Source organism: Sorex araneus, chromosome 10 (genome assembly GCF_027595985.1).
Source record: "Sorex araneus isolate mSorAra2 chromosome 10, mSorAra2.pri, whole genome shotgun sequence".
NCBI classification, from domain to species: Eukaryota; Metazoa; Chordata; class Mammalia; order Eulipotyphla; family Soricidae; genus Sorex; species Sorex araneus.
In genome coordinates, this window is record NC_073311.1 from 11219530 (window position 1) to 11363708 (window position 144179).

Genomic DNA, 144179 nt, shown 5'->3' on the forward strand with positions numbered 1-144179 from the left:
TGCTTTCTTTTGATTTCATCTTCAGATTTGGACAACAAACCTAGAATCAAAACTTACCACTGCAATGCTTTTTAGTTTAGAAATAGTCAAGCCAATTTTCATGAATTTATTCGCCATCTATTCTATCTCCTTTAAGTAATGGAAATGAAAGAATTAGTATCTTATAATTAATACTCCTACAGGCTCATTTAAGAAATATTAGTGTTTACAGACTTAACATCATTGTAAACCATGACAAACATATTCATTACTTTTTAAATTGTGGTCGAGATAGCATAAAGAACTGGGGCACCTTCCTGGCATTCACAGTTCTGGGTTTGATCCGTCTCCTCACAGTTCTCCAGGTACCACTAGGCGTAGCCCTGGTGGCTCCCGGCACTGCTGAGGACACCCTCCAAAGATTATCAGAAATTTCCAATTGTTTTGTAATGTGTTGGCAGTGCATCCCTGTATTTGCAATTTTAAGGATGCCTAAGAGGGACTAGAGATACCACAATAAGTTGCTTGTCTTGCATATGGCTGACCCGGGTTCCAATTCCCAGCATCCCGTATGGTCCCCCAAGCACCACCAGGAGTGATCCCTGAGCATTGCTGAGTGTCTCCTCAGCTCAGCTTCTCCCTTACCCCACCCCACCCCCAAAATAATACCTAAGAGAAGGCCTAGAGAAATAGTGCAGTGGGCAGAGTACTTGTGGTGCATGCACCTGACTTGAGTTCAGTTCCAGCACCTCATGAGATCCCGTGAGCCTGTCAGGAGTGAATACTGAGTGCAGAGCCAGGAGTAAGTCCTGAGCACCGCCGAGCATGGCCCCAAAACAATACATAAGAGAATTGTAGATTGAGAGAGTAGTTCACTCATTGAGAATAGTTGAATAAATGTTCCCTTAACTGACAGTGGAAAATGCATGAATATATATCACAGCGGGTATGGCATTTGCCTTGTACAAGGCAGACCCGAGTCGATTCCCAGTATCCCATATGGTCTCCCAAGCACCAGTGCATGAGCCAGGAGTAATCCCTGTGCATCACCGGGTGTGACCCAAAAAAGGCCAAAAAAGGTTTGGGGGCTGGGGTGATAGTACAGCGGGTATGTAGTTTGCCTTGCACATGGCCCACTCAGATTCAATTACCAGCGTCCCATCTGGTCCCCTGAGCACTGCCAGGAGTAATTCCTGAGTGCAAAGCCAGGAGTAACCCCTCTGAATCGTCGGGTGTCACCCAAAAAGAAAAAAAAAAAGGTTTTGACCAGAATAAGAGAAAAAGCTCAATGGGCTTTTTTTTTTCAAGCTGATTGAATTAAGCATGAACTCCACATTACTTTTTTTTACCTTTTTAATTGAATATCCATGAGATAGACCATTACAGAGCTGTTCATAATTGGATTTCAGTCATACAGTGATCCAGCACCCATCCCTCCACCAGTGTATATTTTCCATCATGAATGCCCCCTATTTCCCTACCACCATCCCCCAACACCCCACCCCCAACCTCCAGCCTCCCTCTATGGGAGGCACTTTCCTTCTTGCTCTCACTCTCTCCTTTTCCTTTTGTGCATTATGGTTTGCGATACAGGTGCTAAGAGGTTTTGGTGTTGTTCAGGGCTTTCAGTATTTTTATTGGGACGGTAAGGCTGGAGTGCCTTTTTTTTTTTTTTTTTTTTTTTTTTTTTTTTTTTTTTTTTTTTGCTTTTTGGGTCACACCTGGCGATGCACAAGGGTCACTCCTGGCTCTGCACTCAGGAATTACCCCTGGCGGTGCTCAGGGGACCATATGGGATGCTGGGAATCGAACCCGGGTCGGCCGCGTGCAAGGCAAACGCCCTACCCGCTGTGCTATCACTCCAGCCCCTGGAGTGCCTTTTTAATTGGGTGGCAGCATTGGGGTGTGGAAGTGACTGCCAAGATTTCCGGAAGTACAGGGAGTGGGTGGGGGGGAGAAGTAGCCCATCCCGACCCTGGGAATGCCTGGAGATTTCAGACATTAACCCGCATACCAGAATTTTCAGCAGATTATATCTTGGTGAGGCCCATCCTGAGTTGGTGAAGTCAGGCCAAGGGTATGGCGGTGATTTTGTATTATGAGAACAAGCGACTGCCAGGGACTCTGGGCAAGCACCAGACCAACCCACCCCCCTCCGATTTACCCCGGTCTCTCCAGCCTTGTGCGAGTCTGAGATTAACTGGCCTTTGATCTCTTTTGAGATTCACTTAATGGGTCTCTGAAGCAAGGCCAGTAGTAGATCTTACATGGTGGCGCTGGAGTTGGTTCATTGAGGGTGACTGCCAGTGCTTCTAGGAGTATTGGGAAGTGGAGGGAGGTAGCCCATCAATGGGCCTTTTTTAGAATGCATCCTTTGTATGTAGGTGGCTCAGATTTGGTCCCCAGTACTCCATATGGTCCCCCAACACCTCCAGGAATAATCCTTCAGCACTTCAGGTGTGACCTCAAGTGTTTTAAATATTTTTATTGGAGTTTGGACTGGAGCGATAGCACAGTGGGTAGGGCGTTTGCCTTACATGAGGCCAACCCAGGTTCAATTCCTTCGTCCCTCTTGTCTCCGAGATGCCCAGCAAGCTACCAAGAGTATCTCACCTGCACGGCAGAGCCTGGCAAGCTACCCGTGGCGTATTCGATATGCCAACAACAATAACAAGTCTCACATTGGAGACGTTACTGGTGCCCGCTTGAGCAAATCAATGAACAATGGGACGACAGTGCTACTAAGTGCTATTGTAGTTCAGTAACATGGCCACAATTGGTGAAAGTTTAATAGCACTGACAACTGAAGTTTCTTCACCCCACCACCACCACCAAGTGCCTAGGATTCACCACTATCCCTGTGTCACTTCAAGTCCGATCTCCATTTGCATAAGCCCCACCCCTTTCTCCAGAATTTTTCTCCAAAATTAGGACTGGCCATCTCATCTTTTGTGTCTAGGACTCAGCAACTGTATTCAACATTGCCTGCCACACTCCAGTCTCTGTTCACTATATCAGGGGTGCAAGGGGTGCCCTGACCCTGTGAAATACGGTTGAAAAGAAAAGACAGCCTTCTTAGCAACAACCTGTTGAACTTCTCAGGGCTTTTCATTTGGGATAACTTTTGTTTACAGGCGTTCAGTTTATGCTGATTTGTCTGAAAGGATGTAAAGAATTTCCGGGAAGCAATCTATATAGATATAGATACATTGACATACCAGGTTAACAGTCTTTCTTATATAGTGACGTAAAATGAATTCTCAAAATTCAATATTTGGGTCAAAATTCACATTCTTCCCCCCCCTCAACACTCCCTCTTCCCGTGGTATCTGTTATAACATCTCCCTATTTATATATTTAAAAGTTGTCCACAATGATTACATACATTCAATATTTCAACACCAACCCTACCACAATTATTTCAAAGTTCCCACCCCCAATCAAGCCAGCCCCACAGCTCAATGATTTATTTTGCATTGCTTGTTATGAATAGCATGAGATGCTGCATGGCTGCTTTCACAACCATGCACTCCTAAAATTCTAAAATTTTAAATAATTGGGCTCCAGAGACATCTCTGCAGCAAGCTGCTCGGTTCTAAGATTCATTTGTGAGTCTCTGGATCATGGCTGTTAATGCATTTATTTTATTATTTTTTTTATTAGTGAATCACCATGAGTTAGTTACAAACTTATGAACTTTCATGTTTGCATTTTGTTTATATCTCTCCACCAGTGCCCAGTCACCTCCACCAATGTTCCCAGTATCCCTCCCACCCTCCTACCCCATCCCCCCCACCCCACCTTTGTGGCAGGGCATTCCCTTTTGTTCTCTCTCTCCTTTTGAGTGTTGTGGTTTGCAACAGAGGCACTATGTGGCCATCGTGTTTGGTCTATATTCTATTTTCAGCACGCATCTCCCATCCCGTGCGGGTGCTCAAACCACACTTTACCTGGTGTTCCCTTCTCTATGCGAGCTGCCCCTTCCTCCAGCATGTGGGGCCAGCTTCCAAGCCTTGGAGCCAACCTCCTGGTACTTATCTCTTCTATTTTTGGTTGTTAGTCTCCTATTCGTTATTTTATATTCCACAGATGAGTGCAATCTTTCTATGTCTGTCTCTCTCTTTCTGACTCATTTCACTTAGCATAATACTTTCCATGTTGATCCACTTATCTGCAAAGGTCATGACTTCATCTTTTCTAATAGCAGCATAGTATTCCATTGTGTAGATGTACCAAAGTTTCTTTAACCAGTCATCTGTTCTCGGGCACTCGGGTTTTTTCCAGATTCTGGCTATTGTAAACAGTGCTGCGATGAACATTCAAGTGCAGATGTCATTTCGACTGTACTTTTTGCTGGGTCAAATGGGAGCTCAATTTCTAATTTTTTGAGAAGCAACCATACTATTTTCCAAAAGGGCTGAACCAGTCAGCATTCCCACCAGCAGTGTAGAAGGGTCCCTTTCTCCCCACATCCACGCCAACAGCGGTTGCTTTTGTTCTTTTGCATGTGTGCCAGTCTCTGTGGTGTGAGGTGATATCTCATGGTTGTTTTGATCTGCATCTCTCTGATGATTAGTGATGAAGAGCATTTTTTCATGTGCCGTTTTGCCATTCATATTTCAAAAAATCCATGGCCTTCCTATACGCAAATAATGAAACAGAGGAAAGTGACATAAAAAAAAAAAATCCCCTTCACAATCGTGCCCCAGAAAATCAAGTGCCTCGGAATCAGCCTAACTAAAGAGGTCAAGGATCTCTACAAAGAAAACTACAAAATGCTAATCAATGAAATAAAAGAGGACATGAGGAAATGGATACATATTCCCTGCTCATGGATAGGAAGAATGAACATTGTCAAAATGGCAATACTCCCCAAAGCACTGTACAGATTCATTGTGATCCCTGCAAGAATACCCATGAAAAACTTCAAAGAAATGGAGCAAATACTTCTGAAATTCACATGGAACAATAAACGCCCATGAATAGCTAAAGCAATTCTTGGGAAAAGGGCAATGGGAGGCATCACCCTCCCCAATCTCAAACTCTACTATAAAGCTGTAATAATCAAAACAGCATGGTACTGATCCAAAGGCAGATCCGCAGACCAATGGAACAGGGTGGAATATCCCTACACACAACCCCAATTGTATGAACATCTAATCTTTGATAAGGGAGCAAGAAATGTGAAGTGGAGCAAAGAAAGCCTCTTCAACAAATGGTGCTGGCATAACTGGACAACCACTTGTAAAAAAATGGGTTTAGATCTCGACCTATCACCATGCACAAAATTCAGGTCAAAATGGATTAAAGACCTCAACATCAGACCACAATCCGTAAGGTACATTGGAGACAAGGTTGGCAAAACTCTCCACAACATTGAAGCTATTGGTATATTCAAAGATGACATGCCACTGACCAACTAAGTGGAAACAGAGATAAACAAATGGGACTATATTAAACTAAGAAGCTTCTGCACTGCAAAAGATACAGTGACCAAAATACAAAGACAATCTACAGAATGGGAAAGAATATTCACCCAATACCCATCAAATAAGGGGTTGATATCAAGGATATACAAGGCACTGGTTGGAATCTACAAGAAGAAAACTCCCAACCCCATCAAAAATGGGGGATGGAAATGAACAGAAATTTTCTCAAGGAAGAAATACGAATGGCAAAAAGGCACATGTTAATGCATTTAGATGGCACCTGAAGGCAGTTCATGTGTGTGACAGCCATGACCCTTATAGGGGCAGGGCAGGGAGATGGGAAGGATCAGCCTGCCCCGATCCCTTGAGGCCTGGAGTTTGCAGTTACTGGTCCCACTTACCTGGGTGTTTCACTGGGTTCTAGAATTTTGCGTCCACCGGGATTCCTAGGGGACAGGTAGAGGGATGAAACCTACTCCTATCTGACGCACCGCAGTGAGATCAGCCTGGCGCAAGGCCCGGAGGCATCTCTGTAGCGAGCTGCTCAGTTCTTAGATTCATTTGTGAGTCTCCAAAATTCACATTTTTCCCTGGAAAATATACATAGCACAAAGAGATCTTAACATGTTTTTAAAGAGACCATTGTATTTTAAAAACCTGAAATGTTTATCATGGTGGTAGTTTGTGTCCCTTGTGAGCATTAAGTTCAGAACAGGAAACTTGCTGTCAGACTTCTGAATGTATATGGAATGTACTGTATTTGGGACAGGAATCAGTATCAATGCATAAATGGGAAGGGTATTAAAATTTTCTGCTGCGTTTTCTGCTGCTGGTAAGGTGCTTTACAACACCTACCTACTGTACCCTACCCACTGTTCTCTCTCCAGCCCCCCAAAATTTTTTAAATTTTGTACAACAATGGTGAGAAAGACCCTTCAATAGTTTTAAATAGGGGCTGGAAAGATAATAAAGCAGGTACAATACAGTTAGCCTTGCATGTGGCCAACCCTGGTTCAATTCCTGGCATCCTATGTGGTCCCCTGAGCCCTCCAGGAGTAATTCCTGAGTCCAAAGCCAGGAGTAACCCCTGAGCACTGCTGGGCTCAGCCCAAAAACAACCAAAAAGAAAAGTTTTAAATACGGGAAACTCGAGTAACATCATTCTTCATTATCAGTACCAATGATGAAAAAGGCTTGGTTCTACTCATGACAGTGTAAGGTTCTTAAGCATATCAACCGGTGACTGAGACAGACCTAAATGACTAGCAGGAGGTACAAAAGAGTATTTTTCCTTACTAAAAATGGTGTATAATCAGATGATGCAATATAAAAGGTACAGTTAGGGGCTGGAGCGATAGCACAACGGGTAGGGCATTTGCCTTGCATGCGACTGACCTGGTTCAATTCCCAGCATTCCATATGGTCCTCCAAGCACCGCCAGGAGTAAGTAATTCCTGAGTGCACAGCCAGGAGTGATCCCTGAGCACTGCCGAGTGTGACCCAAAAAGAAAAAAAAAAAAAGAACCAAGAAGCCACTCCACTAAAACCTTGGATGGCTACATGCATAGAGATAATTAACCAAGTCAGCCTGCAAACAGCTTTGATTATTAGCATGAAGTGATTAGGATTGGGATTATGTTAAGGGGATCCCCCCATTTTTAAAAACTTTATGGTGCTTGAAGTATGCCTGGCTGTGCTCAGGGCTTACTCCTGGTTTGACACTCATCAATCACTCCTGTCTGAGCTCTGGGGACCATATGCAGTTCCAGAAATCGAAGCTGGGTCTTCTTTTTTTTTTTTTTTTTTTTTTGCTTTTTGGGTCACACCTGGCGATGCACAGGGGTTACTCCTGGCTCTGCACTCAGGAATTACCCCTGGCCGTGCTCAGGGGACCATATGGGATGCTGGGATTCGAACCCGGGTCGGCCGCGTGCAAGGCAAACGCCCTACCCGCTGTGCTATCTCTCCAGCCCCAGAAGCTGGGTCTTCTGTATGCAAGATAAGTGCCCTTCCCACTGTACTCTCTCGCTAGCCCTCACAAATTTTTTAAAGGAATAACTGAATTCTTAGATGCAGGGATTGAATGCAATAAAAATAACCTGCTTTATATTGGCAGAACAAGAAGGTTTGAGCAACATATGGTCCACTGAGCACTGGCAGGAGAGATCCCTCAGCACAGACCCGGAAGTAAGAAGTGAAACCTGAGCACAGCTAGGTACAGTCCCAACTCCCCCAAAAAAACCTAAAAAATATTGTAAAAATTAAAATTTATTGTTAAATTATATGAACGGATTTTTCAATTATTTCTTTTCCTTTTATATTACTCAGATAACTTATATTTTAAGTAAATTATTTTAATTTACAGAATATGAGAGGATGGGAACAGGAAGAAATTAAGAATCCCAAATTGGAATGATTCCAAAGTGGAATGGTGCCACTATACTATCTTGAAGTAAAAATAAACTGTAAGAAATGCACACATTGGAACCAGAAAAATAGTACAGTAGGTAGGATGCCTACCTTGCATGTGGCTAACCTGGATTCGATCCCCAGCATCCCATATGGTCCCCTGAGTCCTGCCAGGATTGATCCTGGAGTGCAGAGCCAGGAGTAAGCTCTAAACACAGCCAAGTGTGGCCCCAAACAAAAAAAAAAAAAGTAAGAGAAATGTTAATAATTAACTCATTTTCTTAGCTTCTTAAGTAAAAAAATATTCATCATTCAAAAAGCCAGAGGAGTTTAGCTTTGCTTTTATTATTTTTTTAGTGGTCTTCAGTTGGTTTCATGGCAGCTAAAGAAGCAGAACTCCCCTGGAATGGCAAGCAGCTTCCTACAGAATAAATTCAATCATTTAAAAATTATAAATAGAAAGCCAGAATGGATTTTCAAATACATATTTACCTAATGCCCTTTTGCAGAATTTAAGCTTCCCAGAAAATTTCAAGGGCAGTGTTCAAGGACACAGTTTTATTGACATTATGCTGCATTGCTAATACTTACCTTCTATCATTTTTGTGCTATTAAATGCACTTCTATTTATAGAACCTGCAACATTTGCTTTTATATGTCAATATGTTTGTAGCTCAAAATATATTCAAAGTATCTTCAGAGTCAATTATCTGCTCTTGGTTTATTAACTAACATGCTTATTTTCAATCATTAAAATAGTACCTTAAAAATATTTTATATGCACAGCATAGTGAATGCATGATGCATCCTCTTCAGAAAATAATTTGACAGATCTAATGAGAAGATGTTTGTTTATAGGCAAAGATACCAGTACATATAGTAGTTATTAGTTCAAATTTTCCATTACATTGTTTTTAAAAAGAGTATTACTTATTCAAATATTTATGCTCATTTTCTCTGATTTCTCTCCCACTCTCACATTCTTCCACCTCACTCAATAATGGAGCAATAATAATTGACTGCTATCTTCAGCCAGTCACTGCTCTGGACACTGATCTTCAATAGGGAGCACAGACTGAGGTTAAATGTCTCTACCCCAGCATCATCATCCCTCTGGACTCCTGTACAAACCACAGAAAAGAGACAAACCAGTGTAGTGTGAGGCTGAACTTCCTGCCTTCAACCCCCACAAGGAGAGAAAGATAGCTCAGGCAGAACAAAAACCAAATAAGAAAAATTAATGTGACTTCTGGGGACAGAGTGATAGTGCAGCCTTGCCTCACATGTGGCCAGCTTGGATTTGATCCCAGAACCCCATGAGGTCCCCTTAGCCCCTCCAGGAGTGATACCTGAGCACAGAGCCAGGAATCAGCTCTGAACACTGCTGCATGTGGCCCCCAAACCAAAAATACTAATATGACTTCTTACACAGTTGGATTTGTGGGCTAAGGTTCATGCCAGCTACCTTCTTTTCATAATAAAATCTAAACTGAGTATAAATCATAGTTTAAAAAAAACAGCAAAGCAATACTCTCTCCAGTACTCTAAAAACTCCATTCATCAGAAACATGAATGTACGTTTGATTTACAGAAAAGTATGTGAAAAAGGCTGGAGCAATAGCATAGTGGGTAGGGCATTTGCCTTGCATGCGGCCAACCCAGGTTTGATCCCTTCATCCCTCTTGGAGAGTCTGTCAAGCTATCAAGAGTATCCCGCCCGCACGGCAGAGCCTGACAAGATACTGGTGGCGTATTCAATATGCCAAAAACAGTAACAACATGTCTCACAATGGAGACGTTACTGGTTCCTGCTCGAGCAAATCGATGAACAACAGGATGACAGTGATACTACTTACAGTGCTATGTGAAAACAGCCAAGCAAAATACATTAGGCTCAATGTGTCATAATTTAGCTGGAAAATGTCCTGTGTCAACCAGAGATAGTGATTTTAGTTTTTCCATTGCCCCCAAGATCAGATCCACTATTGATGAGACCTAAGCATGTCTGTGAAGAAGAGTCACTGTAATTAATTTCTTTGTCTGGAAACTTTTTGTCAGCAAATTCACCACTATCTTGAAAATGACACAACTCTATTCATAAAACAGTAGAAGTACAAGCCACAAAACAAACTACATGAAGCTAGCCCTGACAGTTAAATCTTCAGAAGTTATAATGTATTTATGATTTCACATTGATAAGCTCCTTGACATCAATATTTAAATCACAGTTCATTAATAAAAGAGTCCCTGAAATTACAATGTTTTATACTTCACCCTTCTATTTTAACCTTTAAATTTAACACAATTTAAAAAGAATAAAGGGAGAATCTGTTAAAGATAAATTTTGCAGGGATTCTTCCTGTTTGCAAGTTCCACCAGATAAGATGATAAAGAAGACTTTTGATGTGGTAGAGTACTCTAAAGTCTCTCTAGGACCCTCTGCGCCTAAAGACTTTGATTCCAGAGATGTAACACATTCGGGCATCCAGCGCAGCATCCGATAGCGATGCACTGGGACACCAAACTGGGCTACAACTCTGTGCTGCCGGGGGTGGATTTTTTTCCTCTCCACCCTGTCTTCCTGCACGGAAAGCAGCGGCCTGGCGGCACCCACGTGGCAGGCGCCATCTTCTGTGACTCCAAACCCACAGGTATTCGGTTTTTACTTTTGGGGCTCCCAGGAACTCATGGGAAGGGGGCGTAACCGGCACACCCTCGGCCCAGATAAATCCGGAGCCGCTGAGCGCAAATCGGACACTCTGCGCCTAAAGACTTTGAATTCAGAGACTTCTTACAGCAATGCACTGGGACTGTGAGCTGGGCTATGTAATTTCTGGCAGAATTTTCCCTGGACTTTATACAGAAATCCAAAACCACGCGGCCGCGGCCGTGCGACTTAACATTTATAATTGTCAGCAATGTGAAACGGTTCCATTTGAACAGGTCTGACTTGGGGGGGAAACTCCAAATAATAACATAAGTTTTTGTTGAAATATTGAAGGTTTTTAATGTAGCAGCCACCTCTGGACTGTGAACTAAGCAAAAGCCCCACGCTGGTCGACGCGGCGTGGCGTACACCATACTATGAGGCGCAGGAAGGGGGATGAGGGGGAAAAAGAAAAGAAAAAAGGGAAAAGGAAAAAGGAAAAAAAAAAGAGAGTTATGTACTTGTAGCAGTGGGGCTACATATCTCTTCATTTCCAGCAATGAAAAACTAATTATCAAATGTAGTAGGTCTGTCTCTCTTGGTTGGAAACCCCAACAACTATAGTGAGTTTTGTGTTGAATTATGGAATGTAATCAAGGTAAAGAAAAAATGAAGTGAAATTCATTAGTTATACAGTAGGGGGTAGGGGTGGGGGCGGGGGGTATACTGGGGTTTCTGGTGGTGGAATATGGGCACTGGTGAAGGGATGGGTGTTTGAATATTGTATAACTGACATATAAACCTGAGAACTTTGTAACTTTCCACATGGTGATTTAATAAAAAGTTAAAAAAATAAATAAAAAATAAAGTCTCTCTAAAATAAAATATAAATCAAAATAAATTCCATCTCTTTATACAAAATTCTATCTTATTATAGAAACTCATTACATTTTTTTGAGAAATCAAATGCAGTTGTATAAATTAGAAATGACTCACTCGAAACAAATCTGGGTACTTACTAAGTAACAATATAAGATATGAACAAAGCAGACACTGTCCTTAGAACTAAAACACCCAATGGGAGGGGTCTAGACAGACACTTGTGTTGATTATTTTCTATATTCATTATAATAAAGGTCAGTGTATTATAATATAAATCAGTGTTTATTGAGTAGTTGTTCTATAGAAAGCACTGTCTTAAGAGATTAAATATATTAGTTCTTTTAATCCTCGCAGTAAATCTCTGAGGTTGGTATGATCATTACTGTCATACAGAAGCACAGAGTCATTTATCCAAGACTCCACTGAGAAAGCCAGGATTTAGCCCAGGAGCCTGTGTTCTCCACCATCTCTTAAATTGTCACATAAATAAAATTATCCAATGAACTTTTGAGGACAATCCTCTTATCTTAATTTTAGTTGCAATTTTTCTTTTTCTTTTTCTTTTTTTGGTGTGTGTGGTGGTAGGGGCCCACATACAAGGCAAGTGCTCTACCATTGAACTATATCACCAGTCCCTTATCTCAAAGGCAGAGAAATGAAATCACACATCAGAAGTGAACTGGCCCAAGATCCCACGAGTCAATCACACTGCCTTCCTGGGAAGAGAGGTCTAGTACAAATGAGGCTCCCTACGTAAACTCCAGCCCACATTTGAACTCAGAGCAAAGCATTTTTCTTCAGACCAGGCTCCATTACCATCACCACCTTTGACCCAGTGAGGAAAGTCACATCTGAAAAGACAAAGTTCTCAATCAGTAGCTTCCCGCCAGTCCCACAACCACATCCTTTCCTAGAAACAGACCTCCTGTACTTAAAGTTCAAATAACACACCCAAATCTTTGAGGGAATACATTGCTATAACTGCACACTTAAGTACTATTTTTTTCCCCTCACTTATGAACGTCCTCTTAAAGTTTAACATTCCCTGTCCCCCTATCATCAGTTTTGCTGCCAGAACTAACTGGGTCAAACTTGTATCACACAGATTGCCCCTATAAGTCTCTCATAGCTCTGTTCTGTTTCATATCACTATATTTATTTCTCAGTATCACTGCCACTTATGCTTTATGTTGCACTACTTAAAACATTTTTCAGAATTCTTTTTTTTTTTTTTTTGGTTTTTGGGTCACACCCAGCGATGCACAGGGGTTACTCCTGGCTCTTCACTCAGGAATTACCCCTGGCAGTGCTCAAGGGACCATATGGGATGCTGGGATTAGAACCCGGGTCGGCCGCGTGCAAGGCAAACACCCTACCCGCTGTGCTATCGCTCCAGCCCCATTTTTCAGAATTCTCTTGTAAAATTTTTGAGCATTAAATTACCATATATATACTATGTATATATATTTATATGTACTTGAACATATAATATGTATATATTTATATGCACTTGAACATGTTCAATTATTTAATGATTTAATCTTTTTTAACATTTATATGTACTTGAACATGTTCAAGTACATGCAAATATATATACATATTAATTGTCATAAATTAAATGTCATAAATACACATGTGTAAGAAGTAAATATTGCTTTACACAGTAACGTGAGTGACCTAATGTCACTGAATTGCATCCTTAAAATGGATAAAGTGATCAATGTTATGTATATTTAGTACAATTTTTAAAAATAACATGGTACTGAGGAGATGGCTTAGAGGGTTGTCAAACAGCATGTCACAGTTCCTTAAGCACAGCTGGAAGTGATCCCCAGGCATCAAGCTCAGAATAGTGCAAGCTGGTATAGTTTTATCTCCTAATGTGTCTTAAGTAACTAGCTAGGAAGAGAAACTAGCAAGGAAGAGAACTCGGGTAGTAAGCATATGCTTAGTGTGTGTGAGGTTGAATTGATCGCCGGCACTGACGGCCTTCCCAGCACTGTAGGGTGTAACCCTGGTGGCCACTGAGCACCACCCAAGTACTGCTAAGACCGACCACTGATGGTTGGATCTGTACCACTGGGCTGCCAGCAGGGAGAGGTCCAGGCAACCCCCAAACCAAGCACCACTCAAGGTGACCCTTAAAAAAACAAGAATCCAACTTTATTTGAAAACTGTAATAGTGATTTTAAATATTTATGGATTATATGTCAAATAATTTTTTATGAATTAATGTTTATCTGTGGGAATTAATTACATTTTATTAATTAATCACATGTGACTCAATATTCTGAACACATTCACTGTTATTAAGAATGTTTGACTAGGAGGGGCTGGAGAGATAGCACAGCAGGCAGGGCGTTTGCCTTGCACGGGGCCGACCGGGGTTCAAATCCCAGCATCCCATATGGTCCCCTGAGCACAGCCAGGGGTAATTCCTGAGTGCAGAGCCAGGAGTAACCCCTGTGCGTTGCCAGGTGTGACCCAAAAAGCAAAAAAAAAAAAGAAAAAAAAGAATGTTTGACTAGGAAACTCAACATCGTATTCAAATAAGTAAGTGTCCTTCCTCCTATCTCTATCTCCTAACTCATATAGATTTGTGAAGGGAAAGGGTGGCTCCACAGTAGAGCTGAGCTTTGAAGGCATGAGGCTCCCAGCACTGTCCCTGGCACCGTTCTACATGCCGAGTACATGATCCCTGTGGCTTGTAATGCCTAATGGTTGCACCAAGGTGAGTGACCCCCGTATGCCCATAAACAAGTGTGTGTGACCATTCCCCGCCATCATTACAACAATAAAAATCATCATCATCATCATCATCATCATCATCATCCCGTTAATTGTCGAATTTCTCTAGCAGTCTCAGTAACGTCTCCATTCATCCTATCCCTGAGATTTTAGAAGCCTCTCTCTACTAGGCCTTCCCAATGATGCCGCATTGGAGGCTCTTTCAGGGTCAGGAGACTGAGACCCAGCTTGTTACCGGCTTTGGCATATGAATATACCATGGGAAGCTTGCAAGGCTCTCCCAGGTGGGCAGGAAACTCTCAGTAGCTTGCCAGTTTCTCCCAGAGGGAGAAGTAGGTTATAAGATATCGCTCAGCCGCGCTTCTGGGAGCTTGCTTTTAAGTCTCTGGATGTTGGCCGTTGATGGGATTACACACACCTGGGTTCCTCTGCCAGTACCTTCATGCGCGAAGCTTGTCTGAACATGTGGAGAGGGGCCTTGAGCATGGCCAAGGCCAAAAATAAAAATGGTAAGGGAAAATTGGGAAAATAAAAAATATATATCAAATGTAAGGATTTGTTAGAATTATAATCACTGAACCACTTTTTAAAAAATTTATTTATTTTTAATTAGTGAATCACCGTGAGGGTACAGTTACAGATTTATACATTTTCGTGCTCGTGTTTCCCTCATACAATGTTCGAGAACCCATCCCTTCACCAGTGCCCATTCTCCACCACCAATAAACCCAGCATCCCTCCCACCCCCCAATTCCATCTCCCCCCACCCCACCTGCCTCTGTGGCAGGGTATTCCCTTTTGTTCTCTCTCTACAATTGGGTGTTGTGGTTTGCAATAGGGGTGTTGAGTGGCCATCGTGTTAAGTCTCTAGTCTACTTTCAGCATGCATCACCCTTCCCCCGCGTGGCCTCCAACCACATTTTACTTGGTTGAACCACTTTTTAAAATGGAAAATGAGACTGTCTCCTCTGGTTAAAGAAACTATGGTATACCTACACAGTGGAATACTTTGCAGCTGTTAAAAAAAGATTAAATCGTGAAATTTGCTTATAAGTGGATGGACATGGAAAGAGAGGGACAGACATAGAATTACTGCACTCATTTGTGGAATATAAAATAACATAGTATGAGACTAACACTGAAGGGCAGTAGAGACAAGGGCCAGAAGGATCACTCCATGGTTTGGAAGTCTGCCTCATGTGTTGGGGAAGAAGGCAGCTGGTATGGAGAAGGGACCACTAAGTCAATGATGGTTGGAGGAATTACTCGGGATCAGAGATGTATGCTGAAAGTAGACAAAGGGCCACATAGAATGGCTTCTCAGTATCTGTATTGCAAACTGTAATTAATGGCCAAAGTAGAGAGAGTAAAAAGAAAATGCCTGTCATAGAGGCGGGGGGTACGATGGGGTAGGAGTGGCAGGAGGGATATTGGGTACATTAGTGGTGGAAAATGTGCACTGGTGGAGGGATGGGGGTTTGATCATTGTATGACTGAAACTCAATCATGAAAGCTTTGTAACTATATCTCACGGTGATTCAATTTAAAAAAGAGAGACTCATCGTGGCTTTATTTATAATATTAAGCATTTTGAAGTCTTGGGTCAGAGATAGTACAGGAGTAAAAGTGTGTCCGTTCACGCAGCCAACCTTTTTCCCATCTCTGGCTCCATCATGGTCCCTGAGCATCACTGGATGCAGTCCTGGAGGCCCCTAGCACTGTCGGGTTTGAACACTGCAGAGGTGACCCAGGGAATCCCCAGCACAAGATCCTGGGACCTTGGAACCTAACTATGAGTCCCCATTGGCTGAGACTCCCAGGTAGGGGCCCCATGACTACTTAAGCACCACTTGCCCTCCCTTCAAAAAGGAAAAGATATTATGCCTGTTTTTTTTTTTTACTGGACATAATCATGCATATTATAGAGCCAGCTTCTTTTCTAAGGCTGTACACATGTTAATTCATCAAGTTCTCATAACAGCCTTATAATCTAGTACTATTATTTCACCTAAAAAAGAAAAGACTGAGGGCCAAGGAGATGGTTCAAAGGGCAGCAGTGTATGCCTGGCATGCACCCTGGGATAGCCCTGGGGGCCCCCAGAAGTGTTTTTATATTTAAATTTAGCAAATAACAATGAAAGACAATAAAAACAATAGCATTCAGAAAAAATTATCAAGCTCTAATTGAATCTTCAATATTGGGGGCGGGGGGGGGTGGTCTACTGGGAAGTGCTCAGGACTACCAGGATTGGGACGGGGTGCTGGAGACAGAAGGCAGAGGCAGAATTTCACACATGCATACAACGCCATGAACTATCTCTGCAGCCTCACTCATCATTTATTCAATCACCTAATATTTGTAACAGTTATGAACCGAAAATTCCAAATATTCGGTTCAGTTATGGAAAGACCTCCATATTCTCTTCCTCATTCTCAACATTTCCTACTAGAATGGTACATTTGTTATTATCGATGAGCCTCCATTAACATGTCATAATTATTCAAAGACCGTAGTTTACATATATACTCTATGGGTTTGAACAAATGTATCTACCAGTATATTCTACAGAATATTTTTGTGATCCTAAAAAAATAAATAAAAACCTCTGCACTCCACCTATTTATCCTCCATTACCACCCCAAACAGTAGCAGTGGCCCAGGAGTTCCAGCAGGGAGGGGAGGGCAGGGGCCCTACCTGAAGGTCATTCTGTCCTGATAACCAGCTGGTCGCTGGAAGACCCCTCACTGCCCTGCCCTCTGCTGAATACTAGGGACTCTACCCTCCCACGCCCTGTCTCTAACCCTGTCAGCATCCCCTGCTCAGCGTTTCCTTGGGTCCTGTGGACAGGACATCTTCCCTTCTGATGGCCAGCCAGAGCCACCAATAGCTGGGACAGAACAAAGCTGGAGACCCACAGGGGAAGGTCCTTGCAGGGCCTGTGGCCCAAGCCTTCCCCTCTACAGATGGGGAAACTGAGGCACCCAGTGGGAGTGGAACTCACTCAAGCTGCCCGGCTTATGGGGCAGGGAACAGGTGTGAGACCCACCACACCTTCCCGATGGAATAGACCCAGGTGTGGGGGTTTCCCATGAGCCCGAGAAAGGGAGGCAGCAGGGGAACATTGCTCTCACTCAGTCTCCCCACTGCAGAGCGATGCTGAAGAAAACTCCCAGCACCCCCCCACCCAGTGGTCTCCTCGGCGGGAGGACTCAAATGCTCCCCTATAATGACTGTACGAGAGCTCTAGGCCCATATTAATGTCCTTGAACTATAATTACACTGTTTTCACGGGAGGGAAGAAAATTCAGTAAAATGAATGGACAAGTAGACCAGGCCAGGCAGGGTGCTTCCTGCCTTCCCACTTAGTGTCCCTGGGCATAAAGTTTTCCCCATTGGGACCTGGATGCCTTTTTCCATTCTTTTTACCTACAGAAAAGTTGTCTGTAGATTTGATCTCAGACGGTCCTCTGTGAACTGGAGCAATAGCACAGCAGATATTGCATTTTCCTTGCACGAAGCTGACCTGCGTTTATTCCTCCGTCCCTCTTGGAGAGTATCTGAGAGTATCCCGCCCGCACAGCAGAGCCTGGCAAGCTCCCCTTCCCTTGGCATATTCGATATGCAAAGAACAGTAACAACAAGTCTCACAATGGAGACGTTACTGGTGCCCACTCAAGCAAATTGATAAACAACAGGACGACAGTGCTACGACCCCAAACCTCAATTCAGTATTTTGTTATGCAACTGTCCATTGTTTCTGAGCACACTAGTTTATACAGTGTGACATCCTACTTCCTTCATTTAAGTAAGACATGAATATTTCCAAGTTATTATAAAGTCTCTCTAAACATCCTTTTATGACCACATATCAATCTATGACATGGACACTGGTTTATTCCCTTTCTACCTCTTTTTGACAGAAATGGGGAAATATGCCAAATGATCACAGAATTTTGGGGGACTATTGTGTATGTGACTAAAATAATTGGATTTGAAATAAAGATAATGGCAAGATGAAACCAGACTGGCAAATCAGATCCTGAAGTCTGAGTCAAGTAGTTTAGAATTCAAGTTAGGATGAGTAAAGTGAAAGGTGAGTAATGTGAATAGAATTTTGGAAGATCACTGTCAGCCGTACAAAGAAATGTCCTTATAGTGAAGAGATAATGAGTTAAAAATAAGGGTTGAAGAGATAGTACAGTGGGTATAATTTTATATATACTAAAATATATAATATGACAATATAACATAATATAATACAAGAACTTGTCCCAGCTTTTACTAGATAATAAATCACCCCAAAATATAGTGGCATCAAAAATATTAACTTTTGGTTCAGAGTAATATTATAGTGGGTAGGGTGTTTGTCTTATGCATAGCCTACCCAGGTTCTATCCTCAGCATCCCATTTAGTCCCCCAGCACCACCAGGAGTGATTTTTTTTTTTTTGCCTTTTGGGTCATGCCCAGCAATGCACAGGGGTCATTTCTGACTCTGCGCTCAGGAATTACCCTCGGTGGTGCTCAGGGGACCATATAGGATGCTGGGAATCAAACCCGGGTCGGCCACATGCAAGGCAAATGCCCTACCTTCTGTGCTATCGCTGCAGCCCCAGGAGGGATTCTTTAGTGAGTGCAAAATCAGGGATTAGCCCCTGAGAACTGCTAGGTGTGGCCTAAAAATAAAAACAAAAAAGAGACGTCTTTTAAAAATTAACTTTCCTGGTTATATGGGTTAACTGGACTCAGCTTGATTCTTTTATGGGATTGGGGTGGAAGGTGTGAGTGTTTGAGGCCATTCATGGTGGTTCTCAAGGGGCTGTTCCTGGCTCTGTGCTCAGGAGTGATCCCAAGTGGTGCTCAGAGGTCTATATATGGTGCTGGGAGTGAGCTTGGCCTGCAACAGAAGCAGCCACATGCAAGGCGAGCTACTTGCCTCTGTACTGTCTCTCTGGTAATAAGATTCTATTTAAGGGCGTCATAGATCTAGCTGATAAAAATCACAAGGATTCTTTCATTTCCTTCATTAGCTTGTGTGTATCTTCCATCTTTCTGAACAAGTCAAAGCTACTGGAATGTAGTAAGAACTGCTAAACCACTGCCTATGGCTTACAAAGTTGACTAGAAAGGGAAGAAAAGAGAGAAGATAACAGCTAGAAAGAAATACCAAATGAAAGGATGCTTTCTTTTGAGGAAGGAGATGAGACAGATTTTGAAACGAGACAAAATGATCTCATGTGTATAGGATAACATTGTTATGTCCTTTCTCCTTGCCCCAGGGAGCTTGGTTTATTGGGTTACACCATTCACAGTGCTCCAGAGGCATCCCCTTTCCTCTGTGTTTATCTTCTCTGTGCTGTTTCCCCTAAAAATCACCTGTACCCCCAAATCATGCCCTGTAACTTGTAAGGTCAGATTCTTGTAAGGACTCTGAATTCTACATTTGTAAGTGAAATGCTGCTTTTCTCTTTTCCTTATGTCCTTTGGACAGTTTACTTTAGAGCAATATCCTTGTTGTGTAAACACAGGAAGACAGTTAATGCTATGCTTTTGTAAATTGGGAGTTAATTGACTCTGAATATTTACCCCTACGGATCTGTCCGATCTGTCTTATTTACTCTATGTAAGCCTTAGGTGCCCTTAGTTCTTAGCACCTCTAAAGCAGGGTCCACGAAAGGACTAGATGGACCCAGGATAAGCTGTGAGCTACTCTGGCATCAAAATGGGACAGACCAAGTACCATGATACTTAACTCTAAGTTAAGAGCATGGTCATGGACTAATTCTGTCATGATCCAAAGAATAACAACTGGATAAGGACCCTGCTAGGGTGAGGAAAGAACTATCTGGCCTGAGCACTGTAGTCTGGGATCTATAGTGAGATGTCCCTAGGAGAGCCACCTATAAGATTATTCTATCTCTTATTGTGTCCATACAAAATGATTAGAAAAATTATTAAGTAAGTAAATCCTTTTTAAAAAAAAATTTTTTTTTAAATGTTATTGAATCACTGTGAGGTAGTCACAAGCTTTCATGTTTAGGTTACAATCACATAATGATCAAACACCCATCCCTTCACCAGTGCACATTCCCCACCACCAATATCCCTGGTATACCCTCCCTTTCCCATCCTCCCCAAGTAAGTAAATCTTAAAGATGATTGTTTATGGACCAAGGAAAGGAGAAGTATATCCTTAGATAAAAACACGCCCTTGAGCAAATCTCTTGATAGGAGATCTTTGTCTTAAAAGAACTTCCCTGGAAGGAAGGGCTCTACACATGTTGATTGTGCCACCTCACCTCTGGTAGTTGCCCCTCCAGCCTTTGGAGGTGGAGGTCTAGGCTAAGGTTGTAAGACAGAGCATGGAGAGATGAGCCTGGGGAATAGGAGGAACACGGGAGTGGGAGAGACTGGAAAGAGGCAGAGGGAGACAAGATTGGAATAAACTGCAACTGATCACCAACAGCCTGGCAGCCTTGTTCCCTCCTTCTTGCGTCTGTTGGTGGCGGCTGCAGTCTGGGGTGGGGAAGCAACTCATGGCCACCTAATGCATGTGGTGGGAGAGAGCGCCCACACAGCAAGTAGTAGGCCTAAGTTTCTGTTTCCTGAAGACCATTGTTCCTGTTTCCCCAAAAATTTGTGATTAGAGTTACTGGAAAGACCCCACCCCCACCCCACCCTGTCCCTAACCGCTTACATTGTCCTGTCCTGTAGCCTGTATTGGAAAAACCCGCAAAGCGTAACCAATGGTGCCTGCTAACTATGCTTATGTGATTAAGGATATTAAAACCTGCTGTCATAAGGGCTCAGAGTCCTTGTCAAGATTCCCCTGCGTTGGATGAGACTTGGACTCTAGCTCAAGAGAGCCATAAAAGTCCTTTGTGGAGCTAGAGCAATAGCACAGAGGGTAGGGCGTTTGCCTTGCACGTGACCGACCCGAGTTCGATTCCCAGCATATCCCATATGGTCCCCTGAGCACTACCAGGAGTAATTCCTGAGTGCAGAGCCAGGAGTAACCCCTGTGCATTGTCAGGTATGACCCAAAGAGAAAAAAAAAAAGGGAAAAAAAGTCCTTTGCTTTTGTATTCTCATGTGTGGAACCGGTCTCTGCTAATGAGAAACTCCAAGCCCAGGTATAACAACATGTGTATCTAATGTGATTAAGAAATACTCAATAATACCAGGGTAGTATTCCTGCTATCTGTCCTTCCCATTTTTTTAAAATGTAAACCAAGAGGAAATAGTCAAAGTTAAATTCAGGAATATTCTGCAAAATTAGTCTGAACTCTTGGAAATGTTAATGATAAAAAAGTGTTCTAGTCAGGAAGACAGGGGAACCCTGGTAATGTGGACTGGGAAAGACACTGTGTCTCTAAGCAACCCTAGGCCTTGAAAATACAGCAGGGCCAGAGAGGTAGGAAAATGGGTAAGGTACTTGGCCCAGCACCATCCTCTAAGCACCAGAGTACAGAGCCAGAAGTAATTCCTGAGCACATCTAGGTGTGCCTCCCCCAAACAAGCAAAACATACATAGGAAGACAGAAGGCCTTTGAGATACAGAATTCCAAAGCCAGAACATCAACTACAGTCCTTAGAGGAGAAGCTCTTAGCAAACACAAAGAATGGTAATGATAATCAGCAGTTCTAAGTTCTCCCTTGGCAACACCCCAGTAAATTGTGGGGCTGGGGGTTGCAGTTTGGGGAAACTTACAGAAACTAACTTTACGGAAGGTGTGTATTTCTCCATTACTGGAAATTGCCCACATCTCTTGCCTGAGATGTACACATAACTTTCTCCAGTCTGGAGAAGCTCATGTTCTCTCTTGAGTGTGAAACTCTTTCTCTTACTTTATTCTTCCCAAATAAATTTGCCTTACTTCACTATTTATCTTCTTCCTGAATTTTTTTTTATGAGGATAGGCAACAGACCAGAGAGATCTTGGGCAGAGGTTAGGACTGAACTATCCTTTTCCTATCAGGAGTAAATCAGGAGTAAATTCCAGCCTGACACCATAGACCCCTAAGAAATTAAGGTTGGGGTGGGAATGAGACTAATTCTCATGCTGTAAAGATCAGAGACTCAGGCACATTTTGACAACTTCTTAGTGGACTGGTGGTATGCCAGCATCCATGCCTTGAAAGGTACTCAGAGCAGATTTTATCCATTCTAAGCACCCACCAGTATTTTTCCCAGTGACTGAACTGGGTAAAGAGAAAGGTGATGCACATCTTCCAGCATGTTTAGCTCTACAACTGACCTTTAAAAGAGGCTACACCACTGAATCATCCTAGGTAGACCAGTCTCAAGTCTGAGTACTTGAGGCCTCTTCAGAATGGGGATGGGCAAATTCCCCTCACTGCTAGAGGCCCAGCAACACCACCCACACCCAGTATCCTCTGGCCTATAAAAGGCTCAGGTCTACAACTGAACCGTATCAAGCTGCCAAGCCACCAAATCATCCCAGCTCTACAACACTTTCAAATTTAACGGCACTGAAGGAGCACAGCAAATTTGATGAGAAAGTTGTGTAGAAGCACACCAATCTCAATGAACAAAGACAATAACACAGAAGTCTCAATTAGCATCGACTGGCTCAGTAAATCCTCAGAAAAATGGCTTCAGTAACTCAATGTTTAGTAACACAGTAAATCCTCACAAAATGGCTTTTATACAATTATCACAAGTTGACCTTTATAGAATTTTATATTATAAATTAAATATATAATCATATATTAAATTATAACCTTGATATAATTTTTTATAATTCCATTTGCTATTTTGTTATAGCAGGCAATATGAAGTAAATTTGTTTGTGCCTGTTAAGTGAGAAGGCTTGGGGGGTGGGTGGGAAACTGGAGATACTGCTGGAGGGAAAGTCATAGTGGTGGTGGGGTGGGTGTTGAAACATTGAACGCCTGAACCAACTGTCACTGTCACTGTCATCCCATTGCTCATTGATTTGCTTGAGCGGGCACCAGTAACGTCTCCATTGTGAGACTTGTTTGTTACTGTTTTTGGCATATCGAATATGCCACGGGGAGCTTGCCAGGCTCTGCTGTGTGGGCAAAATACTCTCGGTAGCTTGCCAGACTCTCCAAGAGGGCGGTGGAATCAAACCTGGGTCGGCCGCGTGCAAGGCAAATGCCCTACCGCTGTGCTATTGCTCCAGCCAACTGGATTATGAATAAGATTGTAAATTAGTGTTTAATTTTTTTTATTAAGGAAGGTGATGAACAAACTCTCCCCACTTCATATATGTACTTGAAACAAAAGAAAAATATTATGGTGAGGGTTGTAGCTCAGTACTAGAACACTTTCTTCGCATATCTGAGGCTCTTGGTTCAATCCCTAGCACCACACATACACAAAAATGTTTGGAAAATATACTAAAGTGGACTAAAGAGACATGATAATTAATTACATTATCATCTGCTGAATCCTTTATTGGGGTGAAATGTTTTTAATTTTGGGGGGAGGTGATACCCTGCAGTACTCTACGCTCAAAGATCACACTTGGTGACGCTCAGGAGACTATATGGGATACCAGGGATTGATCCCAGGTCAGATGCATGCAAGGGATGTATCTTACCCATTGTACTGTCTCTGATCCTAAGCAGAGTGGGCAGTTTTAAAAGGAAATCACTGAGACAATTGTGGTAAACTGAATGATATTTATGACATTCTGTCGATGTGAAAATGCTTTGAGTGTTCATTTTATTATATTAGGTTGGAGAATGTCCTTGAATTAGGAGATGCATTCTGACGTATTTGTAGGTGAATGGCTAAGATTATTATTGAAAAATATTCAGACTGTAACATAATTAAAAAAATAATTTATTGAAGAATAAGTATAACAGCAAGATAGATAGTACAGGAATTAAGGCATTTGCCTTGCAAGCAATCAGCCCAGGTACCATCTCCAGATTCACATGTGGTTCCCTGAAGCTACGACGAGTGAACCCTGAGCACAGAGCCAGAAGTGAGCCCTGAGCATGGCAAGGTGTGGCCTAACTCCTCTCTGCACCAAAAAGCAATCAGGATGATGATCCAGGTACACAAACAAGGAGAAAGTTCCAAAGTGAGAGCATAGAAGGGGGAGAGCATAGAAGAGCAATTTTTTTTTTGTTTTTTTTGGGTCACACCTGGCGATGCACAGGGGCTACTCCTGGCTCTGCACTCAGGAATTACTCCTGGCGGTGCTCAGGGGACCATATGGGATGCTGGGATTTGAACCCGGGTCGGCCGCGTGCAAGGCAAACGCCCTACCCACCCGCTATGCTAACACTCCAGCCCCAGAAGATCAATTTTAAAGGATTGATATTTCTGGCGCATACAACCTTAAATTTAAAAAGTAAATAAAAAAAACATGGAGGATTCTAACTATAATTAGGTGTTTGAAATGTTTGGATTAGTTGAATAGGGGTCTTCAAGCAGAATATTGCAATGTGGGGCAGTTTTGGGGTAACAATCAGCAGAAATGGCCTACTAGTGTCTTTCTTAATCTCCCATAGGAGAGATCAGGATGGTGAGGTCCTTTCCTGGCATTGAGGAGAAATCAGTAAGTCGGAGTATTTTAATAGTCCCCAATAAGAAGGTAAGATTACTGAGGCTGTTAACATTTTACCTACTGGTCTCATCTTGAATAAGAGACACGATGGAGTCTAACTAAAAATCAGTTTCATAGACCAAAGAGATAACACAGGGACTTGCCTTGTGCAGCCTGAGATCCATTTTTTTTTTCTTTTTGGGTTACACCTGGTGATGCACAGGGGTCACTTCTGACTCTGCACTCAGGAATTACTCCTGGTGGTACTCAGGGGACCATATGGGATGCTGGGAATCGAACCCAGGTCGGCCTCATACAAGGCAAACGCCCTACCCGCTGTGCTATCACTCCAGCCCCCTGAGATCGATTTCTAACACCACATATGGTCCCCGGAGCATCACCAGGAAAGATCCCAGAGCAAAGAGGCAGGAGAAAGCCATGAGCACTGCTCGGTGGTGCTGGGATAGAGCATGTAGTACCAGGGATCAGACCCAGGGCTCCACACCTTGCCGAGCAAAATGTGCTCCAGTATGCTGTCTCTGTGGCCATTTCTTCAGCTCGTCATCATTTTCTAAGCTGATATTTATGAAATCTGGGGAGGCAGCTTGTCGCTCATGTCTTCTAACTTGAATGTGTCAAAAGTGAATCAAAAAAATATTCTAATAACTGTTCTCTCTTTGCATACGAACTGAATGTTGGGCAAGTCCTTGAACCGAAACTGCTCTTCCTTTTTATCGTGTGCCTTTTGCCCACTTCCAGTATATCATATGAATAAACACATTGGAATTCATGACAAGCGACATGGCGAGAAACTGAGTCACCGCTGACTCATACTTTGGTTTGGCTTTGTTTTTTAGTGAAGCAAAAGTGTTTTGGGTTTTTTTCCTCCCCACGAAGCAAGGCAGTGTTTGTTGAACGAAACAAGGGCACTTTTGTACACGTGATGGGAGATAGGGAGAACAAGAAAGGCCTCATCAAGTAGGTTATTGGAGGGTGAAATGAACATGTCAACGACTTACTACAAGCAGCGTTCATCTCCCGGTTTTCATGCGCACACAAGGAGGGATTCAGTTCTTAACTCCATTCTGAAGCTGAGGAATCTGCCTGGTCACAGGGATTCCCGTCAGACAGGCTCTTTTCACGATGCCCTGTAGACTCGGGAGTAAGATACTAAATCTACTTTACGATGGCAATACGATATAATTTTATGCTGCTTTTCGACTTTTTTGGAGGGAGCGGGGTGGGGCTGGACCCACTACGGGCGATGTTCAGGGCTTTCTCCTGCCCCGGTGCTCACGGATCACTCCTGGCGGTCCTGCAGGGGTAGTTCCGGGGGTCGACAAGACGCAGTGCCCCGGATCGAACCTGATCAGTGCAAGGCAAGAGTTTTGACCCCTGTGCTCTCGCCTCCGCTTTCAGGCATTTTACAGACAGGTGATCCTTTCTCCTTAAAGGGAAGACAGCCAAGTAAAGGAGAAAAAGGACGCTGTGGAAACAGATTTCAAAACCTGTACCCAGTACACACTGCAGTTCAAACAAGGAGACCGTGAGAGACGGAAGCCCCCACGCCCCCACACAGAGGGCAGCAGCCCTTTTCTGAAACCCCGGCTCGCGCCCAGGCTCTCCGGCAGAGAATACCCGGAAATGACTTCACACCAGCAGAAAACTCTACGTCAAGACCCGGCGAGGGAACCCGCGCGTGGGCCACACCCACACGTGTCAATCAGGCCGAGACTGCCTGACGTCTCGGACGAACCGGGCCCGGCCCCGCCCCATCCCGCGTCGTCACGCGAGGCTTAACTTCGCGCCTGCGTATTAGGAAGCTGCGGCTAGCGGTGAAGAACGCCGCGCATGCGCGCGCCAGAAAATTCACTCTTCTCCGCCCCGGTGGTGGTTGTTTCTCCCCCCCTCAACTAGGAGTTACTTCCGGGTAGAAGGGCGTGCTTCCGGAGCGCGGGAAGGCTGAAACGCGGTGGGTTCAATTGGAGGCGATTGTGCGAGGTTTCCCGGCGAAACCCGTAAGCTATGGACAGGTCAGTGCTCGGGGTGCCTTCTGGGTTTGGAGACACGTCGCTCTTGCTTGTTGGCGGGCCGTGAGGCCCCGCGGCGGCGGCGGAGGGCCGGGCGCTCCGCCTGGGACTCCATCCCCGCGCTGGAAACACGCCGCGGGCGGACGGAAGGCCTCGCTCGCGGGAGCGGTGTCCCGAACGGCCTCCTGGCGTCCGCTCTGCGGGCGGCGATCACAAAGCCGCTCGGTGGTGGCGCGCGGGGGCGTAGCCCGCACTTCCCGGGGGCAGGGCAGGCCGGCCGAGGGTGCCCCGAGTCCCTTGCTCGCACCCCAGCGTCGTGCTCGCTGCGCGCGATATAGATGGGTTAGTCCAGGTTCTTGGCCTCGGGAAACCCGCCGGTGGAGGAGAGGCCCGAGCTGTTGCGAGTGATAACTTATACTGCTCGGGGGTCCCGGGGCGTGGGTGAGGTACCAGTTAAAGTCTCCCTGTCGTGAGGGTATCGGGAACTCTCTCTCTCTCTCTCTTTATTTTTTTATTTTTTTGCTCTTTGGGCCACACCTGGCGATGCTCAGGGGTTACTCCTGGCTCTGAGCTGAGGAATTTTACTCCTGGCGGTGCTTGGGGGACCATATAGGATGCCGGGGATCGCTAATGCCCTGCCCACTCACTGCGCTATTTCTCTGGCCCCTTTTAAGTTTCTTTAGGCAGTGCAACTTGTCAGTTTCCATGCTGTATTTAGTGCTGTCTTAGGAACAGGGGATGGCAACAGGTGGCATGGTCGGGAAAAGCTGTATCGGGAATTCTCAACGGAGGTGACTTTCTGGTTATTGGAATAATAGTTTCAAAGATTAATTGATGCGGGCTGGAGGAATACTAGAGCGGGTTGGCCGCGTGCCTCGCACGCAGCTGACACGGGTTTGATCCTCGGCATTCTGTTTGGTTCTCCCGAGCACCGCCAGGAGTGATTTCTGAGCACAGAGTCAGGAGTAATCCCTGAGAATCGTCACGTTGGCTCAATAATAACAGTAAATAAAATAATGAAACATCTTTGTTAAAATACCTGGGCTTAGGGGCCGCAGAAATATAGCACAGTGTGCTTGCCTTGCATGTACCTGGCCCCAGGCATCTCATGGTCCCCTGAGCGCTGCCAGGAGTAATTCCCTGAGTATCACTGGGTGTGGACCTCCCCTCCAAAAAAAAAAAAAACATTAATTGGATGCTTTAAATGTTTGAAATATGCTGTACAGTGGTTTAATTTTACTAGCTAGTAAAAACAATGCTAGGAAATTTGAGCTTGCTTTTGTAGCGAGCTCTGTGAAAGGCTTTTTGTTTTTTTCTACTGGGGCTACACCAGCGATGCTCGTTATTACTGGCTCTGCCCTCAGGAATTACTCCTGGCTGTGCTGTGGGGACCAAATGGGATGCTGGGGATTAAACCCCAGTCGGCTGCATGCAAGGCAAATGCCCTACCCACTGTACTATCTCTCCAGCCCCTCTCTGTTTTAAGTGGCAGAATGTACAACTGAGGGTCTTCTCAGGAAAGTGCAAGTCTCTCGTTCGCACAACTCAGTTTCTAGACCTTTGGCTGAGAATGACCATCTGGAACCTTTTGACTGATAGTATTTGGGACAGAGAGCACCCTGATGTACTTTGGAGAGAAATAACTTGAAGGATCATTTTGCTTCAGTTTATTTTAATTCTTTTTTAGTTTACTTACCATCTCGCCATCTCAAACAACAGATTGAATCATAGTAGTCATAATTTGAAGTGTTTAGAGACTACAGGGTTTTTTTGTTTTTTGTTTTTTGTTTTATTTCGAATTTCTTTCCTCCACTTTCCTTGTTAGGGGTTATAGAGTTGGTGGTTGTGCTCACACATACTTGGCTGCAGTAAGCTAAGATGACACACTTTTCTTCAGCACCCAGAATTACACACTGGCAGTTTTCTAACATTTTACTCCCTATGTGGGGTGGAGCCTGGATCAAACTGGTGACCTCATGTCCACAAGGCAGGTTCTCTGCCCCTGAACTCTGGGGCTTATAGAAGTTTGATTTGTTTTAATAGAGTGCTCTTTTATGAAACGTATCACATTAATGGGAAAATTTACCATCATAAAGCAATGGTCTAAGGCAGTGCACTTATTCCTAGTGTTAAATAATTTCATATGAGAGAAGAGGGGCCAGAGTGATTGTTCAACGGGTAGGGCCTTTGCCTTCTACACCACCAACCCAGGTTCAATGCCTGACACCCCACTGTGGTTCCCTGAGCCTGCGGGGAGTGATTTCTGAGGAAGCCCTGAGCACTGCCCCAAAAACAAGATAAATGAAAAGACAGAGGAAGAATAAAAACTAAGTAAGTTCTAGAAAGAAATCTTCTACTGGTAAAATTTGAGCAGGGTTTGGAGCTGGGAATGGCGTTGTCAACAAAAAAATCAAGGTGTTATCTACAGGAATGTTTTATATCTTGACTGACAGGATCCTTTGCTCCAGTAATGATGATAAGTTCCTTGCAAATGCTGCATTCTCATTTCAGTCACTTGTGATTAATTATGCTCTTTTAGGGGTGGCTTTGGAGAGATGTCATCCCCTGTGATCCGGGAGGCAGAGGTGACACGGACTGCAAAGAAGCAGAGTGCTCAAAAAAGAGTTTTAAGTATCCTTTGCATTTAAGCATCATCATTATAAATTCACAGTAGGGATTATCGTCTTTTCTTTTTATAAGATGTTTTAAACACTAGCTGTAATGATAAAAATGCTCTTTTTAAATTCCACTGATAATGGTATTTGCTATATATAGTGCTGAAATTGAATAAGATTAAAATTTTTGTTTCCTGGAAAATAAGAATATTCCATCTAATTTATTTTTCGGAGGGAGCATAGGTGGTGCTGGTTGAGGAGTGCTATGCCAGAGGTGTTTGAGGTCCATTTCCATCAGTCTGGGGAACCAGGTGTATTTGGGGTCAAATCAGGGGCTCCAGCATGAAGACAAACTATGCCTTTGAACCATCTCCCCAGTCATTTTAACTTGTTTTTGCTGTCCCAGAGTCTTAAATGTAAGGCGTATGCTCTACCTCTTAGCCAAGTTCTGGGTCTTAAAATGGATGTTTTATTTTGTTGCCCTCATATTTAGCTTCTGCGGATATCATTGTTTTGTTATGTTGTATTTTCTGCTGTTTGTGGACCACACCGGGTGGTTGCTCAGGGGCTGTGCCTGGCTTGGGACTCAGATCACTTCTGATCTTGCTCAGAGAACGGGGTGAACCCACAAAGCCTGCACTCCATGCAATTGAGCCACCATCACTTTTTTTTTTTAAAGGCAAGCACCTAAATACCTGTACTATTTCAAGCCCTAGCTCGGTTTTATTATTTTTGTTTTGGGGCTACAGTGCTGATTTTCAGGGGTTACTCCTGGCTCTGTACTCAGGAATTGCTCCTGGCATTGCTTGGGGACCATATACTCATTTTGGGGATCTAACACTGGTCAGCCATGTGCTGTCCTATCACTCCAGCCCTGCTTCTCGTATTCTTAATAAAGTTTTATTTGTAGTAGGGCATAAAATTGAATTGTTTAAGCGTACAGCTCAGTTCCTTTCTTGATTAGAAAGTGATCGAGCTATTAGCTGAAAAAAAATTTTTTTTTTAAGTAAATAGATTTTATTTAGAGGTTTCCGAGGGAAGGATGAAGGGGTAAGTGGGAGAGAGAAGAGTAAGAATAACTCTCTCATGAGCGAATGCAGGATTCTCCAAGGTGGAGAGAGCTCTACACACATCCTAGCACTGGACACAAAAGCATGAAAGTACACATCTCAAGAGGGGAGATGTGGGCGACACATGTGCTCAGGCACCGCATATGCTCGGCCAAGTGGGCACAAGTAGCACATGGGCTCAGGCAACATATGCGCTATTAGCTGAAAATTTAAATGGAGGGAATGATCTGTTCTTTGTTTAGAAAAACAGTTGCCATGATAATATCTTGTTCTTTAAACATGTTTTCATGTATTTTGTGTAATGCAGATATAGTTAGTTCCAAGTTTTACAGTGTCTTTCCATGGAAAACTTAACTCTTTTGCAGTCCGAGCATCCCAAGATGAATTGTTCGCTAACACTACACCAAGAAATCAGGTCATCCCGCGAACTCCTGGCTCATTTCGACCACCTTGTAAGATTTTATGATTTAAAGCATTTATTAATAATAATTTCAATTAGCAGTAATGGGCTGGAGCGATAGCACAGCAGTAGGGTGTTTGCCTTACACACAGCTGGCATGGGTTCAATTCCTCTGTCCCGCACGGCAGAGCCTGGCAAGCTACCTGTGGCGTATTCAATATGCCCAAACAGTAACAAGTCTCATAATGGAGACATTACTGATGCCCGCTCGAGCAGATTGATGAACAACGGGACGACAGTGCTACAATTAATAATAGCAATTATCATATGAATATGTTTGGGTATATTATCAATTATTAAGAATAATGATTTCAGTTACTATTATGCGAAAAGCACTATAATTTATATGAGTGTACAATAAGCTCTAGGTATTTTCTCTATTTTTGCCAGAAACTAAAAGTGAGACATACATAATTCACTAGTGCTGGTAATATAGCTATCTATGTATGTAAGTAATGCAGTCAACATTCAGTCAGTGACCTTGGCTTCAAAGTCCAGGCCTATACAGTGTAGCTGCGTCCTTATTCGGTTTGTAAAAATTGGAATATGGAGGGGCTGGAGCGATAACACAGCGGGTAGGGCGTTTGCCTTGCACGGGGCCGACCTGGGTTTGATTCTCAGCATCCCATATGGTCCCCTGAGCACCGCCAGGAGTAATTCCTGAGTGCATGAGCCAGAAGTAATCCCTGTGCATTGCTGGGTGTGACACAAAAAGCAAAAAAAGAAAAAAAGAGGAATATGGAATATTCATTGTTTTTTATTAGTCTTTTTTTTTTCCCATACTACTCAGTTATGTCATAATGAAAGTATATGTACTTGCAATAAAAAATTTTTCTGATTGTTTTGTTTGTTTGTTTGTTTACTTTTTGGGTCACACCCGGCGATGCACAGGGGTTACTCCTGGCTCTGCACTCAGGAATTACTACTGGCGGTGCTCAGGGGACCATATGGGATGCTGGGAATTGAACTCGGGAAGGCAAACGCCCTACCTGCTGTGCTATCGCTCCAGCCCTTTTCTGATAGATTTAGTAGTACCAAAAGCTCAAAATTAAGAAAAATAAGTTAAATCTATATCATAAAGATGTTAATATTTAAAGTAGTTGAGTAGAATCAGATTGAAAATTGTTTTGTATTGTTTGCTTGTTTGTTTTCATTGACACTGCATTTTGGTTTGATACTTTTTCTTTTTAATTACTTATTTGTAGTGACTCCACCAAACCGGAGCTTATTAAGGCAGCCAGATGTTTCATGCATTCTTGGAACAGGAAGGAGATCTCCCCGATTTACTCAGTCTTCAGGGTTCTTAGGAAATCTGTCTATGGTATGTAGAAAATTTGAGCTCACTTTTATTGTTTCAGTCTAGGTAAATCACAAGTCTCAGACATGTTGAGATAAGTGCTCTAATGCTGAGCTATATTCCTGGCTCTAAAATTTTCACTTATTTTTATAAGTTTAATATTTAATTTAAAGCTTTTTAATGAGAATTGGAGTCATATTCATCATAAAAATATCTGTTCTGTGGGTTGAAATAATTTTTATGACACTTTCAAAATGCTGAAACCTGAGCGTCTGCATCTTATGTCATAGATGGTGGTTCTGACCCCAGCAGCATTTCATTCAATGCAGGTATTTTCATCTGACAGCTTGCTGATATGAAGAAATAAGTCCTTTGGTTGGGTGCTGATGGTTATAAAGGAGAATGTTGTTTTTGTTTTGTTTTGTGAATGCTGTTTTGAAGTATAGAAGAGTAGGAAGCCAAGAGCCCCAAGTAAGAGACAAGGTGTTAAAGGAAATAGAAAATTTGTGGGAAAGTAGGTAAGACATTCTTTAGAAATCACTATGGTGCAGTACTTAAAACAGCAGACTGATATATAATTTGATGCAGAATGACTTGATCTGATATTAAGTATATCTGGTAGAGGCCAGATGTGTCCCTTGGGTATAGTATGAGCATATGAGGTACTGGGATTTCCATCCCCAGCACAGAAAGAGAAATGGGGTGAGGCAAGAGGGGAAAGGAGAGGGAGGGAGGGAAGAAGAAAGGTCTGCAGTGAAACACAAAGTTTTGTTTTGGGGTCTGGATCAATAGCACAGCAGGTAGGGCTTTTGCCTTGCACGCAGAATCCCATATGGTGCCCTGAGCACCACCGGGTGTGACCCCAAAAAGCAAAAAAAAAAAGAAAATATAGAGCAACTGTTTTCCTCTTCTTTCAGAATTAAGTGTGACATCACACTCTACTACTCAAAACAAACGCCCTACACGCAGTGCTATCGCTTCAGCTCCTGTTGCCTTATATTTTGTTCTTGTTAATAGACACATATTTTGCAGTTTTGTCTAAATTAGATGTTTTCTGATTAGTTTCAATTGTTTTGTTTTGTTTGGGGGGTCACACCCAGTGTTGCTCAGGGAACCATGTGCAGTGCCAGGAATCAAACCCAGGTTAGGAATCTTTCCCACTATACTCTCTCTCTCTCTCTGGCCCCAAAGTAGATGTTTTCTGGAGAGTAATCTTATATGTTAAATTTCTCCTATTACTGTCAGCTCGGATTTTACGCAGTGCTTATTTTATTTTTTTAATTGAATCACAACCAGACACATATTACAAAGTGTTCATTGATTGAGTTTCAGTCATAATGTAGGATGCAATTTTTATTGACTTTTTTTTTTCAGTACGGAGTAGTTCGAAGACAAAAAAAAAATTAAAATTCTTAATAACATAAACTCATATGTCTTTCTTTTAAAAATGGGGAAAAAATATGCCAGGTTTTTTAAGAGAAATTCTCGATTCACTCATTAACAGTAGCTCCATTACTTCTCTGTTTTCTTTTTCTCAGGTAACAAATCTGGATGACGGTAATTGGGCTGCTGCTTTTTCATCCCAGCATTCAGGGCTTTTTCCAAACACAGAGGCCCACAATGTAACGGAAGATGTAACTCTCAGCGCAGTTATGTTAAGGGAAGATGATCCTGGAGAAGCAGGTAAAAGGCTTTGAGTTTTATGACAAAGTAGCTTGTAGTTTTATTTAAATTTATGCATAATAACTTTCTTCTTTTTTTTTCTTTCTATGCATAAGAACTTTATTCTTAATAGCCAAAAGGTAGAAGTGTTTATTGAAGATAAATGGATCAAGTAATGTATATATGCAGGATATAAATACCGTGCATACAGTATATTCATACAGTGGGTTATTATTCTACTTTAAAAGGAAGTATTTAAAGTGGGTTATTTAAAAGTGGGTTCAAGGGGCTGGAGCGATAGCACAGTGGGTAGGGTGTTTGCCTTGCACGTGGCCAACCTGGGTTCGATTCCCAGCATCCCATCTGGTCCCCTGAGCACCGCCAGGAGTGGTTCCTGAGTGCAGAGCCAGGAGTAACCCCTGTGCATTATCAGGTGTGACCCAAAAAAGCAAAAATAAATAAATAAATGTAGGATCAACCTGCCCCTGGGCGCCATCTTGACGCACCAACAGCCTGGGGCCAGAAACTCCCAATTGAATCCCAAAATGTAATAGCTCCCTTCAGAGATGTCTCTGGAACCCAGCCATTTATAATCTTAGAATTTCAGAAGTGTGCGGCCTTTAATGGACTGGATCGATAACACAGCGGGTAGGGCATTTGCCTTGCATGTGGCGGACCTGGGTTCGATTCCTCCATCCCTCTCAGGGAGCCCGCAAGCTACCAAGAGTATCCTGCCCGCACAGCAGAGCCTGGACCACAGTGCTACAGTGAAGCCTTTAATGATAGGCAGAATGAGCAATAGAAAATAAATGATCTAGCATCTATCCCTGGAAGGCAGGCTTGAATGATGGTGGGAAAATTCGAGCCAAATATAAAATAGAGAGAGAGTAACTGACAATTGTCCGCCATAGAGGCAGGGTAAGGACTGGAGTGGTAGGGGGCTATAATGGGGACATGGGTGGTGGAAAGTTTGCACTGGTGAAAGGATGGGTGGTCGATCATTGTATGGCTAAATCTCAAACATGAAAGCTTTGTGATTGTATCTCATGTGGTTCAATAAAAATAAATTTAAAAAAAACAAAAAAATTTTAAGTGGGTTATTTAAGTATTTAAAGTGGGTTATTATTCTACTTTAAAGGGAAGGAAATGAAGGATATGAATGAACTTTCAGGACATACAGATACTATATGGGTCCACTTATTTGAGATATCTAGAGTAATCAAATGAATCAGAGTGGAATGATGGTTGTTAGGGACTGGTAGATGAGTGGAATGAAGGGTTATTTTATAGGTGTATAGCTTTGTTTTACTTGAATTTAGATGTACTTGATGTATAGCATTGTGTAAGATGTACATGTTGACTTTGGAAAGATGTACATCTTTCCAAAATGATAACCATTATAATAGTTGTGACGTTACAGCTTATTGTGATTTTTACATTTCTCTTATAGTGATCCGTTTATTTATTTTATGTGTTTATTTAGTTTCTAATACTTATATGTGACTAGTTACATTACTGTGCAGTAGATCTCCAGAAGTTAGTTATTTTCTAGCTGCAAATTTATCTCCTTTGACCACTGTCTTCCCCCACCTCTGAACCTTTCCTTGGTAACCACCATTCTGCTCCAGTTTGAGTATTTTGCTTTTTTAGGTTGCATAGACAAGTGATAATCATGCAGTACGTGTCTTATTTAGCATTACTTAGGATTCAATTATGTTGTCACAAATAGAATTATGTTCTGGCTGAGTAATTTTTCATTGTATAATAAATTCATCTTTGTCCAATCATTATTAACAGCCACGTGGGATGTTTTTACAAGTAATGCTGTGATGAAAACCCCTTTTTGGTTTTGTTTTTGTTTTTGTTTGCGGGACAGGGTACCATGCTTAGGGTCCTCAGGGCTTACTCCTGACTCTTCCTAGAAATCACTCCTGGCAGTGCTCTGGGACTATGTGGGATGCTGGGAATCCAACCCAGGTTGGCTGCATGCAAGGCAAACACCCTGCCTGCTGTAATGTTCTCCCAGCCCTCCAACACTGTTTATTGAAGAGACTGTCCTTCCTTCATTTAGTGTTTTGGCTTCTATGTCAAAGTATTGACTGTATATGTAGAAGTTTATTTTGGGCTCCATTTTCTTTTCCATTGATCTGCATGTTTATGCATTACCATATTGTTTTGATTACTATAACTTTGTAATGTATATACTTCATATAAAGTTTCAAATTAAGACTTAAATGAAGCTTCCAACTTTATCCTTTGTCAGATTTGTTCTGGCTAGTTTAGCGAGGTGACTTGTGTGGGTGGGTGGGTGGATGGATGAATGATGATCAGCAAAGTACTTCTTAGTTAAATATTTAAAATGGTTATGATGCTAAATTTTATGTTACTGTATTTTGCCACAATTATAGTTTTTAAAATAATGCAGCATAGTGATAACACAGCCAGTAGGGTGTTTGCCTTGCATGCAGCCAATCTGAGATTGGTTGCTGGCACCACATACTGGGCCCCATCAGGGCCCTGAGTACAGAGCCAAGAGTTAGTTATCTAGAGGAACATGTTGACATTGTTTCATGGCTAAATAAATTGTAGTACTCCTACATTATAAATACAAAAAAATTTTTTTATTTAAATTTTACATTGTTTCTTTGTTTTATGTATTTCAGCCTCCATGAGTATGTTTTCAGATTTTCTGCAATCTTTTTTGAAGCACTCTTCATTGACAATTTTTGACCTTGTAGAAGAATATGAAAACATTTGTGCTAGTCAGGTAAGTTGATCTCACTTCATTTTTGGTCAAATTTCTGTACTCTGAGATTTGGGATGTTGGGACTGTAAGCCTTGGTGCTGGGGCAGGGATACTTAATATGGGATCAGTGAGACAGAAGGCAAGCACCTTAATCTCAGTACTATCTCTATGGCCCAGTACTCTTAAGTTTCCCCATTTTTTGGGGGGTGATGTTGGGGTATGGGCCTTAGCTGGTGATACTCAAGATTTACTCCTTGCTCTGTGCACAGGAATCACTCTTGGCAGTGCTCAGGGAACCATATGGGATGCCATGGATTGAACCCAGGTTGACTGTGCAAGGCAAATGCCCTGTCCACCGCACTATTGCTCTGACCCCTCTTAAATTTCTTTAGACAGCACAGCTTGACAATTTCCATGCTGTATATAATGGAGTTTTCTTAGGAACAAGGTATAGTAACAGGTGTCATGGTTGGAAAAAGCTGTAGTAACTTGGCTCTTTTTTTTTTTTTTAACTCATGAAAGATTTTTTTTTTTTTACTAAGTAATGTTCTCTGGAGTATGAATGTGAGATCATACTCTTAGCACATTCGTATTCCTTGGTTTTTACCCGGTGAGATGAAAACTTAGTACACACACACACACACACACACACACACACACACACACACACACACACACACACCCTGCACACAAGATGTTTATAATAATTTTATTCATAATTGTTAAAATTTGGAAACAATCAAGATAACGTTCATTAAATAAAGGCTTAGACTGGCACATCCAGACAATGTTGCTCAGTTCTAAAAAGAAATGAGCTTTTAAGCTATGAAGAGATGAACCTAAATGCTTATTACCAATTGAAGATGCTAAATCTGAAAGTTTATGTACTGTATGATTCTATGATAGAACAGTCTGAAAAAGGGAAAACTTGGAGTGAAAAGATCAGTAGTTGCCATGGCTAAAGGAACAAAGAAAAAGGTGAGGATAGCCAAATTTTAGTAAAATAGATTTCATATTATGCTATATTGATAGATACAGGTCATTTGTACATTTCTCAAAACCAATTGTAGTACTACACCAAAGCTGCATACCCTTGGGGCCAAAGAAATGGTATAATGCTTTTGGCCCTGCACGCAGCTGACCTGGGCCCCATACCTTGGACCCCATATGGTCTCCTGACCCCCACCTGGATGCAGAGCCAGGACTAATCCATGAGCACTTCAGGGTATAGACCAAAATTAAAGTTAAGAGACAAAAAGGAGCATATACCCTTAATTAAATTGTGAATTTTGAGTGCTAATGACATGTCAAAGTATGTTCATTATAACAAATTAACTTTCTGGTGCTAGACATTAATTGCTGATGGTAAGCAAGTTGCATCTATATAAGAGTAGAAGGTATCAGAACTCTGTTTTCCCCACACAGTTTTGGAATAAACCTAAAACTGCTACCTTTAAGAATTATTAAACTTTTTTATATGGTCAGCTACTTACTCAAGTTTGGGAAAGCAGTTGTGATGATTCTTCGTGTTCTGAGTGAGACCAAATCTTAAATTCATGGCCCTAAACAAGGAAGTACCTAGTATTTATAACTTTTGAAAAATATTTTGAGTTTCTGGGAAGAATATCCATGCCTTTTTCATTAGATTTTTCCACACATGCCTCAGCCACAAAATTTAACTATTGTTAAAACCACTATTTCATTTCTGTTTACTTATTTTGGTTTTGGGGCTACATCTGGTGGTGCTTAGGGACTGCTTTTAGCTATGCCAGGGAGAACCTGGACCTCTTATGTGCTCTTACCATTGAACTACCTTTCTAAGCCCCAAGAACTATGATTTGAGAATTAGTTTTGTTTAGAAATGGCAGGTTTTTTGTTTTGTTTTGTTTTTAGTCAGTTTTAGGGCTGGAGCGATAACGCAGCGGGTAGGGCGTTTGCCTTGCACACAGCCGACCCGGGTTCGATTCCTCCACCGCTCTCGGAGAGCCCGGCAAGCTACCGAGAGTATCTCACCCACACGGCAGAGCCTGGCAAGCTACCCGAGGCATATTCAATATGCCAAAAACAGTAACAAGTCTCACAATGGAGACGCTACTGGTGCCCGCTCGAGCAAATCAATGAGCAATGGGATGACAGTGACAGTGATTTTTCTAAAAATGTTACATGGTATAAAATTTTCAGATTTCATTTTCATTGCTACTGTGTTCCTGTTGTAGTTTTGTTAGGTTTAGTTTTGAAATAGCCTATCAGGATAAATACATATGGTAAAATAAATAAATAAATATGGCTATTGTATCTGAAATCCATATATATGTATGTATATATGTGTGCATATACATGGATATATATAGATAGACACACAAATAAACACACCTTCCAATTAAGACAATTCCTGCTTAAACAATATTTTGAGTGGAAATTCTAGAAAATTGACCGCTTTGTAACTCTGTCTTTAATTCAGGTGAATATTTTGAATAAAATGGTGAGTAGAGCAACACCTGGACTTCAGAAATTTTCAAAAACAGCCAGTATGCTCTGGCTTCTTCAACAGGAGATGGTCACGTGGAGGCTGTTGGCTTCTTTGTATAGGTAAAGTTGTATAGCTCAGACAAGTAACAAAAGTAGGCAAATTAGTTCAAAAGTTAAAAGTGAGGTGTGTTTGGAAAAAATCCTGCCAGTTTCGCTGCTCATCTTTTTCTAATAACTTGGTTATTAGGAGTGACAGAGGAAGACGGGGGCGGGGGGATATTTGATTACAAAACTGGTAAATGCCAAATGTTGGGATATGTTACAAAGTTATGGAAGGTACTGAAAGTGCTGCATAACTTAAAGAGATTAGTTCAAGAAAAAAGAATGCTGAAAGGTAAACTATAGTATGGAAGCTGGAAAGAAGCTAGCCAAATTGTCCTTCTCTTAAGTGCTCAATGGTTTTGGCTCTCTAATTGTTGCTTTTTCATTATAATGAGAAAAAAATTCTGGAAGGAAAATGATATAATTTACTTTTGCCATGTGAAAATGTTCTCTTAATGATTAGGTGTCAGAATTGAGGAAAAGGCTCAGGAGACTTTGTGTAGGAGCCCTGATCCCATTCCACACAAAACACGATTCCCTGAACACTGCTGGAAGACACCAGCAGCACGACTAGGTTTCGCCCAAAAGCAGAAAGGAAAACAGATGTGTGTAGTAGTAGCTAACAAAGACTTTGCAAATGTCAGTTTGTTCAGATGTCAGTATCAAGCTCAGAAAACATTTGCTGCTGGTAATTTTTGTTTTTAAAATACTCTGATAAGGGGGCTGGAGAGATAGTACAGCGGGTAGGGCGTTTGCCTTGCATGCAGCTGACCCGGGTTCAATTCCCAGCATCCCATATGGTCCACTGAGCACCGCCAGGAGTAATTCCTGAGTGCAGAGCCAAGAGGAACCCCTGTGCAACGCCAGGTGTGACCCAAAGAGCCAAAAAAAAAAAAAAAAAAAGCGCTCAATAAATTAATCTTATTTATGCTGGATAAAATGCATGTTGTGCATATAGTACTTAAAAGATGATCTTTTTGTATTTATGTAAAATAAAACTTTTCTACATATCCTTTTTCTCCCCAGAGACAGAATACAGTGTGCGTTAGAAGATGAAAATATGTTTGCAACTGCTGTAAGTTTTTAAAAATTTTTTTCCTCCTAAGTGCTTAAAAATTAAAACTTTAGCAATAGAATTTGGTAGTTTGTTTCTAAAATGGAACTTTTTTTAACCTATTTTGAGTTTTATTTAAAAATGTTTACAGTAAAAGTCTATAATCTCATTAAAAATCAAATACAAACACCTGTTACAGAGTAAATGGTAGTACCCTACTAGTTGATTTTCTGTGCATGTGTACAAACTTTGTGTGTGGGGGTGGGGTGCACACCCAGCAGTGCTCAGGGCTTGCTCCTGGCTCTACACTCAGGGATCACACCTTTTGGGCTTGGGGCGCCATATGGGGAAATAGGGAACAAACCCAGGTCTGCTGTGTGCAAGGGCAAGTGCTGTTCCTGATGCACTATTGCTCTGGCCCCTATATAGACATTTTAACATATAGTATGATGTCATTTACACATTATAATAAGAATTTTTTTAATTAATTAATTTTATTGACTCACCATGTGGAAAGTTACAAAGCTTTCAGTTTATGTCTCAGTTATATAATTCCACGACCAAAAACCCCGGTATACCTCCCACCTCCCCACCCCCGCCTGCGTAGCTGATAATTTCACTTCACTTTCTCTTTACCTTGATCACATTCCATATTTCAACACAAAACTCACTATTGATTGTTGTTGGAGTTTCCCCTCCCCAAAAAAAAACAGCCCTGCTGAAAAGGAAGCATTTGATAATTAGTTTTCCATTGCTGAGAATGAAGAGATATGAAGTTGCTCGGCCGCAATAGCAGCCGCGTGGTTTGGGATTTTTGTATTTTAGTAATTAAGTCCAGGGAGATTCATGTCAGAAATTGCATCATTTCCCTTCCTGGGGCAGCATGGGGCTATGGCTTAGTTCACAGTCTAGAGACATTTCTATAAGAAGTTGCTGGTACCAAAAGTAGTCTAGCTGGCCTTCAGATCGTGGTCGATCAGCAGCAGAGCAGCCGCACACACACGTGCTGCCACCCGGGTCGCATCTCGGCAGAGAGCCTATAATAAGAATTTTTTTTTTATCAGTATTTTATATTTGTCTTCATCTCACTTCACATAGGTTTAAGTTGCTTTTTTTTAACCAACAGGGACCACACCTGTTAGTGCTTGACGTCCCAGGGCCACAGTCACCTGTGCTTGTGCTGGGGAACAGCCCAGAACATCGTATGTGTGAAGCACTAACAGGTGTGGTCCCTATTCGGGGACATCCCACCCTTTATTTATAGTATGCCAGAGAATAATTGTTAGAGGAGTTTTGACTCTTTCCCCATACTTCCTATTATTAGTTCATTTTCTTATTTTTGTATTAACTAGAACTTTCAAAGTAAAGTTGACTACAGAATTTATTATTCTTTTCATCTTCTAGATTTTAATGGAGTGTCTATTTATAGTTAAGCAATTACTTGCTATAAATTTGAATTAGAAGGGGCCAGAGCGATAGTACAGTGGATAGGGCGTTTGTCTTGCACACGCTTGACCCAGGTTCGATTCCCAGCATCCCATATGGTCCCCTGAGCACCGCCAGGAGTAACCCCTGAGCATTGCTGGGTGTGACCCAAAAAGCAATTAAAAAAAAAATTGAACTAGATAGTCCTATTTAGCAAAATAGTCTTCTAACTTATGAGAATATTTTATTTTTTTAACTGTATCTCAGTTTAATTTCAAAACACATATTGAAAAAAAGGAAAAGATTGCCTTGTTTAAAATAGATGCAAAATAATTGTATAGAAATACTCAAAACAGTATACAAAATGAAAAAAGTTATTAAAACTCTAACATCAAGAAATACTTTTTTTTTTTGTTTTCTTTTTTGGTCACACCCAGCAATGCTCACGGGTTACTTCTGGCTCTGCACTCAGGAATTACTCCTTACAGTGCTCAGGGTACCATATGGGATGCACAGGATCAAACCCCGGTTGGCCGCATACAAGGCAAATGCCCTACCCCTTATACTGTTGCTCAGGCCCAAGAAACAAGTTTATTTGGTATTTTTCCTTCCAAATATTGCTGGTAGCGTATTACCAGCTAATTATAATGAATGTATGGATGAAATTCAGTCATGAACAACTTTGTAATTGTTTTGCACAGTCTTCTACTTTGTATATAGTAATGCAACATATTTTTGAATGTTGATATTGTAGGTAGCTCAAAGTCCTGATACTTCTACTGCTTGGTCCTAGAATATTTTAATTGAATGATAATTTAGCATCTTTTAAGATGTTTACCTGACTTCTTTAACCTATATGTAAGCTCAATTAATAGATTTGAACCATACTTGTATTGGTCATAGTATATTAACTTTTTAATATGCTGCTTAATTTTACTTTTTTATAATTCTGTCAAGTTGTTTAGTCTTACTGACTTTGAGTTATTAAGTTTTATCACTCATCAACTTCAGTGTATATTGTTTTACTGATGCTAATTTAAAAGCATTAATGTTTATGGTTTGAAGAGATAGTACATAGTTTTATAGGTTAAGATGTGTGCCTTTCATGTGGCCAACCCTGCTTTGCTCCCTGGCACCATGTATGGCACCAAGCACTATCAAGAATGATCATTGAATGCCACAGGATATGACCCCAAAACAAAAGAAAATAAAGTTTAATGTTTATAAGTGTTTTTTAAGATGTCAACTGATTGCATCCTTATTTTTTTGTTTTATTTCCTCCCTAATACAACTTCTTTAAAGAAAGGGGCCAGCGAAATAGCACAGTAAAGGCGCTTGTTTTCCTTGCGATTGACCCTCGTTTCATCTCTGGTACTTTGTGGCCACTGAGCATTCCCAGTGTGACGCTAGGTAGTCTCGGCCCCGCAGAGCCTGAGCAGTCCACAGCCTGGGGCCACAAGTTACCCAGCAGGGCCGCTTGGCTGAGAATCGCTGCTAGAGACCCCAAGACTTTCTGAGCACTACTTTGGAGGCCCCCAAAGCAGATAATAAAACATTCCACTTTAACCAAATAAAGAAAATAGCAAGAAGATCAGTAAGTGTATCAGGAAGTTAAAAGTTATTTGAGAAAAATTTTCAAAGATGAATATACAGATTTGTTATATAGTAAAATGTTTATGGGTGATTAGATTTCAATTTTGCTCTATTTTTTTCCTCTTTTTTTTCAGTCTCTTAATGCCAGTGAAAAAGCAATTGTGGAAGGTTTATTTCAGAGAGATTCACTTGTTCGACAAAGTCAGGTATGACTAAACACTTTTTTTGATTTTTTTCTTTTCCATAAAACATGGAGGAAGGAGTAAATGACATAAAAATAGCTAGTTTTTCTTTTTAATTTAAAGTTTAATTTTTTGTTTGTGATTTTTTTTGGGGGGGAGGGTCACACCCATCGATGCACAGAGGTTATTCCTGGCTCATGCACTCAGGAATTACTTCTGGTGGTGATCGGGGGACCATATGGGATGCTGAGAATCGAACACGGGTCGACCACATGCAAGGCAAACGCCCTACCCGCTGTGCTATCACTCCAGCCTCTTGATTTTTTTTATTTATAATTTAAAAGAATAAAGAACATTGTTCTCTGGGGGATTGCATGCTAAAAGTTTGCACCAGAATTTATAAAATTAGTGATAGAAAAAATTGATACTTCCTCTATCTTAGAATCTTTTTGTAAATTAAGGTTAAGAGTTGTATCTCTTGGGGCTGGAGCAATAGCACAGCGGGTAGGGCGTTTGCCTTGCACGCGGCCAACCCGGGTTCGATTCCCAGCATCCCATATGGTCCCCTGTGCATCGCCAGGTGTGACCCAAAAAGCAAAAAAAAAAAAAAAAAAAGAGTTGTATCTCTTCAAAATAATATATATATTATAGTTTTGTTCTTTTTTTTTCCCCCTAGCTGGTGGTAGATTGGTTAGAAAGTATTGCCAAAGATGAAATTGGAGATTTTTCTGATAATATTGAATTTTATGCAAAATCAGTATACTGGTAAGTCACCAAACTTATTCCTAATATTCCTTAATGATGGTTTTGTCATTTTTTGTTTGTTTGTTTTTAGACACTGCAATTTTCCATTATTCATAGTTGGGTTTCAGGCATACAGTTTTCTGGTATCTGTCTCATCACCACTATTAATTTCCCTTCCTCAGTGTCTCCATACCCTCCTGTTTTGTCTTTTAACAAATGTTTTGTTCTTCCTTATGAAGTTCTTAGAGCTTACTCTGAATAGAAACAAATAGATGAGAGAGAAAGAGAAAGGAATGGGGGGGCCGAGAACGAGAAACAGGAGGAGAGAGAGGGAGGTTCCTGCCATAGAGTCAGGCAGTGGGTGGGGCGTGATGGGAGAGAAACTGGGAGCACTGGTGCTAGGAAAAGTACATTGGTGTCAGTGTGGGTGTTGGAACACTGACTAAAACCTAATCATGAACACCTTTGTAAGAGTATCTCACAGTGATTCAATAAAAATTAAAAAACAAAAATATTTTTAAAAAGAAAATGATTCAGTATCTTTTGGAGCATCAAGTGCTTTGAAGAAAAATCAGTTGATGGTTAGAAAGTGAAAATGGGTATTGATTTAAGTAGAAGACAGGAATTCAGGGAAGGCTCCTCAACAGGTGATGTAAGTAAAAGATTTTTAAGGGTCGAAGAGATAGCACTGGGGTAAGGCTCCTTTTCAGTCTGGTTTGCTCCTCAGCCCCACATATTCCCTGAGCATTGCTGGTAGCAGTCCCTGAACACAGAGCCGGGAGTGTCCACAGTGCACTGCTTGGTGGGGCTCAAGCCCTCCTGTCCGCTGGTGGTGGTGAGGAGGGAAAGCTGTTTGAAGTAATAAAGGAGGCAAGCTGTGCAAACGTCTGGAAGAAAGTATTCTCAGCACGTAAGGTTAGTCAGACCCCAAGATGGTCAGGTATTTGCATAAAGAAGCAAGTGTGAACACAGCAGATGACTGGTTGAAAGTGGGACTGAAGAGAGACCAATTGTAGGATTTTAACAGGCAGGCCAGGCTACTGCTTTGGGACTTGTTTCTGATGTGATAGGAAACCTTATTTGAGAACAAATAAGAAATGACATGGTCAATTTATGTTTTCACATAATCTCGCTAGATTTTCTTAATAATTATAATTTGACCATTAAAAAGATACTTCTGGGGGCTGGAGTGATAGCACAGCGGGTAGGGCATTTGCCTTGCACTCAGCCAACCTGGGTTTGAATCCCAGCATCCCATATGGTCTCCTGAGCACTGTCAAGGGTATTTCCTGAGTGCAGAGCCAGGAGTAACCCCTGTGCAGTGCCGGGTGTGACCCAAAAAGCAAAAAAAAAAAAAAAAGATACTTCTGTCATGTTCTTAGCTACTTAGGGTTTTACTTAAAATTTCTTTTTCCTACGCCCTTTCATATTTACCAATTACCATAGTAGTATGGTAATTTCTGAAACTAGAAAGCACTACTAAGTCAAAGGAACTTTTTTGTGTTTGCTTTTGGTTTTTTGAGGAAGCCCCACCCTGCTTACCCTGGCACTGCACTATGGACCACTCCTGGCAGAGCCTAGGAGACCATGCGGGCTGCCAAGATCAAACCTGAGACCGCTGCATGCAGAGAAGCACCCTACCTGTTGTACTATCTCTCTGACCCTAAAAGGGACATTTTAGTTCCAGACCTGAATATTACTATTTGACTAAGTAATGTTATGAATGTAAAAAGTCTGTAAGCTAATTATATCTTTGCTTAGCTAGGGAACTTGTACAATTTAGTAATTGTTAAAAATGAAATATTTAAAGACTAAGGAGATGGCTCAGTGCTGGTGTGCATGCAGGAAGCCCAGGTTTGATCCCAACAATGCTAGATCCCTGAGCACTGCCAGAGTGATCCTGAACAGCCACGAGGAGCCCAGCCCAGTGGTTGTGATTTTTTCTGGAAAAAGAAATTTACAAATTTTATTTTTTAGCTAAAATACCCTGCTAAAGTTTTTGCAAGTTTTTTTTTTTTGATTCCTCAATGGATCTGAATAATCTTGTGGACCTTTGATTTCAACAAAGATGTCAAAACAAGCCAATGGGAAAAGGACCATCTTTTCAACAAACCACACAGAAAAGAAATGGGATGCCTGTGAGTAAAAATATTAGGCTTGGCACCTCTCTCATACTATATGTGACAATCAAACATGGATCATAAGGGCTGAGGCCTGGAGCTGAGTTTAGTGCTGGCAGTGCATGGCCATTGGTGGGGTACCCCTAGCCTCCAAAATACCTTTTAATGAAAAAGTGCTCATCATCCATAGTTAACCAATCTAAAATGCCCTTGGTGTGGGAGGGCTCACTCCCAGCGCTGTGCACGGGCCATACCTCGGCAGTGCTTAGGGGTTGCTCATCTTGGGGTGTCTGAGAATCATGACGGTGTCAGGGGTCATTAGGCTCTCTCTCTACCCACTGTTTTTCTGGAGCTGTACTCTTAGTTTCATTTGATTTGCTTTGTTTTTTAATAAAGACCGATTAAAATTCCGTCTCCACACAGAATGTGTACTTTTACTTTCAGGGAGAATACTCTGCATAGCTTGAAACAGCGACAGATGTCTTTCATAGGAAGTGTCCGCCCTCTTGTCACTGAATTGGTAAGTGTTCTTTGAAATAAAGTTGTCCTTAAAGCTAAGATCTGAGCAGAGGTTGCTCAGTGGGCTGAACATATGCTTCTCATGAAGGAGGCCCTGGTGTATCGCTGGCATCTGTGGTCCCCTAAACATCACCAGGAGCACAGAGCCAGGACTAATGGCTCCTGGGCACAGCTGGCTGTGGCCTAAAATAAATAGTTAACTTTTTTTTCTAAGGCTGACAACTTTGCTATCTTTATTATAGTTTCCTGAAGGTTTGCTCATGGTATTGAATTGCTAATAAACAGCTACTGTTACATTTGGATATGATTGTAATATAGTTGAATGTATTTGTGGCCTTCAAATTGTAAAAGAAAATGTAGAAAGCTTCTGATTTGCCAGTGTTCAAAACAAATTCATTTTGGGCCATGAAAGGGGAAATGGCTTGAAAGGCCTGGAGCGCATGATGGAGCCCAGGTGTGATCCTATCACCCTAAGCAGTATTTGAAGTGACTCCAACCAATACTGGGTATGCCCCATCCCACCAAGAAAGAAAAGGAACAACTCAATATTGGCTCTGTAGCAAGGTATGACTTGTTAGCTATCAAAGTTGTCCCTTTTTCGGGTGGTGGGAATGCAGCCTGCGGTGCCCAGGGCTTCTGGCTCTGTGCTCAGAGCTTTGTAACAAATGGAACCATATGAATTAAATGTTTATACTGATATGGCCCTGGATATAATTTTCTTGGCCTTGTAGTTACTATAGCAGGATAAAGCTCAAATCATCTTGAATTATGAGAGATTTTGAACTGATCTGGGCCTTAGTCTAACTTAAAGCATGAACCTTTGCCGGTCAGCAATACACAATTATATGGGACTATTTGGATAACTTTTGAAACTGGCACTCTTTTTGTTAATAAATAGATCAATTTACTTCAGTATGATAATTTGGGGAGGTTTGTAATTTCTTTACGAATTTTAAAATATATGTAGATAGAGGGGCTGGAAAGAAAGGAAAGGAAAGAAAAGCTGCCTTGCACACAGCTGACTGAAATCTGGTCCAATCCCCTCCCCAAATATATTTGTAGGTAGAAGAAGTTTATAGTACATGTGTTTCTTATTTCTTCTTTGTTAATAGGATCCTGATGCTCCCATAAGACAGAAAATGCCCCTTGATGATCTGGACAGAGAAGATGAAATCAGATTACTCAAATATCTGTTCACTCTAATTCGTGCTGGAATGACAGAAGAGGTAAACCTGCTTGTTTGGTTCCAAAAGTCATAGACTTAAGTTGGAACGGATAACTGTGGCCACTTGGTACACTTTCTCACAGCCCTGATCTCTTCAGCAGTGTTTCTGCATCTAACTCCTGTTTGACCATTTCTAGTAATAAGAAGCATATTACTTCAAAATGGTGTTCTTTGTTCAACTTAATAGAAAATTCTTCATAAGAAAAAAAATCACATTTGCCTCCCTGTATTTTTGGTTTTTTGTTTTGTTTTGTTTTGTTTTGGTTTTTTGCTTTTTGGGTCATACCCGGCAATGCACAGGGGTTACTCCTGGCTCTGCACTCAGGAATTACTCCTGGCGGTGCTCAGGGGACCATATGGGATGCTGGGAATCAAACCCGGGTCGACCGAGTGCTGTGCTATTGCTCCAGCCCCTGCCTCCCTGTATTGTACTGTGTAATCTAGACATGTCTCCATTGTTTCTGGTTCTGATTTTTTAAAAACAAATTTTTGTTGAGGCAACTTTACATGACTGAACATTTATATGTTTTATAGCTATGGGCTTGAGCAATAGCACAATGTGTAGGGCGTTTGCCTTGCACTCGGCCAACCCGAGTTCGATTCCTCTGTCCTTCTCAGAGAGCCCGGCAAGCTACCGAGAGTATCCCGCCTACATGGCAGTGCCTGGCAAGCTACCCATGGCATATTCGATATGCCAAAAACAGTAACAAGAAGTCTCACAATGGAGACGTTACTGGTGCCTGCTCCAGCAAATCAGTGAACAACGGGATGACAGGCAGACAGTACAGACAGAGCTATGGTGTTACCACACCATCTGCACCACCAGACAGCTAATATCCCCTCACTGCAGTCCACTGAACCTTTCAGCCAACTCCATGGTAGCCTCAGTTCTACTCTTGGGCAAGGACATTTTCCATTTCCTTGCTTTTATTTCTTAATGTAGCACATATGAGTAAGAGCATCTGGTATTTGTCTTTCTCCTTCTGACTTTTTTTCACTTAGTTTGAAACCTTCCACTTCCACCCATTTTGTAGCAAAGGGCAAAATTTCATCTTTCCTTATGGCAAAATAGTAGTCTATTGTTTACATTTTCTTCATCTCATCTATTGTGGGGGCACTTGGAATGTTTCCAGGTCTTGTAAATTGTGCAGTGGACGTAGGTATGCATACATCATTTTAAATTGGTATTTTTCCTGTTCTCTAGTTTGGAACCAAGGAATGAATAATATGATTAAAAAAAATTTTTTTTTCTTAAGAAATTTCTATACTGCTTTACGCACATGCTGAGCCCATTTATGTTCTTAACAGTTAATGAGGGCTCCTTTTTCTCCACACTTCCTCCAGCTTTTGTTTTTTCTTTCTCTTTGATATAGGCCATATTCACTGGCATAAGGTGATGGCGCTGTACTCTCTTTGCAGACCCTCATTTTGCTTTCATGAGTTTGTCTCAGAAGCTTCCTCAGTCTTGTTCTTTTTTTTTTTTTTTTTTGCTTTTTGGGTCACAGCCGGAGATGCACAGGGGTTACTCCTGGTTCTGTGCTCAGGAATTAACAGAATTAACACCTGGCAGTGCTCAGGGGATATATGGGATGATGGGAATCGAACCTGTGCCGGCCGCGTGCATGGCAAACACCCTACCCGCTGTTCTGTGGCTCCAGCCCCTCAGTCTTGTTCCTGAGCTCACTGATAGGCCTTGCTCTTCTGCCTCGGTCTGCTGTTGAGCCCTTCTGTTGTATTTGCTAGTTCAGCTACTGTATGTTTTGGTTGAATTCATTCTGTTTGAATTTCTTATACTTTCTCTGCCTTTATTTTATTTTATTTTTTTGCTTTTGGGGTCACACCCAGCAATGCTCAGGGGTTACTCCTGGCTCTTCACTCAGGAATTACTCCTGGCGGTGCTCGGGGGGACCATATGGGATGCTGGGAATAGAACCCGGGTCGGCTGCGTGCAAGGCAAATGCCCTACCTGTGTGCTATTGCTCCAGCCCTCTGCCTTTATTGAAGAGCTCTTTCATTTATATCCTCATTTTAGCGAGTATCGTTAAAATTGTTGGCTTTGAAGTCTTTACCAGGGAATTTACTTAGCCTTGGTTCTTCCCGGCTTTTGTTTTCTTCTATCAGTGCAGGTAAAGGCCTGTTTCCTTATTATTCCTGGTGCTACATCAGGACAAGAGATGCGAGTCTGTGTCCAGGCAGGCTTTGGGGGCCACAAATTTCAGGCATTACTAATGAGTTTTTGTGTGCTTGGGTGAGCATAGGTTGGTGTGTGGTCATGAGTGTCGTGAAGCAGCCATGAGACTGGGGTGTAGTGGTTGGGAACAGAGACTCCGTGTTCAGAATTGCACTGAGCAGGCAAGCTTATGTGGACACTGGGAGATTCTGTGTCTGTGAGCCCCTGTCATTCCCTAGGTTAAAAGGGTAAATAGTCTGGGACAGCCCCATCCTGTGGTACAAGGTTTGGGGTCTGACACCAAGTTAAAAGTCTGGGCTAGAACCAGATGTTCAAAGTTGCCTGTTCATCAAATTTGTGCAGACTCGGGCAGTGGCAACCAGGAGTTCAAGTTCCAGGTCCAGCTCCCAGTCAGACCTGTATGTGTAGCCCTGAAGGTCCACCTGATCTTTACATTCCCAGTGCCTGGGACATGTGTACCAAGTTCAGAGACACGTCAAGGGGCACCTGGGGTTCAAGTTTTTAGTGGCTGGTATCACTTGTGTGCTAGTCTGAGAACCAGAGTATGGCCAAGGATACTTGTGAGTCAAGTTTCAATGAGGGACTCGGGTCCCAGATCACCAGTGCCCACTGGCATCCATGCACCATGATAGAGAGGACCTGGAGTCAAGGTCACCAGTCCCTGGCAGGCCCAGGTCAGCCATAGCTTGTGGGGAACTGTGGGGAATGGCAAGGTGGATCTCACTGAGTATGGCCTCTGGGGCAGAGCAGACGCACAGCAGACTGTTAGGGCCTCTGGAGAATTGGTTGTGCCTTGGGAGTGTGCTGGGCACTTTTTGACCAGAGGTTCGCTCCCAGTTGCTCCAGTCTGTGTGTCTGCTAGGCGTCGGCCAGTTTTCTGAGCTCTTACCTGGGTGGTGTAGCTCCCTTCAGGAGTTTGCCTTGGGGTCTGTTGCTTGGAAATGTGATCCGCTTTGGTATCCACCAGCCCTGTTCAGAGGCCTCTCAGCAATGCCTGCTGGCATTCTGCTGCCTCTTCATGCCTCCAGTTTCTGGCCTCTGGTTACAGTGCTGTAAATGTAGAACTGTAAGATTGGGGTGGCAGGTCTTAAGCATGAACCCCCGCTTGCAGGGCAAGAGTTCCATATCTTAGAAATCCTTTCCCCAGAGCCAGTGATAGTACTGTGGGTATCCCATGTGGTCCCCTGAGCATTGCCAGGAGTAATTCTTGAGTGTAGAGCCGAGAGGTAGCCCTGAGCATCTCTAGGTTTGGCCCCATCCAAAGAAAAGAAAAAGACAAACCAGAGTATGGCCAAGGATGGATGGATCTTCTCTCATTGTAGATTATAGCAACTCTCGGAGTTCTTTCTTGACCAAGCATCCTGTGTCTCCTGTCCATTTAGCTTTTCTCCTGTCTCTTTCTGTGAAACTTTTGTTTGTTGAGGTTTCAGGTGTGTGTCCAAGTAGTTTAATTCAACTTTCATTTCAGAATTTGCTGTGGTCATAGGAGGATGCAAACACAGGTTCCCTCTGTTTGGCCATCTTGGGCCATCTTTTCCTCTAGTTCTGATTTTGAGTGTCACGAATAAATCTGATCTTAATTGCTCTTCTAGGTGACACCACTTAAATACTAGAAGACTGTGTTGGCCCTCAAGATCTTCCTTTTCACCTTGAATGTTCACCTTTTTTATGATCTTGTTTGAATGTCATTTAGACAGTTTAGCATATTGACTCTTGGATGAAGCCATCTGAGGTGTAGAAGCATCAGGTGTTGACCTGATTTGCAGTGTGCTTGGTGATATTCTATGGGCAAAAATGTTAGTTCAGTATTACAAGCTGATAGCATGTTTCTTACAGAAGTAAGTCGTAGATTATAAGCATCATTTTTTTTTCTTTTAAAAAAGGTTTTGAGCCGTGTCTGGTGGAACTTGGAAATACAGACTCCTGGTGGTGCTTAAGCCCCGGGCCTCCAGAACCATCTTGAGCAGCTGGGGTAGGGGGGGCAGTTACCAGAGCCTGAACCCGAGGCCATATGTGCACATACAAGGCATCTCCTCTACCACTTGAACCGCATTCGTATATCACGGCTTTTTAATTTTTTATCTTATTTAATTTTTCACAAAAGTTTATTCTTGAAATGTATAGTAGTCTCCAAAACACTTGATTCTAGTATTGGCAACAAGAGTTTAACCAGAGTATCTAGATGTTTAAACAGGAATGGAATGAGGGATGCCATCACCATAGGCAAAAGGAGCAGCTTACTTTCTGTCAGATTTCTTAATACCGTCTGTGGCCAGGGCCCTTTCCCTAAGGGAAAGCTGTTAGGTCAGTTTTTTCTGCCCTTTCTGTTTCTTCTTCATCTGATCTTCCTTGTCCATATCCTTAACCTGATCTTTGAGATACTGCAGAGGCTTCTTCTTGCCGTCTTCATTACTGGACATGGTGTCTGCTAGCCCTTGCATGATTCTTTTTAATTAAGTTTTCATCACTGGGGCCGGAGCAATAGTATGGTAGGGAGCTTACCTTGCACGCGATCAACCCGGGTCAGATCCTCGGCATCCTATATGATTTCCCTAGCCTGGCAGCAGTAGTTCTTGTGCACAGAGCCAGAAGTAAGTCCTGAACATAGCCAGGTGTGCCCAAAAAAACAAACAAAATTTCTAACATATCTATAGAAATTTCTTCTCTGGGGAAGGGAAATATGGCAACATCTGGCAATACTTAGACACTCAAGGCCACTATGTCAGGTAATGTTTAAGACTAGAAATCATAGGGGCTGGAGTGGTAGCACAGCTGCCTTGCACGCTGATCCGGGTTCAATTCCCAGCATCCCATATGGTCCCCTGAGTACCGCCAGGCGTAATTCCTGAGTGCAGAGCCAGGAGTAACCCCTGTGCATCACCAGGTGTGACCCAAAAAGCAAAAAAAAAAAGACTAGAAATCATAACAGCAAACAAGGTTGTGCTTTATTTATTTATTTATTTTGAGCCACACCTGTGTTGGGTTCACTGGTCACCCTTGTTGTGCTGGGGTGACCATATGCTGGGCCAGGGATTGAACCTGGCTTGGCTTTGTCTCATGCAGGGCCAGTGCTTTAACCCTGTTCTACCTCTCTGGCTCTGAGCAGGGGATTGTTTGTTTGTTTGTTTGTTTGTTTAAGTGCTGGGGATCAAACCCAGATCATGCATGCACGGTGGGCACTTTACAAGTTGGAGCCACATCCCAACAAAGTTATAAATAGTTTAAAAATGGAAATGGCTGGAAAATTACTACAGCATTTTTGATTATTTGTCTAACATTAGGCTGCAGCTATGCCCCTGATTCAAATCCCAGCACTACATATATTTGCCCAAGCAACAGAGCCAGAAGGAATGGGCCCTAGCACCACTAGGTATGACCTAAGAAAGCAAACCAAAAATACATAAAATGAAAACAAAAATTTTTAATTTTCTATTACTGAAGACTTGAAAAACAACTCTCAGATTTCCATTTTTACATAAAGTTTATTTGCTGACCACCTCATTAAAGTAACTATAGTGGGCCAAAGAAGGTGTTTTGTTTTCCCAGTCCCTTTTTATAAGCAGTGCTCAGGGATCAGTCCTGGTGGGCTCAGGGACCATATGCATGCGGTGCTGCAGATTGAGCCCAGGTTGGCTGCAGTCGAGGCAGGTTCCTACCCACTGTACTATCTCACCGGCTGTGTTTCCCAGACCTCAGAAAAGTTATTGTCTGCAGTGTACTGTAGTCTATTAAGTGTGCAATAACTTGTCTGTGAAAGAATAAAATGCCTTACTGAGATTTAGAGATACGAAATGAGTGTATTCTATTGAAAAAATGGTACTGATAGGTTTGCTTGCTTGAGGCATTATTTCCACAACCCTTCCATCTGTTTTTAAGAGTGTGTTTGTGGGGCTGGAGCAATAGCATAGCGGGTAGGGCATTTGCCTTGCATGCGGCCAACCCAGGTTCGATTTCCAGCATCACATATGGTCCCCTAAGCACTGCCAGGGGGTAATTCCTGAGTGCAGAGCCAGGAGTAGCCCCTGTGCAGTGCCGGGTGTGACCCAAAAATAATAAAAAAAAAAAAAGAGTGCGTTTTTGACGCATATGCTACCTGAGCCCATGTGCTGCTTGCGCCCACGTAGCCAAGCACATGTCACAGCCACATCTCCCCTCTTGAGATGTGTACTTTCATGTCTAGTGCTGGGATGTATGTAGAGGCTCACTTCGCTTTTGAAGAAGCCCGGGTTCTCTTGTGAGCACGTTACTCTCCACTCTCTCCCACTTTCTCTCCCTTCTTCCCTTCAAAACCTCCAAATCTGTTTTACTTAAAAAAAAAAAAAAAAGTGTGTGTGCGTGTGTGCACAATAAAATGAAGTTTGCCTTTAATGTGAAATGATATGAATAACGTTTCTTTGTTGTTTCTCAAGGCACAACGGCTGTGTAAACGTTGTGGTCAGGCATGGCGAGCTGCGACACTTGAAGGCTGGAAACTGTATCATGACCCTAACATCAGTGGAGGTAGTTTGGTGACTTACTCTCTGAGAGTTGGAGCTATATTTATTCCGAAGTCTTTATGAAGTATAACTTCTAGTTTTAGAAATCACTGAGATGAGATCTCGTTTTAAAACAAATTTTTTACTTTTTTATAGGAACAGAATTAGAGCCTGTTGAAGGGAATCCATATCGATGCATTTGGAAAATAAGCTGTTGGAGAATGTCAGAGGATGTAAGATATAATAAATTATTTTAATAATGCTGATTTTTAATGTGAAGACTTGCTAAAGATGCATGAAAAGTTCAGGGCAGTATAAGTCTAAAATTCTGTTTTCATGGAGCTTCTAGTCAGATTGAGAAATAGGAGTTACAAGGCTTGCTCAAGTACTAATCAGAATCACTCAAACGTGTATGTTGTAAGAATTAAGCATTGAGGGGCCAGGGATATTGCTCAAAAGGCTGGAGCGCGTGCTTTGTATGCTCTAGTCTGGGGTTCGATTTCTGGCACCACATACTCTCCATGCATCACCAACTGAGGCCCAAAAGCCAAGAGAGAGAAAAAGAATTTAGCGCTGATATGAGGCAGAAAATTAAGATTAATCAAATTTTAAATATAAATTTTGCACAGAAGCTGATTTTCTAGGAGAGAGAATTAATGAACTACTAGGAGTCTCATACTCTCTCAGCTTGACTTGGCAGCAGCTTGACAATTGAAGTTTTAAAAAGGAGTAGGAGAGACGAGAGGAAATCTAGGTAGGATGTATGGATTATGTCACAGCCTACAAGTTCCAGAAATCACTCGGGCTTGCAAAATTAAGCTTCATCTCCACAAGACCTTTTGGGGAAAAATAGAATTAATAGAGTTTTAATAGTCAAAAGTCATCAGTGATATATAAGATAAAAACTTGATTAATCTCTGCTTTGGGACAGGTTTGGGTGGTGATGGGGAAGTTCAAAATATTGGTGGGAAAGTGTAATGATGGTGGGATTATTGTTGGAATATTGAATGTAATAAATTATTGTGAAAACTTAAAAATACATAATTAAATTTTTTAAAAACTTGATTAAAAACAGCTGCACAGTTTTACAGTTAGTTGGTTAGGAAATGTCACAATACATATGCCACTTTTTCTTGAAAAAACCCTGTGGTTTGCTTGTGAATTGGGTAATAGAAGTTTGCAACTTGTAGTTATTGGGAAGTGGTAGAAGGAGTCTATCCAAATAAAAAAGTATAACAATGTGGATCTATTCAGTTTCTAATACCTGGCACGATAATGTAGATGTTTGAAATATGTAACTTTTGTATAAACTAAGCGGCTAGTTTCAGCCAATATAGTACATTCATGTAGTGTTCCTTGCAGACAAATTGTGCATAAGCACACAAGTAACTTTCATTCAGTTCAGTTTCTTTTATAATTTGCATTGTAATAAATTTACATTCAAAAAGAAACATTGCAACAGAAGTTATTTAAAAGTAGAGTTGGCCTTGAACCTATTAAGTTAGCTTCAACAGCTGTTAGATGAATAACTTATTCCTGGTAAAGTGCTAGTGCTGTTGAAAGGACTGAGAACTTTGTGTCATAGGTAATGGTGACCCATTAAAACCTTGAGGCTGCATGACATCAGCATTTGAAAAAACAAATTCATGTGGCAGTGGAAAAATGGCTTAAAGTTGAATAAATACTAATGGGCTAATCGCTGGGAAAACTAGTTGGTAGGCTATCAGAATGAATTACTCAGAAAATAAACAGTATGATCCCATTCTAGATCTTATTGTTGATGAAGCTAAAAAAGGACTGGACCCAGAATAGATAGAACCAGGGACTGAAAACAGAAGATAGGAGATTCTGTTCTCTAGTTTAGCTGATAAGAAAATTGAAGATGCCACTAATAAGATGTGGAAGTAAAAATGGGGCAATTTGGTATCTAATTATTCTCAGTAATTTGTTATAAGCTGATTTATGAAAGCTTCCAAGCACCTTATTGTGATACTGTTCTTTGATTAGTATCCAGAAGTAGTAGATATTTGGGAGCTTTGTAGAAGAAAATACCGAGTTGCATCTGGTACTTTTTTCTTTTTTGTTTGTTTGTTTTGTTTGGGGACTGGAGGATAGCACAGCGAGTAGGGTGCCTTGCACACAGCCAACCTGGGTTGATTCCTCCATCCTTCTCGGAGAGCCTGGCAAACGACCTAGAGTATCGCACCCGCACAGCAGAGCCTGACAAGTTCCCCGTGGCTTATTTAATGTGCCAAAAACAGGAACAAGTCTCACAGTGGAGACATTACTTATGCCCGCTTGAGCAAATTGATGAACAACGGGACCACAGTGCAGTATGTTTTGTTTTGAGGCTGTGCTTGATTGTGCTTTTGTGCTCCTAGCAGTTTGCTCTGCGGACCATGTGGTGCTAGGGATCAAACAGGAGGTTCCTACATGTAAAGCATGCATGCAGCCCATTGGGGTATCTCCGGCTCTGGACTGAAATGTGATTATCATAAATTAAGCAAATCCTTTCAGGATGGATATGCTTTTTGTACATTGACATAAGATATTTAACTTTCCCTGAAGATTTCAGCACTATCCTCAATATCCAAGAGGTTCTTCCTTATTAATACTCCACTAAATCTTTCATTCAGTTTACAAACTAGCAAGTGAATAGATTTATAGAATTTCAGATTATGAACAAAAAATTAGGATGCTAAGGAAAATATTTCAAGTGTGTTTATATTTTCTGTGTTTCAGGAACTTTTTAATAAATATGAAAGAGCAATTTATGCAGCTTTAAGTGGAAATCTCAAGCAGGTATGCAATCAATATTTTAATCATTTTTTTTTCTGTGTGACAAAATCAGACACATAAATTCTAATCATTGAATATATTACTTCTTACAAATTTACCTGAGTAGAAATTATAGTGATAATCATGAAATGAAACAGTAATTTGAACTGCTTAGATATATTTTATGTACCCGGTGTTTTAATATATAAAATTTGACTTCACTTTCTTAAAATTATAAATTTAATAATACAGTTATTGATGACATGTAGTTCTTTATCCAGAAGTATACCAGTAAGACACAGTGACTAGATTGTTTTACATGTGCATATGCTTTTCACCCTCTATTTTTACGTTTATAGGTTACTAAAATTACTTAAAATACCATCTTATATCACTATGGAAAATTGGTATAGTTATGGAAAAAACAAGTCAAACTTAGAAAATGTGTTAGTGTGAGGGTTTATTTTATATATGTGACATGCTCATGAGTGACCACAATTATTTGAAGACTGGAGGAATAGAGCTGTTAAGAGTGATCGTACAGTAGGTAGGTAGGCACTTACGCTGCACTCGGGCCCACGTGGATTCAATCCCCGGCGTCCCATATAGTTCCCACAGCCATAAGTGACCCCTGAGCATTCATTGTCAGATGGTGGCCCAAAATGACCACAAAAACCCTAAAACCAAAGGGAACAATCCTGTGCCTGAACCATTACCCACAGCATTGATGTTGGAGTCTAATAAAAATAACTACACTCTGGGCTGGAGTAATAGCACAGTGGGTAGGGCGTTTGCCTTGCACGCGACCAACCCGGATTCGATTCCCAGCATCCCACATGGTCCCCTGAGCACCGCCAGGAGTAATTCCTGAGTTCATAAACCAGGAATAACCCCTGTGCATCGCCGGGTGTGACCCAGAAAGGAAAAAAAATAATAACTACACTCTGTTTCTGAATACCTCAAACATTTTCTAGTTGATTCTTTACACTTGATTCTTTAAATCCAAACCGAGTATAGCTGTAGCAATCCACAGTCTGACTCAACACCCAGGACTTTTGCCTGTGTGAAGGCTGTGTCAGTAACCAATACCCCCTGCATGAAGCAGCCTGGGTAGCCCACTTCCTCCCGTTGAGGAAACAGTGCGTGTGGAGCACTCAGCTTTGCTTGGACAGATGACGTACTGCAGAGAAGCTATTAACTGAAAAGTTTCCTATCTTAAACAATAGGTTGGAGCGAAAGCACAGCGGGTAGGGCGTTTGCCTTGCATGTGGCCGACACGGGTTTGATTCCTCTGTCCCTCTTGGAGTGCCTGGCAAGCTACTGAGAGTATCTCGCCCACACGGCAGAGCCTGGCAAGCTATCCATGGCGTATTCGATATGCCAAAAACAGTAACAAGTCTCACAATGGAGATGTTACTGGTGCCCGCTCAAGCAAATTAATGAACGGGACGACAGTACTATGACAGTGCGATAGTGTGACATGTTATAGTGCACAATGTTTCATGATTATAGTAACTTCATAGTTTATATCAGTGGGTGTCATTGATTTTGCTGTTGTTGTTGACTACACATTTCTGTTTGGGGGTGTGGGGAAAGCTGCTTCCGGTTTGTGACACCTGGGAAGACACAGTGTGGGCCTACTTCCGGGTGATGGTGGACAGTCTGGTAGAACAGGAGATACGAACGTCACTAATAACACTGGACGAAACCGAAGAGCTCCCTCGGGAATATTTGGAAGCCAAGTGAGTTTGTTGATTTTAGTCGTAGCAGTTGGTAGCATGCTTTGTGAAGTAGCCCTTGTTTATATTAACATTTTTACCCCTTTCCTATTTTTTCTTTTGAAGTTGGACCTTAGAAAAAGTTTTTGAAGAACTTCAAGCTACTGATAAAAAGGTAAATGGATTGAAGAGAAAACACAGGGTTAAGGCACTTGTGTTGTACAGTGCTGACCCCAGTTTGACCCCCAATACCATATGTGGTCCCCTGACTTCACAGGAATGATCCCTGAGCACTGCTGGGTATAACCTCAAAACCAAAAAAATCTTTTAAATAATAAAATTAGCATAGAAGGCTGGGGGTGTGGCACAGTGTTGGAACACTTACCTTACTTACTTATGTACTTACTTACTTTTTTGGGAGGCCCTCAGTTTCAATCCTCGGCATGACATGGTTCTCCTGAGCCTTTCAGGACCTAGCGGTGGTGGATAAAACCATCAGACCCGCTGGTATGGCCCAAAATCCAAAAATAATTTTTTAAATTAACAAATAGCCCTGATGCCTTAGAAGATTATTTTTTAATGTGCCATCATCTATTTATATTATTATTAAGAGTAAATTATTGCCAAGACCCTTAAACAATAACAAAAAGATATTACCTAGATATTTTATAATCCAGGTACCCATCTTCCTTCTTTTTTCTTTCCTTCCTTCCTTCCTTCCTCCCTCCCTCTCTCTCTCTCTCTTTCTTTCTTTCTTTCCTTCTTTCTTTCTTGTTTTTATTTATGGACTACACCTGGACATACTCAGGTTAGATTACTCCTGGTGGGCTCAGGGGACTTACAGGGTACTGGGGATCAATCCACAGGTCGGTCAGATGCAAGGCAAGCACCCTACCCGCTATCCTATCACTCTGAATATTTCTGAGTAAAACAGTTCTAATTAGAATAAGTTGAAAATGGCAAGAAAATTGGGGAAAGAATGGTAGTTAGGGTATAACTGCCTTAATTAAAAATAAGTAAAAACTTGCTTTAAAAACAAAATGACTAGAGTTGTCAGAAGGATAAGATTTGATAGAGGGACCAGAGAGATAGAGAAGCGGGTAGGGCGCTTGCCTTGCATACAGCTCACTCATGTTCGATCTCTGGCACTCAGTGTCGTTGCCCAAACCTGCCAAAAGTGACCCCGAAGCACAGGGCCAGGCGTAAGCTCTGAGCATTAGCCGATGTGACCCCAAAACAAAGATCCATAGAACACAGAAGTCTGCCTTAGAACCAAGTGATATAACAGCAAAGGAAATTATTTTGTTGGATTTTGGTTTTTTAGGTGCTCTGGGGCTACTCTGGGTGCAGTGCTTAAGAGTCACTGTCAGTGCCCATGAAACCGTATGCTGAGACAAAGCTAGAGACCCTGCATGGAAAGCATGTGCACCCTGGCAGAGGTGACCTTTCATTTCAGGAAAAAGGATGGTACTTACATGGTGTGAGATAGTGTCTAAACAGTTTCATACCTCTTGCTGTGTATTAAATTCCAAATGAGATGATTTGAATATAAAAGAGAAATGATAGAAGAAAATTTACACAACTAAATAAAAATTTAAATATATTTGACCAAAATATTAAGGATTTTTTTCCCTTTTTTTTTTTTTCCTTTTTCTCTCCCCACTAACATCCTCCCCCACCTACCCTCGCCCCAGCCTCCCACCAAGAACATTAGGAACATTTTGCTCTTTAAAAGGCCAATAGTGGGGCTGGACCGATAGCACAGCGGGTAGGGCGTTTGCCTTGCATGTGGCCGACCCGGGTTAGATTCCCAGCATCCCATATGGTTCCCTGAGCACCGCCAGGAGTAACCCCTGTGCGTTGCTGGGTGTGACCCAAATAGGAAAAAAAAAAAGCCAGTAGTAGATTATTAATAAGTAGTTTTTCTGTTTTGCCTAATGAAGCTTTTGTTGTTTCACTTGATGTTACATAGAAAATGCCCAAAGAATGCTTTCAAGACTGCTGTTTATTGTTATTGTTACTGTTTTGCTTAGCTTGTATGTGCCCTTGCTTTCTGATTTATGCTGGAATGTCAAGAAAAACAGTAGTAAATCGTGAAAAATAAAATACAGTGCCATTAAATTATTTCATATGGTTCTCTGCTTTCAGAGAAGAGCAGGGGGTTGGAGAGGTAGTTTAGGGAGTAAGGCATGTGCCTTACATGTGCCCAGCCCAAGTCTGGTCCCCGGATCCTCAGAACCACACAGATCCAGCCAGGGACAGACCCTAAGCACTGCTGCTGTGTCCCCAATTCCCCAGAAATATATTGTTAGTCTTGGATTTGTGAGCCTTGAGTAGATTTTTTTTTTCTTTTCTTTTTGGGTCACACCTGGCGATGCACAGGGGTTACTCCTGGCTTTGCACTCAGGAATTACTCCTGGCGGTGCTGGGGGGACCATATGGAATGCTGGGAATCGAACCCAGGTCGGCCACCTGCAAGGCAAATGCCCTACCTGCTGTACTATCACTCCAGCCCCTTGAGTATATATTCTTTTGATAATTATCTTTTTAGATTTATTCAAACCCTTCATATGCAGCTTTTTCTTTGTATATATTTATTCAGAAATTGACATTTTTTAATTACCAGTGAGTTCATACTATAGAACATTTACTAAAAGCTTATTAAATACAAAATAATTTATGGAAATTAAATGTATTTTTCAGAGAGTTCTGGAAGAGAATCAGGAACATTATCATATAGTTCAAAAATTCCTTATTCTGGGAGACATTGATGGTGAGATATCATTTGATTTTCTTCTGTGTCAATTTTTTTTCTTAGAGAAATTTTGTGAAGTTATGAAATTAATGCCTGTTACATCTTTCAATCTTTATAAATATCAGCCTATCTGAATATGCTATTTACTTTGTTATTTAAAAATTTTTGAATGGCTTTTCCCCTTTATTTAAACACTGGTTTACAAATACATTTGTTACAGGCATTCAATATTCTAACACCAGCTCCACCAGCAGTGTGACCTTTTCTGCATTATTGTTCCATTTTCCCAACCACTCCCTAAGTCTGCCTCCTTAGCAGGCACAAAATAATTTATATTGCTTGTTGTGACTGAAATGACTAATGGGATTATTTTTAAAAATGCTTTAGCAAGAGAAAATTTGTGAAAATTATTATATCTCACCATGGGGTCACTAAGTCCTTATCTGAGGGTTTACTGTTCATTGCTAGTTGAGCCCTCTATGTTAATGTTTATTCAACTCGGTCAGCTTTCTGTTATTTTCCCATCTGATTTGGCGTGTTCCTACTAGGATGTCAGTATTGTAGAATTTGAGGTTTTGTGGGCTCCAGAAACTTCAGGATATGAAACTGGACCGTGAATTTACATAGTGGCAGTTGTGGGATGTGGGTGTGGGACTTTGGAAGTATGGGGGCCCAGGACATGTGGGGACTGGGGGGGGGCAGGGGGTGTGACTGCTCACCCCCACGCCAAGAAGACTCTGGAGTTCTCAGCCTAAAAACCAGTGTCCATGGAATAATTTCCAGTTTGATGTCTCTACAGAGATTAATTGTGAAGCAGTAATCCAGACTTTTTTTAATACAATGATTATAAGCAGTAAGATAATGTTTAAATAATATTATAAAAGTTAATGTTTATTTCTCTTCTTCTGACTTTCATTTCTATTTTTGATCTTTACTTTTATGTGTAGGTTTGATGGATGAATTTAGCAAATGGCTTTCCAAAAGCAGAAATAATCTACCCGCACATCTCCTCCGCTTCATGACTCACCTTGTTTTGTTTTTCCGTGCTCTGGGACTGCAGACAAAAGTAAATAGAGATGAATGATTTACCTCCCTCTGTAAGACAGATGCTTTATAACTTTCATCAGGAGGACAAATACACTACTGTAACTTTCTGTTGTTTTTTAAAAATGGGTGATAAGATTAGAAGTCTGTCTGGTGTCATATGGTCATTCAGTAACTGTGTGGGCGATCTGTTAGGGTTCCAACCTGTGGTTGTAGAATGAGTGTTGATGGTTTCCTGGTTTTTGGCAAAATTGGAACTTTAATCATCATCAGTAATAAGTTCTAAATCAACCACCCCAGTTAACTGAAACGCACTAAGTTCTGTATGAAATTGTTTAAACTGAATTGATTTTTTCTTGAAAACAATTTGGTCAGAATACCTGTAGAAGGCAGAATAATACAATCAGTAGATGGTTGTGCTCAGGAATAGAGATCTAGGGTTCATATCCTTATCATCTTCTAGCTTATAAATGTATTTCTAGGTAAATAAAGCCTTCGTGGATTTTAGTGCCATCCTCTTTAACATGTGAACAGTAATAGAGACTATCCACAAAGAATTATGGCATGATTAAGTCAGGTTAAAGTTTCCTAAGCATTAGTCTGGCATAAAATTATAGCTCAGTAGTAAATATCAAAATCTTAAGTTGTTTCATAGTAGAATTTTTATTAGATATATTTGCTGTGCATACACAATTATGTTATTAATTAAATTTTTTTCCCCTATGAAGGAAGAAGTTTCCATTGAAGTTTTAAAAACATATATACAGGTAAAATCACATTTTTTTCACTATTTTAATGAAGGCATAAGTCATAATGATAATTATTTTAATACTCAGTGATAGGAAAATCAGGATGCATAAGAGATTTCTTTATTATCATAAGTCCACTTTGGGAGAAATCTGAAATAATTTTGTTTAGCAGACCCATGTCTATTTGAATCTTTCCTAAATACATTTGAAATGTTGATGTTAAAGCACTGCTGATTCTATATCTTGTTTAATATTGACAGTCTTTTGTTTTTTTCTATTTCCTAGCTTTTAATAAATGAGAAACATACAAATCTCATAGCATTTTATACTTGTCACTTGCCACAAGACTTAGCTATTGCTCAGTACGCACTATTTTTGGAAGGTGTTACAGAATTTGAACAGCGTCACCATTGCCTGGAACTGGCAAAGGAAGCAGGTAAAGATGACTGAAAATTTCATCTTTTTTTGCCGGGGGGGAGGGCGTCATACCTAGCAGTGCACAGGGGTTACTCCTAGCTCATGCACTCAGGAATTAATCCTGGCGGTGCTGGGGGGACCATATGGGATGCTGGGAATCGAACCCAGGTCGGCCACGTGCAAGGTAATTGCCCTACCTGCTGTGCTATCACTCCAGCCCCTGAAATTTCCTCTTAATGTGCATTGTGATAAGCAAATTACTTACTGTTTTAGGATTAGCAGCATTAATCCTTCTGTGTGAAATCTTGTTGCTCTTGAGGGAACAAAAGGAAAGAAATGTTCAAAGAGGGCCAAAGTATCACAGGTAGGGCATTTGCCTTGCACACAGCTGATCCGGTTCGATCCCTGGCATCCTATTTGGTCCCTTGAGCACTGTGAGGAGTAATTCCTGAGTGTAGAGCCAGAAGTAAGCCCTGAGCTTCGCCTGGTGTAACCCTAAAAGCCAAGAAAGAGAGGACTGGCGGTGGGGGGGAGAGAGAAAGAGAAACATGTTCAAAGAAACTCTGTCTAGGAAATAGCATCATGGGGCCAGAGGGCCAGAGAGATTGTACAGGGGTAAGGCACTTAGTTTGGATATAGCCAACCAACCTGGGCCCAGCACCATGACCAAGAGTGATCCCAGAGCACAGCTCCAGGAGTAAGCCCTCAGCACAGCTCTGTGCTCAGAGCCTCAAAAAAAAAAAGAAAGAAAAATGTTCTTGCTGAAAATCATGTGAAATGTATCTTACTTTTGGAATGTTACTTTTACATTGTTTGCATTTTGTATTTTTAAAGACTCGCCCCAAATTATACAAAATCATTGTGAATATTTAGAAATTATAGTGTGGACAATTAATGATTTTTTTTTCTAAAATTCTTTAGATTTGGATATAGCATCTATAACAAAAACTGTAGTTGAGAATACTCGAAAGAAAGATAATGGTGAATTCAGTCACCATGACCTGGCCCCAGCCCTCGATACTGGAACTACTGAGGTAAGGAGAGGAGAAGGGTTATGCTGTGTAATGTCTGGTAATCCTTACTATTCTTTGGGAAAATTTTCTACATTAAAATACTCTGGCTCACGGGGTTGGAGTGATAGCATAGCGGGTAGGGCGTTTGCCCTGCATGCGGCCGACCCAGGTTCAATTCCCAGCATCCCATATGGTCCCCTGAGCACCACCAGGGATAATTCCTGAGTGCAGAGCCAGGAGTAACCCCTGTGCAGAGCCAGGTGTGACCCAAAAAACAAACAAACAAACAAAAAAATACTCTGACTCTGGGCTGGAGAGAGTATAGGGATTAAAGTTCATGCACTGATCCTAGTTCAAATCTGAGCAGCACATAGGGATCTTCTGAATGCTGACTAGAGTGATCCTTGAACACAGAGCCAGGAGTAAGTTCAAAGTATGGTCCAACCCCTCTCTTCCCCCATAAAAGGAAAGGTATGAAATACTCTGACTTCTGGGGTGTTTTACTTCTGTGTCATATCAGACCTCTTATTTATTTATTTGTTTGTTTTCTTGCTTTTTGGCCCACATCCAGCAGTGCTCAGGGGTTATTCCTGGTTCTGCACTCAAGAATTACTCCTGGCAGTGCTTGAGGAATCATATGGAATGCCAGGGATCGAACCCGGGTTGGCCATGTGCAAGGCAAATGCCCTATTCGCTGTACTATCTCTCTGGCCCCACATCAGACCTTTTATTTGTTTGTTTGTTTGTTTGTTTGTTTATTTGCTTTTTGGGTCACACCCAGCGGTGCACAGGGGTTACTCCTGGCTCATGCACTCAGGAATTATTTCTGGTGGTGCTGGGGGGACCATATGGGATGCTGGGAATTGAATCCGGGTTGGCTACATGTGAGGCAATTGTCCTACCTGCTATGCAATCGCTCCAGCCCCACATCAGACCTTTTAAATGATAAAACTTGGTAACAAATAAGGCTTTGTGAAGGATTATTAATGGTAGTATTATCTTAAAGGAAGCCTTATAATTTTGTGTAGCTTGAGGGAAAATAATGTGTACTTCACTATAAGTGCAGATATAAGTATGTTTTAATTTGCAAAGCCTCCTAGAAAAAAATCAAAAGCTGTGTTTTGTTTTCCCTTTTACATGAATAGGAGGACCGCTTAAAGATTGATGTAATCGATTGGTTGGTATTTGATCCAGCACAGAGGGCAGAAGCATTAAAGCAAGGCAATGCAATAATGAGAAAATTCCTGGGTATGCTATATTTTTAAATTACTTTTTAAAGTTTTTGTTCAAATCCAGATAAATTGTAACTTGTTATTATTTTGTTGATTTTTCTAACCCTTCCATTGTCAGGGGAATAAAATAGCCAGTTTTACATTTATCAAATATGGTATTATGAAACATATTTTGCAGTGAATTTTGATATTATAATCAATTTTGCATGTACTCTCAAGATTTTGAAAAATGTAATTACCTTTTTATGACAGAATTATATAAAAGCATATGTTTGTATCCTATTGTGCCTATCACACTGAAACAAAGAGTCCTGCCTTTTGAAATAGAAAGATCAGGGAGATGTTGAACTGGTTATGAGCCTTGGGATATGGCACGGTCGCAGCTCTCAACACAAGTTACAAATCAGTGATTTGACTCTTCCAGGAACATTCCACAGGAATCCATACATATTGAAAAACTATGTATCTTTTTTACAGCAACAAAAAAGCATGAAGCTGCAAAAGAAGTGTTTGTGAAAATTCCTCAGGATTCCATAGCAGAAATTTATAATCAGTGGGAAGAGCAAGGGATGGACAGCCCGCTTCCCGCTGAGGATGATAACGCCATCCGAGAGCATTTGTGCATTAGAGCGTATTTGGTGAGACCGTAAAGCAAAACATGGAATGTGCCTGTCTTTGCGATGTGTTTTTCTGATTCATCCTGAGACTTTGTTTTTTGTTTTTTTTTTTTTTTCTGCTTTTTGGGTCACACCTGGCGATGCACAGGGGTTACTCCTGGCTATGCACTCAGGAATCACCCCTGGCCGTGCTCAGGGGACCATATGGGATGCTGGGATTTGAACCCGGGTCGGCCGCGTGCAAGGCAAACGCCCTACCCGCTGTGCTATCTCTCCAGCCCCTCATCCTGAGACTTTGAACTGGTTTTCCAGAAGTGGTGATTAACTTGTTATCTTATCTCCCTTGTGACTTTGGTACTGACCCACCAGGGCATGCTAAAATCATGACTGGTCTGTGGTTGTGCGAACTTCTAATCTGGCTGAGCAGAAAGTCTCAGAGAGAGTGTGCCATATCTAAGACTTTTTTTTTTCTCTTGAAATTCTTTGAAGGCTTGACTAAATTTTATTTCTGCTTGTGGCAGGAACAAGATTTTTCATTGATTAGACATGACCTGGGGATACTCAAAGGGCTGGAACGCATGCCTTGCACGCATAGAGCTCTGGGTTTATTCACTGGCCCCATTTGAACATCACTGAACACCACAGCACTAGCGGCCCTGGGACCACATCATGTGCATGACTGGGCCATGTATTGCTGGGAGAGGGTACTGGTCCTCTAGCACTTCTCTGGAGTCCCCTCTCACAGACAGTGAGGAACCCATCACACTGGCCGCACTCTAGAGCTCTTTATGTGATTGTGTTTTTCCCTGCTCTTAGACTGTTCAGGAAAACAGCACAAGAAGGGCCTGGAGAGAGATTGCTCAAAAGACTGAGCACAAGCTTTACGTCCTGGGAAGGCCCGGTTTGATCCCTGAGCACTGCGGGAGTGGCGCCCCCCCCCCCCCCCGAAAAAAAGATAATACAAATAAACATGCCTACATCACAGAATGATAAATGTCAAGATGCATTTATACCCAGAATGCTGATGAGAAATACCAGAAAACATAAATAGGTTTTTATATATTTGTATATAACACTGTACATTTGCTTGACAGAACCTTTATTCATGGTGACATTTTTATGCAAAAAGTAAACATTGTTTGTGGGGAGATGACTCCACAGGCTGGCGGGCATGCTTTGTATGCAGACGCTTCTGTTTTATCCCATGCTGTGGGGTGACCCCTCAGCAAGCTGGGAGAGGTCCCACAAGCACTGGCGTTAGGACGCAAAACAAACGCAAAAGATGCGCTGAGCTTCTTGATGCTACAGAATTATATTTTGGGTGGGGTAGGGCGATTTTGAGTGGGATGGGGTTTGGGAGTTTGGAGTTTGGGCTCTCACCAATGAATGCTCTGGAGGCCCAGCGACTATTCCCAGCACAAGTTGGTAACTGTGTCAGATAGTTCAGATGTTGGGTCCTGCCGACCATGCCAAATGGTTCCGTTAGGGCCCATCGATGCTGGTGACCAAGGCCACCCGAGGTGTCTCCCTAAAGCCTGCAAAAAAATTGTTTTTGGTTTTGGTGCTCGGGGCTTACTCCTGGCTCTGCTCAGGGAACATTCCTGGCAGGGCATTTGTGGGGTGAAGATTAAACCTGGCTTAACTGGTACGACACAGATGCCCTACCTGCTGTACTGTTTTTCCGGCCCAACCTGCAGACTATTTCTAAGGACCAAATTTTACTGTTTTATGTATTAGTTAGGGATCATGCCTCATGGTGCTCAAGGCCTAACTCCCAGCTTTCTGCTGAAGAGTCATTCCTGGTGGTTCTAAGGGAACCCTAACATGCCAAGAATCAAGCCTGGGCCTTCTGCATGCAAAGCCAGCCATTGGTTTTCTCTCCGGCTTCAAAAGTTTGTTTTTTGCTTTTGATTCTGCAGTGTCAGTGATTGAACCAGGTGTTCACACATAAAAGTCACATTTTCTAACCATGGAGCATATCGCCAGGTTAAATTTTAAATCTTAGCTGAACATATATGAGAACTTTTACTTTTTGTTGTATTTGGGGGCCATATTTGGCAGTACTTGTGCTACTCAGCCCAGTTCTTGGGGGTTCACTTCGGGCAGTGCTGGGGATCAAACCCAGTGCTCCAGCACCCATAGCATGCACTACAATCCATTGAACTATCTCCCTAGCCCAAGACCTTTTCTTGTCTTTATACTTTACATTTTAGGAAGCCCATGAAACATTTAATGAGTGGTTTAAGCATATGAATTCAGCTCCACAAAAACCCACTTTGATACCTCAAGCATCTTTTACTGAGAAAGTGGCTCATGAACACAAAGAAAAGAAATACGAAGTAAGTTTAATATTAACAAGTTCTCTGTTTCATCTTAACAGTACTGTATATTTATTTATTCTTTGGTTAAGAAGCAAGATTTATTGTGGTAAGGTAGGCTGGGGTGGGGAGCAGGGTCTGGGGGCGAAGGGCCGTGCAGCTCCGAGGTGCTCAGGTATATGTGTCTGCTGGTAATACTGTATATTTAAAATCCTTTATACTTAAAGGATTATTTCTTTCAACTATAGTATCTTGCTACTATAATAATCATCTTTCTGTTAATGTTCTACTTTGTAAAAAGACCATCTGTTACTTTGCTAACCTATTGAATTTAGATAGTACCTCCAGTAACATTAGTGTTTGTTTACAAAGCATTGTAGTGTTTCATTTAAGTTCTTTCTGTTAAAATTTATTTTATATTTGAGTCACCAAATGTCAGCTCTTTAGAATGATGTTCCATATAAATTTACTGGCTGTACTTCACGTTATTGCTTTCAGTCCATTATATTGCTATCTTATGTTTATTTTGCAGATGGATTACAATATTTGGAAAGGGCATTTGGATGCCCTGACAGCTGATGTGAAGGAGAAAATGTACAATGTCTTGTTATTTGTTGATGGAGGATGGATGGTGGATGTTAGAGAAGTAAGCTGTATGCATTATTTCTAACTAAAGGCAAAATAATAATTGAAAAAAATATATTTTTTAAATGTTCTATCTGAATAAGACTTACCTACAGGTCGTAATATATAACCTTTGTGCTTAGAAATTTTACATTCTGGGGTCAGAGAGATAGCTCAGAGCGTATTGTGCTTGCCTTGCACACAGCTAAACAGGGTTTGGTCCCCACTATCCCATAAAGTCCCCCAAGCTCTGCCAGGAGTAATTCCTGAGTGCAGACCCAGGAATAGTCTCGAAACGTCATCAGGTGTGGCCAAAAAACCACAAAATACAACAAAAAAATGAATAAAATTGGCATCTTCGGGCCATAATGGTAGGGCAATTGGCTTGCACTTAGCTGACCCAGGTTCAATCCCAAGTACCCGATATGGTCCCCCAAGTCCCTTCAGGGGTGATTCTTGAGGACCATTAGATGTGGTCCCAAAATGAACGATTTCATGAATCGTTTTGAGATAGTATGGCAGGTAAAGCACTTTCCTTGAGAGACATAATATAGCAGGTAGGGCACTTGCCTGTATCCAGTCGACCTGGGTTCAGTCCCTGCCACCCCATATGTTGCCCCCGATCCTCTCCAACAGTAAAGCCTGGATATAGAGCCAGGCATAAGCTCTGGAAGAAACTGGAAGAAAAAAAAGATTTGGTGAAATCCTTGTTGCTTTTTGGTTTTGAGTCGGTACTTTTTTGAGAGTATTTAGCTTGAACTTTTTCATACTCACCTGTAGGATGCAGAAGAAGACCCTGAAAGAACGCATCAGATGGTTTTATTGCGGAAACTTTGTCTACCAATGCTCTGTTTTCTACTTCACACTATATTACATAGTACTGGTCAGTATCAGGAGTGCCTCCAGTTAGCAGATATGGTATCCTCTGAACGACACAAACTATATCTGGTAAGTCCCAGAGCTGGGACAGTTTTAAATTTTGGTGGTTAAACAAGCTCTGTAGTAAATTTGCTTTTGTGAGATATGCTTTTTAGCTCTTAGGTTTTCTTAAAGTCGTCCAGTTGCCTGTGCTTTCCCTCCAAGAGACACACGTGTTCTTAAGCAGTGAGGTGCAGACAGCCTGGCTAAGAGGAATTGCTCTGGAGCCATGCTAGTGGCTACAGAAACCTTTGAGAGAAAGCTTGTTTGTTCTGTTTGAGTTTGAGTATGGTTTTTTTGATGCTGGGGATTGAACCCAGGGTTTCATTAAAAATGCTGCATTTACTCTACCATCAACTGAGCTGCATACCTAGCAAAGAGGAATTTCTTGTAGTAAGTAATCAGCTTAGTTGTTACCCTAATAAAGAAGTTCATATTCTTCGTTCTTGTTCTCTTCTTGAAAAATCAGGTATTTTCCAAGGAAGAACTAAGAAAATTGCTACAGAAGTTAAGAGAATCCTCTCTGATGCTCCTCGACCAAGGACTTGATCCTTTAGGATATGAAATTCAGTCATAATTCATCTACTGTGTAATCTCTCTAATCAGGATAAATGGAGTTGTTGTATATTTGTAATTACTAGGACTTTATTTTACATTATCATGGGCTAAAACATTTATAAAATTCAGACATTAGAATTTTGTACTTTTCAGAATACAGTGGTAACAGTTTAAAAATGAATGTATCAGTATTTCCCTGTGTTTATAAATAAAATTATGTAAAAATTAAAATGTTCTGTACTTAAGAATTCTAGGATTATTTGTTTACTTCTTTGTAATAACAAGTTAAATTTTTTCAATCAGAGAGACAGCTCAAGGTTTTGAGTCTATACTTTGCATGCAGGAGGCCAGAATGAAGCCCTGGCACCTCATGGTCATGGAGTACCACCAAAAGGTACCCCTAAGTACCCCCATGTGTGGCCTGGGACAAAAGTTAAATTTATTATCTTTTACTTTATTATCATAAATACTTTCAATATCTTAAATTCATAAAGAGAGGGGAAAGTAGATTCTTTTTTTGGGGGGTAGGGGGTTGCGGGTTTGGAGGCCATACCCGACTGTGTATCACTCCTGGCCATGTTCAGGGAACCATATATGATGATGGGGATCGAACCTAGGTCTCATGCAAAGCAGGGTCCTTGAGCTGGAGAGACAAGATAGCAGGTAAGGTCAAATTTGTTAAAGTGTAGGATTTAGAAGTAAGAAATAACTAAAAGTGAGAATGTGACTAACAAGCCATTATAACTCCCAGAGCTTTATAGTTCTCTAAATCACTTGAGGAATTTGTTAACTTTGTGTTTTATAGATAATACCATTTAAGATGTGTGCCTCTACAGCAGGTAGGGCGTTTGCCTTGCATGCAGCCAACCCGGATTCGATTCCCAGTATCCCATATGGTCTCCTGAGCACCTCCAGGAGTGATTCCTGAGTGCAAAGTCAGGAGTAACCCCTGAGCATCGCCGGGTGTGACCCAAAAGGGAAAAAATAAAAATGATGCGTGACTCTAGAGGCCTGGAGAGCATCATAGGATCGTATTTCTACAGTGCCCTAAGTAATTGTAATGAGTTCCATGTGCAATGTGGCTTAGATCATAGGTTGGTATTCATACTCCTGAATCCACAGCAGACAGCAGTAGTTGATTGTGCTGTTTTTTTGTGTGGTTGGGATTTATTTATTTTTGGCAAATCCAAAAAACCCAACAGGATTGCACCCCGTAGTGCGCAGGGCTTACTCCTGGCTTTGTGCTCAGGGGTCAGTCCTGATCATACTCAGTGTACCCTATGGGTTGGGGAATTGAATCCAAGTCCATCACGTGGTAGGCAAACACCCTCCCTGCTGTATTGTTGACTGTCTTGCTCTCCAGCAGTTGGGAGACGGTATAGAGCAATAGGCTGTCTCAAGGTTTCTTAATAGCTGAAAATGATCATATGATGAAATACTTATCAAAATATCTCTTGATTCTTAGACCATACTCTATCCATTGCAAAATTGAAATGAAGCAGTATGAGCAAAAATACAACTCTAATAAGACAATCAGTGTTGAAAGCCATCAGGTGCTGTTTGAAAGAAGGCAAATAAATGGGGAGACATTGAGTTCAGTAATTGGAAGACTCAACATAGTGAAAAATGATCTTTCCAAATTGGCACAGTTTTAACAGTACTTCCTAAGACTCTAAGAAACAGATGAACTTAATTCCTGTAGGTTTGAAGATGGTATTGTAGCTAGGTGTAGAGTATCCTTATTCTTAGGAGGTGCCTGCTAAAATACATAGGAAGGAGTGGCCAGAGACATAGAACAGAGGGTAAGGTGCTTGCTTTGCATGCGGCTGACCCTGGTCCAGTCCTGGGACCATATGGTCCTACAAGCACTGCTGGATATGGTCCAATCCAAATAATGTAGGAATGAAAGGTTGCAAACTTGTGCTTTGAAATGTGTCACTTTAAAATGAAGATCTGCTTGGGCCAGAATGATAATACAGTGATACGATGCTCACCTTGTACACAGCCACCCTGGGTTCCATCCCCAGCACTAGGCATCACTCTGGGCAGTGCTTAGGGAACCACAGCCCCGCCAGCAGTGATCCCTGAATACCACTGGGTGTACCCCGATAAATAAGCAAATAAGGCAAAATACTAATAAGTGGTTAGCTAAAGAACTCATGAGCGCTCAAATGGAGCAGTATAACTTGCAACTTTTCTGTAGATTTAAAATTTTCAAAATAAGACTTGGGGTTCAGCGTTGACAGACTGAGGTTACCAAGCAGAGATGGGGGAGAGGGGTGGACTAGGAGGGACATGAGAGCCCTGGAGTTTTGGGCACTTAGGTGGTGCTGCTGCCGCCGAACTTTATGCCTCAAAAGTGTAAGTGTTGTGCTCGCTTCGGCAGCACATATACTAAAATTGGAACGATACAGAGAAGATTAGCATGGCCCCTGCGCAAGGATGACACGCAAATTCATGAAGCGTTCCATATTTTTAACTGAGACTTTAACCTGAACGCTTTGTAACTTTCCACATGGTGAATTAATAAAAGAATTTTAAAAAAAAAGTGTAAGTGTTAACATTGTGGACCACATTACCTCAATAAAATTAAATTTCAGCAGTAAGTTATGGGAGAACACAAAATTAAATTTTGATGGTTGATGCTGCTCAATAGAGTTAAATTTCAACAGTTGTGGTAGAACACTACCCAATAAGGAGCACACATATTAAGTCATAGAGAACTGAATTCAACCCCTTGGTCCCTCAAGCCCCAGCGTGAGTGATCCGTGACTTCTCAGCCAGGAATAAGTCCCAGGCACCGCAGGTGTGGCCGCCCACCAAAAAAAAAAATTTTTCCTTTCCTTCCCTTTGTGTTTGATGTTGCTGCAGTAAGGTGGGGGAAGAGGATCACACACTTGATTTCAGGGCAGCAGAAATCACACATTTTGTGGGCTGGAGCAGGTACAGCAGGTACTGCACAAGGCTGATCCCGTTTCATCCCCAAAGCACCACTAGGAATGATTCCTGAGTGCACAGCCCGGAGTAACCCTGATCAGTGCTGGGTGTGTCCAAAAAAGCCTATTAAAAAGAATTGTTTTATTTATTTTTATTTATTTACTTATTTGCTTTTTGGGTCACACCCGGTAATGCACAGGGGTTACTCCTGGCTCTGCACTCAGGAATTACCCCAGGCAGGGGACCATATGGGATGCTGGGAATCAAACCCGGGTTGGCCTCATGCAAGGCAAACGCCCTACCCACTGTGCTATTGCTCCAGCCCCCCCCTCCACAAAAAAAAACTTTTAAATCACACACTTTATACAGTATCAGGGATCACACAGAGCAAGTGCCCAAGCAGTGGTGGCATGTGGCTAGAGGGAGTGCAAACTGAGCTATCCCCTAACCCTTTGACCCTCATTTTTAAGCATACACAAAAATTAGAGATTGTAACCCTAAATTTAAGAGCTCAAACTGGATGCTGGAATGATAGTACAGTAGGTAGGGTGCTTGCCTTGCACACTGATTCCTGGTCCAATCCCCGGCAGCCCATATGGTCCCCCAAGCCCCTCCAGGACTAATCCCTGAGTACAGAGCCAAGAGTAACCCCTGAGCACCTTTGGTGTGGCCCCCTCAAAAAAAAAAAAGCTCAAACTGTAAAGCTTTTAAGAAATTGGACCTTTATGACCTGAACAGTATTCACAATATTTGAAAGTAGGCAAAGATTTTCTATAAAAGCAGTAATCATTAAAAAAAAATTACTAGACCTAAGCAAAATACATGTCTGGCCATGGATGTAGCTCAGTGGTCCTTGCCTGAGCCTTGCCTGAGCCTATGGTTCAGTTTCCAGCACTCTACAGTTAAGAAATAAAACTTGCTCAAGCCCGGAGAGAGTACAGTAGGTAAAGTACTTTCCTTGCACATGGTCAACACAGGTTGATCCCGAGTACTCCATATGGTCCCCTGAGCATGTTGGGGAATGAGCTCTGAGCACCACTGGGTGTGGCCCCAAAACAAACCCCAAAAAGAAAAGGAAAACTTCGCTCATCTAAGACCTCATGAGGAGAGATGCCTCCAGGCCCTGCACCAGGCTAAACCTCATCCGGGGCAATCCGTAGGGAGGCAGGTGGGAGTGAACTCCCCAGCAGAGCCCCAGCAGCCAAAAACCTCCAGAACTCATTCTCTGCCATAGTCACAACCGATCTCCACAGACTCAGACAAGTCTCATCCATGAGTGAATCTGCTGAAAAACCCAGGTATGCAGGACTTGTGACTAAAGTCTCCAAGGCTCTCACCGAGGCAAGAATAGGCGACCTCCCCCCATCTCCCTGTTTTTCAGGGAGTCTGGCACTCACTGCCTCTGGGACCCTGTAAGCTCATTAACTGGCCACGATCCAGCGACTCACAAATCCCGGAAGAAAGCAACAAGCTGCAGAGATGCCTCTGGACCCTGAAGTCACTATCCAGATCAAAAGGTAACTCCAGCTGTATCATCCTATTTAAAATTTTACAGTTCCTGGAGTGCACAGCCACATTCGTGGCTGCAAGACATCTCATACTCTACACCCCTGATGGACCAGGAGTAGCATACTACATTGGATGGGATGTAAAGTAGAAGGCAACCAATCTCGATTAAGAAAATATTTGCGGGGCTGAGGCGGTAGCACAGCGGGTAGGGCGTTTGCCTTGCACGCAGCGACCCGGGTTCTAATCCCAGCATCCATCTCATATGATCCCCTGAGCACCGCCAGGGGTAATTCCTGAGTGAAGAGCCAGGAGTAACCCCTGTGCATCGCCGGGTGTGACCCAAAAACAAACAAACAAAAAAAATTTGCTCTTGGGACTGGAGTAATAGTACAGCGGGTAGGGCGTTTGCCTTGCACACGGCCAACCGGGTTCAATTCCCAGCATCCCATATGGTCCCCAAGCACCGCCAGGAGTAATTCCTGAGTGCAGAGCCAGGAGTAACCCCTGTGAATTGCCGGGTGTGACCCAAAAAGAAAAAAATATACATATTTGCTCAATATTTTGGTTCAATAAAGGCTCAACCTGTAACATGTAAGTAATCTACACAAGTTCTTAATGGCTCCAGGGTGTGATACAACAATCTTCACACACTTTCCTCTAAGGAAACTTTTTTGGATCATTTTTAGCGTATTCATAACAAGCAATACAAAATAATTTAGGACCTGCTTTTGGGTGGTGGGAAAATTCAGTATAATGGTGGTGGGAAGGTGTAAAGATGGCAGGATTGGTGTTGCAATACTGAATGTAATAAATTATTGTGAACAACTTTACAAAACTAAAGTGGGAAAAAAAGACCTTCATGAAGAAAGTAAAGGGTGAAGGTGTAGCTCTAGTGACAGCATTTACTGGGTCTGACTCCCAATACCACATGCTACTTTCCTCCTCTCCCAGCACTAGAATGGGGTAGGCCCCTGAGCAGCTTGGACAACCATAACAAAAAAGTCACAGACTGGGAGAAAATACTTTTTTTTTTCTTTTTTGGGTCACACCTGGCAATGCACAGTGGCCACTCCTGGCTCTGCACTCAGGAATTATCCCTGGTGGTGCTCAGGGGACCATATGGGGTGCTGGGAATCGAACCAGGGTTGGCCACGTGCAAGGCAAACGCCCTACCCGCTGTGCTATTGCTCCAGCCCCACTGGGAGAAAATACTTGAAAGATACATCTAGCCGTTAAAAAGCCTCTTATTCAGGGGCCGGAGCGATAGCACAGCAGATAGGGCAATTTGCCTTGCACTCGGCCAACCCTGGTTTGATCCCTGGCACCCCATATGGTCCCCCAAACACCGCCAGGAGTAATTCCTGAGTGCAGAGCAGGAGTGACCCCTGTGCATTGCTGGGCGTGACCCAAAAAACAAAGAAAAACGATAAAAAACCTCTTATTCAGAACTCTTAGAACTCAACAATAAAGCCTAGGCCTGGATAGGACTGTGGCAGAGCACATGCCTTGTATGCTTGAGGCCAAAAATTGAATCCTGGGGCACAAAAACAAACATGCCAGATTTTAAAAAGAAAAAAAAAGGGGTGGTGAGTGGAGTGATAGTATAGTATCTATAGGTCACTTGCCTTGCGCGCAGCCAACCCCTGTTTAATCTCTGGCACACCACATGGTCCCAGAACATCACCAGGAGTGATCCCTGAGTGCAGAGCGAGGAATAAACCCTATGCACCACTGGGTGTGGCCCCCAAACAAACAAAAAAAGTGGGTAAAAGACCAAAATATGATCACAAAAAGTCCACGGAAAAGTGTTCAAGTCAGGGGCCAGCGAGAGCTTACAGGTCAAGTGCGTGCTTTGCAGGAAGGACGCCATGGCTGGATCCCAGCACTTCAGGTCTGAGCACAGAGCAGCACTGGATGTACGGACTGAAGATACAGGGGTTAAGGCTCATGCCTTGCATGAGACCTACCTCCATAACTGAGAATCATCTGAGCAGGTACCTACCCACGCCTCCAGGGAACCTCTTGGAAGGCCAAAAATTTTAAAGTTGGTGCAGGAAAGATAGTAGAGTGTGCAGGGCACTCACCTTGCACACAGCCAACCTGGGTTTGCTTCCCGGTATCCCATATGGTTCCCTGAGCACCACCAGGAGTACTTCCTGATTGCAGAGCCAGGAGTCACCCCTGAGCATTACCAGTTGTTCCCCCCCCAAAAAAAAAACAGCAAAACAAATAATTTTTTATAAAAGTGCTCAAGTCAATAAGGAAAGCAAGTTAAAATCAGAATGAGCTGCCACTGCAGTCATGTCAAAAATATCTCTCCAGGGGCTGGAGCGATAGCACAGTGGGTAGGGCGTTTGCCTTGCACGCAGTTGACCTGGGTTCGATTCCCAGCATCCCATATGGTACCCCGAGCACCGCCAGGAGTAATTCCTGTGCATCACCGGGTATGACCCAAAAAGGAAAAAAAAAAAAAGACTGATGAGAGGACCTGGAGAATGCTTTAGAACATCAACATTATCACATGAATTCAAATCCCTGGAGTCCCCCCTTGGGCCTGGGGGCACTGCTGTCTTGATCCCTGGAGCTTTGAGATTCCTGGTTACACTTCATCCTGATGTTTGTGAGCATCACAAAATGATGTGTGAGCCTTGGCAAGATTCACAACTGAAAAAAAATACTGTGCTAACAGCAGAGCCTCTACGAGCGCCCCCTAGTGGATACCGAGAGTACTACAGTGCAGCAACTCCAGCAAGCCCCTACAACAACTTGTGTGTCCAAGAGTGTGATTCTCGCTGAGCAGCACAACTAAAGGACAGTACGCCTCAGTGAGCACCACGGCTTAGTGTCAAAGACAACAATATGATGTGCCCCCCCCCCCGAGCACCACTATGAACAAAATGCAAGTATCACAGCCAGGTTTAAGTGCAGCCCCCACCCAACCCCGAATATGGTAACATCAACAATGAAGAAAATAGAGGGAATTTAAAAAAATAAATAAACTAAATATAAACATTTTGGAGGATATGGTAAGAACTAATAAAACTTACTCAAGAGAAATAAAAATAAGTTTTGCAAAAGTGCTTGTGCGTACTTGAGGAGCTTTGGTCAGGTTCTCTTATACACTCCTAAGACCATATTTTGTCATTTCAGAATATTCTAATGGTTCTAATTATAATGACTTAAAAAATAGACCTAGTTGTGCAATGAGTCCTGGCTTGGTGAAAGGCATGGATCAGGAAATGCAGTTTGTTGAGCCAAGTTGGCAGTTTGTGAAGAATTGCAGAAGAGGGGCCGATGTGATAGGAAGCTGGTAGGGCATTTGTCTTGCATGCAGCCAAACCAGGTTTGATCCCCAGCATTCCATATATGGTCCCCTGAGCACTGCCCGGAGTAATTCTTGAGTGCAGAGCCAGGAATAACCCCTGAGCTCTACCGAGTGTAACTTCCCCACCCCACCCCCCCAAAAAAAAGAATTCCAGAAGATTGCCAAGGCAAAAGCAATTGGATTTTCTATAATGGATTTATTAGATTTTTTGGTAAAATTGATTCATACCCCTTTAATAGCATCATTGTTGGTGGCCAAATATCTTTACAGAAGAATGTTTTTCCTCTTGGGGACTAGTGAAGAAATGAGACTTTGAGAGGTTCATGAAAAATTGCCTATATATTTTGTGGTGCAAGGCAAATGCCCTACCTGCTGTGCTATTGCTCCAGTCCTTCTATTTCTAAAAGAAAAGAAGAAGGAGGAGGAGGAGGAGAAGGAGGAGGAGGAGGAACAATAACAACAACAACCACCACCACCACCAGTCTTTTCTTCATCTTCTACAGAGAACAGATCATCTGGTCTGGTTTTACTTGCTATTATGCCCCCAAGTGCCTAATAAAAAGAAGATGCTTAGAGATTATCATTTTCCATCAAAAGGAAAATTAAAACCATCAGATTCCTTAGGTAATAAGACTCTCAGAACAGTAATTGAGTTGAAGTGAAAATACAGCAGGTAGGGCGTTTGCCTGGCACACAGCCGACACGGGTTCAATCCCTGGCATCCCCAAAGGTCCCCAAGCCCCACTAGGAGTAATTCCTGAGTGCAGAGCCAGGAGACACCCCAGAGCATCACCGGGTGTGGGACAAACAGAAAACAATAAAAAAGGAATGCGACAAACATATAAATAGCAAAGTGTGTTAGAACATTTCAGCAGAATAGCAAAGTATGTTAGAACATGTCAACAATATCTCGAGACCCATACTAACCATAATGAGTATAGGTTGGTTCACTGCACTGCCTATATATTTTTTTACTTTTGACAGTTTTATTTATTTTTTCATTTTTTTAATTGAATCACCATGAGGTACAGTTACAGACTCACAAACTTTCATGCTTACGTTTCAGTCATACAATGATCGAGTACCCATCCTTCCACCAGTGCCCATTCTCTACCACCAATGGTCCCAATATCCCTCCCACCATCCCCACCCCATCCCCCCACCCTACCCACCCACCCACCCCCGTTTCCCTCCGCACTTCCCCCTCACACCCTGTGACAGATACTGACAGACACTTTTCTTCTCTGTCTCTCTTTGTCTCCCCCAATCCCCTCTCTCCCTCTCCTTTTAGGCACTGTAGTTTGCAATACTATTGCTGAAAAATTATCATGTATTGGCTTCGAGGCTGGCCTCACGTTCCGGGGAAAGGTCAACTCAGAGAAGCGATCACCAACTACATTGTAGTCGAAGGCCATGTGGGGGAAGGGAGTTGCGGGCTGAATGAGGGCTAGAGACTGAGCACAGCGGCCACTCAACATCTTTATTGCAAACCACAACAGCTAATTAGAGAGAGAAAACAGAAGGGAATGCCTTGCCACAGTGGCAGGGTGGGGTGGGGGGGAGATGGGATTGGGGAGGGTGGGAGGGACACTGGGTTTACGGGTGGTGGAGAATGGGCACTGGTGAAGGGATGGGTTCCCAAACTTTGTATGAGGGAAGTATAAGCACAAAAGTGTATAAATCTGTAACTGTACCCTCACGGTGATTCTCTAATTAAAAATAAATAAATTTAAAAAAAAAAAAAAGAAAAATTATCATGTATATCAGTCTACCTCCTTTCAGCACTCAGCTCTCCTCCAGAGTGATCATTTCCAACTCATTGTCATAGTGCTTCCTTCTCTGTCCTAACTCTACTTCCCCACAACTTGTGGCAAGCTTCCTACCATATATATAGCTTCATATATACGTGTATCTATATATCCTCATATATGCGGGACCTGGGGCCAAGATCTCCAAGGCTGCTTGGATCGGGACTGGGCCTCTTCCACCCAGACCCCCCATTTTCCAGTAGCTGGGCGGTCACACCCAGAAACTTCCCCCAGCGCCATGAAATCCCATCAACGGCCAACATCCAGAGACTATAAAACCAAGCCCCTGGAAGAGAGCGATGCAGTCACTTGCCCCCTTGCCTGGCTGTCTTCACTGGGGCCCCTCAGAGGGGACGGGTTGCGTTTCCTTCCCCGCCCCAAGCAGAGCCTTAACAGTTGAAGACCTCCAGAACCCAGCCACAGCCATGCTCAAGGCCACTCTCCACACATTCAGACGAGCCTCACCCATGAAGGAACCGGCACAGGAACCCAGGTGTTCGGGATCCGGGGCTGAGATCTCCAAGGCTGGAGATCGGGTCTGGGCTTCTTCCATCCCCCCTGCCCTCCCACCCCCACCCCCGCCTCTGTGGCAGGTGCAATCCCTTTTACTCTCTCTCTCTCTCCATTAGGGTGTTGTGGTTTGCAATACAGGTATTAAGCGGCTATAATGTTTGGTCTATAATCTACTTTCATCACACATCTCCCATCCCGAGCGGGCCCTCCAAGCACCCTTTACTTGGTGGTGCCTTTTCCCCCAACATGTGATGCCAGCTTCCAAATCCTTCTGCTCCTTACCTCTACTATCCTTGAGTGTTAGTCTCCCATTCTGTTATGTGAAGATGCCGACTGGTTCAGCCCTTTTGGAAAACAATATGGATGTTTCTCAAAAAACTAAAAATTGAGCTCCCATTTGACCCAGGAATACCACTTCTGGGAATATATCCCAGAGATGCAAAAAAGTATAGTAGAAATGACATCTGCACTTATATGTTCATTGTAGCTCTGTTCACAATAGCCAGAATCTGGAAAAAACCCAAGTGCCAGAGAACAGATGACTGGTTAAAGAAACTTTGGTACATCTACACAATGGAATACTATGCAGCTGTTAGAAAAGATGAAGTCATGAAATTTGCATATAAATGGATCAACATGGAGAGTATCATACTAAGTGAAATGAGTCAGAAAGAGAGGGACAGACATATGAAGGACTGCACTCTTTTGTAGAATATGACGCACCGTCTACTTTTCTGTTAAGTTTGGACCTTGAAACATAAAACACTTTAAAACACGCCTTCGTGAAATACAACAATCTTTACACACTTTCCTCTAAGGAAACTTTTTTTGGAGCATTTTCAGCGATTTATTCATAACAAACAGTAGAAAATAAATTATTTCAGTTCTGCTTTGGGGCAGTGGTTGAGGTTTGGGATGGAAACATCCGAAGTATGGTGGTGGGAAGGTGTAATGGTGGTGGGATTGGTGTTTGAATATTAAATGTCATCAAATGTTATGAACTACTTTATTAAAAAAATCAAATAATTTTTTTTTCTTTTGCTTTTTGGGTCACACCCAGCAATGCTTAGGAGTTACTCCTGGCTTTGCACTCAGGAATTATTCCTGGCAGTGCTTGGGGGACCATATGGGATGCCGGGGATCGAACCCGGGTCGGCCGCGTGCAAGGCAAACGCCCTACCCGCTGTGCTATCGCTCCGGCCCCTCAAATAAAATTTTTAAAAATAAAATAAAAATAGAACTTCAAGGACGAATGCTTTTTCCCCTGTCGCTGGAGAGCAAACCCAGTCTGTACATCTCACCTCACACGCCGGAGGTTAGCCAGCCAATACTGCAAACAAGACACGGGTAGGACAGGGAAGAAATGTCAATCACCAAGAACCCGGGGCCAGAGTTAAGGACCACGCCCGGGCTAAGACAAGCTGCGCGAGAATACAGCTCCGGACAGCCGCAGCGCAACGCGCCTGCGCAGGGCGGCAGACAACCCCCGCCCCCTTGCCCTGCCCCCGGCTCGGGCGGAAGCGCCGGCTGCTCCGTCACGTGACCGCGGCGGGGCGGGGCGCGCGGGACCCGCCGCGTCGTCGCGCGCTGCCCGGGCGGGGGAGGCGCGGCGCGTGTGCGCGGCGGAGGCTGCGGCTCGCGGAGCCCCGCGGGGTGCACGCCCCTCCCCGAGCCGAGGGGGAAGCCCCGAGCTGCGCGGACGGCGCGGCGGCCGCAGGGCCCGGCTGCCCCATGGAGTCGCTGGGCGAGCGAGTGCGGAGCAACGGGCGCATCGCCGCCGGACTCCTGCTCAACCTGCTGGTGTCCATCTGCATCGTGTTCCTCAACAAATGGATCTACGTGCACCACGGCTTCCCCAACATGAGCCTGACCCTGGTGCACTTCGTGGTCACCTGGCTGGGCCTGTACGTCTGCCAGAAGCTGGACATCTTCGCCCCCAAGAGCCTGCCCCCTTCCAGGCTGCTGCTCCTGGCGCTCAGCTTCTGCGGCTTCGTGGTCTTCACCAACCTCTCGCTGCAGAACAACACCATCGGCACCTACCAGCTGGCCAAGGCCATGACCACGCCGGTGATCATCGGCATCCAGACCCTCTTCTACAAGAAAACCTTCTCCACGAGAATCCAGCTCACGCTGGTGAGTCCTGCGGCCGGCCGGGCGCGCCTCCCCCTCCCGGGAAATTCGAACGTCCCGGCTCCCGGGACCCACTCATGACTCATCTGCGAGCAGGAGGACTTTAGTCCTGGGGAGGCGAAACAAAACGGATCTTGTCACTCTGGGCTCTTAGCCAAGAAGAGTGTGTTGGCGTATTTTGGTTCACTGTTTGGTGGGATTCCTTAGACGCTGGGGTCGGTACGACAAGAAATCTGTGTTGGGTGGTGCCGTTCAGTTGTATCTGAAGGTCTGCAAAAGCCCAAACCCAAAAGCCTTTCATCTCCCCCCGGGGGATTAAATCCTGTAAGCGTTAAAGATTTAACACAGAACAGAAATATCTCATTATGTCTGCCGGGCGGGACATGTTTAGCTGAGATTTCTATATCTTTCCATTGGAAAGAGATGGATTAAAATAATATTAGCACTCAATATTGAGCTTGCAATGTTTAAGATCTGAACGCTTGGATTATGTACATAATTCTCTTATAATTTTAAATTCTATATGCACATGCAAAATGAACATGAATCAATTTTAATTAGATTTTAAATTGAATTAAATATGAACATATAGAATTATATTTCACTTTGTGCAAATGAGATTAACAGGATTTCAAGTGCAAAACAATTTGATGCTGTTTATTGTTTCCCAGTGATGTTTTTATGATTAACCATGATTATCACCGTGAAAGGAATATGAAGTCTGTCTCATGATTTAACCTGAACAACATTTACCTCTTTTTCTTTACAGATTCCTATAACTTTAGGTGTAATCCTAAATTCTTATTACGATGTGAAGTTTAATTTCCTTGGAATGGTGTTTGCTGCTCTTGGTGTTTTAGTTACATCCCTTTATCAAGTGGTTGGTAATCTTTTTTTTTCTTATGTGCCTTTTTAGCAGATTTCGTAAATTTTGAAGCTGTATCCCAAGGTTTAGAAAATACAGTATAGAGACAATAGTCTGTTGGGAAGAAAGCGTAATTGCATAACTTGTCTGACTCAAGGTGAAGAAAAGAAAGGAGACAGAGAAACTTTGGTGTATGATGATCACCAAATACCTTCCTTCCTGTTTGTAAGTGTATAATACCCATGCGTAATAGTCTGAGTTTGGGGTGACATGCTATTATTTTCTGGGAAATCCTTCCAAAATGAATAGTAGGACTGACTCTTTTCACCTGAGAACTGAGTTCACTTGTCATATTTTCATTTGCTCTGTAATTATAATATTAATGTGAGGGAGTGTGTACACTTCCCAAAAGCTGAACAGGAAAGAAAATGTCCAGACCCATAACTTTGCTTAAAAATAAGCTGTAGGGCTGGAGTGATAGCACAGCGGGTAGGGCGTTTGCCTTGCACGCGGCCAACCCGGGTTCGAATCCCAGCATCCCATATGGTCCCCTGAGCACCGCCAGGGGTAATTCCTGAGTGCAGAGCCAGGAGTAACCCCTGTGCATCGCCAGGTGTGACCCAAAAAAGCAAAAAAATAAATAAATAAATAAATAAAATAAGCTGTAATAACTTACTGGGTAGCTTCTAATAATAGTTTATCTATAGAGCTACTTTATAGCACTGGTATTTCACTTGTACTAGCACAGTACCTTGCCTATAGCAGGCATTCATTCAAAGGTTGTTCATGGGTTCACTTCATTACCAGTAAGGAACAAATAAGGTTTTTGTTTCTAGTATAGTGGGGGAGAAAATAACTTCCAGTTGGGTACAGTGAGATAGTGTTTTCTCTATACTGAAAACCTTGCCCTGGAAACGCTGGGTGTGCCTGTGGGGAAACACAGTCAAAGTATATGACTAGTTTTACCTTTTTCACAAACATCCCCTGGTTATAAATGAATTCATTCTTGTTATGAGTGTTAGGAGTTCAATAATACAACTTGCGATAGCACAGGGGGTAGGGCATTTGCCTTGCATGCGGCCAACCTGGGTTCGATTCCTCCGTCCCTCTGGGAGAGCCTTGCAAGCTACTGAGACTATCCCGCCCGCATGGCAGAGCCTGGCAAGCTACCCATGATGTATTCAATATGCCAAAAACAGTAACAAATCTCACAATGGAGACGTTACTGGTGCCCAATCAAGCAAATCAGTGAACAATGGGAAGACAGTGCTACAGTGCAACTTAAGTCTTTTGGTTCTGATCACTTCAGGGATGTTATGGGAGGTGGAGGGAGGGAGAGGAAGCAGAGCTGAATACACTTTGTAATGGCAGAGAGGCATTTTAAAGCAGGGACCAGTGGCGTGAAAGGATTAAAAACCCAGTCAGTTTTGTCACTTGCTTCTTAGATAGTCTGCCTTTTGAGAGAGAGACAGAGAGAGACACAGAGAGAGAGAGACAGAGAGAGACAGAGAGAGACAGAGAGAGACAGAGAGAGAGGAGGGGGTGGGGGGAGGGAAGAGAAGACGCTGTACCCTAAATTGGTTCTTTAAAAAGGTTTAGGGGCTGGAGAGATAGGACACATTGGGTGAAACACTTGGCCTTGCATGCAGCTGACCCAGGTTTGATTCCCAGCACCACATTTGGTTCCTCAGGCCCAGGCAGCACCACCAGGTATGACCCTTAGCTGAAAATAAATCAATTAAAAGGTATTTAGGTATACTCTAGTGAATTCAAAGTGTTAAATGGGCTTTTTGTTCAGGATTTTTTGTTCTGATACAGAAAAACAATTATTGGTTGATTCCGAGATTCTTTTGTCGTCATACGTATTTCACTTCCCAGTACTCACTGCCCACACCAGTATCTCCACCTTTGTCCACACTAGTCTTGATCAGTATCAAAGGCTTGTGTAGGCTTCAGCTAAATACTTGAGATGAAATTGATCAAAGGAATGACTAGACGAGCAAGTGAGCCAAGTTCTCTTTGGTTGCCTTCTCTTGAGGGTGGATTTGGGGAGGGCGCAGCTGTCTGCTCAGGGCTCGGGTTTGAGGGACCCTGTGGGGTGCGTGGATAGAACCTGAGCCAGCAAGTGCCCGGGTTGCTCTCCTATCGCTCCAGCCTTCTGAAATGATCATGTTTTCGTTCAGTAAACGGTAAAAGTACTGATTCCCTCCACCAAAGTTTTTACTAGTGCATATCTTTTTGGGGGGTCCCACACCTGGTGGTGCTCAGGTCTTACTCGGCTCAGCAATCAGGGATCACTCCTGCAGGGCTCAAGGGACCATCTGTGGTGCTGGCACTTGAACCAGGCGGCCTGTTGAAAGGCAGGCACCTACCCATGGCACTGTCTCTCCAGCCTCGTCTTGGCTAGTTTGGAGGCCATCCCCTGAGATGCTCAGGGACTCTCTACCCCAGGACCCTGCTGTGTCAGGAATCCAGCCGAGGCCGCCAGCATACAAGGCATATGCTCACACCAGCGAGCCATCTCTCCGTCTTCAATTATTTTAAAGAAAGTTGTATTTCCCCGTTATACCCAGGTACCATCTCTAAGTTACTTTTCTTCAGGGTGGGTGCTGAGGGGCACGCCCGGTGCTTCTTGCAAGCCCGCGTGTGGTTTGGTGGGGGTGTCACTCCCAGCAGTACTCTGAGTGCCAGGGATTGAACCTGGGACTCCAGCCTGCACTTTGGCCTTCTGAGCAGTCCTCCCGGCCTCTGGTCATCTCTGATCTGCAGGAACGTTTGGACGAGTTAAAAGATGAATGCTCAACTCTTTGGCGGGAAGGGGCTGACTCTTTCATTCGGCAGTGTTTTCTTCTGCTTTGTGATCTGCTGCGAGGCTTTCAAAGGTGAAAGGCAGCTACAACGCAGCATCGTAGAAACATGTGGACAGCTCATCAGAGGAAGTGTAGGATTCCGGGTGTAAGGAAGACTCCGAGGCTGCTGTGGAGGGAGTGGCTGTTCCGAAGGAGGGCTAGTGAGGGAGGCTTTGGAAAGGCAGACAGGGCGAGTTGAAAGGTGCAACAGTGTTTGCGTAGAACGGCGTCAGAGGTCTGCAGGGGGGAAGTATGAAGCATATTAGAAGTTGGTTCTTTGGTGAGGCCGGACTGGTGGCTTCATGGAAGGATGGGGCCTCGCGGGTGAGCCCAGGAGGCAGAGTGCTGAAGGCCATGCCAAGGAAACTGAATTGTGTTCTAGAAACATTGGTGGCCTTTCATCAGAGGGACGGGATGGTGACAGGCAGAGCTGCAGGAACCTCTCTGAGGCCCCTTGGGACGACGTGGAGGCTCTGCAAAAGGACATTGGTCATGAAAATGAATTTGTTTGGTTTTCTGTTTCTGGGGAAGAATGATTTTCCAGAGATCTTTCAGAGCAAGAATTGGTCTGACCTTCCTGAGTGTGAGGAGAGGCAGAAGCTGGGTCTTGGGAGGAGACTGTAGCATTAATGATGTTGGAGACACAGAGGCACTAATTGGAAGAAGGAAACCCTAAGCTTGGCGCTGAACACCCTGCCGTTGCTGCAGTGGAGCCAGCTAGTAAATGTTCCATTAAGGAGACTCGGGGGCTCCAGGAAGGAAGTCAGAGCTGTCAGGGGCTGGTCAGAAGTCTGGGGGATAAAGGAGACAGCCAGAAATCTACTTTGCAAAGGAGGAGGAGGAAGAGGAAGCTGTTGGAACCAGAAGTGTCTGGGAGAAGTGTGTGGGATGAGCGCTCAGCTCTGTGGGGAGTCGCTGCCTGTGGCTAATGCCGGTGACATGCGCTTGGGAAAGCAGTTTCTTCTTTTGTTTTTTGTTTGGGGACCACGCCTGATGATGCACAAGTGTTACTCCTGGTTCTGCAGTCAGGAATCACTCGGGGACCCTATGGGATGCCGGGGATCAAACTTGGGCTGGCCCTGTGCAAGGCAGGTGCTTTATCCGCTGCACTATCGCTGCAGCCCCTGGGAGAGCAGTGTCAGTAGAAGAGAGCTGCCCAGGGGCCAGAGACACCACCCAAGAAAATGGGGGTTCTGGCAGTTACCACCTCTCCAGGCGATTCTGCGGCCGGCCAGCTAGCTGGTCCAGGAAAGGAGTGGAGTGGAAGGCAGAGAAGAATCGATTCTTTGTCCTTCGCATTCACCGGAGACTCACCTCAGGAGCTTGTTCTTTTTTGCCGTGGTGAATTTCTATAGATCTGAGTTTATGGAACAGGATACCCGGACCTACAGGAAAAAGAATTATGTAGGAGCAGTTATTCAAATGCCGAGTGTTCTTGCCATGCCATGTCCAAGAGTCCTCTTAAACTTTCTGTCAGGGCCCTTTTTCTGATTTGTAAAATATTTTGAGGGTTGGTGGAATTTGCGGTGTTGGTCCTACTGAATGCTTGATTGTTGTGAGAGTTTGTGGTCATCCGATTCACTGAAGCGAAAAGGTGGGAGATTCACTTCCCACAAAGTGGAAAATTTCTTCTACCGTCGATTGGGTTTTCTAAAGTAAGTTAAAGGATCTCATACCCCTTTCTAGTTGACCATTTTGGCAACTGCTGGGATAACAGATTTTTCTTTCTTTCAAACTCTAGTCAGCTTTTTTCAAACTCCAGTCTCTTTCTCTCTCTCTCTCTCTCTCTCTCTCTCTCTCTCTCTCTCTCTCTCTCTCTCTCTCTCTCTCTCTCTCTGTCTCTCTCTCTCTCTCTCTCTCTCTCTCTCTGTTTTGGTGGGGGAGAGGGCAGTATTTTAAGATAAGGGAGGAAATGGCTCAAAGAGATTAGGGTACATACTTTGTTTCCAAGAGTCTTGAGTGTGATCCCGAACCACAGGTTCCCCCAGGTACTGTAGGGTGTAGTCCCAGAAGAAAGAAAAGACAACCGACACTTCGCCTCTCTTCCCACACAGCGCTTAGGTTTCCACTCCTGCCTGCCTTTTCTAAGATCTGAGGCTTGGCGTTTGGAGGAGGACTGGGAGGAAGGGAGGTTTGTTTGTTTTTTCTCTTTTTTTAAAAAAAAGTAGATGAGAAGAAAGTAGATGATTGGAAATTGAACTTGTAAAGCCCCTTCCTCCAAGGACTTAAAGGATAGTTTAATACTGATGGTCATTGAGGTGTTCCAGGATCAGTAGCTGCTCCCTTTTCTCACTCTGCATCACACTCCCATGTTTAGGCTGAGAGATACATCTTCCATCTATTGCCTTTGTTTCCGCCTCACTCCGTTTGTCTCATTTTAGTGGGTCGGGGCCAAACAGCATGAATTGCAAGTGAACTCCATGCAGCTGCTGTACTACCAGGCTCCCATGTCTTCTGCCATGTTGCTGGTCGCGGTGCCCTTTTTTGAGCCGGTCTTTGGAGAAGGAGGACTCTTTGGCCCCTGGTCAGTGTCTGCTTTGGTAAGTTCTGATCGTTTTGGTATGGAAGAGACAAGATTATCATAATCCACTGTTAATGTAGTTGTTTTTTCAGGGTGCTGCTCATATCCGCTCTTACATTTCATCATCATCATCACCATTTAAGGCAGGCAAAGTAAGGATTCCCTTTTAGGTGAGAAAGCCAGATCTCATAAAGGTCCAGGGATTGCCTAGGATCGGACAGCTAGTGTCCACAACACTGGACTCTGGACAGGTCTTCTCACTCCTGGTTACTGTTCTGACTGACTGAGCAATAGTCCACCTATAACTCCAACCATTAATGAATTTCATGTGTTTATTTTGGTTTGGGCCACCCAATAGTTCTGAGCGTTCCTCCTGATTTTGTGCCTTTGCGGATCACTCCCAGCAGTGCTGGGGGACCGTGCAGTGCAGGGGACCAAACCTGAGCATGCAAAATCTGTACTTCACCCGTTGAGCTAGCTCTCCTACCCTGAGGCATTTAGTTTATTTTTATACAATGCAAATACAGGGTTCTTTGTTTTGTTTTATTATAAAAATATATATTTTTAAAAAATTTTGGAGCCACACCTATTGGCACTCAAAGTTTATTCCTAGGTCTCTGAGGTGCTGGGAATCAAACTTGGGCCTGCTGCATGCAAAGCAAGTGCCCAAAATGCTGTACTAGTGCTCTGGCCCAGCTTGGTTTTGCTTTAATCCCAAATCAGTTCCTGCTCATTGCATAGATTTTGAACATAAATGAAAGTATAAAGAAAGCAAAATTTCCCTGGAATTCTGCCATCACAATTGATCACCTTTACCTTTTTGGTGAATATAATTTCATGGATCTCTGTGTACTCACAAAGTAAGAGTGTGTGCTTTGTCCACGTGCGCTTGGTGGTCAGACTGCCTTCCCACCCCGGGTGGCCGATGGCTGTGGATGAAAGAAGGAGAAAACGGCCAGGTTGGTTGGTGATCAACTGCCATTGATTCCAGTTTGGGCTTCCTCTGCCTCCTTCCAGTCTCACTCACTGGCCCATGTTCCTTCTCCCCAGCCCACTCTCACAGCCTCGTTATAGACAACCGAGGGTTGGAGAGGGCAGTTCCACACAAGTGAGGGAGCACAGCCAACCTAGGAAAGCCCCTTCTTCTGGGGAAGCGCTTCTAAGACAAAGATCTCATCCTGCCAGGAGGTTTGCTCCGAGGCTGAATTTCATCAAAGGGCATATTTTTCCTTTCCTTAGTCCATATGCATTTAAAAGGTCATCTTAAATTTACTTCTTTTTTTTTTTTCCTTTTTGGGTCACACCCGGCAATGCACAGGGGTTACTCCTGGCTCATGCACTCAGGAATCACTCCTGGCAGTACTCGGGGGACCATATGGGATGCTGGGAATTGAACCCGGGTAGGCCACGTGCAAGGCAAACACCCTACCTGCTGTGCTATTCCAGCCCTTTAAATTTACTTCTTAATAATCTTTCTAGTCATTTTGTGTGGACACAGTAAGAGATATATTAAGCTTACCAGGTGGCTCTCCTGGGAACATCTCCCTATAGATCCTAGACTACAGTCTTCTGGCCAGATTAGTCCTTCCTAACCCTATCAGGGTCTTTGTCCAGTTACTTCTCTTTGGGTCATGACAGAATTAGTCCACGACCGTGCTCTTAACTTACTATAAGTTTCATGGCACTTGGCCTGTCCCATTTCGATGCCAGGCTAGCTTACAGCTTGCCCTGGGTCTATCGAGTCCCTTCGTCAGGACCCTGCTTTTGGGGTGCTAGGAACTAAGGGCAACTGAGCCTTAAGTAGTGTAAATATGACAGATGCCCAGGAGTAAATATTATCTGGAGTCAGTTAATTCCCAAGTTAAGCACAGGAAAAGCATATGAAAACACAGAAACTGTCTTCCTGTGTCTATTCAAAAAGGACATTGCTCTAAAGTAAACTATGCAAAGGACGTAAGGGAAAGAGAAAAGCAGTATTTCACTTAAAATATAAAGTCAGAGATCTCTGAAGAAATTGACTTTACAAGTCACAGGTTCTGGTTAGGGGAAATGAGTGATTAGGGGAAGCAGAGCACAGAGGAGAAGTTAAAGATGAATACTGAGGAAATGGGAAGGAGGAAATGGGAGCTTTGGGAAGGGTATTACTCAGGAACCCTTACTCCACCTTGAGTTGGAAAAGAAAGGTCAGAGGAGAAATGTTAGACCAGAGTTAAACCTAACACATTTAGAACTCTAATCCAACAGATTTCTTTCGTGTAGACAGAATGCATTGTGAATATGATTTTATATACATGGAGTCATCTTATGCATGCTGTTTTTAGCATAGGTTTCTTTCCCTCGCCCTCCTTCCTATATATGCCTGAAGATTGTAATGCTGCCTCTGGCTCTCCGTGTAACTCATGTTCACCTAATGTTCTTCCCCATTTCTCTCCCTTCTCATCCTGACAAATGCACACTCACCTATGCATGTTTTGTAAGATTTAACATTTGTTTCTTGGACAAAAGTGGGATCTGATCATACATGATATTCTGTATCTTGTTTTTCTCTCTTAGTATCCCCTAAAATCTCTCTCCATCTCTTCTTTATTATCTTTGTCAGCTCCGGTTCTTGAGCACTGGAAGCAGTGTTGAAGTAGAGCATTCTTATATATGGTTCCTTTTTGTTTGTTTGCTTAGCATTGAATCCTAGGACTAGAATTGCCAAATCAAAATCACTGGGCTTTTTCTGAGCATCCTAGGAGTGATTTCTGAGTTCAGAGCCAGAAGTCAGCCCTGCCTACAGTCGGGTATGGCCCCTAAACAAAACAAAGGAATATTGGGATTATTGGTGGTGGAGAATGGGCACTGGTGGAGTAATGGTACTCGAACATTGTGTGACTGGAACGCAAGCACGAAAGTTTATAACTCTGTAATTGTACCTCAAGGTGATCCACTAATAAAAACAAAACAAAAACACCAAAATAATTGGGCCAGGGATATGGCTCAATGTTAGAGCACATACCGTACTCTTAGGAAGCCCTAGGTTTGATTCCAGATACCACTGAAACCAACCAACCCTCCCCCCCAAGAAAATGTACTATGCTTCTGGGACTGTGTGTCAGTGGTAGCATGCATATCTCACTGTCTGAGGCCTTGAGTTCCCTGGCACTGTCCACCCAACCCCCCCCAAAAAAAAGTCCCTCTCATCCTGCCAACCAGCAGCCAGACTGAGGAAGGCCGGGCCCGTGTGAGTCAGCGCCACAGTGGCCAGTACCAGAAGCACCGGGAGGTCGGTGGAGGGTGGGGTCATGCCAGTGGCAGGCATCATTGTGGGGTCAACACTGACAAATACCTCCCAGGGGCTGGGAGTCTGAGGCGTTTCCCCCTTCAGAGGAATCCGAGCTTCTGCCCATGTGCTCGCCCCGAGGAGCTGTGGGTCTGGGCGGGGAGCCGCCTCAGAGGCTCTGCAAGCAGCCCTGGACCTGCTGCCGTCAGTGCTGTGGCGGGAAGGGACAGAAGGGAGTACTCCGGGAGCACCTGTCCATCCTCCAGGGGGGTGGGAGTGGGAAGCTTGTCCTGGCAGCATGAAGCGGCCCCCGTGGATATACCATGTGAACTCACACTCATGACGTTGGGCTGCAGCTAAAGAGCTGCATCTCCCAGTCAGCCACTAGGTCCCATGTCCGAGTGGCTGGTGCCCTGCGGATTGTTTCTGCCCTTCAGAATTGTAGTCCATCTGGGAGTCAGCTAACACCTTACTATAAATGGGCTTCGTGTTAGCTGATTTTGCCCAGTTGCAGGCTAGTGAACACATTCAGAGTGGGCTAAAGCTGACCTATGCTGTTTGGTAAGTTAGATATCTTATTTTACGCACTTCTGTTTACACCGGCTTCTCAGGATGCAACTCTGCCCTCAGTTGAGAGTTGGTTGGTCACTGTTCGTTCTGCTCTTTTGTCCTCCATTCTTGCTGTTCGTAATGGTTAGTGTTATGTATTTCAGTTGAAAAATATCTAGTGGTTGCAGCTGCTTTGCTCTAACAAGTCTTTCTTTTTATTTGTAGCTTATGGTGCTGCTCTCTGGGGTAATAGCCTTCATGGTGAACTTATCGATTTATTGGATCATCGGGAACACTTCACCAGTCACGTATCCTTTTATAACTTAGAAGCCTTTTACATTTTCCAGAGCTCTGAATTGTATAGCCTAAATGGAGTAGAGTGGGTTATTTTAATCTTTTCCTATTTCTTGCATACCAGAGTTCATAGAGACTTAAAGAAATATGAGCTGGGGACATGGGATCGATTTCTGTATGGTGTTTATGAATTTGGGAGAGGGGCGGGGCTTGGGGGCCTCACCTGGCAATACTCAGGACTTACTCCCGGTTCTGAGCTTAGGCATCCCTCCCAGTGGGGCTCGGGCAACCTTGTAGGTGCCAGAGATTGGACCTGAGTCAGCAGCGTGCAAGGTCAGCACCTTACCTCCTGAGATCTTAAGTTTCCATAAGGAATAGAAAAAGCGATCTTTTTCCTTGCCAGCATTAGCAGTCTTTGTGGGGTTAAATGAATATTTGTTGAGTGAATAAAGGGATGGATGTTTTTCAATCAGTTCTGAGTTATCGGTAGCAATTATCCATAGCAATAAAGTAGTGGTGTGGTTAATCCTGATAACAGCAGATCCTTTCAGGCCGTTGGCATCTGACTTTAGAGTATGTTTTTTTTCTTATTTGGATTCAGGTATGCCTGTTTTCTCTTTGCATTTCCCTCTGTTCCCACTTTGTGGAACAGAGGGAAATTTTGTGGAAGGGAGGTGTTGGGGCAACACCCAGTGATGCTCAGGATTGAACCAGAGTGACCCACATGCAAAGCAGGTGCCCTGCCCCTTGGACCTTCTGGGCCTCTGCTTGCACTCTTAAGCAGATGCGCAGGTAAATTTCCCCTTTTTAGTGAGGTAGTTTGGTGACGTTATTCAGAGTGTACCAACTTATGTAAATCAGTGAACACTGAGATGTCAGCAAACTACAGGAGAGCATATTTGCTAACCATTAAATAACAGTGGTCATAATTTGTTTCATTGTTTTTTGTTCGTTTTTTTGTTTTGTTTTGTTTTTTGCCACACCTCACGGTGCCTGGGAGACGTGTGGTGCTGGGTATTCAACACGAACTTCCTGAAGACGAAGATTGTGTTCAGGTCATTGAAATATCTCTCTGGCTCCATATTTTTTTTCCCCCATCTTTGGGCAACACCTAGCAGAACTTAGGACTTACTCCTGGCTCCACAGCCAGGGATCATACTTGTGTACAAAACGCACACCCACCCCATTGTCCTATTTCTCCACCACCACCGCCTGCCCTACCCAATTAATGTTATAAGAAAAAAAAAAGTTTGTTTTCTGCCAGGCATTGTTTAAAACATTTTGTGTACACTAGGATATTAAGAGATCGTACAACTAAGAAGCGTGGTATCTAGGTTTAAACCATGCAGCCTAGTCCCAGAGCATATATACCGTACTGTTAAATCAAGACTTCCAAGGTCTGTATCCTAACAACAAGTATTTGATTATCCACTATAAAATGTTCATTGACTCAATAAATATACTGAACATCTGTTACATATCTGGTTCTATGGGTATTATAGTGAAATAAATAGACAAATACCTTTACTAAAGTCTAAGGTTATGGTGAGACTATAAGAAAAATAATGGAGCATAAACACAAAGCTGGAGATACTGTCGAGTGCCAAGAAGAGAAAAATAAAGCACGAGAATTGATAAGGAGTGCTGGGTGACCCGGAATAATAGTCCAGCAGGCAGATCGCTTGACTTATAGCTCACCCAGGTTTGATCCCCTGTGTCCCATACAGTCCTCTGAGCACTGCCAGGAATGATCCCAAGTGTAGCGCCAAGAGTAATCCCTGAGCACTGCTGGGCGTAGCCCCAAAACAAAAAGAAGTGCTTGGATTAAAATGGTTGTAAAGGGCTGGAGCAATAGCACAGTGGGTAGTAGGGTATTTGCCTTGAATAAGGCCGACCCAGGTTCGATTCCCAGCATCCCATATGGTCCCCGGAGCACCGCCAAGAGTGATTCCTCAGCGCAGAGCCAGGAGTAACCCCTGAGCATTGCCGGGTATCACACACACACACACACACACACACACACACACACACACACACACACACACACACACACACACACACACACACACACACACACACACACACACACACACACACACACACACACACACACACACACACACACACACACACACACACACACACACACACACGGTTGAAATTTAGGGTAGTCAGGAAGGCCTCAGCAGATGGTGACTTTTGAGTTCAGACCTGAAGGAAGTGAGATGGCTCTGTGCACGTGGGGGTCAGGGACGTTCAACACAGAGAAGCACCAGCCTTGGGCCCAGCAGGGAAGCATGTGCTGCTGGAGCTGGATGAGCGAGAGAGTGAGGTGGGACCTTTCTGGGCAGAGAAAGGACACGACTTTTACATCTCTTTAAATAGGCTTCTTCTGGACTGCTGTGGTAATTGCAGACAAAAACAGGGGTCCTTCGCACCAGAGACATACTACAGCGGGAAGGGCACTTGCCTTGCGAGCAACCGACCCCCGTTTCATCCTGGCTCTCCATACGATCCCCTAAGCATCACCAGGAATGATTCCTAAGCACAGAGCAAGGAGTAAGCCCTGAGCACCGTCATCAGGTGTGGCCTAAACCCTACCTTTCTCTCATCAGAACAACGGGGATTTCTCAGTCTCAGTACCTTTGACTGTCGGGGCTGAAACCTTTCTCACAGACGTTTGGCATTATCTTTGACCTCCACCCCCTAGACATCAATAGCATCCTTTCTCCAATTATGACAACTAAATTTGGGGTCAGACTTATTCCACATGATAATTGGCCCCTGGTTAAGAATTCCTGGGCTGGAGCTGGAGCGGGTAGGGCATTTGCCATGCACGCAGCTGACCCAGGTGTGATTCCTGAGCACCCGCAGTTGTAGCCAAAAGTCGTGGGCTAAATGTGGCAAGGGAAAAGGAGGTTGCAATAGAAGACCACTGCATAATCTAGTGGGTATTTTTGGTTTTGGATTTGGGACCACATCTCGTGGTGCTAAAGGTTTACTCGTGACTCTGCTGAGAGGACCATATGTGGTGCTGGGACTCGAACTGGAGTCAGCTGCATGCAAGGCAAATGCTTTACGCACTGCTCTATCTCTGGCCCATGCATATTCTAATTTTAAAATGATAGTGATTTGGTATGAGAATGGTAATACTGAGTATGGGAGAAGAGATTGCATTCTGGCTATATTTCCAAGTAGGGGCAGCCAGTTAGCAGGCCTGTCAGAGAATAAGGACATAAAGTTATGGCTCACCTGGTGTGTGGCCTGAGCACCTGGTGGAAGGGAGTCCTCAACAATTGGGATAGGACAGCTGAGGGGGGTGGGGAGCTGGGAAGAGGATCAAGGATTCAGTTTGGTGTAAACAAAGTCAGAGTTCAGAGAAATGAGGTGGCAGAGGCAAATATAAGGCTTAAAGCCAATTCTGGTTTGAATCCCCAGCACCAAAATGTGGTCTCCTAAGCACGGGGGTGGGGGTGAGACAGGGGGTTACTCTTGAGCATTGAGCCAGGAATAGCCCTGAGCACCTCGAGTGGCTCAAAAATTTTAAGACATTAAAGAATGCCTTTATGGGCTGGAGAGATAGTACAGTGAGTAGGGCACTTACCTTGGATGTTGCCAACCTGAGATTGATCCCCAACATCCCATATGGTCCCCTGAGAACCGCCAGAAGTGATTGCTGAGTGCAGAGCCAGGAATAAGCCCTGAACATCTCCGGGTGTGTGGCCCCTGCAGAAAAAAATAAACCAATGTTTTTAAACGCGCTTTCCTTCTGCATAATATTTTTAACAAATCATTAGTAATTTAAATATAGCAAACATGGTGCTCAATATATGCTAGAAGCTTTCCTTATATTAACTTACTTATTCCTCACAATATCCTCAGAATTATCCAGTGTTGCAGTAGACGGGGAGGGGGGTGGTGGGGGGAAGGGAGGGGAGGAGGGAGAGAGAAATTTTTCACTGGTTACTCTTTTTTTCCTTATCTTAAAAATCTCAGCTATAACATGTTTGGACACTTCAAGTTCTGCATTACTTTACTTGGAGGATATGTTTTATTTAAAGATCCACTGTCAATTAACCAGGGTCTTGGCATGCTGTGTACATTATTTGGCATTCTTGCCTATACCCATTTTAAACTCAGCGAACAGGATGGAACTAAGAGTAAGTTGGTACAGCGTCCTTAATTGTGTTTTTGTGGGGGAAAAGACAGTTGCCCCAAGAAGATTATTTTTTAAAAAAAGAAGTTGTTACGCGTGCAAGTTTCTTTCCAAGGAGAAAATAAAAATCAGCAAAATTCATGATGCTCTGCAAGAAATAACACAAAAGGAAATTTGATCAAAAATATATGGCTTCCTCTTTTAGAAACCTTTTTCTTTTTTTACATAAACTTAATTCTCTAAGACAGGGTCAAGTGCTGCTTTTCCTAGCTATTGTGCGAAGTGTATGGGATGGTTTGTTTATACCGAGTGAAGTATGGAAATGAAAGCTCTGGGCTGATGACAAAAGAATTCATACTGTGTCCCAGAGATGAGTTCCAGATTTGAAGTGAGTTCCAGATTTGAAGTGCTCGTGCCTTGCCGAGGGACATGTGGACTCATTCTTGCTCTAGTATTATCATTCTGTCTTAGCACGCAAGTCAGAAGCTAAATCTGGCATTTCATTTTTAGCAAACTATTTCAGAAGTAACTCTTACTTATTTCATTTAAAGAAGCAAAATGTTATTTATGGGAAATTGTATAGTAAATGACAAAATATGGGCTATAAGGCAAAATATGAGCTGGAGAGAGTGAGTATGGGAGTTAAGGTGCTGTCTTGTCTGCCATGGACCCCATCACCACCAGGGGACACTCATGAGCACAGAGTCTCGAATAGCCTCTAAACATGCCTGGGTTTGGCCCAAAAAACCAAAAACAAGATAAAGGAAAAAAAGACAAAGTCCAGTTATAAATACTTTTCTAGTAGAAAATAAATAAATTATGCAGTGTCAAAAAAAGGTACGATGGTTTCTGTGGGCAGCCAGAGTTTCTGTAAGTATTCTCTTGTGGAGCCTTCTCTATAGAAACGAAATGTAAAGTTCAGGAAAGAAGGAAGTCTATGCTCAAATAACCCAAAGAAAAGACTGGATGAACAGATTTCCTGTTATTTTGATTAACTATTCTCCTGACCTCTTAAAAATCTTTCATGCTGGCAATTTCCTTTTTCGTTTTTTTTGCGCCACACCTGGCAGTGCTTAAGGGGACTGTGTGGTGCCAGAGATTGAACTGAGGAGTCCTGCATGCAGCACATGCACGGCCGCCCTTTTAGCCAGTGTCCAGCCCTTATCATGGCAATTCATTTTTTTGTCAAAGGCTCCCGCCCAGTGGTGCTCAGAGCATATGGTGCTTGGCGGCTGCAGGCAAGGCAGGTCCCACTCCAAGGAGCCAACTTCCTCACCCCATCGAGGTCACTTCTCAACACAGCCTCCCCGCTCCCACGCTCTGACCCCCACATAAGACACATCTATGCTTTGGCTTTGGGAATTTGGAGTGAATTATTTTCAGCCTCTTCAAGATGTCTGGAAAGAGTTCTTAGGCATCAAGGCAGGAACATATACTGCCCGACACTAAGAAGAACCCCCTTGAAAACATAAGTGAAAATATGGAAGCAAAGTAGCAAAATAGTAAATATGTAATGGATTCAATGATTTCTTTTTTCTTTTTGGGTCACACTCGGCAATGCACAGGGGTTACTCCTGGCTCTGCACTCAGGAATCACTCCTGGAGGTGCACAGAGGACCATATGGGATGCTGGGAATCGAACCTAGGTCACCCGCGTGCAAGGCAAACGCCCTACCCGCTGTGCTATCACTCCAGCCCCCTTCAGTGATTTTTAAAGAAATAATTAAGCTGTAGGGGAAATACCTGATTTCCACTTAAGAAACTGCCATACATGTACTTACGGAATGTGTTTCAGCCTTTCAGCCATTTTTGTATGTGCTTTTTGTTGGGGGACATACCCAGTGGTGCTCGGGGATTACTGCTGGCTCTGTGCCGTAGGGTCACTCCTGGCAAGCTTGGGGGACCATGTGTGGTGCGGGGGATTAAACCCAGGCTGACTGCATGCAAGACAAACACCCTACCCACTGTGCTACTGCTTTAGCTCCAGCCTTGGACTTTTTGACCGTTGAGTATTAGAAGCAGTTGCTGTTAACCTTTTCCAGTAAATTGGATGAAGTAGATAAGCCCTCTTAACATATTATTCACTTTTTAAAAAATTTTAGTGAGAAAATATTGAGTTCAGATAGGGGCCAGAGTGATAGTACAGTGGGGAAGGCATTTGCCTTGCTTGTGGCTGACCAGGGTTTGGTCCCCAGCATCCCATGTGGTCCCCTGAACACTGCCAGGAGCAGTTCCTGAATGCTGAGCCAGGAGTGAACCCTGAGCATCACCAGGTGTGGTCCAAAAACAAAACAAAAGCACAAAGAGATATGCTTATAAAATAATACCCTTTAGGATTTCTATCCCTCTTACCTCCAGCATATTTGAAATGAAAAAACTCTCTGAAAAGCATCATTGACAGGATTTTAATCAATCTGTTGTGTGATTATTGTGAATTTCTGTTTGTGTTTAAGATGTTCTTTGGTTCTTCATTTTCAATGATATATTTATTGTGCTGAGGTCTAAAATGTTTTCTGTATCTCTTAAATCAACATACTTGTTTCCCAAAAGCTGGAAGAAAGTATTTCAGTGCAGTGAGAAGCCTGAGACTTGCCTGCTTTACTAGTGGGGTTGATGTGTGCCATATGCAAATTCTTAATTGTAATTACAGCTTAAAGAGGTTTGTAATAGGACACAGAGGACAAAGTGTTTGCCTTGCATACAGCAGACCCAGGTTTAGTCCTTGGCACCACATGTGGTCCCACAAACCCTGCCAGGAGTGATCCTTGGGCATAGCCAAGAGTAAGCCCTTAGCACAGCTGTGTGTGACCAAAAATAAGAAAAAGGGGCGAGAGTCTTAGTATAAATGAGGGTGATGGTTTTATAATATGTGACTGGTATCAACAGGAATGTGGCAAGAAGATTGTTTATAGAAATGAATAAAATACATACTTCTAGAACTAGAATCTGGTAGGCAATTTTTGCTCTGAAGATCATCATCCCATTGAAAAGAAAATTCCTTCAGAAAATTAAAAAAAAAAAAAACACCAGTATGAAACAGAGAAGTCCAGGAGAAGTGCTATGGACATACACTTGCTCAACTTCTGTAATGGATGTAACTGTACTTATGTTTCAGTCAGTGTTAGATGAGAAAAATTCAGGGTTTGCCTGTTACAAATAAAGAGAACCTGATATTTTTACTTTTGTATTGCTTCGATGACAGTGGGGGGAGAAGCCAGCTTTTGTGTATGGGGGGAGAAGCCAGCTTTTGTGGCACTGCTGACCTGTCTCCATCCCAGATCTGCCGGAACCAATGAAACGGAACCCTCATCTCCCTTCTGACAACATAAAGGATAAATCTTTCTCCATGAAATATGTGGGATTCATTTTATTTTCTTTAAAAATAACGAGGGACTGGTATTACGGTACAGCAGGTAAGGCACTTGCCTTTCATGCAAACACTTTGCATTGACGCACCATTGAATAGTTGGGTGAATTGGGTATATAGAATGGCCAAAAGTGAAAGTCTGTTTCAGAGAATGGAAACAGATTACTGGGTACATTCTGTCTTGCATTTCTGTTTCCCCACCTGAACTAGATTTAAACTTGCTAAATTCCGGGATACAATGATAATTGCCCTTGTTTAGGCTTATTAAACGTGTGTGCCAGGAGTTGGAGATAGCATAGTGTTAAGGTGCTTTGCTGGCACCCCATACTGCCACCTCACCCCACCCCAGCCCAGCCCTACCTGGTGTGGCCCAAAAAATGAAAATGAAAACATTAAGCCACATTTTTTTTTTCTTTTTGGGTCACACCCGGCCATGCACAGGGGTTACTCCTGGCTCTGTACTGAGGAATTATTCCTGGCAGTGCTCAGGGGACCATATGGGATGCTGGGATTCGAACCCGGGCAGCTGCGTGCAAGGCAAACACCCTACCTGCTGTGCTATCGCTCCAGCCCCGAAAATGAAAACATTATATGGCAGATATCCGAGAAAGACAAACCTGTGTTTGCTAGCATCTTTAAAAACATCAGTATAGCAGAAAAGCTAGATAGTAAATAAAAATAAGATATATTTATTAGAACCAGCAGAGGAACCCAAGTGTGTGGGACCCGGAGCCAAGATCTCCAAGGCTGCTCAGATCAGGACTGGGCCTCTTCCACCCAAACATCTCATAGCCTAGCTCGCCCTCTTGGAGAACCTGGCAAGCTACTGAAGAGTTTACTGCCCACCCGGTGGAGAGCCTGGCAAGCTCCCCATGGCATATGCATATGCCAAATACAGTAAAATACAGGGTCTCATTCCCCTGACCCTGAAGAGCCTCTAATGTGGCACCATTGGGAAGGACGAGTAAAGAGAGGCTGCTAAAATCTCCGGGCTAGGGTGAGTGGAGGATTAATGGAGACTTTACTGGGCCCACTTGAGCAAAGCAATGATCAACAGGATGACAGTGATACAGTGATTTATTAGTACTAATGTGGCTGGATGATCTGTATTAACAGATCAGAAACATGGTTTCAGGGAGTATATTACAAAGAATGTTTCCCAGATTAGTTGTCAGTCCAAGTATCCATGAGGGACATGAGGGAGCCTAGGAGAGTACAGCAGATAGGCTACTTGTTTGCACAGCTGACACGGGTTCCATTCCCATCAACTCATATGGTCCCCCATCTACGAATGATCTCTGAGCATGGAGCCAAAAATAATGTGTGCTGCAGGTGTGACCAAACAACCTAAACTAAGTACCTACCAGGAGAGGATGACTGTAATATTTGAAGTTAGCCAAACAGAAGGAAGGGATTGCGTTCTGGGAAGAGAACCACTGAAATACAGACACATTGGTTGGAGAAATTACAGTGAGTTTTAAAATACAGATTCTGAAGTATAGAGATTGATGATTAGTTTTGCTTCATTTGGGGACAGCATACCTGGTGATGCTGGCTCTGTGCTCGGGGATCCTGACAGTGCTCCGGGGACCATATGGGTTGCTGAGGATTGAATCCAAATCTGCTGCATGCAAGACAAGTGCCCTACACATTACTATTGCCCCGGAGCTTAGAGATTTCACTTAGATAGAGATGAGGAGATAAGTTATGATGTGAAATAAGAAAGGTAAGACCTTGTAAACTATGTTAAGATCCTAGTAAAAGGAAGACGTATTTTGAATATCACAGTTAATAAATGGAAGAGATGGAACAGAGAGATTACAGGGAGTAAAGCACTTATTTTCCACATGGCGGATGGGTTTCATCCTTGGCACCATACATGGTCCCCCAAGCACTTTAAGGAGTGATCCTGAGCACTGCCAATAAAACAACCAAGTAGATACTAGAGAATCTGGTGGGAGACATCTCTATTGGGATGTGGTTTGGTGGGACCATGAGATACGAAAAGTGGGTGAACTCTAGAATTAAATGGATGGAATCAATTGGAAATGGAAGGTAAGGGAGGAAGTCAAGCCATTAGGGTCAGGGGTATGACTCAGCAGTAGCATATATCTCATATATGTTGGTCTCTGGATTTAATGCTCAGCACCCCAGAAAAGTATCATTGAAATAGAAAACAAAAAGGTGGGAAGGAAGATTTTGTAGCTCAGATGTAGGCATATTGGCCCTATGATCCTATTAAAGATGACAAATAACCGGACGAAAAGCATAGAAGTCAGAAAATTTTTTTAATTTTTAATAGTTGTTCACAGTAATTGTTTATTCACTATTTCTACGCCAATCCCACCACCATTGCACCTTCCCACCACCCCTTAGGCAGATGCTAAATAATTTACTTTGTATTGCTTGCCATGAATAGTATGAGGTGTCATGCAGCCATGAAAGTGGCCACACGCTCCTGGAATTCTAAAATTTTAAATATTTGGGGTCCAGAAGCATATCTGTGGCATACTGCTCTCTTCCGAGATTCATTTGTGAGTCTCTGAAACATGGCCATTAATGCTTGGGTGTGACTGCCAGGGAACTGGAAGGGCAGGGAGGTGGAGGGAGATTGCCCATCCCCCGACTTCATGAAGCCTGGAGTTTTCAGTCACTCGTCCTGCATACCTGAATTTTTTAGCAGACTCATTCTCATGCATTGGGTAGGGGGGCGCTCGGGATGACTCTGTGAAGGTCGGCTGGAGTGCAGTGGTGATTGGGTTCTAGAGGTTTGCAGCTACCAGGGTTCATATGGGGCAGGCAGAGGGACACACCTGCCCCCCTCCCAGGTGCCTTGGTGAAATCAGCCTGGCGCAGAGTGGGGAGACATCTTTGCAGTGTGCTGCTCTCCTCCGAGACTCATTTGTGAGTCTGAATCATGGCCATTAATGCGCTTAAATGGCCTGCCTATGATCTCTTTCAAGATTTATTTGTGGATCTCTGAAGCAAGGTCAATAAATGAGCTTGTATAGCTGAGCGGAAGTGGTTTGCAGGCATGACTCCCACATATCTAACTTTTGGCCGTTTAATTCTCGGAAAAGTTGGCCCCAAGATGATGTGCCAGAGGCACAGTGGCAATTTTGGGGTGTCAGGAAGCCTGAAGGCACCATTGGGCTGCTGATGCACTTGCCCTGCAGGTACAGGTTGACCTAATGGGTACCCCCCAGGAAATTTTTTTAGAATGGAGATAAAGTGTAGGAAGTTGGGCAAGAGTGATAATACAGCAGGAAGGGCATTTGCTTTGTGCACAGATGGCCTGAGTTTAACTGCGGGCATCCCATATGGTAGGCCAAGCACTGCCAGGCGTGAGCCCTGAGCATCTCCAGGAGTGGCCCCAAAACAAAAGAAAAAGATGTTGAGAGTTAACTGCAGTATCTCTGATGAGGATGAAGACACAGCCCAGGATGAGCTCACCGAGGAAGGGAGTATAAAGCAGGAAGACCGTCCACAGTGAACTGTGAAAAACAGCCTGTACGTGCAGAGGAAGATCATTCTGAGAAGGAAGGGCCAGAGAGCAGGAAAATGGGAACAATGACGGTAATTTGAGAGAGAGGACAAAAATAACCATATTCTGAGACATCTAAACAGGACGGAAAAGTAACATAGATGTAGGGTTGCTTTAATGAATGCAGCAGTGGAGGCAAAAGCAGACAACGAGGGCGGAGACCCAGAGCTAAGGAGACGGAATCCAAAAGCACAGGCAAGTCTTGTTACTGCAATTCGCAATACGGCGTTCGTGAAAATGGGACCTGACTGGAGACATTTTGGTGTCTGAAACTCTTCTGGTAGTACTAGGCACTGGGTAGGTTAAGGCAGAGAGAGCTGGACCTGAGGGACTGTGGAGGAGGAATCGGTGTAGCAACATTGCCAATATGAAACAATAACTTCAATACTATTGTAAATGATGACACTGCAATAAAATTGATTAAAAATGCAAAACTTAATTGTAATTTATTATCATTGAGACCCATCATTGTTAACAATGATGGGTCTCATTCCTCCAACCCTGAAAGAGCCTCCAGTGTGGCACCATTGGAAAGGATGAGTAGAGAGAGGCTTCTAAAATCTCAGGGCTAGGATGTATGGAGACATTACTGAGACCACTCGAGAAATTCGACGATCAACAGGATGATGATGATGATGATGATGATGATGATGATGATGAATTTATTATCACATGATAAAAATTATAAAGCACTGTCATGTGTACCCCTGGTAAAAGCACATATACTTCTTAAAATAGGGATGATCTTTTTGCTCTGAAAATGTGTGTTTCATTTGGGGGTGCATTGGGTTTTGGTGTTTTATTTTTTTGCTCCTGACTGTATATGGTTTGTTACTAATAAAATCTATAATTGCTTTCGCTAACTCAGCATACACTGAGAGTTTTTGCAGCCCCACTTAAAGATATCAGTTTCTTTCTTGTTTCTATTACTACTAAGATTTTTTAAAGAGGCTGGTGGGAAGACAGAGCTGGAGAGATAGTATAGTGAGTAGAACACTTGCAGTACACACAGGTTTGATCTGGTTTTGCTCATTGGCACTTATGGTCCCTGATCACATGGCTAAGAGTAAGCCCTGGGTTCTACCTGATGTGTCCCCAAAACAGAAAAAGCCAATTTTTTGCCTTTTGGCTAAGAGCCCTAAACGATTTTATTTAATAAAAATTCTGCTCATGGGGTCAGAGAAATAGTTAAGCGGCAATTCTCGGCATCCCATATGGTCCCCCGGCATTGCCAGGAGTAACCCTTGAGAAATGATGGGTGTGACCCTCCCCCAAAAAATTCTGCTCGTGTTTTTACAAATTTATTTTTTCACGAATTTTTAATTTCTGAATGTATGTGCAATCTGTTAAATGATATTTGTTCTCATGTCAGAAGACTTCATTTCGAAATTTCAAAGCTGCTTTATATGTCACATGTACTCATTGGCTGGTGAGTTATTGCCAGTTCAACAGTTAATGGCTCTTTGGAATATTTGTTTTCACTGTGCTTTTTGTTTTGCGGCAACACCCAGCTGTGTTTGGGGCTTACTTCTGCCTCTGCGCTCAGGGATCACTCCTGGTTCAAAAACTCTGGTTTGCTGTGTGCAAGTCAAGCGCCTTATCTGCTGTTCTCTCTCCAGACCCTCACTGTGTTCTTTTCAATTTGAAAAACAGCATGTCTTTCAAACAGTAGTCATTCACATTTTTCTACTTAACTGAAAATAAATGTCTCATGAATACTACATAACTGTAAGAATGGGCCTGCATATTTACTTCAGTTGGTAATGTGTGTTTTTTTGTATGGATTTTGTAACTAGAGCAGTTTTGTGATTGGATGTTTTTTGTGTTGAATTATTTTGTGTTGCTCGAAAGAGATCTTTTTTCTTTTGAAATCAAATTATCTATGTCAACAAAATGTCTTCCTTTTCTTATTACACGCTTCACGAAAGTCAGTTTCTTGTTTTCTCAGTCCCACTTTCTCAATGTAAAACTAAAGCCAGCAGTTTGACGCAGGGCGGGTCCCTCGACTGCCTGACTTCTGGGTGGAAGCTCTTAAATTTACTTCAGGAATGATCAAGCTCTCCAGAGCTTCCCTGGAGTTTAGAATCAAGACAAACCTGTTTATTCCAGAATTGTTAGAGAACCAACGGAGTGCCTCATTGACGCTATTTATTTTTACAGTTGAACTTTTTAGTTCAACTTTTTAGTTAAAAAAAGTTTAGTTTAACTTTTTAGTTTAAAAAAAAAAAAAAGGCGTGGGGAATGACAAAATGCCGTGGAAGAGGGTTGGTTTCGTAAGCAAATGCCCACATTCATATTCTTTCCTTCTTTCTAGCCTCCTTTAGAGGCTAGAAAGGCTGAATTGTCTTTTTCCTGTCTTGCCTGGCTGTTAAGGGGCCGTCAGACAAGACCTCCCCAGTGCACACCATCGCCATCTAGGGATCTCTGGGGAAGTTTTGCTTTCCTGATGAGAGCTGGTGGCTGGTGCTGCTGACTCAGGCCTGCAATGGGAAAGGAGAGTGAGGACATCCTGACCCTGAGTGTCCAGCTGCTAGAGCAATGATGCCATCAGCGGCTCCATGCAGATTCTAGTGAAGCCTTCCCTTCTGGGAGTGGGCATGTCAGAATGTGCCTGCACATGCCTGGGCATGCCCCGGGCCAGGCCCTTGACAGTCTCCTGACTCTGTTTTAGTTACCAGGGCTCACCGGCTGACAAATGTTGCATATTCTTCTCATGGCCACAGGCTGTTCTTAAGCTCCCAGGCGTGATCCCACCACAAGGAGTCTGCCCGGGCAGCTTTCTCCACCGTCTGAGTTGAGGCTAACTCACTTCCTTTTACAATTTCCTCAAATATCACCATTTTCAGAGTCTAACCTTGTTTTTTTTTCCCCTTTCAGTATTATTGGGCCACATGTAGTAGTGCCGGGGCTACTCCTGAATCTCCTAGGGAGTGGTGCTGGGGCTCGAACCCAGGACTCCTGCACACAAAGGCTGTGCTCAGTTGATTGAGCTATCATCTCTCCAACTCTAGCCTGATCTTGCTTTTTCTTTCTTTCTTTCTTTCTTTCCTTCCTTCCTTCTTTCTTTCTTTCTTTCTTTCTTTCTTTCTTTCTTTCTTTCTTTCTTTCTTTCTTTTTCTTTCCTTCTCTCCCTTTCTCTTTCTTTCTTTCTTTCTTTCTTTCTTTCTTTCTTTCTTTCTTTCTTTCTTTCTTTTTCTTTCCTTCTCTCCCTTTCTTTCTTCCTTCTTTCCTTTCTTTCTTTCTTTCTTTCTTTCTTTCTTTCTTTCTTTCTTTCTTTCTTTCTTTCTTTCTTTCTTTCTTTCTTTTTCTGTCTTCTCTCCCTTCCTTCCTTCCTTCCTCCCTCCCTTCCTTCCTTCCTTCCTTCCTTCCTTCCTTCCTTCCTTCCTTCCTTCCTCCCCACACCTGACAATGCTCAGGGATTACTCCCAGTTCTGCACTCAGTAATTACCCCTCCTGGTGCTCAGGGGGGCCCATAAGGGGTGCTGAGAATCAAACTTAAGTCAGCCACTGGGTTCACAAGGCAAACACCCTTTCTGCTGTACTATCGCTCTAGCCTCAAGCATGATCTTTATGTTCCAACAAATGACCTGACACTCCAGCACCCTGAAATATCCACCCTGCCCTACAACTGCAAAACTGTAACAAAATATATATGATTGGTATTCTGGCATATATTTTATATGTATTATATGTATAACTTAAATATAAATAATTGATCATTCAGATGACCAAATTAAATTTATTGTGTATTTGGTTTTCATCCACAGTTCCTGACTTACAGATCCTCAAATCCTTGGAATACCCTTAGTGTTGAGATTGATTGATTTTCCATCTTAATCAGTTGACATTTGGAAGCGCCTAAAGAAGGGAGCTGGTTGCCAAGAAAATCGATCATGTGATTAGAAGGTTGGAACTTCCAGTTCCACCCCCAGGCCTCCAGAGTGGGGAAGGAGGCTAGAGGCTGAATTAATTCCCACAGCCAGTTAGTTAGCAATCAGTTCTAAGTAATGAAGCCTCCCATGAAAACCTGTTTTGTTGTTTTTTGTTTTGGCTTTTGGTGTTTAGGCTCCACTGGGCAATGCCCAGAACTTATTGATAGCTCCTGGGGGCGGGGGGGGGGGTGTGTGAGTCTGGGCCTATGTAGTGCCAAGTTGGGATTGGCTACATGCAAGTCAAGTGCCTCTTAACCCCTGTACTTCGGTCTTCTATGAAAATTCTTCTTTCCTTCCTCCCTCCCTCCCTTCCTTCCTTCCTTCCTTTCTTCTGAGTTTCAGTCCCACCATACCTAGTGCTACTCAGAAGCTGCCCTAACTCTGTGCTCAAGAGTGAGCCTTGAATACCTTCAAGGTATTGGGGGACCAAATGTCAAGAATTGCTGCATGCAGTACCTCCTTATTATCTCTCCCTATTCTCCACCCGTTTTGTTTTTGTTTTTTTTTTCAGATGTACATTTAAGCCAGCAGCAATGGCTGGGTTTTCTCCTCCAGAGCAGAAATCTGGAGCAAGGCTTCAGAGCATCCCTTGTATCTGCCTTGGAAAGAAGCAGGGGAGGAAGCGAAGAAAAAGTTTAACAAAGAGAAAATGTACAATGTTATGGTACAATTACATTCAAATGTATCCATGATCATAACTGCATTTATAATGTGTTCATATTATGTTAGCCTATTGAAAGACAGACTTTAGAGGCCAGAGGAATAACACAGCGGTATGATACTTGCTTTGCAAGTGGCTGACCCCAGTTTAAACCCTTGAGCACAGAGCCAGGAGTAAGCCCTGGGTACAAAAACCGAAAGAGATAAAGATGAACACTTTAGAGATAGACAAAGTTCAATGTCAGTAATCCCCTCTGATCCACTCGGAGTACATTCCATGACCCGGGTTAGTGCCCTGCCTTTCAGATACTGTGCTTTTCCTCATCCTACTTCTATAGAAACGGCTCAAAGTACTTAGCTCATGCTCGGTGTGCTCGAGACCCTTTAAGCAATGTTGAGAATGTGAACGCAGTGAGGCAAACAGTTCAGAGGACGGACTTGAACCACTTACATAACTTCTCGGGAAGTGAGGACGCAGAAGGGAGCAGCGAGTGAATGGATATGCAGCCCAAGATTTGGGAGTCACTTCTCTGGCCCCATTTTCTTGAAAATTGTTCCCAGCACAAGACAGCTGGTTATCCTAGAACATGACTCTTTTTATGTAAACGCTTTCTGGAATTTTATCTTAAAGTCTCTTTGGGAGGTGGAAAGTTCTCCTCTGTGATACTCAGGAGGCCTGGGGGCCCCTCCGGGCAATTCTGGGCCCACCTGGTCTTCAGTTCAGTGCCAGGGCCTGAAGGACTGACCCCAGTGGCACCTAGCGGTGCTCAGGCACTCTCCCCAGCTGGGGGGGTTAAGGATTCCTCCCGGTGGTGTGGGGGCATCAGCAGTGCCAGAAGCTGAACCTGAGCTCCTACAGGCAGAGCCTGGCTCCAGCCCACTGAGCTCTCTCACTGGCTCAAGGCTTATTTTTCCCCTAATTTGGAGAATTTGCTCCATCAGATCTGAGGTCGAAGGAATGCTGTTTGCTGCCGTTGGCCTTTGAAAAGGAGGCTTGTCTTTGCCCTCTCAGACAGAGCACTGATTCAGCAGGAACAGACGGGCTGTGAGCAGACCCCGAATGAATACACAGTCAGTACAGAGAGAGAAAATATTCTAGTTCGTTTGTTTTGTTTTTGTTTTGGATCATTCCTGGCAATATCTGAGGAACCAGGCTGTGCCAGAGATTGAATTGAGGTCTCCTTGTAGAACAAGGAGCTCACACCCCTTGCCTAGAAAGCCAATTTTAGGGCCCAGAGAGACAGGACGGCAGATGAGGGTGCTTGCCTTGCATGTGGCGAACTCAGCAATCCCTAGAATCCCATATGGTCCCAGAGCCATATGGGATTTTTTTTTTCCCACCACTTGTCAGCTTTTATTGCCCAGAGCACTCCCAGAAGCCACCCAGTTCCAGGATAGAGGCATTAAGTCCTGACTTTAAGGTCTGTCCCTCAGTGGAGCCAAAAGACACTCTCTGTGTCTGGGTAGGCCAGCAAGTTCAGCTGGTACTTCTTTTCCAGAGCAGGTGGGACAAAGCGCCCACCCAGATAGTGGTAGTGACCGGTAAATTGTCTTGCAGACTGTGTAGGTGCTGTCAGAGAGATGAGCAAGTCTGGCTGGATCCCTGTAGTTTTCCTTCTCCACATCCCATCCTTAGGGAATGTCCATGCTGGCAATGGGCACAGTGGTCCCACCAGGAGGGACCACTGAGTGTAGAACAAGGAGTAAGCCCTGAATTGCTGAGTATGGCCCCCAAACAGAATAAAACCAAAAAAGCCCAATTTAAACTGGCTGGAGTATTTTGGGTGGGGGCAGGAGAGAATTAGATTGACTTGAAAATTAATGGAGCATTCATTCTTTTTAAAAAGTCTAGGAATAAAAATTCAGTCATTATCACTGTAGATCTGACAACATATTTTTAAGTAGGGTATCTAGGATAGAATCACTTGCCAATTTTTTTTTTTTTTTGCTTTTTGGGTCACACCCAGCAATGCACAGGGGTCACCCCTGGCTCATGCACTCAGGAATCACCCCTGGCGGTGCTCAGGGGACCATATGGGATGCTGGGATTTGAACCCGGGTCGGCTGCGTGCAAGGCACCTACCCACTGTGCTATCACTCCAGCCCCATCACTTGCCAATTTTAAATGTTCTCAAATTGGAACCTCTTGGGATGAGCAGGAATTTTCACTCAGAAGAGAAAAGCAAACTTCCCTGAGACAGCATTTCTCACGGTGCCAAATGACCCTCTGTGGAACCCAAGATATTCTAAGGGGGCTAGGGTGAAAATCAAGGAATTCAGTTCTTTGATAAAATTATTTTTTCTCTTTTAAAGTCTATTTCTCATTCAACACCCTCTTCCCTTCTGTGAAATACCAATCCCTCATCTGTACCTAGGTTTGCTTTGGTTTTCTTTGCTGTTTTTCTCTCATTATCTTCCACAAATGAGCTAAATCTGTCTTTCTTATCTACTTGAGAGGTTCTCATGTTAGTTAGCCTACCACCCCCTTTGCAGAAAAATTATTTTCATAGCATCTACCCAGAAATCTCCCCTTTTAAAGTAAACAAACAGTGAAGAACAGAATGCACTCCCCGGCAATGCATTAGGGCTACTACCAACCCCAACGCCCCCTTTCAGGAAAACACTGGTATAACTTAGTTCCCTTAGCATAAGACCCTCGAGTCTCACCCATGTTGTCCTAAATGGCAAGATTCCGTTTATTTGGTGTGGGGGTCACCCGGATGGTGTGCAGGGCCTTTTCCTGGTTCTGTGCTCAGAAGTAACCTTTGGCAATGCTCAGGAGACCATATGTGGTGCCGAGGATTCAAACCAGGATCACACCCAACACAGCTGCATGGAAGGTAAGTGCCTCACCTCCATACTGTCTCTCTAGCCCTATTTCTTTTTTGATTCTTTTTATTTTGGGGCCATACTCAGTTGTGCTTGGGACTTTGTGCTCAGGGATGACTCCTGGTGCTGCTCAGAAGAGTTTTGTGGATCCAGGGATCAAACCTAGACTGACAATGTACAAGGCAAGTGCCCTACCCACTGTACTATAGCTCTGCCCCCCACCCATTTTATTTTTAATAGAGCAGTATTTCATTGTTTCTCCATATCACATCTTTATGCATATTCTGTCGATGGGTACTTGTTTTCATAGCTTGACATTTGCAAATAATGCTTCAGTGAGCATGAGAGTATGCATGTATATGTTTTATTAATATTTTGTATTCTTTGGATGAGAATCCAAAAATGAATGGAACTGCTGTATTTTATGATAACTTAAAAAATTGTTTGAAGAACTTTCATACTGTTTTCCATAGTGACTATGCTAGTTTACATTCCCACAATGATGTCCAAAGGTCCCCTTCTCTCCATAATCTTGACAACACTTGTCTCTTTTCTTGATGAGAGACCCCTCTGATAGGAGATGACACCTGTCTGGTTTTGACATGTCACATTCTTGAGATGTTTGTGCTAATCCAGCAGCATCTCTTTAATCTTCTTTTTGTGGAATCTTTTCTACTTTGCATCTTCTCGGCCCACTCCTGCCCCTATCTGCAGGACTGGGTGAAGGATCAAACCTTCCTCAACAAGTGGGTATCACTTCCGGTCAGCCTTCTGCAAGTGAGCCCACTGTCATCCTAACTGCAATAGAACTCAGCTCCTTAATAAGAGATAACCCAGCATATGGACTCAACAGTCTGCATCTCATTTCTAATAGGAGCCTTTAGTTCTGTTCACCAACATCCCCTCTTCTGATCTTTTAAAAATTATGTGCTTAAATCAAGGTGTCTTTTCTCTCCTAACAGTAAAGAAGGTACAAACCCAGGCCTCACATGGCTACAGTCTTGTTACTGTGTCCCTGCCCCCACCCACCCCCAGTACTGCTAGATGTGGCACTTTTTCAATGAATAGTAATTTTTTTAATAGATGCTGGAGAGATAGTACAGTGGGTAAGGTACTTGTCTGCACACTGCTGATTTGAATTGATCCCCAGCATCACATATGGTTCCCTAAGCTCCACCAGAAGTGATTCCTGAGTAGAAAACCAGGAATCCTGAGCACCAAATAAAAAAATAATAATTTAAAAATAATTTTTAAATGTAATTTTATTTTACTAGCATTTTTCACAATACTACATTCAATATCCCAACACCAATCCTGCTACCATAACACCTTCCCACCACCATTATTTTGAATTTTTCCCACCACCACCCAAGTTTGCCCCCCATAGCAGGTCCTTTGTATGGCTTGTTATGAATAATGGATTAAAAAGATCCAAAAGATTAAAAATATTTAAAGAAAATAGCCAGAGCGATAGCTTGAGCCCACTGATTTGATCCTGGATTTGATCCCCAGCACTGCGTGGCCCCTGAGTGCCACTGGGAGCAACCCCGAAGAATGGAGCTTCACTGGATATAACCACCCCTCCTGAAAAAGGAAGACACAGTATATGTCTATAAAATATCCCACAACTGACTTGCTCCATGCAGGCAGAGCTGAATCTGTTTCTGTTCCAGCATGAGCGCAGTCCTGGCACACTGCTTGCACTGAATGAATGATTGAGTGAGCTGTTTAACTGGACACGTGGAAACAGACATAGCCGTATGGAGCATGGTTGTGTCAGAGCTCTGTAAGATGCTAGAAATACAAAATCCAAGGCTTACACAACTTAGCCAAGGGGACTTTCCCAATTGGGAGCCTCAAAGAAAGCACATTTTGTCGGGGGTCAGGGGAGAGGAGTGTTTGTCTTTTGGTTACACCCAGAGGTGCTTGGGGCTTGCGCCTCGCCTGTGCTCAGACATCAGTCCCGGTAGTGCTCAGGAGATCGTCTGCAGCACTGGGGATAAACCAGGTTCAGCCTCACGCAAGGTAAGTGTCTCGGCCCCATACTATTTCTCTGACCCTAAAGAAAATACTTAATCGAGAGTCTTTGTTTTGTAGCACACCACATCCAACAGAGAAAAGTGGAAATAAATGGGAGACATTTGCTTTCATCACAGAGTTCTCAATATAGAGGCTAGAGAACAACTAATATTAAACTCTTTTTGCCATGACACATGTACTTATGTGTCATGTAGCATACCACAACCATACAAAAACACTGCAGCTGTCTGAGTAACCCAGTGATCATTACTCATGGTGTCTCAGAGTTTCCGTCAACCAGCAAAGCTTTCCCCTCCCTGTGGTTAATTTTTCTTCCTGCAGATCTTGGGAAGACTGTCTATTCTCGGGTTAAGTGCTCTTGCTAGAACCCAGGTCTTTTTGAAAATGTTTCCTCCCTTTTACAATCTAGCTTTCCCCTTTACTGTATTACAGATCCAAAGGGGCAAAGATTACATATGTTTGATCATGCTGACTTTCAAATGCCTGGCACTACGCCAATAAAGTGTGTTACATATCAGAACTAAGGCTTGTGACCAAATCACTACATAAAATACAGTAGCTCAAAGGGCTGCAGTGCGTGCTTCACAGGCGGAAGCTCCAACAGCGCCTCGTGGGCTGCAGAGCTCTGCTGAGACTTTCTCCCCATCCTGCAAAACAAAATAAAACAAGAACAAAACAAAAAACAGCAAAAATATCTTGATAGCCGAAAGGACTGAAGTGGTAATTGAAGAACTGATGCTAGGGTCAGAGAGATACCACAAGGGTTAAGACACTTTGCATGCAGCTGACTCTGGCTCAATCTCAAACAACACATGTGGTCCCCTAGCACTGCCAGGAGTGATCCCAGAGCATAGAGACAGGAATAAGCCCCGAGAATCACCAGATGTGGCCCCAAAACAAAAGAAAAAGAAAAGAAACTGATGGTATACTCAGATGACACCTCTGGTGGACACAGTAGTTTTTTGTTTTTTTTTTGGCTTGTTTCTTTGTTTAAATGGTTTTGGTTTATGGGGCTGGAGTGATAGCACAGCAGGTAGGGCATTTGCCTTGCAAGCAGCTGACCCGGGTTCGATTCCCAGCATCCCATATGGTCCCCTGAGCACCGCCAGGGGTAATTCCTGAATGCATGAGCCAGGAGTAACCCCTGAACATTGCTGGGTGTGACCCAAAAAGAAAAAAAACAATAAATGGTTTTGATTTAGAGGACACACCTGGAGTGCTGAGGACTACTCTGGCTAAGTGCTCAGGGGTCGCTCAGGATCATACAGTGCCAGAGATCAAACCAGGCCTGCCATATGCAAAGCATGTACTTAGCCTATGGAGCTATTTCTCTGGCCCCTAGTTTACTGTTTTTAAATCTTATTTGTTTTATTTTGTCTAATTATTTTTAAACGTATTTTATCTATTTGTTTATTTTGGGGCCATACTCAGTGATGCTCAGTGGTTATTCCTGGTTCTGCACTCAGGAATCACTCTTGGCGGTGCTAAGGGAACCATATGGGATGCCAGGGATCAAACTCAGGTTGCTTGCGTGCAAGGCAAACACTCTCCCTGCTGTCCTTTCGCTCTGGCCTCCTTACTTATTTTAAATTATGATAAAGATTCTAGCTGACTTTAAAAATATATATGTTCATTTTTGGTTGGCTAGTGTTTTTTATTGGGGGGGGTCTGGGGCCACACCTGGAAATACTCAGGGACTATACTTGGCTCTGTGATCACACCTGATGGTTCTCAGGAGACCATATGTGGTACCAGGGATTTGAACCAGCATTGCAGCAATGCAAGCATATGCAAAGCAATGCACTATATCCTGACCTATCTCTCTGACCCCTATATGTTAATTTTAAATGATTTTCACGTTTTGAATTTTCAAATAATTTTTTACATATTAGGGTTTATTTATTTATTTATTTATTTATTTATTTATTTATTTTTGCTTTTTTTAGGTCACACTCGGTGATGCACAGGGCTTACTCTTGGCTCTGCTCTTAGGAATTACCCCTGGTGATGTTCACGGTACCATATGGGATGCTGGGGATTGAACCAGGTCGGCCACATGCAAGGCAAACACCCTACCCACTGTGCTATTGCTTCAGACCCCTTATATATTAGATTTAATAAAATTTTAGGAATGAATTTTTTAAATATTCACTGATTTGTAAAACACCAAACAATCAAGGAAGTTGGGATGGAGAGTTAGAGATTAAAGCACTCTTATAAATGTGCACTGGTGAAGGGATGGGTGTTTGATGACTGATCAAAATTCAAACATGAAATTTTTGTTACTGTACCTCACAGTGAAATAATAATAATAATAATAATTAATAATAATAATTTAGCACTCTTACCTTGCATGTGTCCAGCTCCAGTTTGATACTGGCATGGTCCCCTGAGCACAAGGCTGAGAGCAGCCTCTGAGCATCACAGCATGTGCCCCCCAAATTAAAAAAAGCAAGAAAATCTGTAGTCTCTTATGTAAATATTCATTTCTTTTTTTTTTTTTTTTTTTTTGCTTTTTGGGTCACACCCAGCGATGCTCAGGGGTTACTCCTGGCTTAGCACTCAGGAATTACTCCTGGTGGTGCTCAGGGGACTATATGGGATGCCGGGGATCGAACCCGGGTCGGCCGCGTGCAAGGCAAACGCCCTACCCGCTGTGCTATCGCTCCAGCCCCGTATATATTCATTTCTTAACTTGTATTTTACCTTCTACTTTATTTGACATATAATTAACACATCACGGCAGAGCCTGGCAAGCTACCCATGGGGTATTCGATATGCCAAAAACAGTAACGATAGGTCTAATTCCCCGGACCCTGAAAGAGCCTCCATCATTGGAAAAGACGAGTAAGGAGAGGCTGCTAAAATCTCTGGGCAGAGAGTAATGGAGACGTTACTGGTGCCCGCTCGAGTAAATCAATGAACAACGGGACAATAGTGACAGTGATACAGTGATAATTAACACATAGCATTAAGTTTAAGGTATACACATATTACTTTGACACATTTCTATTTTGTGAAATGATTGCCACTTTAGTATAATAAGCATCTTCATCACCCCTTGTAATTATCTTTTCATTTTTTGCAGGTAAGACCACTTAAGAGCTCATTTCTTAATTCTGAAGCATATAATTCAGTGTTATTAACTATAATCACAAATGCTTTATGTTATATTCCCATAACTCACTTATTGCCTAACTGCATGCTTGTACCCTGGACCAGTTTCCCAATTATTTCACCCCCAGCTGTACTTTTAAAAATAGACGACAAAGGTCAGAGAGATAGTGCAGCAGTAGCATGTTTACCTTGCAAACAACCCCAGCACAACATACAGTCTCCTGATCCTCACCAGAACTGATCCCTGAGCACGGCACAGGAGTAAACCCTAAGCACTGGTGGGTGTGGCCCCCAAACTAAAAAGTAAATAAATAAAAATAAAGACAGACTACAATTTACTTATAAAAATTATTCAGAACCAGAGAGATATTACAGGGGTAAGGTGTTTTTCTTGCATATGGCTAAACCCCGTTAAATCCCTGGTACCACAGATGGTCTCCAGAATACCACTGGGTGTAGCCAGGAATAAGGAATAGCTTCTGAACTGTGCAGGTATAACCAAAAAAAAAAATACCCAAACAAATAAACAAAATTACTGTAATATGGCCTGGGACATCAAAGGAAAAATACAGCAGCATCAACAAAAATACCGTATTACTTATTGTCCCTATTATTATATGTTGTGCTTGGATTTAGGTTGCAAATAACTTCAAAGTGAGGAAGAGGGCTGGAGAGATAGTCCAGTAGTTAAGGCACTTGCATAGCATGAGGATGACGTGGGTTTGATCCCTAGCACCACAAATGATGCCCCGTGCCCTACTCTCAGTGATCCGAGGGCACAGAGACAGGAGTAAGCCCTGAGTATTGCCAGGTGTTGCTCATTCTCCTAAAGAATTTGAATTTATATTAGATTTTCTTAAAGGATTATATGAAACTACATATTAATGAACAACACCATGACCAGTTAGAAAACTAGGGAAGAATCCTTTAAAGGAAGTGTAGACGGGGTTGAAGATTATGCCTTGTATGGGAGAACCCTTGGTTCCATCCTCTCCTACCCTGAGCCTTCATTCCCCGGGCACCACTGGAGTGACCCCAAGCACTGAGCCACAAGTACTCTCCAAGCAACACCGGGTGTGATGGGAAGGTATGAGTAACAGTGGAGGGCTAGAGCCCCCAAATTGTAGTGATTTAACAAGTTACAACACATGAATGCTTGCTTTAAGGAAAGGAATACACACACACACACACACACACACACACACACACACACACACATACATTCCATGTTCTTTTAGACCCCAGAAATCACTTGCTCTTTGATTTGCTCTAATGATGCAGAAAGACTATAGCACTAAATGTTTGAACTGAAAACACACACACACACACACACACACACACACACACACACTCATATGAACAGACAAGTCTAGGCAGTGCATATTGTCAGCTCTCTTCTCCATCATTTTCCTTTCTTTTGTGCTCTTTGGTGTTTTGTTTTATTTGTTTTGGGGCTACCCCCAGCTGTACTCAATGATTATTCCTGGCTCTGCACTCAGGGATCGATCCTGACAGGGCTCAGGGGACCCTACAGGATGCCAGGAATTGAACCAGGCTTGGTTATGTGCAAGGCAAGCACCTTATCCCCCATATATCTTTCTGGTCCCTCTTTTTGTCTTTGTTCTTTTTGTCTTGATTTCTTGTCCAATTGTTTATCATTTTTGTTCTTTGTGTGATTTTGTCTCTCTCTCTTTTTTTCTTTTTTGGACCACACCCAGTGGTACTCGTGGTACTCATGGCTTGGTGCTCAAGGCTCAAGCAGTCCTCACAGGGCCACATGTGGTGCCAGGGATTGCATCTGGGCCTCCGGCATTCCAAGCACCCATTGAGTTTCTTTCTGGGACAGTCTTGTTGGGTTGGAAGTGAGCTAGCATTAGGGACTCCATCTCGTTATCCATGTATACCATTTTTTTTCAAACCACTCCCAGAAACACCCAGGGACTTTTCTTGACTCTGTGCTCAGAAGTTTCCTCTGGCTGTGCTCGTGCTCGGTGGTGCCAGGAATTGGAAGCAGGTTATTTGCATACAAGAGAGATGCCTTACCTTCTGTCCTATCTCATATTTGCCTTTTTATTGTTGCCTTTTTGTACTTTTGGGGAATATCCAGTGTTGCTGAGGGCTCACTCCTAACTCTTTGCTTAGGGATCATTTCTAGAAGTGCTCAGAGAACCATGTGGGGTTCTAGGGATCAAAGCCAGGTCTGTTGCATGCAAGACAAACACCTCATCATCTTACCCACTCTAGTATCCTCTGGGCTCCCTCATATATGCTTTCATAATCTCTCATTCCCTTCGCCTTTACCCCCTCCCTCCCCCTCCCTCCCTCCCTCCCCCTCCTTCCCTCCCTCCCTCCCCCCTCCCTCCCTCCTTCCCTTCCTTCTTCCTCCCTCCTTCCCTTCCTTCTTCCTCCCTCCCTTCCTCCCTCCCTTCCTTCCTTCTTTCCTTCCTTCCTTCCTTCCTTCCTTCCTTCCTTCCTTCCTTCCTTCCTTCCTTCCTTCCTTATCACATCTGACTGTGCTCAGGATCACTCCTGAAGGGGCTCAGAGGATCAAACCTGGGTGGGTCAGCTATGTGCAAGACAAGGGCCTTACCAGCTCTACTATCTCTCCAGCCCTTGCCTTTGTCTATTTCTTAATACAAAGAAGCGTTTTCATACATTGTGCTTAATGTTATAACTGGGAGTCATGGATGAATGGAAAAGGACAATTACCAGGTTCTCTGGAAAGAGATAGCCGAAGGCTCTGACCAAGCTCCTAGGGGCCGAGATTGTTAATCTCAAAGCCTTTATCAGAGGCCACCCACCACCCAGCCCCGACACAGCTGTGGGTCTCTCCCTCCTTAGCTTCATTCTCCACTCTCCCCTTCCCTCCCCCCACCTCTGTGAGTCCTAAACCCCACAGAATGAGCTATTTTTTCCCTTTGGACAAGAAGGCTATCATCTTTTCATGTTACCAGCACCTGAATAAACCTTTTTTTCTCACACCAACTCTTTCCTCTCTAGGATTGGCCTAGAAGTAGCAAACAGAACTACAGATTTGAGTAACAGTATTGTGACGGGCGGAGAGAAAGGGTAGCCTGTGTTGGGCAAAACAGCCCAGAACCCGCCATTCCAAAGGCATGTCGGCATTTAACACTCATCTCAGGAGCCCAGGAAAGCACTGAGCCATTCCTGAGAGAGATTCTGGATCCCTGAGAGGAGAGACGGCGCGTTCCTGCGAACACAAGTGCCGAGTGTCCGCAAACAGAGGCTGCGTGTGATAGGACTCAAGGATGTGTTGTGCTGATGGTGTGAAGTGGAGAGATGAGAGGTGGCAGCCTCCCGGGAGTCTAGCGCTTCCCTCTCTACCCGCCTGGTTACCTGGAAGGTGCCCGAGGGTTGATGAGAGTGCTCTGAGCACCTGCACGGTACAGACCGCGGGTCTCACCAGCACTGCAAGGCAGTCAGGCCACCTGGGTCCTAAATGGGAGAGCCCCCCACCCCCCACCCCCGCCAACCTCTGGGAGAGCTGTGGGACCCAAGCTGGAGCGAGGGATTGCTCTCGGGAGGAAAGGAAAGTCAGTCCTAAACCTTTCCCCAACTTCCCAGGTCCGTTCCCTTCCTTCACAGGAAAGAATTTCCGGAGGAGAACAGCGAGTCCAACAGCTGTTGTATTCAGAAATGATGGGAGGGACAGAAAGAGAGTCACACTTCCACGAGAGAAGAGGGGCTTCAGCCTAAGGGGACAGCTGAGAGTACACAATTCAAGTGGGGATGCAGCTACTCTCAGGATGGGAAACACCCTATTTGCCTTTGGCGAATTTATTTTATAGGTTTTCTCCCAAACTGGTGCCCAGGTGGAGCTTTCTGTGGCGATGAGAGTCCGTTGCTATAGAATTATCAAGAGAAAGAGCTTGGAACTTTCGGTATCCATATTCATGTCCTTTGTTTCTGCTGGAGTTTCTCCCAGGAGGGGATCTCACCTTCTCTGGGCCTGTGCTGGCACGTTAGTCTTATCAGACCTCAGTTCCTAGGTCCACAAAGTGGGTCTGGCCATAGTGCTCTTTGGCTACTTGAGGGCTAGTGCCAGAGTAATTTCTTTAAAACTCATCTTGGTTGGGGGCTGGAGCAATAGCACAGCGGATAGGGTGTTTGCCTTGCACAAAGCCGACCAGCATCCCATATGGTCCCTGAGCACTGCCAGGGGTAATTCCTGAGTTTACAGAGCCAGGAGGAACCCCTGAGCATCGCCGGGTGTGACCCAAAAAGTTAAAAAAACCCTCATCTTGGTTTTGTTATTACCTACCAAAACTTCATTGCCACCCCCACCCGCACCCCCATCTACCTGCTTGTTTCTGATGGACCACCAGAAGTTCAATGATGTGGGGGTGGGATTAATTCCTGGTTGTATACTGAATTTGATTTCTTTTGTTGTTTTTTTGTTTTTTTTTTTGTTGTTGTTGTTGCACAGGGGTTCCTCCTGGCTCTGCACTCAGGAATTACTCCTGGCAGTGCTCAGGGGACTATATGGGATGCTGGGAATTGAACCCAGGTCAGCCGCATGCAAGGCAAACGCTCTACCCACTGTACTATCTCTCCAGCCCCTGTACCGAATTTGGGACAAAAGTAGTTATGGGAAATATACATACTGAACCTTTCCTCAAAACCATTCTAGAGAACATGTGTTCTTTCCTGAGCATCTCTGTGTGTGTGTCTCTGTCTGTCTGTCTATCCAATCCCCCCCCACACACACTTTCTTTCCTTATTTCCTAAATAAAATTGTCTTACTTCACTATTAATCTTCTCGTGAAATTCTTTCCGATGAGGGGAGGTGACATTCCTGGAAAGCCTGGGTAAGATTTGTTCCAATTTTAGTATATGTGCTGCTGAAGCGAGCATAATCTGGGTAGGATTTTGGATATTTGTTGGTGTTTTTTGTTTTTTGTTTTTGAGTGGGGGCACATCTAGAGATGCTTAAGAGTTACCCCTGGCTCTGCAGTCAGGAATTACTCCTGTTCGTGCTCAGGGGCCCCAAAGGATGCTGGAGATCTAATCTAGGCTGCATGTGTAAGAAAGTGCCCTACCTACTGTACTATCTCTTCAGCCAAAGCCTGGGTAAGATTTTGGACTGACTTTCCTTTCCTGAAAATAGCAGTTCCTTCTTCATCCTGGGTTCCAGGGAGAAATCAGGTGGCAGGGACCATTTCCCAGTCTGGGTAGAACAAGTGGAACCCAGATACCGTTTGATGACCACCCTGTGGGGCTGGTGAGCAGTAAGGTCTCTACCATGTGGATGCTCCAGATGCCTGAGCAGACTTACTTCAGTCCTTAACATCCCCAGACACTTCCCTGGGTGACCAAGGTGGGCACAGGAGGAAGCAGTAGACTCCCTTCTTGAGTCTGCCATCTCGCTCCTCCCCTCTTAAGTCACATAAGCCACCTTCATTATCAATAACGCTGAAAGAATTGTGGGCAAGCATTCTTGTGCACATCTTAACTTTCTAGGTTTAATTTATGTATAAGGATGATCTCGGTCAAATACAGGCAATGCCAGTAAGCATTTGCGTGGTACAAGCTTGTGTCTCACCAGCTCCACAGACGTCTAACTGCACCTGAGTCCCACTGTGCTACCCTCTGTGGGAGATGACTCCTGCTACCCAGTTTCTCGGGAACTGTGGAATTCAGGCTGTGGTGAGGAATTGCTTTTAGCAGGAAAAGAAAGTCAGTCCCAACTGCTGTCCAGGTTTTCTGGGAGCATTGCTCTCCCTCACAGGAAAGAATTTCAGGAGGAGACGGATAGTGGAATAAGGTGAGTTTATTTGGAAGGAGTGTTTTCCTGTTCGAGGGAGCACATGGGCTTCTTCAGCGTGGCTGGAGTTCTCGATTCCATTGGAAATTTCCTGGGCAAAAACATCGAGCTTCTGGTAGTCTTATATACTTTCATTATTTCTGTTTTTTTTTTGGGGGGCCATACCTGGCAATGCTCAGGGGTTACTCCTGGTAAATCTGCACTAAAGAATTACTCCTGGTGGTGCTTGGGGCACCAGTTGGGATGCTGGGGAACAAACTTTGGTTTTGCTGTGTGCAAGGCAAGCACCCCAGCCGCTGTACTATTATTCCGGCTCTCTGGTAGTCTTGTACTCTTAATGCAGCCTTTGTCCTCTCCTCGCAGAGATCCAGCCCTGTGGGCCTGGAATTCTGCATTCCAGAGCCCTTCCAGCTCCTCCGATGGATCCTATACTTCAAAGGCCTCCATGTCTTTAGTCTGGTGTGGGTTCCAGAAGGTATTTTTGTCAATGCACAACATCAGAAGGTTCCCCTAGCTCTCTGCCTATGAAGATAAATGGCAAAAAAATTGGAAAGTACCTAAGTATTTAGTAGGTTTGGGCCTGCTTTCCCAGTGCTTTCCCAGTCTTCTGGAAAGGCCTGGAATTTCACTTTCAACTGATATCAACCTGAACGTCAGTTGGTGGGAGGAGCCCTATAGTGGCCTCTGGGGTTAATTCTAGTGCTCTCTCATTTCTGACTATAATCACTGAAATTCCCCCACTATTTTCAACTTGCCGCGTGGAACTGCCAACTATTTTCTATTGCAAGTGCCTCTCCCTTTTGCTCAGTTTAAGTATATGACAGATCACTTAATTTGTTTGTTTTTTTGTTTTTCTTCTGATATTAGTTATGGGAACCATTTCCAGTGATGTTGGACAGAAAGGTATGCTAAGCCCCTACCTCTCTCACATTACTGTTTTTGCCTCATTCAGTGGAAGAACTAACTGGGAGACATGGGAAACCACAGCAGTTCCTGGGTATCGCAGAGTGAGAAGACATTAGTCGGAAAGAGAAAGAATCTGGGAGCTGGAGAGATAGTACAGTGGGTAGGGCACTTGCCTTGCACATGGCTTACCGAGGTTTGATCCCTGGTACTTCAGGGTCTGTCAAGCAAAGCCAGGAGTAATAATCCCTGAGTACAGAGTCAGGAGTAAGCCTTGAACACTGCCAGGTGTTCCCCCAGCTCAAAACAAATAAATAAATAAACTAAAAAAAATTATTTTATTTATAAAATAAATAAAGGGAATGTATATTGATAGTTATACTCTGTCTTTTTTGTTTGTTTTTGTTCTGTTTGGGGGCCACACCCAGCAGTGCTCAGGAGTTACTTCTGACTCTGCTCTCAGAAATTCTTCCTAGTGGTACTCGGGAGACCATAGGGAATGCTGTGGATCCAACCAGATTCAGCTGTGTGCAAGGCAAGTGCCTTACCTGCCGTGCTATCACTCCACCCCCAAATTGTGATCTGTCTTAAATACAATCATTTCTATTTCAATCTGTATGCCTGTTTCCCTCTGTCAAAAAAATCCTTTTACACAGAATACTGGAAGTGGAGATAGGGAAATGGTTGTTCTTTCTAGCTTTAAAAGTACTAACCTCAGGACCTGAGAGGTAGCACAGGAAGTCAGACACTTGACTGACAAGGAGCCAACTCTGACACACACCCCCCCCCACACACACACTACATGTGGCCCCCTGAGCACTGCCAGGAGTGACCTCTGAGCACAGAATAAGGAGTGGGTGCTCATGACTGGTAGTCCAGAAATCAAAAAAGTAAAATAAAATATTAACCCAGGTGCCGCTGGGGGGATGTCTCAAGTGGTGGAGTGCATGCTTGCGTGTGTGAGGTCATGAATTCCACCTCAGCACGGCATGACCTCCCAGGCACCATTGGGTGTGGCCCTGGTGGCCTCGAGCACCAAAAGCAAGCAACAAACACACATGGCTGGCCCTGAACACCTAACTGAAGGGCCCACACTCCTTTGCTATGTGCTCCGCCCTGTTACAGGTTTCATGTGAAAGACACGCCCTGCTCTTCAAATAAGTCTGCTGTTTGTCTAATCACAGCAGCCATGTGTAGCCTTTGTCAGTGTGTGCTATTGGGTGATGTGGATGGAACAGATTCCCTTAGGGCTGGAGAGATACTACAGGAGTGAAGGTGCTGACCTTGCACATGGCTAATGCCTGGTTCTAACTCCAGCACCTCATATGGTCCCCTGAGCAGTGCCAGGAGTGATTCCTGAGTGCAGAGCTGTGAGTATAGCCCTCGGCACAGCAAACGTGACCCCAAGCAAAAAACTAAACAGGATGAATTCCCAGCCAGAGTGATAGTATAGTGTAGGCGTTTGCCTGCATGCAGCCAACCCAGGTTGAATCCCTGGTATCCCATATGGTTCCCCAGGCTCACCAGGAGTGATCCCTGATGCACAGCCCAGAGTAAGCCCTGAGCACTGCCCAGAGTGGCCCCTAAAAGAAAAATAATAAATAGACAATCACTGTCACTGTATCACTGTCATCCCATTGTTTGTCAGTTTGCTCAAGTGGGCACCAGTAAGGTCTCTATTCCTCCCAGCCCTGAGATTTTAGCAGCCTATTCTTACTCATCTTTCCCAATGATTGGAGGCTCTTTCAGGGTCAGGGGAATGAGACCTATTGTTACTGTTTTTGGCATATCGAATACGCCACGGGTAGCTTGCCAGGCTCTGCCCATGTAGGCGGGATACTCTCGGTAGCTTGCCGGACTCTCTGAAAGTTGTGTGTATATATACATATATAGATATATAGATAGATAGATAGATAGATAGATAGATATAGATAGATATAGATAGACAAAATAGACAAAACAAAACAAAATAAAGGATTCCCCTTTCAGTGGAAAAGTGCTTCTCTGAAAACAAGTAGGTAAATAACATTGGCACAGTTGACCATTAGTTTTAACAAAAATAAAGCTAGACATTAAAATGGGAGGGGGGGCCACAGAGCTAGTAAGTAGGTAGGGCGCTTGCCTTGCACATGGACAAAGGAGATGTGATTCCCAGAACCACATATAGTCCCCTTTTCACCACTAGAAGTGATTCCTGAGCACAGAGCCAGGAGTCATCCCTGAGCACTGCTGCTATGACTCCCTAAACAAAAAAAAAAACAAAAACGGAGAGAGAGGGGAAAGTTAGAGGGCTGGAGAGATAGCTCAAAGGGCAGGAGTGCATGCTTGGCATGTTGACACACTTTTCAATCTCTGTCACCGCATGGTCCCTGGAGCACCACCAGGAATGACCTGTGAGTATTATTATCTCCTAATCTGCCACTAATCCTTTAGCTTTGCTAAACCTGTTATACCTGTATTTAAATTTATCAGTCTTGTCATTTTCAAATGTGACCACCCCAAAAAAATCAGAAGTATAATTTATATTTTCTACTTAACCCGATTCATCTGAATAAATTCTAGAGAGATGAAAGATTGAGACACTCGAGCTGGGGAGACGCTGCCGTGGACTTGCCTGGTTTGTGCCTTTCCCTGGGTCCATCCACAGCACAGAGCAGAGCCTGGTGGTGTGGCCCCAAAACAATAACAGCAACTGAGTCCAACATTTAAAAATCAACTGTAAGTCTATTAGAAGAAAATATAGAAGAGTGTTTTTCATTTTGGGAAACTGGAAATCAAGCTAAACCAAATCCTAACTGTAAAAGAGGTTAAGGAACAGGTTGATGTCTTTATACTTGGTCATCACCAGGAAGACCTAATGTGAAAGGCATGTGAAAGTGCAGGATGATGAAATGGATGGCAAGGAAAATGACAGAACTGACACATTTCAATACAGGTATAACAGGTTTAAGCAAAGTTAAAAGATTAGTGGCAGACTCATCTATGGTATATAGAATAACAGAGTGGGAGACTAACACCCAAGAACTGTAGAAATAAGTACCAGGAGGTTGACTCCATGGCTTCGAGGCTGGCTTCACGTTCCGGGGAAAGGTCAACTCAGAGAAGCGATCACCAACTACATTGTAGTCGAAGGCCATGTGGGGGAAGGGAGTTGCGGGCTGAATGAGGGCTAGAGACTGAGCACAGCGGCCACTCAACACCTTTATTGCAAACCACAACAGCTAATTAGAGAGAGAAAACAGAAGGGAATGCCTTGCCACAGTGGCAGGGTGGGGTGGGGGGGAGATGGGATTGGGGAGGGTGGGAGGGACACTGGGTTTACGGGTGGTGGAGAATGGGCACTGGTGAAGGGATGGGTTCCAAACTTTGTATGAGGGAAGTATAAGCACAAAAGTGTATAAATCTGTAACTGTACCCTCACGGTGATTCTCTAATTAAAAATAAATAAATTTAAAAAAGAAAAAAAAAAGATTAGTGGCAGATTGGGAGATAATAATGGCCGTATGCATAACACAAAAGATTAGTACTTACATTTATAAAGGACTCTTTAACACATGAAAAAAGAAAGTTCAAATAAACTAATAGGAACATGGAAAAGTAATAGAATTGATTATTTATATAAAACTACAATTGGCTAGAAAACACTTAAATAGAAGCTGAACATCACCAGTAGCACTGCACTGTAGCACTGTCGTCCCGTTGTTCACTGATTTGCTCGAGCGGGCACCCAGTAACATCTCCATTGTGATACTTGTTAGTGTTTTTGCCTTATCAAATATGCCACGGGTAGCTTGCCAGGCCCTGCCGTGCGGGTGGGATACCCTCGGTAGCTTGCCAGGCTTTCCAAGAGGGATGGAGGAATCGAACATGACCAGTTACCAAGAAAAATTTATTGTATTTTGAACTCTGAGGCAGTTTTAACCATTATGCTGGTGAAAATGAAACACATTAGTAAAAGGCACTGACGTGGATGAGAGAAAACATGCGAACATAGTGCTATGGGAACATACAATGGATACACCGTGTTGAAGGGCAACTTGGCAATACTGGAAAAGAAAAATTAATGTATTCAGTAAGCAAAAAATTTCAGATAATAGTATGTACTTTTAAAAAACACTAGCGCCTGTGCATTAGAAAACATGTCCGAACATGTCCGTTGCAGAGTTCCTCGGGGTAACCTGGAATGCTGAACCATGAAACAGAAGAATGGCAAATAGCACAGCAGGTAGGATGTTTGCAGTGCATGCAACTGACCCAGGTCTGATTACTGGCACCTTATATGATCCTCCAAGCAACGCCAGGAGTGATCCCTGAGCACAGAGCCAGGAGTAAGCCCTGTGCACAGTTGGGTGTGGCTCAAAAAATAAAAGAAGAATGGCAAATAAATGGGCAGTATGTGTGTGTGTTTTCTCTCACATATGTCAGCCTCAAATGATGGCAGTGCTCAAAGGAAGGAAAGTAGAGTAGGTAAGGGCCAGAGATGTGGCTCAGTGGCGAGTGAAAGCCTCGCTTGGTTAAGGCCTCAGGTCAGTTTCTGGCACACATACATACACGCACACACATAAACTAGCACAGGCCTGAGCCAGCAGGAATAGGTCTCCACATCAAACTCTCTGGTGAAAAAGCAAAAACATATATATCATCATACCTTCTTATGGAAAAAGAAAATAAATGACACCACAGAATAAAACAATATGTTCCCTAAAGAGCACATGTAAAATGTGTGCATATAAATAAAAGAACCAAGGACCTTGAAAACTAGTGCAGGGACTTAAAGCACTTGCTTTGAAATTGTGCTTGACATAAAAATATAAACAGACTGGCCTTGCTTCAGAGACCCATAAATAAATCTCAAAAGAGATCAAAAGCCACAGTTAATCTCAGACCCAAACAAGACTGAAGAGACCGGGGTAAATCGGAGGGGGCAGGTTGCCTGTGCCTGCCCAAGCAGAGCCCCCAGCAGCTGCTTGCTTCCACAATCCAAAACTGCCGCCATACCCCCAGCTTGACTCCACTGTCTCAGGATGGACCTCACCAAGATATAATCTGCTGAAAACTCGGGTATGCGGGTTTTGTGACTGAAATGTCCAGGTTTTCTTGGGGTCAGGATGGGCTACCTCCCCCACCTCCCTGTACTTCTGGAAGCCTCCGCAGTCACATCCACACCCCAAAGCTGCCACCCAATTAAAAGGCTACTTCAGCCTCACCATCCTGATAAAAGTACTGAATTCCCTGAACAAACACCATGACCTCTTAGCACCTGTATTGCAAACCATAATGTACAGAAGGAAAAGGAGAGAGAGCAAGAAGGAAAGTGACTCCCATAGAGGGAGGCTGGGGGATGGGGGTGGGGTGTTGGGGGATGGTGGTAGGGAAACAGGGAACATTGGTGGTGGGAAATTTGCACTGGTGGAAGGATAGGTGCTGGATCATTGTATGACTGAAACCCAATTATGAACAGCTTTGTAATGGTCTATCTTACGAATATTTAATTTTAAAAAAAGTTTTGTGGAGTTTATGCCCAATTCAATGGCTGAATAAATAGCAGTACTCCTACATTAAAAAAATATATAGTGAAATGAATCAGAGACATAGAATGATCACCCTTATTTGTGGGATATATATATATATGTATATATATATCACTGTATCACTGTCATCCTGTTATTCATCGATTTACTTCAGTGGGCACCAGTAATGTCTCTATTACACTCAGCCCTGAGATTTTTTTTTTTCTGCTTTTTGGGTCACACCTGGCGATGCACAGGGGTTACTCCTGGCTCTGCACTCAGAAATCACCCCTGGTGGTGCTCAAGGGACTATATGGGATGCTGGGAATCGAACCTGGGTGGGCCGTGTACAAGGCAAATGCCCTACCTGCTGTGCTATTGCTCCAGCCCCTCAGCCCTGAGATTTTAGCATCCCCTCTTTACTCGTCTTCCCCAACAATCAGAGGCTCTTTCAGGGTCAGGAGAATGAGACCTATTGTTACTGTTTTTGGCATATCAAATATGCCACGGGTAGCTTGCCATGCTCTGCGGGCAGGATGCTCTTGGTAGCTTCCTGGCCTCTCCGAGAAGTATGTATATATCTGTTACTGTATTTGGGATATGAATACGCCACGGGGAGTTTGCCAGGCTCTCCGAGAGGGCAACAGACTCTCTGTAGCTTGTCAGGTTCTCCAAGAGGGAGAACTAGGCTATAAGATGTCTTGTCCTGGAGCTTGGTTTTAGAGTCTCTGGATGTTGGCTGTTGATGGGATTACACGGCACCTGGGCCAGTTTCTGGGTGTGACTGCCTAGCACACGTTTCCCCCTTAGGAAAATAGCCGGGGAGAGGGTCTGGGTGGAGGAGGCCAAGTCTCCATCTGAGCAGCCTTGGAGATCTCAGCCCCAGGTCCCGCACACCTGGGTTCCTCTGCCAGTTCCTTCATGCATGAGCTCATCTGAATGTGTGGAGAGTGGCCTTGAGCATGGCTGTGGCTGGGTTCTGGAGGTCTTCAACTGTTGAGGGAACGGGGAAGGAAACGCAACCCACCCCCTTCGAGGGGCCCCGGTGAAGACAGACAGGCTCGGGGGCAAGAGACTCTGAGTCACTCTCTTCTCGGGACTTGGTTTTATGGTCTCTGGATGTTGGCCGTGAAAGAGGCCCAGTCCTGATCCGTGCAGCCTTGGAGATCTCGGCCCTGGGTCCCGCATATATATATATATATATATATATAGATAGATAGATAGATAGATAGATAGATAGATAGATAGATAGATCATATATATGAGGATATATAGATACACACATATATAGGAAGCTTGCCACAAGTTGTGGGGACGTGCAGTTAGGACAGAGAAGGGACCACTATGACAATGAGTTGGAAATGATTGCTCTGGAGGAGAGCTGAGTGCTGAAAGGAGGTAGAGTGATATACATGATAACCTTTCAGCAACAGTATTGCAAACTACAGTGCCTAAAAGGAGAGGGAGAGAGGGGATTGGGGGGGACAAAGACAAACAGAGAAGAAAAGTGTCAGTGTCTGTCACAGGGTGTGGGGGGGGAGGTTCGAAGGGAAACTGGGAACACTGGTGGCAGGAAACGTACACAGGAAAGAGATAGTCGTTGGAACACTGTGTGACTGAAACCCAACCATGAACAACTTTGTACTGCGTACTCAATCACTGAGGTCTTAGATGAAGGTGCAGGGAGGGCCATGTTGCCTCTAAAGGCTCCAGGGAAGGGATCTGCTCCAGGTGTTCCTCCTAGTTCCATGGTAGAGTCTGTTACATAGAAATAATCAGAAAGTGTTTATTCAAAAAAAGAAACATGGGGGGGGGGGGCTGGAGCAATAGCACAGCAGGTACGGTGTTTGCTTTGCACGTCCCAGCATCCCATATGGTCCCCTGAGCACCGCCAGGGGTGATTCCTGAGTGCAGAGCTAGGAGTAACCCCTGTGCATTGCCAGGTGTGACCCAAAAAGCAAAAAAAAAAAAAAAAAAGAAAAAGAAAAAGAAAAAAAAGAAAGAAAAAGAAACATGGGACTAGAAAGCACAAACCTAATGCTTTACCTTCAGTACCGTCCCTCAAGCCTGTGACTTTAATTTTAAAACATACACCTAAAATAGATATGACAAATATGAATTATAGGCAACGGTTAATATGCTCTTAATTACTCTGTGAACATTTATGCATATTTTAACCTCGTCAAAATTAATAAAACATTAGTTACTACAAAATATAAACAAAAAGCCTTATATTGGCCATTTGCTGATATTTTGTCTTTTTAGTTTAAAAAATATTTATTTTGGGGTTTTAGAGTCATACCTGGCAGTACTGGGTTGGGGGTGGAGTTGGGGGTTATTCTCGGCTCTGTGCTCAGGGGTGGTTCCCAGCTATGCTCAGGAGATAAATCAACCAAGGTTAGTTGCATGCAAGGCAAGTGTCTTAACCTCTATAGTATCTCTTCACTTCTGCTTTTGTCTATTTATTTATTTATTATTTATTTATTTATTTTTGCTTTTTGGGTCACACCTGGTGATGCTCAGGGGTTACTCCTGGCTCTGCACTCAGGAATTACTCCTGGTGGTGTTCATGGGACCATATGGGATGCTGGGAATCGAACCCGGGTCAGCCGCGTGCAAGGCAAGCGCCCTACCTGCTGTACTATCACTCCAGCCCCCTATTTATTTATTTTTAAATTTTTGTTTGTTTGGGAGCTACACCTGGTGATGCTCAGGTATTAGTCCTGGCTCTGCACTCAGGAATCACTCCTGGCAGTGCTCAGGAGACTCTATCATGTGCTGGGGATTGAACCTCGGTCGCCACAGGCAAGGCGAATGCCCTATCCGTTGTGCTATCTCCCCGGCCCCTGATTTTGCCTTTTTAAAATAACACTATTCATCTCTGGATATTGTGAAATATAGATGGGACTTGAACTACTTTGTAATGCTAGATGACCTCACCAGCATTGTGAAAGACACAGCATTCTAAACATTCTCAACTCTGTTTCTGAGATAAATCTTGTTTATTTTGTACTATTCTTTAAACATCAGTCTGTTTTCATTAATACAACTACAAAGTGATCCTTGGGCCAGGTTGAAAACCCCGAGTGGTTGTATTTGCAGAGTTTTGGTCCCCAAGAATATAAAGAAGCTCAAGGGATCACTGGTTTTTTTTAAATAAAGGAGGATGTTAACTGCCATGCTGCCCCCAAATGGACAGAAGTTTGCCCCGGAAGAGCTGCCAGTAAGCAAAAAGGTGTTCTATCATGGATAATGCTGGAAAGCAGTACGACAACAGCAGCTGGCCTTGGTTTTCTTTTCTTCATAATAGTAAAGTCACAAAAGAGGAACTGTGGCCGGAAGCAGACCAAAGTGTTCTCTCACTTCTCATTTCCTTTGACTTCAGCAATATTCCATGTCATGTCATAACCCCTCTGGCTTCGATATGGCTGTGTTGCTTGGTCTTGTCATTCTTCTCTTGTTTTGTTTTGGGTTTTTTTTGCAGTTTTATGCCCCTTATCACAATCTGCTCTTTCCTTGGGGAATGGGCTAGTTCTCAACTCTTTTGTTTTGTTTCTGTTTGGGATCTAGTAGTGCTCAGGGCTCTCTCCTGGTTCTGTGCTCAGGGATCAGTTCTGGTGGTGGTCAGGGGGGTTATATGTGGTGCTAGGGACCAAGCCTAGATTGGCTGAGTATACCAAATGCCTTAACCCCTCTACTCTTAATCTCATACCACTAGTTCTTAAATCTTGAACTCCAAATCTTGCATTCCAAAGTCTGAGTCTCTAGGGTCAGTGGGACATTGTTGGGTAGCATGCTTTACCTGTAGGAGGAGGCCTGGATTTGATCCCGGGCACGGTTTGGTTCCTCCAGCACCACCAGAAGCAACCCTCAAGCTCAGAGGTTGGTGTAGCTCCTGTGGCTCCCAAATCAGTAAATAACAACAAAATAGATTTTTTTGGATTATAAAGCTAGTTCAACAGGCTACGGGCTTGTTCTGTAGGCTGGAGGCTGGAGTTAGTTACATCCTGGCATTGCACTAATTGCAGGTAGTGAGCTGTGAGCAAAGAGCTGGGAGTAGCTCCTGAACACCACTGGCTGTAGCCCAAATGACCGCCCCCAGCCCCCCCGCATACTGACACACACCCCAAAAAGCTCAGTCTCTCACCTGAGTTTCAGTTCACACATTTTCTACCACATTTTTTCTGTGGTGCATCAGCATCGCAAACTCAACAACCACCGCTCCACCTTTTACTTTGCAATGTGTTTTTGGGAGTAAAAATGTACATATTGAGGGTTAATACAAGGAGAATGTGAGATTCTCCAAGGAGACAGATGAAAGGAAAGATAAAGGAAGTTTCTGCCCTCAAAGAGCTGGGCAACGCAGGCCCGAATGCTGAAGAGATAATGCTCCCAGAACTGGAATGTGGGACATTCTGGAGCGCACGGAGCCAGGATGCGGGACATTCTGGCGCACCGCCTCCTTTCAACTTTTTCCTCCAGGCTCTCTGTCGCCAGTGTCATCGTAGTCACTGGGGGCAAATGTAGTCATTTGCTGAGTTCTTTGACCTCAAGGAGTATAACCATCTTCTTCATCTCTTGGGCTTTCAATCCCACGTCCGTGAGAGAAGTCTTGCCTTCCCTGGCCCTCCTCCACTCTCTACATCCTCTCACTTCTTCCCTTTTTATCTTGTTTTATTAGAAAAGGACTTGGCTGAAGCAATAGCACAGCAGATCGAGCACTTGCCTTGCTCGTGACTGTCTGCAGTTCGATTCCCAGAACAACATATGGTCCCTCAAGCACCACCAGGAATGACTCTTGAGCACAGAGCCAGGAGTAACTTCTGAAAACCTCCAGGTATAATCCAACAGCCTCCCTGCCCAATTCCTCCTGCAAAAAAAAAAAAAAAGAAAGAAAGAAGGAAAGAAAGAAAGAAAGAAAGAAAGAAAGAAAGAAAGAAAGAAAGAAAGAAAGAAAGAAAGAAAGAAAGAAAGAAAGAAAGAAAGAAAGAAAGACACATTTTATCAGTCCTGTCCTTTGTTTCTGTTCCACTAATTCTGCTAAGGTAAGACATGCCCTCCTCCCTTAAAAAGAGAGGCCCAGGGGCTGGAGAAGTTCAGGTATTTGCCTCACATGCAGCTGACCCGGTTTCAATCCCAGGCATCCCCTCTGGTGCCCCTAGCCCTGCCAGGACCGAGCGCTGAGCTAAGAGCCAGCAGCACTGCTGGGTATGACCCCCACAACAAAAACAAACAAACAAACAAAACAAATAATAACAACCAAAAGGTCCAATGAGAAAGGGACAAATTGGTTCAGACGGGGCTGCCAAATTAGTTGTAGTTCAGTCTGCCCAAGGTGGGTCTATAAGAAAAGCAGGTGGAAGCAATTTACTCATTTGCATCCTCTCCAAGCACTGCCTACTATTTATTCTGTTCAAACCCAAATACTCTTATTTGGCATTTAGGAATCCCAAGTTAAATTTTTTTCTTTTTTTAAAATTCAAGTTAAACTGATTTTTAATTTTTTTCTCAAAAGCCATTTATGGTTCCTGAACTTTGGGGTAAGCTATCACTCTTCTAGGTGAAAATTGTCTGACCTCTCCTCAGCCTTGGTGGGCTGCCTGCCAGGGTCTTCTTGAGCGATCCTGCCACGTCTCCTACAGTGAAGACCCTGCTCACTTAATAAATTAACACATGCCAGAGTTTTGCACTACTCATTTTCTTCTTGAGATTTTCTATTATCCTTTATCAATCTTGGGTTTTTATAAACAGAAACTTTACAATATCTGATTTTTTAAAAGCTAACCAGGGGGGCTGGAGTGATAGCACAGTGGGTAGGACATTTGCCTTGCATGCAGCCAACCTGAGTTCGATTCCCAGCATCCCATGTGGTCCCCCAAGCACCGACAGGAGTAATTCCTGAGTGCAGAGCCACGAATAACCCCTGAGCATCGCTGGGTGTGACCCAAAAAGAAAAAAAAAAAAAAGCTAACCAGGGCCAGAGAGATAATTCAATCAATGTGAAGTGGTTTAGCACAAGCACTTAGCATTAAAAGATGCCTCGTTGAGTTCCCATATCTAAGATGCCTTATAGGCTCAGACCACCCAGGCTAGCCCCACCTGTGCTTTCCCACCAGTGTAATCAGTTGTGCCCAAGAAACACAAGGGCGGCCCTGTCACTCAGTTTCATTTCTCAATTCCTAGAACTGGCCCAGCCTCTTTCTTCCAGGGATGGGTTCAATTTATTTTACATACATTTTACTCACTTCCCATTATTGACATGGAACATTTTGTTTTGTTTTGTTTTTGGGCAATGCCCAGCTGTGCTCAAGCCTTACTCCTGGCTCTGCACTCAGTGATCACACCTGGAGGGCTTGGGGAAACATATAGGGTGCTGGGGATAAAACCCAGATCAGCCACATGCAGCAAACACCCTCCCTGAGGAACTATCTCTCCAGCCCCCAGCTTGAAACATTTTCTATGCAACCCACTCATTCCCTTCCCAGAATTGGCTGTGTGTCTCCCGCTCACCCAGAATAAATCAATCTGTCAAAAGCAAAAGCTTCCCCGTACACAGCCCAGAAGTATCCAATAAAAGACTCCCCAAACTGCACTAAATGGGTGTCTCTCTGGAGGCTCCCACTGTTTTACTCTGATCAGTAAGTTCTCTCTCTCTCTCTCTCTCTCTCTCTCTCTCTCTCTCTCGATCACTCGCTCGGATGGTTTCGCTCTTGCTCTCACTCTCTCTTAAAAAAACAACAACAACAGTGGTTTTATTTTATTTTGTACTTTGGGCCACACCAGCAGTGTTCAGGGTTTATTTCTGACTCTGCACTCAGGGAATTATTCCTGGCAGGCTCAGGGAACCATACAGTGTGCCAGAAATTGAACCCAGATTGATTATGTGCAAGGCAAGCGCCTTACCTGCTGTACTATCACTCCAGCTAATTACATACTTTTAATGGGGATAAAATACATAGATAGTAAACAAATTCAGACTTTCTATCATGAGCAACGTCCCTGGTAAATTCAAACATTTTAAAAGTTTGAAATGAGGGGCTGGAGCGATAGCACAGAGGGTAGGGCGTTCGCCTTGCACGTGGCCGACCCGGGTTCGAATCCCAGCATCCCATATGGTCCCCCAAGCACCACCAGGAGTAATTCCTGAAGCCAGGAGTAACCCCTGAGCATCGCTGGGTGTGACCCAAAAAGCAAAAAAAAAAAAAAAAAAAAAAAAAGTTTGGAATGAAAATAAACTTCTTATCTTTACTATTTCAATAGTAATCAGTATTACAGAGGCAAAAATAACTTCTGCAACTAGCACATTTCTATCCATCCCTGTACAAATATATATTACATTATCTATGTTTTTAATTGTGTTTTGTGTTTTGGGGCAAGACCCAGCAAGATCAGGGGTCACTCCTGGAAGTGCTTGGTGATGCCCGTGATCCAGTTCGGGCCGGTGGTATCATGGGGGTAACTTATGTGAAGTGGGAAGGAAAGAGGCAGCATCCTTCAGGGGAGCCTGCTTCTTTCCTGTGCATCCACCTCGGTCTTCCCGGGGAGTACCTGGGGAAGCTTAGGACTGCTGGGAGTTTGCTGCAAGCATGATGAGCATGTGCACGCTACAGACCTTCCTATGTCTCACCAACTCCAGCTGCCCCCCGAGTCACACCTGCTTTACCTGATGTGAGGAATGATCTCTGCTACTTGATTTCTTGGGGAAATCGTGGAACTCAGGCTGGAGCAAAGAACTGCTAATTTTGTGAAAGGAAAGTCCATCCAAAATTCCTCCCAGACAATCCAGTCCCATGAAGAAAAGAATTTCAGAAAGAAGTATGGTGAAATGGGACATTTATTTGAAGGCCAGAGAGGGTACTATCCTTTTGAGCAGCCCACTTGGGTTCGATTCCCGATTCCCCCCTCTCCCACCTACCACCCCCAACACACACACACACACACACACACACACACACACACACACACACACACACGGTCCTCTAAGTCCTGCCAGCAAACAGCCCTGAGCACTGTCAGGCTCCCAGATATGATTCCAGCCGCCCCCCCACCCCGCCCGCCCACCCAAGAAAGAAAGGTTACTTGGAAAATAAAGGAAGAGAAAGACTTTCCTGCTCAAGAGACAGCATGAAGAGCCCTGAGAATACACATCTCAAGTTGAGATATGGGACACTTTTCCAGGATGGGGAAACATGCTCCTTTCCTCCGCCAAGTTAGTTTATACAGTTTCCCAATAGGTCCCCCAAAGCCTGTGGCAGGGTGGTTGCCAAGGGGAAAGCTAGATGCTCTTGACGGTCTTAGACATTCATTCTTAACCAGGTTCCAGCCATGAAAACTCCTACCAGCAGGAGAGAGCCATGCTCTGATCTGGCATTGTGCACCTATTTTTTTTTTTTTTTTTTTGCCATTTCAGCTGTGCTCAGGAATTCCTCCTGGCAATGTACTCAGAGGTCACTCCTCGTGGGACTCTGGGAACTTTTTATTTGTTTATTTATTTATTTATTTATTTTTTATTTTTATTTTTTCTTTTTGGGTCACACCCAGTGATGCTCAGGGGTTACTCCTGGCTTTGAACTCAGGAATTACTCCTGGCGGTGCTTGGGGGACCATATGGGATGCCGGGGATCGAACCCGGGTTGGCCGCGTGCAAGGCAAACGCCCTCCCCGCTGTGCTATCGCTCCGGCCCTTCTGGGAACTTTTAAAAAATTAAAAAAAAACTTTATTGAATCACCGTGAGATATAGTTACAATTCTGGTGACATTATGTGGTGCCAGGGATTTAACTGCACAAGGTGCAAGGCAAGTGACCTACCTGCTGTACGATCTTTCCTAATCCCTCATTCTATATTTTATTACTATTATTTTGGTTTGGGAACCACACCTGGCGGTGCTCAGGGCTTATTCTGCCCAGGAACTCAGGAATCACTCTTGGCAGGGTTTGAGGGAACAGACAGGTGACAGGGATTGAAGCTGGGTCAGCCTCCTGCAAGGCAAGGACCTTACTCTACTCTCCGGGGCCCTCATTCTGTGCTTTAAAGGTTTTTCTCCAAAGGATCATCGGTTTCATAGGCCTCTGTGCCTTGGTCTGGTTTAAGCAGTAGACAGTGTTTTTCCCTTTTCATGTTGCCAGCCTCGTCCCTTTCTCCACTCCCCATCTTCCGGTATCTCTGCCTGCGACTGCAGCACGCAAGTTCTTTAACCCCTACTCTCTAGGCATTTCTTTAATTTTAAAAAAAGTAAAATAGTTTTATTAGGAAATCTGAGAGAAAAGGAGAGCACCTCATAAAGTAAAAGAAAGATATTACACACCCCAAGTCGGGGTTCTGGCCAATTCCAGGAGAAGTCTGCCTATGCTGTGCTACTTTAAACCGTATTTTTTGCATAGTTTTTTTTAATTTTTTTTAAATTTATTAAATCACAATGTGATAGTTACAAACTTTCATGTTTGGGGTATAATCTCACAATGATCAAACACCCGTCTCTCCACCAGTGCATATTCCCCACTGCCAATATCCTTGTATACACCCCCTTTCCCACCCTCTTCTCTGCCTCCATGGCGGACAATATTCCCCATACTCTCTCTCTACTTTTGGGCATTGTAGCTTGCAACACAGACACTAAGAGGTGATCATGTTTGGTTCATATTTACTTTCAGCATGCATCTCCCATCCCAACTGGTTCCTGCAGTCATCATTTTCTTAGTGATCCCTTCTCTATTCCATCTGCCTTCTCCCCTCCGCTCATGAAGCAGTCATGCAGCTATGGGGAAATCCCCTTGGCCCTTGTATCTACTGTCCTTGGGTGTCAGCCTCATGTGATGCTACCCTACACTCCACAAATGAGTGCAGTCCCTCTATGTCTGTCCCTCTCTTTCTGACTCATTTCACTTAGCATGATACTCTCCATGTTTATCCATTTATAAGCAAATTTCATGACTTCATCTCTCCTGACGGCTGCATAGTATTCCATTGTGTAGATGTATCAAAGTTTCTTTAACCAGTCATATTAAACCGTATTTTTAAAAATAAGCTTTAAATTGAGTATGACACCCATGGTACTCACGGTTACCCTCTACTAGATTATGGAAGGTTAAAAATCATTGGCAATCACTCATCAAAAATGGACTCTTTACTAATTTATTTTCTGCTAATTTCATTTGTCATTTCCTTGGTTGGAGCAAGCGATATGGAATGACTTTGTTACGTGTCTGCAAAGAAATCTGTAACTGGCTGAGCCATAGCACAGCGGGTAGGGCATTTGTCTTGCAGGCGGCTGACCAGAGTCCGATACCTCCACCCCTCTCGGAGGGCCGGGCAATCTACCAAGCTACCAAGAGTATCTCGCCTCCACGGCAGAGCCTGGCAAGCTACCCTTGGTGTATTCGATATGCCAAAAACAGTAACAGTCTCACAATGGAGATGTTACTGGTGCCCACTCGAGCAAATCGATGAACAACGGCATGACAGTGACAGTGACAATGACCTGTCTGCAAAGCGGTCAGGCCAAGCCACAGGGTGGAAGGGAAACCTGGGGGTTTGGGTGGAGGCAGGGGGTGTTGGAAAACTGTATGCCTGAAACAACTCTTATGAACAACTTTGTAAATCGCGGTGCCTTAATAAAACTTTTAGAAAAAGAATTAAGAAGGAAAATAAAAGCTTTGGATGAAGTATATACAACTTCAGAGGCTGGCGGGATGGGCTTACTCGGATAGCACAGGTGTGGGTTTGGGTTTCTCTTTTCGGGAGCGACACTGAGAAACGCATTTGCCTGCAGTTTCCACCGCGGCCCGGGGGAGGGGTGTGTGACCACAAGAAAAGGGCACAAATAGCACAAGGAATGAAAAAGCCCCGGGCCTGGCCTAGCCACGCACCGGTGTAAACCCCCACGGCCCCCAGCTCGCACAGCTTCAGCTGCAGGGAAGGGGGCGGCCGGCTGCGCGCGCAGCCTTCCCGCGCGCACCCCGGAGGCGGGGCCCGGCTCCCTCCGCTCATTGGCTGAGCCGGCGGCGGCGGCGCGCGCGCGTGCGCGCAGATGCCCGGATGGGTCGCGGCTTCCGGCGCGCGCTCCGCGGACGGTAGGGGGCGCGCAGCGGGCGGGCGGGCTGGGTCAGCTCCTTTTTTTTTCCCTCCCTCTTTCCTTTTCCTCCGGGGCCTCCGAGGCTTGGGAGGGGGGCGGGAATGGGGCCGGAAGCCAAGCCCGAGGGTCATCCCTAGACCCTCTGGGGCCGAGAATCCTGCCGCTTCGGTCCCCCGGGCGCCTCCTCCAGCGCCCCCAGCGCCTCCGAGCGCCCCAGCCCGCGGCCCGGGCCCCGCCGGCGCCGAGGATGGCCGAGGCCCAGGGCGTCCGGCCTCCGCGCGGCCTGTGCTGAAGGGAACGCGACGCGGGAAAGCCCGCCCGCGCTCGGGACACGCGACGCTCCGCGGCTGCGGGAGCAGGTAGGGCCGGGGGCCCGCGCGGGCGGGGGGCGCGAGGGCTCGGGCCGGCAGCGGCGTCGCGGCCGGTGGCCCGCGCGCGCGCTCGCCTTTGTCCAGGTGGCGGTGGCGGGGGGCGGGCACGTGGGTGGCCCCGCGGTGGCCACCCGGGCGGGGGGGCGGGGCTTGGGGGCCGGCGCTCGGGGAGGGGGGCTTCGGCGGCGCGGGGGGAGGGGCTGCGCCGCGGGGGGCAGTCACGTGGGCGGGGGGCGCGGGGCGCGCCCGGGGCCGGGCGGCTGGGTCGGGCTCGGGAGAATGACAGGTGCCTGTCGGGCGAGAGCGTGTGGCGCGGGCCGCGCGGGCAGGTTGACTCAGCTGTTCCGCCCGGGCGGGTCAAGTTCGGGCAAGTTCCGAGCGCCGGCGGCGGGGAGCTAAGCCCCGGCTTGCCTGCGGCCGCGGCTATTTAAAGGCCGCCGCCCCGGCAGCGGGCACCGTGCGTCCCCGCGCACCCGGCCAGGTAAGGAGCCCCTGCCTTTCGCCTTTGAGTTCCCCCCTCCCCGCCCCGTGATTGTGTCTTTCCACAGATGTTTCGTTGCGAGTTTTTATCGTGTGTGTTTTCTCTTTTTTTTTTCTCCCCCTCCCTGCTTTGTAGGCAAATGTGCAATACCAGCATGTCTGTGTCTACTGACGGTGCTGTAAGCACCTCACAGATTCCGGCTTCGGAGCAAGAGACCCTGGTTGGTAATGGGGGGGTGCGGGGTGGGCACTGCAGTTGTGGCTTGGAAAACTGGTTTCCGTGGTGGGGTGATTGACTCAGTCCAAAGATCCCGATTTTCTCGGGGCTCTAGGAATTCTGGAGGGACAGTGTTTTCTTTGACCCTGTCCCACACTGCAATTTAATAGAAAGTTCCATAGCTTGATCCATTTTCGAGCACGGAAACTGAGGTTTTATGCTTATTAAGTGGCTTTTTTGTAGGCTTTTTTTTTTTTCTAATTTGACCTGTCACTTTTTTTTTTTTAATCGTGATTTAAAAATACCTGTTTGGTTTTTGGCTACCCCTGACCGCGCAGGGGCTACTCCTGGCTCTAGCTCTGTCAGGGAGTAGCCCCTGCAGTGCTGGAGGATGGTGCCAAGGATGGAACCTAGGGCGTTGTGTGTCCAAAACAGATGCCATGGCACTGAGCTGAATGCCTGGCCCCCTGATAGGTTTATTTTAATTGTCTTTAGTTTTTTCCATATGGCAAAGAGCACGGCTTTGTGTATAATTATAGCTCATGTTACAGGGATATTACTGTACGAAAAGGTTTTATGGAAGTGGAATTCCTGGGTCTTTTAGTGTGTGTGTGTGTGTGTTTGTGTACCTGTTGGTGCTCAGTGATCTCCTGGGTCTTTTAGAGTGTGTGTGTGTGTGTGTGTGTGTGTACATGTACCTGTTGGTACTCAGTGATCTCCTGGGTCTTTTAGAGTGTGTGTCTGTGTGTGTGTACCTGTTGGTGCTCAGTGATCTCCTGGGTCTTTGTGTGTGTGTGTGTGTGTGTGTGTGTTGGGACCTGTTGGTGCTCAGTGATCTCCTGGGTCTTTTTGTGTGTGTGTGTGTGTTTGTGTGTGTGTGTGTGTGTGTTGGGACCTGTTGGTGCTCAGTGATCTCCTGAGTCTTTTTGTGTGTGTGTGTGTGTGTGTTTGTGTGTGTGTGTGTGTGTGTGTTGGGACCTGTTGGTGCTTAGTGATCTCCTGGGTCTTTGTGTGTGTGTGTGTGTTTGTGTGTGTGTGTGTGTGTGTTGGGACCTGTTGGTGCTCAGTGATCTCCTGGGTCTTTTTGTGTGTGTGTGTGTTTGTGTGTGTGTGTGTGTGTGTTGGGACCTGTTGGTGCTCAGTGATCTCCTGGGTCTTTGTGTGTGTGTGTGTGTGTGTGTGTGTGTGTGTGTGTGTGTGTTGGGACCTGTTGGTGCTCAGTGATCTCCTGGGTCTTTGTGTGTGTGTGTGTGGGGGGGGGACCTTTTGGTGCTCAGTGATCTCTCCAAAGAGGGATCATTCATGGTTTGGGGATTCAAACCCTGATTGTTTGGATGTAAGGCAAACACTTTAATCCCTCTGCTATCCCTCTGATCATGGGTATTGTTTCCTCTTGAGCCTTACCCAGGGTTTTTTTAAATTTTTATTTATTTATTTATTTATTTATTTATTTTGAGCCATACCCAGATGTTCAGGGTTTGCTCTTGGCTTTATGCCTAGCAATCAATCACCTCGGTGGCTCAGAGGGACCGTATGTGGTGCTGGAAATTGGACCGGTCTGCTGTGTGCAAGGAAAGTGTCTTCTGTGCTGTATCATGTCTCTCACCCTGGATTTATGAAATTTATAATTTTATGTTATACTTTGCAAGAGGAGGTCTGGAGCTATAGCACAGCGGGTAGGGCATTTGTCTTGCATGCAGCCCACCCGGGTTTGATTCCTCCGTCCCTCTTGGGGAGCCCTGCAAGTTAATGAAAGTATCCCACCTGCACAGCAGAGCCTGGCAAGCTCCCCGAGGTGTATTTGGTATGCCAAAAACAGTAACAAGTCTAGCAATAGAAACGTTACTGGTGCCCGCTCAAGCAAATCGATAAGCGATGGGATGACAGTGCTACTTTGCAAGAATTTCTATCCTAAGATTATTGCAAATGTATTTCTGTTTTTGGGGTTTTTTTTGTCTTTTTTTTTTTTTTTTTGTAGTGGTGCTGGGAGTCATGTATGCAAAGGAATGCACTTTACTATTGTTGAGCCAAGCCCTGGACCTCCATTATTTTTAGCTTATATTCTGGTTCTTAGATACTGAGAATAGTTCTTTTTTTTATAATATTTTTATTTTTAATTGATATGCATCTTTTAAGTCCCTATTTTTTTTTCTTTTTGGGTCACACCACACTCAGGGGTTACTACTGGCTCTGCATTCAGGAATCACTCTTGGCAGTGCTCAGGGGACCATATGGGATGCCAGGTCTCAAACCTGGGTCGACTGTGTG

The 144179-nt window shown here is 43.7% G+C and overlaps 3 protein-coding genes and 1 non-coding gene across 5 annotated transcripts in view; all 4 read left to right on the top strand.

Annotated features, from left to right (window-relative positions):
- Window positions 1-26538: 26538 nt before the first annotated feature.
- On the top strand, window positions 26539-73948 carry NUP107 (nucleoporin 107). Its single transcript, XM_055118169.1, has 28 exons — window positions 26539-26675; window positions 29212-29303; window positions 30723-30809; window positions 32023-32138; window positions 33653-33797; window positions 36440-36543; window positions 38984-39111; window positions 40120-40168; window positions 43300-43371; window positions 44024-44112; window positions 46656-46731; window positions 47843-47956; window positions 54556-54646; window positions 54778-54854; window positions 57364-57423; window positions 58996-59141; window positions 59244-59292; window positions 61821-61890; window positions 62820-62938; window positions 63645-63683; window positions 63951-64101; window positions 65004-65116; window positions 66241-66343; window positions 66805-66965; window positions 69158-69283; window positions 69795-69908; window positions 70667-70834; window positions 71274-73948. Exons 1-28 carry the CDS (start codon window positions 26668-26670, stop codon window positions 71379-71381), a joined length of 2775 nt encoding a protein of 924 aa, XP_054974144.1. The 5' UTR covers window positions 26539-26667; the 3' UTR covers window positions 71382-73948.
- On the top strand, window positions 73733-73839 carry LOC129399276 (U6 spliceosomal RNA). Its single transcript, XR_008627027.1, has one exon. It is a non-coding gene; the product is annotated as a U6 spliceosomal RNA (small nuclear RNA).
- A 9075-nt stretch (window positions 73949-83023) lies between the features above and the next one.
- Window positions 83024-105857, top strand: SLC35E3 (solute carrier family 35 member E3). The gene is made up of 5 exons (XM_004602653.2): window positions 83024-83587; window positions 84354-84464; window positions 89680-89838; window positions 93859-93941; window positions 97924-105857. Exons 1-5 carry the CDS (start codon window positions 83186-83188, stop codon window positions 98108-98110), a joined length of 942 nt encoding a protein of 313 aa, XP_004602710.1. The 5' UTR covers window positions 83024-83185; the 3' UTR covers window positions 98111-105857.
- A 34967-nt stretch (window positions 105858-140824) lies between these two features.
- The window catches only part of MDM2 (MDM2 proto-oncogene), a 35482-nt gene continuing 32127 nt past the window's right edge, over window positions 140825-144179 (top strand). Inside the window, exons 1-2 of one of the 2 annotated variants that reach the window (XM_055118171.1) lie at window positions 140825-141202; window positions 141831-141915. In XM_055118171.1, coding sequence (XP_054974146.1) covers window positions 141835-141915 — 81 coding nt within the window. In that variant the 5' untranslated portion in view covers window positions 140825-141202; window positions 141831-141834. The remainder of the gene's footprint in view (window positions 141203-141830; window positions 141916-144179) is intronic. The other variant, XM_055118170.1, reaches the window with a different exon arrangement.

Excerpts from the sequence above, each read along its gene's own strand:
- NUP107 (XM_055118169.1), top strand. Across the intron at positions 30,810-32,022 it reads TGGCTCATTTCGACCACCTT|TGACTCCACCAAACCGGAGC; the intron begins GTAAGATTTTAT and ends ACTTATTTGTAG. Across the intron at positions 32,139-33,652 it reads TCTTAGGAAATCTGTCTATG|GTAACAAATCTGGATGACGG; the intron begins GTATGTAGAAAA and ends TCTTTTTCTCAG.
- SLC35E3 (XM_004602653.2), top strand. The coding sequence starts at position 83,186 with ATGGAGTCGCTGGGCGAGCGAGTGCGGAGCAACGGGCGCATCGCCGCC. Across the intron at positions 84,465-89,679 it reads TTACATCCCTTTATCAAGTG|TGGGTCGGGGCCAAACAGCA; the intron begins GTTGGTAATCTT and ends GTCTCATTTTAG. Across the intron at positions 89,839-93,858 it reads CCTGGTCAGTGTCTGCTTTG|CTTATGGTGCTGCTCTCTGG; the intron begins GTAAGTTCTGAT and ends TTTTATTTGTAG.